Here is a 140,689-nt window from a genome sequence, read left to right as displayed (position 1 = left end):
TTCTGTCACCCAGGCTGGAGGGCAATGGCAAGCTCTCAGTTCACTGCAGCCTCTGCCTTCTGTGCGCAAGTGATTCTGCTGTCTCACCCTCCCAAATAGCTGGGATGCCAGGCACATGCCACCATGTCTGGCTAATTTTTGTATTTTTAGTAGAGATGGGGTCTCACCATGTTGGCTAGGCTGGTCTTGAACCCCTGGCCTCAGGTGTTCTGCCCGCCTTGACCTCCCCAAAGTGCTGGGATTACATGCGTGAGCCACCATGCCTGGCTTGTCTGAGATTTTGGAGATGGGGGTCCATTTTTCTCTCCTTTATTTTTCCTTCTGCTTTAAAAAAATGAATTGTTAGCCTGGGTGTGGTGGCTCACGCCTGTAATTCCAGCACTTTAGGAGGCCATGGCGGGTGGATTGCTTGAGCTCAGGAGTTCAAGACCAGCCTGGGCAACATGGCGAGACCCTGTCTCTACAAAACAATACAAAAGTTAGCAGGGCATGGTGGCGTGTACCTGCAGTCTGAGCCACTCAGGAGGCTGAGGTGGGAGGATCGCTCGAGCCCAGAAGGTGGAGGTTGCAGTGAGACGTGATCACGCCACTGCACTCCAGCCTGGGTGACAGAGCAAGATCCTATCTCAAAAAAAAAAAAAAAAAAAAATGCCGGGCACGGTGGCTCATGCCTGTAATCCCAGTACTTTGAGAGGCTGAGGTGGGCGGATCACTTGAGGTCAGAAGTTTGAGATCAGCCTGGCCAACATGGTGAAACCGTGTCTCTACTAAAAATACAAAAATTAAGCGGTATGGTGGTGGGGCACCTGTAATCCCAGCTACTCAGGAGGCTGAGGAGGCAGGAGGAGAATTGCTTGAATCCGGGAGGCAGAGGGTGCCGTGAGCCAAGATTGCACCACTGCACTCCAGCCTGGGTGACAAAGCGAGACTCCATCTCAACAAACAAACAAAACCGAGTTGTTAACGTTCATGGAATGAAGTGAGTCCACATATTATACATGTGCATGAGTACTTACCCAGATCCTGATACAGAACTTGCCCATCACCCCAGAAGGCTTCCTTGCCTCACTTTCTGGCCAATGACTGCCCTCCTAAGGCACCATTCTTCTGATGCATTTAACCACAGGCCAGTTTTGCCTGTTTTGACTTTATAAACAGGACTTATACAGTGTACTCTTTTGTGTCTGGCCTTTTTTCCACTCTACATGATGTTGGTTTATACTTGGAGTTCTTTCCTTCTTATTGCTATAGAGCAGCAGTTGGCCACCTTTTTCTGTGAAGGACCAGATGGTAAATATTTTCAGTTTTTACAGGTAGTAGGGTCTCTGTGACAGCTACTCAGCTCTCTTATTGTGGTATGAAAGCAGCCACAGACATTGCATAAATGAATAGGCATGGCTGTGTTCTAATAAGACTTTATTTGTGGCCTCTACATTTGGATTTCAGGCCAGGCTCATGCCTGTAATCCCAGCACTTTGGGAAGCTGAGGTGGGTAGATCACCTGAGGTCAGGAGTTCAAGACCAGCCTGACCAACATGGTGAAACCCCATCTGTACTAAAAATACAAAATAAGCTGGGCGTGGTGGGGTGTACCTGTATTCCCAGCTACTCAGGAGGCTGAGGCAGGGGAATCGCTTGAACCTGCCCTGGGAGGTGGAGGTTGCAGTGAGCCCAGATGGTGCCATTGCACTCCAGCATGAGTGACAAGAGTGAAACTCCATCTCAAAAAAATATATAAAAAAAAAAATAAATAAAAAATAAAATTAAAAAATAAAATTTGGATTTCATATAGGTTTTTTTTTTTTTAAATTTTTTTGAGACAGGCTCTTGTTCTATTGCCCAAGCTGGTATGCACTGGCATGAGCATAGCTCATTGCAGCCTCCAACTCCTGGGCTCAAGTGATCCTCCTACCGCAGCCTCCTGAGTAGCTGGGACTATGGGCATGTGCCGCCATGCCCAGCTAATTTTTAAAAAATTTTTTGTAGAGACTGAGTCTTGCTGTGTTGCTCAGATTGGTCTCGAACTCCAGGCCTCAAGCAACCCTCCTGCCTCGGCCTCCCAAAGTGTTGGGATTACGGGTGTGAGCTCCATCTAGTTTTTACATGTTACTTTGATAGTTTTCAATGTGAAAAAAAGTTAAAATGAGTCTTAGCTTACAGGCCTTACAAAAACAGATGGCAGGCCAAATTTGGTCCACTGGCCATAATTTTTGCCCTACAAAATGGGCAGGTTGTGGTGGCTCCTAGGCTCAAGCGATCCTCCTGCCTCAGCCTCCCAAAGTACAAAGTGAATTACAGGCATGAGCCACTACACCCCATTTTCCTTCTGATTATTCAGTTTTTGGCTACCACGAATAATGCTGCTATGAAGATTCTTCTGCTAATATCTTGGGGAACATTGTCCTGAATTCTAAGGATTGGATTTGCTGGGTCACTGAGTCGACAAATGTTTAACTTTCATAGAAACTCCCAGTTTCTTGAACTGGTTGTTCGTCTTACACAAAAGGTAGGACAAATTTAAGTGGTTTCACTGTAGAATGAGTTTTCTTTCTTTTTTTTTTTTTTAAGAGACAGAGTCTCACTCCGTCACCCAGGCTGGAGTGCAGTGGCACAATCTCGGCTCACTGCAACCTCTGTGTCCCTCTGGGAGCCTTAGTTCCCTGCGCTAAAACACAGGGTTTATCACAGCACCTTCCTCTTGAGGCAGTTTCAAGGATTAGCTGGCTGCCCTCAGGGTCTCCAACCCAGAGGTTCCCCTTCTAGGTGTGAAGCCCAGAGACACCCTTGCTCATGTGCACAAAAGACAGCAGGGGTGTAGGGCAGGGGACAAAGTACACAGCAGGGGACTGCTTAATACATGATGACACTACAAGGCAGTGGATTGCCAAAACAGGAGCAATTCTTTTTTTTTTTTTCTGAGACAGAGCCTCACTCTGTCGCCCAGGCTAGAGTGCAGTGGCGCAATCTCGGCTCACTGGAACCTCCGCCTTTCGGGTTCAGGTGATCCTTCTGCCTCAGCCTCTCCAGTAGCTGGGATTACAGGTGCGCACCACCACATCTGGCTAAATTTTGTGTTTTTATTAGAGACGGGGTTTCGCCATACTGCCAGGCTGGTCGTGAGCTCCTGGCTTCAAGTGATCTGCGTGCCTCAGCCTCCCAAAGTGCTGGGATTACAGGTGTGAGCCACCGCACCTGGCCCGAGTTTTCTTTTTTTAATAAACAATGATTGAGAAGTGAACATCTTAGCTGCCACAGGGCAGCCAATTCAGAAAGTTAGGTTTGCCTGTTAAATATGCTGGCTTAGAGAAGTACTGCTGAAAACACTGATCCCCCAGGTCCCTTAGAATCAGAGGGTCTGATTTAATTGTTCTGGGTGGACACAAGGAATTGGCATATTTTAAAAGCTCCACCATTGATTCTTACGTGGCTCAAGTGTGGGTTTCAATACTTCCTCCTTTTAAAATTGTGAAACAAGTAATTTGTCTTCCAACATTTTATTATGAAAAATTTCAAGCATAGAGAAAAGCTGAAATTTCTTTTTCTTTTTTTTTTTTTTTGAGACAGGGTCTCACTTTGTTATCCAGGCTGGAGTGCAGTGGTGCAATCATAGCTCACTGCAGCCTCTACCTCCTGGCTCAAGCGATCCTCCTGCCTCAGCCTTCCAAATAGCTGGAACTACAGGTGTGCACCACCACTCCTGGCTAGTTTTTGTGTTTTTTGTAAAGACAGAGTTTTGCCACATTACCCAGGCTGGCCTCGACCTCCTGGGCTCAGGCAATCCTCCCTCCTTGGCCTCCCAAAGTGCTGGGATTAGAGTGAGCCACCGCACCAGGCTTAAATTTTTTTTTTTTTTTTTTTTACAGTGTACATCTCTATCCATCCATCACTCCATCTTTTTTTCTTTTGAGATGGAGTCTCACTCTGTTGCCCAGGCTGGTGTACAGTGGCACAATCTCAGTTTACTGCAACCTCTGCCTCCTGGGTTCAAGCGATTCTCTTGCCTCAGCCTCCCGAGTAGCAGTAGCTGGGTTTACAGGCAAGTGCCACCACACCCAGCTAATTGATTTTTAAAATATTTTTAGTAGCGATGGGGTTTCACCATGTTGGCCAGGCTGGTCTCGAACTCCTGACCTCAAGTGGTCCACCTGCCTTGACCTTCCAAAGTGCTAGGATTACAGGTTTGAGCTGCTGCGTCCGACCTATTCTTTTTTTTTTTAAGATGGGGTCTCGCTATGTTGTCCAGGCTGGTATTGAACCCTGGCTAAGGCGATCCTCCCACCTCAACCTCCCAAGTAGCTGGGCCTACAGACATGCACCATCATGCCTTGCTGTAATTGTTTTATTTTATTATTAGTTATTATTGATTTATTAGTGTGCCTAATTTATAAATTAAACTCTATCATAGGTGCGTATGTATAGGAAAAAGCATAGAGTGTAGGGTTCTGTACTATCTGCGGTTTTAGACATCCACTCCGTGTCTTGAAATGTATCCCAGGCAGATAAGAGGGGTTTACTATAGTTTTGAGTAATGAAGGGAAAGAACTTGGGAACCAAATGGAAAAGAAGCTGAGAGCTTACTTGCCACCAGGGGGCAGTGTAGGCCTTGGGAACTCCAAGGCCAGCAAGCTGAATGCTTTACAGGATCCCTTCTGGGTTATGTTTCTTTGATGGGGGTAGTTTCAGGTGTAGCTGCTGCAGGGAACAGATGAAAGAAAAGCTCTGGGGATGTGTCACGGACATGATGCATCATGGAAGGGAAGAATGAATTTGTTGAAAGCATTTGGGGTTAGGCAGGCTGGGCTGTTGCGGAAATCACTCGACAAGTTTCAGGGACAATGAAGGCTGCTTTAGGTCAAGATGTTATGTGTTCCCCACCCACAATTTCTTATTTTGAATTTTTTTAAATCTACATTGAAATAATAGTACAAAATATAACAATACACAAGCACAGGCCGGGCGCGGTGGCTCACGCCTGTAATCCTGGCACTTTGGGAAGCTGAGGTGTGCGGATCACCCGAGGTCAGGAATTTGAGATCAGCCTGGCCAACATGGTGAAACCCCGTCCCTACTGAAAATACAAAAATTAACCGGGCATGGTGGCATGCTCCTGTAATCCCAGCTACTCAGGAGGCTGAGGCATGAGAATCACTTGAACACCCAGGAGGTAGAGGCTGCAGTGAGACGAGATCATGCCACTGCACTCCAGCCTGGGCCACAGAGCAAGACTGTCTCAAAAAAAAAAAAAAAAAAGAATACACAAGCACAAATTTCATCAGCCATCAGAGCAATTATGTCACTATAGGTCATGAAACTTTTAGAACTGCGCTCGTCTCCCCCAAATGTTTTTGGGGAATGAGAGTGAAAATGGGCAAAAAGTCCAAAAATGGTTTTGATCTTGCAGACTGTCAGGGTTCTCTAGGCTATACTTTGAGACTTACTCTTTTACAAAACCTTTGTCACGTCTAACAAAATATGCAGTAACTTTTTTTTTTTTTTTGAGACGGAGTCTCCCTCTGTCGCTCAGGCTGGAGTGCAGTGGTGCGATCTCGGCTCACTGCAAGCTCTGCCTCCTGGGTTCATGCCATTCTCCTGCCTCAGCCTCCTGAGTAGCTGGGACTACAGGCGCCTACCACCACGCCCAGCTAATTTTTTTTTGTATTTTTAGTAGAGACGGGGTTTCACCATGTTAGCCAGGATGGTCTCGATCTTCTGACCTCGTGATCTGCCCATCTCGGCCTCCCAAAGTGCTGGGATTACAGGCGTGAGCCACCACACCCGGCCAATATGCAGTAACTTTATATCATCATTAAATATTCAGCCTGTGTTCAGATGTCTCCAATTACCCTAGGAATAATTTTTACAGCTTTTTTTTTCTTTTTTCTTTCTTTTTTTGGTAGAGATAGGATCTCACCGTGTTGCCCAGGCTAGTCTCAATCTCCTGGGTTCAAATGATCCTCCCCTCTCGGTGACTCAAAGTGCTGTAATTATAGGTGTCAGCCACGGTGCTCAGCCTACAGCTGTTTTTAGGAACCAGGATGCAATTGAGCTTAGTGTTTGGCCATTATGTCTATTTAGTCTCTTTTGTGTGTGTGTATGTGTTTTCTTTTTCCTTCTTTTATTTTTGTTTTGTTTTGTTTTTCTTTTTTTTTTTATTTATTAAAAAATCTTTTTGGATCTAGAACAGTTTCATATCCTTTTGCCCCAGGATATTGACTTTTTTATTTTTTATTTTTTTTTTTGAGACAGAGTCTCGCTCTGTCACCCAGGCTGAGGATATTGACTTTTTTTTTTTTTTTTTGAGACGGAGTGTCGCTCTGTCATTCAGGCTGGAATGCAGTGGCATGATCTCTGCTCACTGTAACCTCTGCCTCCCAAGTTCAAGCAATTCTACTGCCTCAGCCTCCCCAGTAGCTGGGACTGTAGGTATGTGCCACCATGCTCAGCAGGCTCAGCTAATTTTTTTTTTTTTTTTTGAGGCGGCGTCTCACTCTGTCACCCAGGCTGGAGTGCAGTGGTGCGATCTCGGCTCACTGCAGCCTCCGCTTCCCGGGTTCAAGCAATTCTCCTGCCTCAGCCTCCCGAGTAGCTGGGATTACAGACATCACCACCGCGCCTGACTAATATTTGTATTTTTAGTGGAGACGGGGTTTCACCATGTTGGCCAGGCTGATCTTGAATGCCTGACCTCAGGTCATCCGCCTGCCTTGGCCTCCCAAAGTGTTGCGATTAGGCGAGCCACTGTGCCCAGCCTCGGCTAATTTTTGTATTTTTAGTATGGATGGGGTTTCACCATATTCACCAGGCTGGTCTCAAATTCCCGACCTCAAGTAATCCACCTGCCTCGGCCTCCCAAAGTGCTAGGATTACAGGTATCAGCCACTGTGCTTGGCCTCCAGGGTATTGACTTTTGAAGCTTCCTGACATGCTGTCTTCTAAAATATTCCACATTCTGGACGTGTTCGATTGTTTCCTTATGGTGTGTCATTTAATTGTCTTATTAAAACTTTTCTTTCCTATGAACTGAAGTAGGTTGTAGATATTTTTGTATTAGTTAATAATAATAAGGCCAGGCGCGGTGGCTCACGCCTATAATCCCAGGACTTTGGGAGGCCGAGGTGGGCGGATCATGAGGTCAGGAGATCGAGACCATCCTGGCTAACACGGTGAAACCCCGTCTCTACTAAAAAATACAAAAAAAATTAGCCGGATATGATGGCGGGCGCCTGTAGTCCCAGCTACTCGGGAGGCGGAGCCAGGAGAATGGCGTGAACCCGGGAGGCGGAGCTTGCAGTGAGCCGAGTTCACGCCACTGCACTCCAACCTGGGCGACAGAGCGAGACTCCGTCTCAAAATAATAATAATAATAATAATAATAATAATAATAATCATAGGCTGGGCACAGTGGTTCATGCCTATAATCCCAGGACTTTGGGAGGCTGAGGTGGGAGGATAGTTTGAATCCAGGAATTTGAGACCAGCCTGGGCAACATTGCAAAACCCTGTCTCTACAAAAAATTAAAAACAAATTAGCCAGGCATGGTGGTGCGCCTATAGTCCCGGCTACTGGAAAGGCTGGTGTGGGAGGATCGCTTGAGCCTGGGAGTTCCAGGCTGCCGTGAGATGTGATTGCGCCACTGTACTCCAGCCTGGGTACAGTGTAAGGCCCTGTCTTTAAAAAAATGCATTTTATACATATATATGTTTTTTTCCGAGATGGAGCCTCACTGTGTCGCCCAGGCTGTAGTACAGTGGTGCCATCTTGGCTCACTGCAACTTCTGCCTCCCAGGTTCACGCGATTCTCTTGCCTCAGCATCCCGAGTAGCTGGGATTACAGGTGCACACCACAACACCCAGCTAATTTTTGTATTTTTAGTAGAGATGGTGTTTCACTATGTTGGCCAGACTGGTCTCGAACTCCTGACCTTGTGATCTGCCTGCCTCAGCCTCCCAAAGTGCTGGGATTCAGGCATGAGCCACCGCGCCTGGCCGCATTTAATACATTTAACCTACTGAACATTATAGGTTAGCCTACTTTACCTTAAAGTGCTCAGAACATTTACATTAGCCTACAGTTGGGCAAACTCATCTAACACAAAGCCTTGTATTTTATGCAAGAGTGTTGAATATCTCATGTAAGTTATTGAATACTGTATTGAAAGTGAAAAACAGAATGGTTGTATGGGTGCATGGAATATGATTTCTATTGAAAGTGTATCACTTTTGGCTGGGTGCAGTGGCTCATGCCTGTAATCCCAGGCTGAGATGGGAGGATTGCTTGAGGCCAGGAGTTCAAGACCAGGCTGGTCAACATAGTGAGAGCCCATCTTTACTGAAGGAAAAAAAAGACAAATGAAAAAAAGAAATAAAATGTATCACTTTCACATTATTGTAAAGTCAAAAAATTGTTAGTCATCGGGCACATCACACCTGTAATCCCAACACTTTGGGAGGCCAGTGTGGGCAGATTGCTTGATGGCAGGAGTTCAAGAACAGCTTGGTCAACATGATGAAACCTCGTCTCTACTAAATAACAGTACAAAAATTAGCTAGACACAGTGGTGCGTGCCTGTAATCCCAGCTACTCAGAAGGCTGAGACACAAGAATCACTTCAACCCAGGAGGCTGAGGTTGCAGTGAGCTGAGATCATGCCACTGCACTCCACAGCCTGGGCGACAGAAAGAGACTCTATCTCAAAGAAAAAAAAAAAAAAAAGCCAGGCATGGTGGCTGCCTCACACCTGTAATCCCAGCACTTTGGGAGGATGAGGCAAATGGATCATTTGAAGTCAGGAGTTTGAGACCAGCCTGGCCAATGTGGTGAAACCCCATCTCTACTAAAAAGACAAAAATTAGCCAGGTGTGATGGTGGGTGCCTGTAATCCCAGCTACTCAGGAGGCTGAGGCAGGAGAATCGCTTGAACCCGGGAGGCGGATGTTGCAGTGAGCCGAGATCACACCACTGCACTCCAGCCTGGGTGACAGAGTGAGACTCTGGTTGAAAAAAAAAAAAAAAGTCAGACCATCTTAAGTCAAGGACCACATGTATACCAAGGGTTGAGCCACAGGGTATGTGTAGATTTAGCTTTAGTAGAAACTGCCCAGTAATTTTGATTTGTAGATGATCTTTATATGTTCTGGATCCAAGAACTTTGTTGGGTCCAGTACAACTCCTTTACCTGTGGTTTCACTTTCTGTGGTTTCATTTATCTGTGGTCAACCATAGCCTGAAGATATTCAATGGAAAATTCCAGAGATAAACAATTAGTCAGTTTTAAATTGTACATCGTTCTGAGTAGCATGATAAAATCTCACACCATCCCACTCAGGACATGAATTATCCCTATGTCCAGTGTATCCGTGCTGTATATAGGAGTATGTTACCTGTTCGTTAATCACTTAGTAGCCTTCTTGGTTATCAGATTAAAAAAATCATAGTATTGGCCGGTCACGGTGGCTCACGCCTGTAATCCCAGCACTTTGGGAGCCTGAGGCGGGTGAATCACCTGAGGTCAGGAGCTTGAGACCAGCCTGACCAACATGGTGAAACCCTGTCTCTACTAAAAAAATACAAAAATTATCTGGGCATGGTGGTGGGCACCTGTAATCCTAGCTACTTGAGAGGCTGAGGCAGGAGAATCACTTGAACCCAGGAGGGGGAGGTTGCAGTGAGCCAGGATCATGCCATTGCACTTCAGCCTGGGTGACAGAGCCAGACTCCGTCCAAAACAAAACAAAACAAAACAGTATTTATAGGGTTTGTACTATCTGAGGTTATCCACTGGGGTCTTGAAGGTATCCCCTGTGGATAAGGAAGGACTACTGTTTATGTTTGTAAATATCATTTCCCACTCTGAGGGCTACCTTTTCACTCTTTTTTTTTTTTTTTTAAGGTGGAGTTTTGCTCTTGTCATCCAGGCTGGAGTGCAATGGTGCAATCTTGGCTCACTGCAACCTCTGCCTCCCGGGTTAAAGCAATTGTCCTGCCTTAGCCTCCCAAGTAGCTGGGATTACAAGCACGTGCCACCATGCCTGGCTAATTTTTGTATTTTTAGTAGAGATGGGGTTTCACCATGTTGGCCAGGGTGGTCTCGAACTCCTGACCTCAGGTGATTTGCCCGCCTCGGCCTCCCAAAGTGCCGAGATTACAGGTATGAGCCACAGCACCCAGCCTCCACTGCCTATTTTTTATTTTTAAAAGTGTAAAACATTGAATTTTATTTCAACAGTATTGCTTTTAATGACTGTTGGGTATTCCATTTTTATATTAGTGTGCTTACCTTTTTAAAATTTATTTGCAAGATCCGTTTGTATATTAAGTGTATTGACCACTGTGTGGTATGTATATGTTACAGATATATTTTCCCAGCATATTGGTTCTTTTTAGATTTTGTTTATGGTGTTGCTGCCATTCAGAACCTTCTGACTGATCTTTTCCTTAATGATTTATCACTTTAGGTATCACATTTGAATATCCCTTCTGTATTAGTCTGTTCTCATGCTGCTAATAAAGACATACCTGAAGGCTGGGTGTGGTGGCTCACGCCTGTAATCCCAGCACTTTGGGAGGCCAAGGCAGGCAGATCATGTGGTCAGGAGTTTGAGACCAGCCTGACTAACATGGTGAAACCCCATCTCTACTAAAAACATAAAAATTAGCAAGGTGTGGTGGTGCATGCCTGTAATCCCAGCTACTCAGGAGGCTGAGGCAGAAGAATTGCTTGAACCGGGGAGGCAGAGGTTGCAATGAGCTGAGATTGTGCCACTGCACTGCAGCCTGGGCAACAGAGCAAGACTCTGTCTCAAAAAAAAAAAAAAAAAAAAAAAAAGACATACCCAAGACTAGGTCATTTATAAAGAAAAAGGGGTTTAGTGGGCTCACAGTTCCACATGGCTTGGGAGGCCTCCCAATCATGGTGGAAGGCAAAGCAGGAGCGAAGACATGGCTTACATGGTGACAGGCAAGAGAGCATGTGCAGGGGAACTGCCATTTGTAAGATCATCAGATCTTGTGAGACTTATTCACTATCATGAGAATAGCATGGGAAAAACCCACCCCCATGATTCAATTACCTCCCACCGGGTCCCTCCCACAACCCGTGGGGATTATGGGAGCTATAATTCAAGATGAGATTTGGGTGGGGACACAGCCAAACCGTATCATTCCACTTTGGTCACTCCCAAATCTCATGTCCTCACATTTCAAAACCAATCATACCTTCCCAACAGTCCCCCAAAGTCTCAGCTCATTTCCCCATTAACTCAAAAGTCCACAGTCCAAAGTCTCATCTGAGGCTGGGCGTGGTGGCTCACACCTGTTATCCCAGCACTTTAGGAGGCCAAGGCAGGCAGATCAGCTGAGGTCAGGAGTTCAAGACCAGCCTGGCCAAAATAGTAAAACTCTGTCTATACTAAAAATACAAAAATTAGCCAGGCATGGTGGCACATGCCTGTAGTCTCAACTACTTGGGAGGCTGAGGCACAAGAATTGGTTGAACCTGGGAAGCAGAGGTTGCAGTGAGCCAAGATTGTGCCACTCCACCCCAGCCTGGGTGACAGAGTGAGATTCTGTCTCCAAAAAAAAAAAAAAAAAAAACAACAACAACAAAATAAAGTCTCATCTGAGACAAGGCAAGTCCCTCCCACCTATGGGCCTGTAAAATCAAAAGCAAGTTTAGTTATTTCCTAGATACAGTGGGATACAGGGATTGGGTAAATACATCCATTCCAAATGGAAGAAATTGGCCAAAATGAAGGGGCTGCAGGCTCCGTGCAAGTCCTAAATCCAGTGAGGCAGTCAAATCTTAAAGCTCCAAAAAGATCTTTGACTCCATGTCTCACATCCAGGTCATGCTGATGCAAGAGGTGGGTTCCCATGGTCTTGGGCAGCTCTACCCCTCTGGCTTTGCAGGGTACAGCCCCCATCCTGGCTGCTTTCACAGGCTGGTGTGGAGTATCTGTGGCTTTTCCAAGCACATGGTGCAAGCTGTCGGTGGATCTAACATTCTGGGTTCTGGAGGGCGATGGCCGTCTTCTTACAGCTCCACTAGGGGCAGTGCCCCATTAGGGACTTTGATCCACTCCACATTTCCCTTTTGCACTGTCCTAGCAGAGGTTCCTTATGAAGGCTTCACCCCTGCAGCACACCTCTGCCTGGACATCCAGGCATTTCCATACAGCCTCTCAAATCTAGCTGGAGGTTCCCAAACCTCTGTTCTTGACTTCTGTTCACCAGCAGGCCCGGCACCACGTGTAAGCCACCAAGGCTTGGGGCTTGCACCCTCTGAAGCAATGGCCTGAGCTGTACTTGGCCCCTTTTAGCCCCAACTGGGATGCAGGGCACCAAGTCCTGAGACTGCACAAAACAGCAAGGCCATGGGCCCTGCCCATGAAACCATTTTTTTCTCCTAGTCCTTTGGACCTGTGATGGGAGAGGCTGCTGTGAAAACCTCTGACATGCCTTGGAGACATTTTTCCCATTGTCTTGGTGATTAACATTTGGCTCCTCGTTACTTATGCAAATTTCTGCAGCAGGCTTGAATTTTTCCTCAGAAAATGGGTTTTTCTTTTCCATCATATTGTCAGGCTGCAAATTTTCCAAACATTTATGCTCTGTTTCCCTTTTAAACATAGGTTCCAATTCCAAACCATATCTTTGTGAATACACAAAACTGAAATGAATGCTTTTAACAGCACTCAAGTCACCTCTTGAATGCTTTCCTGCTGAGAAATTTCTTCTACTAGGTACCCTCAACCATCTTTCTCAAGTTCAAAGTTCCACAGATCTCTAGGGCAGGGGCAAAATGCTGCCAGTCTCTTTGCTAACACATAACAAAAGTGACCTTTACCCCAGTTCCCAAAAAGTTCCTCATCTCCATCTAAGACCATGTCAGCCTGGACTTCATTGTCTATATCACTCTCAGCATATTGGTCAAAGCCATTCAACAAGTCTCTAGGAAGTTCCAAACTTTCCCACATTTTTCTGTCTTCTTCTGAGCCTTCCAAACTGTTCAAACCTCTGCTTGTTACCCAGTTCCAAAGTCACATTTTCATATCTCCTTATAGCAGCACCCCACGTTACTGGTACCAATTTACTGTATTAGTCTTTTCTCATGCTGCTAATAAAGACATCCCTAAGACTGGGTCATTTATAAAGAAAAAGAGGTTTAATGGACTCATAGTTCCACATGGCTGGGGAGGCCTCACAATCATGGTGGAAGGCGAAGGAGGAGCAAAGGCCTGTCTTACATAGTGGCAGGCAAGAGAGTGTGTGCAGGGGAACTGCCCTTTGTAAAACCATCAGATCTCGTGAGACTTATTCATCATCATGAGACAGCATGGGAAAAACTTGCCCCCATTATTCAATTACCTCCTGCCTGGTCTCTCCCATGACATATGGGGATTATGGGAGCCATAATTAAAGATGAGATTTGGGTGGGGACACAGCCAAACCATATCACCTTCCTAACCAGAGGTCAGATATTATTTGTATTTTTGTTGTTGTGTGTCACAGCTTTGTGGTTTTATTTTTTGTGCATTTAAATCTTTAATCCACTTGGAGTTTACTCTGATAATATAAGATTACGGCCTGGGAATCTAAATTTTTTACCAAAATGTTTATCTAGATAAGACCCTGGGGTAGGGTGGGGCTTTGGAGGCCAGTTTCATCTAGAAGGCTTCTTGGTGACTATCTCTGTACTCTTCCACCCATGCCAGGCCTTGGAGACCAGGGCCAGCCCTGGCCACACCCCAGGCTGTGTCACCTTCATCCTGAATGACCACAGCATGGCCTTCACTGGAGATGCCCTGTTGATCCGTGGGTGTGGGCGGACAGACTTCCAGCAAGGTGACCAGCTCCTTTATCCAGCCCAAGATCTTCATATAGTTACATGTGTGTCAAGTGTTGAAGTATCTGTTACAAGAATGAATGGATGGACATTAGACTTTTAGGGGGCTTCAGTATTAAATTCAAGGAGTTTACCTGCTAGAACAGTGGTCCCCAACCTTTTTGGCATCAGGGACCAGTTTCGTGGAAGACAATTTTTCCATGGACCATGGCAGGGCATAGTTTTGGGGATTCAAATGCATTACATTTATTGTGCACTTTATTATTACATTGCAATAGATAATGAAATAATTATGTAACTCACCATCATGTAGAATCAGTGGGAGCCCTGAGCTTGTTTTCCTGCAACTAGATGGTCCCATCTGGGAGAGATGGAAGATAGTGACAGATCATCAGGCATTAGATTCTCATAAGGAGAACGCAACCTAGATCCCTCGCATGTGTAGTTCACGACAGAGTTTGTGCTCCTATGAGAATCTAATGCTGAGGATCTGACAGGAGGCAGAGCTCAGGTGGTAACGGGAGTGATGGGGAGCGGCTGTAAATACAGATGAAGCTTTGCTCACTCGCCCACCACTCACCACCTGCTGCACAGCCCAGTTCCTAACAAACCACAGACCGGTGCCCAGGGTTAAGGACCCCCATGCTAGAGTATGGGAAGAGTTAGATTCAGGGGCTTAGCTGTTGGGGGACAGTTAGATTCAGGGGTGTGTTAGTTACCTATTTGAGCCCAGCTTGGGCAACATAGTGAGACTCCCTCTCTAAGAAACAAATATAGCTGAAAAAAAAAAAAAATACAAAGGACTGGGCACGGTGCCTCACGCCTATAATCCCACCACTTTGGCAGCCCAAGGCAGGTGGATCATGAGGTCAGGAGTTCAAGACCAGCCTGGCCAAGATGGTGAAACCCCATCTCTACTAAAAATACAAAAATTAGCTGGCCATGGTGGTGAGTGCCTGTAGTCCCACCTACTCGGGAGGCTGAGGCAGAGATTTACTTGAACTCAGGAGGTGGAGGTTGCAGTGAGCCAAGATTGCGCCACTGCACTCCAGCCTGGGTGACAGAGTGAGACTCCATCTCAAAAAAAAAAAAAAAAAGATAAAAAAAAGAAGTTGGGAGATATACCTAATGCTAGATGACGAGTTGGTGGGTGCAGTGCACCAGCATGGCACATGTATACATATGTAACTTACTGCACATTGGGCACATGTACCATAAAACCTAAAGTATAATAATAATAATTACAATAAAAGAAAAAAAAAAAAAAAGTTGTTAAAGCCAGCAGTTTTAATTGCCAGGGAGCAATGAATGATCCATTTGGAGTCTAGCTGCTAGGGGCAGTTAGATTTAGGAGCTTCCCTGTAGAAAGGGAGTATAGTTTCAGAATCTCAGGGTTGGGTCATCCTTTGAGCATGTGTGTGAATGTGGGGTTAACACTAGGCCTGGAATTTAGCTGCCTTGTGGGGAGACGTGAGGCTGGATGAGAGGGAAAGACAGAAGCCATGATGAGATGGCCATGGAAGCCACATCCCCAGGCCTCTTCCTCCCTCTTCCCTCTCTCCTTATCTCTGCATCTCAGTCTCTGTCTTTTTCTCTCCAAGGCTCCCAGTCTCCCATTTATCCATTCACAGTACAGTCAGGAAGCTGAAGGATTTAGGCTGAAATGCAAAGTGGAAGAGAGGTTTGCCCGCTACTTAGGACTCAGAGCTGCTTGTGGGGACCATGGCTTCACACTCTCCTCCTGGGCCTCGTGTCTGCAGTTTCTTTCTTCTTCTTCTTCTTTTTTTTTCTTGAGACAGAGCCTCGCTCTCTCCCAGGCTGGAGGGCAGTGGTGTGATCTCGGCTCACTGCAACCTCCGCCTCCTGGGTTCAAGCAATTCTCCTGCCTCAGCCTCCCGAATAGCTGGGATTACAGGCATGCGTCACCATGCCTGGCTAATTTTTGTATTTTTAGTAGAGACAAGGTTTTGCCATGTTGGCCAGGCTGGTCTCAAACTCCTGTCCTCAGGTAGTCCACCCGCCTCAGCCTCCCAAAGTGCTAGGATTACAGGCATGAGCCACTGCACCCAGCTTTGTCTTCAGTTTCTTACCTTCTAGTCCACTTTCCTTGTTCAGAACCCTTACTTGACATCCCCTGGGTGACAGCCAATGTCACAAATGACACTCTTTGGTGCTGCATGGTGTCATTCCAACCCTATTTACAGCCATGCTGAATTTCTCACCATTCCTTAATTATTTGTATATGCTGTTCCATCTGCCTAGAGTGCCTTTCCCTGTTCTCTACTTAGATAGAGGGATATTGTCAGGACACGAAGGAGAGGGTTTAGCTATAGTGATTTTATCCTCCTACCCTTTTCTTGAAGGAAGGGGTTAGAGTCTTCTGTCCTGTTGATCCACTGACCTCTGATCTTTCTTTCCCCAGGCTGTGCCAAGACCTTGTACCACTCGGTCCATGAAAAGATCTTCACACTTCCAGGCGACTGTCTGATCTACCCTGCTCACGATTACCATGGTGAGGGCTTCCTGGAAGAGATGTGGGGCGTACGTAACTTTGAAAGCGGAGTGTAAATCTCTGTAATCCTTGTAGGGCGTGAAGACGACCAGTCTCAGAAATTTCTCTGGCCCAAAAAAATTAAGTGTTTGAGGCTGGGCAAGGGGGCTCACACTTGTAATCCTAGCACTTTGGGAGGCCAAGGCAGGAGGCTCGTTTGAGCCCAGGAGTGAGTTCGAGACCAGCCGGAGTAACATGGCAAAACCCTGCCTCTACAAAATACAAAAAATTAGCCAGGCATGGTGGCATGCTGCCAGCTATTTGGGAGGCTGTGGTAGGAGGATTGCTTGAGCCCGGGAGGTTGACGCTGCAGTGAGCTATGATCATACCACTATATTCCAGCCTGGGTGACATAGCAAGACCCTGTCTCAAAAAAAAAAAAAAAAAAAAGATAAAGTGCTTGAGCCTGCTGTGTGTGGATATAGAAACCATGTGACTGCCAGATGCCTAGAATTCTGCAGGGCATGGATTTTCCTGGGCCTTACTTGTGGAGCTTAGGGAACTGGGGGAAAACTAAATTTCCCGCAGTGCCCATGGAGGAGGGAAAGCTATTTTAGGAATACTCTGGGAAGAGCCCCTGCCAGAGAGGCCCCTGCCAGAGAGGTACCCAAGGCCTCCTGGGGAATGTAGTTCTGAGAGGCCTGAGGCACTGGACTCCTTGACTTTCCTTCCCCTCCCTTGGCCACTAGGGTTCACAGTGTCCACTGTGGAGGAGGAGAGGACTCTGAACCCTCGGCTCACCCTCAGCTGTGAGGAGTTTGTCAAAATCATGGGCAACCTGAACTTGCCTAAACCTCAGCAGATAGGTGAGCAGCTGGGGACCTGGACTCCTGGGTCTGAGAGAGGAGGGGCTGGGGGCTTGGACTCCTGGGTCTGAGAGAGGAGGGGCTGGGGGCTTGGACTTCTGGGTCTGAGGGAGGAGGAGCTGGGGCCCTGGACTCCTGGGTCTGAGAGAGGAGGGGCTGGGGGCTTGGACTTCTGGGTCTGAGGGAGGAGGAGCTGGGGCCCTGGACTCCTGGGTCTGAGAGAGGAGGGGCTGGGGGCTTGGACTTCTGGGTCTGAGGGAGGAGGAGCTGGGGCCCTGGACTCCTGGGTCTGAGAGAGGAGGGGCTGGGGGCCTGGACTCCTGAGTCTGAGGGAGGAGAGACTGGGGGCCTGGACTCCTGGGTCTTAAGGAGGAGGGGCTGGGGGCCTGGACTCCTGGGTCTGAGGGAGGAGGGGCTGGGGGTCTGGACTCTGGGTCTGAGGGAGGAGGGGCTGGGGGACTGGACTCCTGGGTCTGAGAGAGGAGGGGCTGGGGGCCTGGACTCCTGAGTCTGAGGGAGGAGAGACTGGGAGCCTGGACTCCTGGGTCTTAAGGAGGAGGGGCTGGGGGCCTGGACTCCTGGGTCTGAGGGAGGAGGGGCTGGGGGTCTGGACTCTGGGTCTGAGGGAGGAGGGGCTGGGGGACTGGACTCCTGGGTCTGAGGGAGGAGGGGCTGGGGTACTGGACTCCTGGGTCTGAGGGAAGGAGTGGGCTCAGGACCAAAACTCTAGTTTCCTGAAGAGGAAAGGTTCCTAGGATTTCTGGGTCTCCAGTGGGGCCTGGAACTCTGCCTAGGCCCCTTAGTTTTAACCTTGATTTCTTCCTTTCAGACTTTGCTGTTCCAGCCAACATGCGCTGTGGGGTGCAGACACCCACTACCTGATCTCACTTCTGTCAGATGCTCCCATCCAGTATTAATGCACTAGGCGGGAGGAGAGGGCAGCGATGACACTGCACCTCTCCTTTCCCACCCCATTCCCTGGAGCTTCCTAAATAAAACTTTTTTTAATGTGAGTCTGACTTCTACCTATTTTCTCGGGGAACCAATTGGGTTTCTGGGCCGAAAGGGGTGGAGTTCTGGTCCTGTGGAGAGGCCAGGGAGCCTGCAAGATTTCTTTTCTTTTTCTTTTCTTTTTTTTTTTTTGAGATGGAGTCTCCCTCTGTTGCCCAGGCTGGAGTGCAGTGGCACGATCTCGGCTCACTGCAACCTCTGCCTCCCGGGTTCAAGCAATTCTCCCGCATCAGCTTCCCAAGTAGCTGGGACTACAGGCGCATGCCACCATGCCTGGCTAATTTTTTCGTATTTTTAGTAGAGACAGGGTTTGACTGTGTTAGCCAATGTGATCTTGATCTCCTGACCTCGTGATCCACCAGCCTTGGCCTCCCAAAGTGCTGGGATTACAGGTGTGAGCCACCGCATCCAGCCCGGAAGCCCACAAGATTTCTAACTCACAAGATCAAAAACAAACACAGCTATCTGGGGCAGGTCTTCTCATCACCTTGGATTAGAACACCGGCTTGCTTTTGAGCCACTTCCCACTTAGCCCTGGGGTAAGGTACTTCACTTCTCTAGGCCTCAGTTTTCTTATCTGTAAAATGGAAGGAATAATAATGGGGTGTTGTGATGCTCTGATGAGTCAATGTGTGTGAGTGCCTGGCACGTGGCCTATCAGTGTTCACCATTAAAGTTACTATCATTTAGAATGATCTTTTGGGTACTTCCTGGCTTATAGTGACAGTATACGCAATGGTTAAGAACATGGACTTTTGAGAGAATGAAGCCTGCATTTTACCACTTACAACATGTGTAGATGTTGGTTACATTTTTTTTTTTTTTGAGATGAGGTCTTACTCTCGCCCAGGCTGGAGTGCAGTGGCACATTCAAGACTCACTGCAGCCTCAACCTCCTGGGCTCAAGAGATCCTCCTGCCTCAGCCTCTGGAGTAGCTGAGATGACAGGTGTGTGCCACCACGCCTGGCATAATTTTTGTATTTTATTAGAGATGGGGTTTCTCCATGTTGCCCAGGCTGGCCTTGAACTCCTGATCTCAAGCAATCCACCTGCCTCGGCTTCCCAAAGTGCTGGGATTACAAGCCTGAGCCTCTGTGCCCAGCCAACCTTGGGTGCATTTGTCCTCCTCAGCTTGTATCCCCAAGTATAAAATGGAGATAGTAGGCCAGGCGCAGTGGCTCACGCCTGTAATCTCAACACTTTGGGAGGCTGAGGCAGGCAGGTTGTTTGAGCCCAGGAGTTCAAGACCAGCCTGGGCAACCTGGAGAAACCCAGTCTCTAGTAAAAAAAAAAAAGAAATGGAGGTAGTAATCACTTTCTTGCTGGGCAGCTTTAAGGGTGAAATTAAATGACTGGGTATAAAGTGTTTAGCACAGCTCTTGACTTCTAATCATTCCTTTTCATATACCAGTTATTTTCCTGTTTTCCCCCAGAGAGGAAAGGGTCTGGCTGAGACCTTTAACCTCTGCCCTCCACCCCATAGCAAAGTGGGGGAGGGGGGGTGGCGGTACACTTCCCTCAGTCTCTGGGCAGGTGTCTGACTCAGTTCAGGGCACCCCTTCCTCTTGTCCAGCTCCCCAAACCGGTCAGGGCCCTTCTGAAGGGCTCATTAGAGGGGAGACGTCCCCATCTCCATTCCTGCGTTCCTTTCTGAACTCCCAAGGTCTGGACATTAGAGAGGCGCCCATACAGAGGTGGCCAAGACTCCTCCAGGGGGGCAGGAATGAGGGGCTCGAGGGAGACTGGGAGGTCGCGATGCTGAGTTCCACGACGGTGGGGCCGGGATGGCCGGATGCCGAGGCCACGGGTGGGGCAAGCCCGTCGCTCCCTCCTCCCTCGGGAGCTGTTGGACCTGTTGTCCCCCCTCCACTTCCGGGCTGCTGGGGAGGGGGACCGGGCGGCCTCTCTCCTCCCTCTTCCCCTGCCACCTGTCTCATAGGCAGAAGCGGCCGTGCCCAGCGCGCAGAGCGGAGCGCGCCGAAGCCTGAGCTGGTGAGGGGGCCGAGGCTGTGGGGAGGTGGCAGTTGGACTTCGGAATCTCAAGGACTCCGACTCCTGGCTTGTTCAGAGAAGGAGAGCCTGGGAGCCCCGACTCCTGGATTCCTGGGTGAGGCGGCGTGGGCGCTGTTGCCCTGCACAGTGGGGTCGGGACTAAGACTACGGGGCTCCGGGAAGGATGGGGCGGGAGCCGAACTGCTGAGTCTCGGAGGGAGAAGATGGGTCGGTCTAAGCGAATCCAAGAGATTGTGGGGGGCTCCTGGGAGGGTACAAGGCCTGACACCTGGAGATGAGGGAGGGGAGGCGGGGTCGAAGAGGTCAGTAGGGGGCGTGCTACGACCCGGACTCAAATTCCGGTCCAGTCTCCGGGGGCGTGTCGCCTTGGAGCCATCAAGCCCCGCCTCTGGAAACTTCAGGACACGCCTCCGTAACGCTCAGTTCCATCCTTTAAACTCTTAGGCCCCGCCTCCTTGGGGGGGGGTCTCCGCGCCCCGGAGCAGACGCGAGCGGCGCTCAGCTGTCCAAGGCCTAGCTCCCGCCCAGGCCCCGCCCCCGGAGCTTCTGGTTCCGCCCACCCCGCAGGAGTCCGAGCGGCCATGGGGACGCGGAGCAGCCCTGAGGAGGTGACCCCGCCGCAGCCGGTCCCGGAATGCGACGTGGAGGTCCAGCCTCAGGGCCATCCCGAGGAGTCCCGGGAACAGGAGGCACCCGAAGTCCGGGCGGAACCTTCGAGCCGCGGGGGAGCTGAGCAGCAGGCGGAGGAAGAAGAAGTGGGAGAAGGCAGCAGCACTGAGAGCAGCCGCGACGCGGTGAGGGGCCGGAGGGCGACAGCGCGGGGGGCTTGAACCGACGGGGACCCAAACAGGTGGCCAGACAGGTAGACAGGTAGAGGGAAACCAGAAAGACAGAGACCCGGAGACAAGGAGAGAGACCCAGTGATAGCAGAGACTACTGAGAGACAGACACCAGGACACGGAGCCAGAGAGGCAGAGGCACAGACAGACAGAAACCAGATAGAGACAGAAACCAGACAGAACCACGGGGAGGCCCCAAGAACGGAGATAGACCCAAACGGGCGACAGAGACAGAGAGACGGGTATAGAGGAACCAGATAGGTGGCTCACGCCTGTAATCCCAGCACTTGGGGAGGCCGAGGGGAGGATTGCTTAAGCCCAGGAGTTCGAGACAAGTCTGGGCAACATAGCAAATCCCTGTCTCTAGAAAAAAAAAATACAAAAATTGTCCAAGCGCAGTGCCGCGTGCCTGTAATCCCAGCTACTCGGGAGGCTGAGGCAGGAGGATCGCTTGAGCCCAGGAGTTGTAGGCTGCAGTGAACTATGACTGCGCCACTGCACCCCAGCCTGGGACAAAGCAGAACCTATCTCTAAAAATGAGAGAGAGAGAGAGAGAGAGAGACCAGATAGACAGGAGAGACTACAGAACAGAGAAAACCAAACGAGTAAGAGATGCAGAGAGATCAAGAAACCAGACAGAGACCCAGAGACATGTAGACTGAGAGACAAAGACCCCAAAAAGACAGAGACACAGTGAGACTAGAGTCAGAGAGAGGGGAATCGAGACAGAGGGAAACCCAGAAATAAATGGCAGAGATGCTCAGAGAAACAAATAGAGAAAAACCTCGAGAGAGGGACATACTCAGAGGAATAAAGATCTAGTGATTCAGAGGCAGTGGACAGATACCGAATCTGAGAGACTGGGGTCAGGTGGAGAGAGAGACAGAGACAGATCCAGGCACTACAAGAAAGTGACACCAAGAGAATAGGACCTGATAGAGAAAAAGAAACACCTTTCGTAAGTCGGCTTTACATCCGCCCACTCTCCATACGGTACTGCAAGCCTCTGTGGTCCGTGTGGTTGGGTGGTCACGGGACTTGCACCCTCCCCTACTCGGACCTTAAATACAGGGGGCTGAGGCGGGGTGCGGTGGCTCACGCCTGTAATCGTAGCACTTTGGGAGGCCGAGGTGGGAGAATCGCTTGAGCCTAGGAGTTTGAGACCAGCCTGAGCAACATAGCATCAACCCCTCTCTACCAAAAAAAAAAAAAAAAAAAAAAAAAAGAGCTTGGCGTGGTGGTGCGCGCCTGTAGTCACAGCTACCTAGGAGGCTGAGGCAGAAGGATCGCTTGAGCGAGGGAGGTCGATGCTGCAGGGAGCTGTAATCGCGCCACTACACTCCGGCCAGTGAGGCCCTATCTCAGGACAAAAAAAAAAAAAAAAAGATAAGAAAGAAAGAAAAAGAAAAGAGCCTGTGACAGATTATGGGAGTGGTGGTTGTGTTAGGTAAGTGGACTGATGGACTGAGACCCGCAGAGGGTGATGTTGGGTGGGGACCAGACCTACTTAGTGATTGCAGGGGGCGAGGCATCTCCACTTAACCACACCCTGTAACTTCAGCCCGAAGCTACGCCTCCTCCGATAGCGATGGCGGCCACACCTCCCGCATCCACCTCTTCGCGGGAAGGGGTGCGAGGGGCGGCGCGGCGCTTGCAAGGACAGCAGCTGGAGGCATTGACTCGCGTGGCCCTGATGGAGCAGCGAGTGAAGGAGCTACAGCGCCAGAGGAAGGAGCTGAGGATCGAGGTGAGGCTGCGAACCCCTTGGGAAGCCTGGCCCCAACTCAAGCGGAACCCGCAAAGCCGGACTCCCAGCTTTTTCCTCGGGTGGGATCAGATTTTAGGCCCTCCGCTCTTCCTCCCTCCAAATTCAGGTCCCTGGAGTCCATCCTCCCGTCGAATCCGGTAGTTCAGGCCCTGGGCCTCTTCCTTGGACCTAGGCTTCCGAGCCCCCAGCCCTGGCATTCTCTCCGCAGATGGAGGTGGAGGTGGCCTTGCTGCGGGGTGAGCTGGCTGGGGAGCGAGTGGCCGCTCGCCGGGACGAGGAGCAGCTTCGGGAGCTGCTGGGGCAGCAGGCGGCCTCGGAGCAGCGCGGCCGCCAGCAGCGGGAACAGGTCTGTTTGGCTCACCGGGTCTTCATCAGCAGTGTCCTTCCTGGTCCATGGATGTTGGTGTGCTCCTAGCCACCTGCGCCCCGGGGTTGTCCCCATTCCCCAAAGGAAGACATTTGGGCTCCTGAGAGAGTGAGGGGCAGATGCCCCTCCTGGTTTTCCTCCTCCCTCCCTGGGCGAGAATTTGGGGCTCTTCCTTTGTCCCCTGTCCGTTTGCTATTTAAATGTGGGTGTGTGAAAACTTCCAAACTGGCCTGAAGCAGTGGCTAACGCCTGTAATCATAGCACTTTGGGAGGCCGAGGCGGGCGGATTGCCTGAGCTCAGGAGTTTGAGACCAGCCTGGGCAACATGGCGAAACCCCGTCTCTGCTTAAAAATACAAAAATTAGCAGGGCGTGGTGGCGCGCGCCTGTAGTCCCAGCTACTTGGGAGGCTGAGGCAGGAGAATCGTTTGAATCCGGGAGATGGAGGTTGCAGTGAGCCAAGATCGCACCATTGCACTCCAGCAGCCTGGGCGACAAGGAGACTCCGTCTCAAAAAAAAGAAAAAAAAAAAAAAAAAAAAAGAAAGAAAAAAAGAAAACTTCCAAACCCACAATAGTCAGGCAGCCCCCATGTCCTGTGCCCACCAGCTTCAGGAATGATTAATATTCTTACCTTCTTGTTTCATTATCTCCAATTTGTTCCCGTCCCCAGTTATAAAAGCCAATCCCAGACATCATATGGTCTGTACATATGTTTAGAGTGTATCATTGACAGATAAGAAATCCTTTTAGGCTGGGCCAGGTGGCTCACACCTGTAATCCCAGTACTTGCGGGGGGGGGGGGGGGGGGGGGGTGGAGGGGGAAGGGGGCGGGGCCAAGTGGGAGGATCGCTTGAGCCCAAGACTATGAGACCAGCCTGGCAACATAATGAGACACCATTTCTGTGAAAAATAAAAATACAAAAATTAACCAGGCATGGTGGCATGTGCCTGTGGCCTCAGACTCAGAAGAGTGAGGTGGGAGGATCAATTGAGCCCAGAAGGTAGAGGCTGCAGTGAGCTGTGATCATGACATTGCACTCCAACCTGGGCGACAGAGCAAGACCCTGTCTCAAAAATAAAAAATTAATAAGTTCATAGTATTGTCTTATTTCTGGTTAGTTTTTGTGTTTCCCAGACAGTCTCAAAATGGCAGTTAACAGGTGGCTTGTTTGAATGAAGTCCCCAAAGGTCAGTGTGATTGGCTGATATGTCTTACCCATTGTTTTATCTCTGGTGGTTCCTACCCGCTGTGTCTTCCCCATACTGTTTATTGGAAAAATCCAGTCTTCTGTCCCATAGGCAGAGCATGGCCGATCGAATGCCTGTGGTGCCCTTGAACATGCCTCTGTTTCTGCAAGTGGGTGTTGGTTAGAGGGAGAGGTTTGATTGTATTCAGAAGTGCTTTAGTGCTTCCTGAGCCGGTGTCAGGAACCTCATCTCTGGTTATCCCGACCTAATGAGATCACCCTAGTCTCTTTTTTTTTGTGAGACGCAGTTTCGCTCTTGTTGCCCAGGCTGGAGTGCAATGGCGTGATCTTGGCTCGCCGTAACCTCCACCTCCCAGGTTCAAGCGATTCTCCTGTCTTAGCCTCCCCAGTAGCTGGGATTACAGGCATGCACCACTATGCCCGGGTAATTTTGTATTTTCAGTAGAGATGGGGTTTCTCCATGCTGGTCAGGCTGGTCTCGAACTCCTGACCTCAGGTGATCTGTCCGCCTTGGCCTCCCAAAGTGCTGGGATTACAGGTACGAGCCACCGCAGTTCGAGGCCAGCCTGGCCAACATGATGAAATCCCATCTCTACTAAAAATACAAAAAATTAGCTGGGTGTGGTGGCAGGCACCTGTAATCCTAGCCATTCGGGAGGCTGAGGCAGGAGAATTGCTTGAATCCGGGAGGTGGAGGTTGCAGCTCCCAGGAGCCAAGATCACACCACTGCACTGCAGCCTGGGCAACAGGAGCAAAACTCCATCTCAAAGAAAAGAACCTTTTATCTGAAGATTGTAACATCCGTCAGTGGTCATTGCTTGGGTCAGTTACCATTATAGGTTGGAAAATGGTGACTTGATTTTGTCAGTTTTTTTCTTTGCAAGTGTTGTGTATGTTGGAATTTTATAAGGCTGCGTCCTAGGCCCTCATTTATCCTCAAAGATCACATATTTCTCCCAGGCCTTGTCTCCTGAGACAGAAATGTGCCCTTCTTCCTAGGGTACTGGCTACTAGGTACTCCTTTCTCACCCAGATCCAGAAATCTCGGTCGCAGCCCCTTCTCCCTCTGTCCCAGGAGTCCAGACCCCCAGCTCCTCCTCCCTCAAACCCAGAAGTCCAGACCCCCAGATCCTCCTTCCTCAGATCCAGGAATCCAGGCCCCAGCCCCTCCTCCCTCTGACCCAAGAGTCTGGCTGACCTCAGCAACTCCCTTCTCCACACTGTTTGTCTTGCTGTCCCTTTGGTCACCAGGCCAGAGTCCTGGACTTTGCCCTGTACACTTCCCTGTCTCTCACCTCCAAGCTTGTCAGCCACCATGTCCTATCCTTTCTGCTTCCTGATCTTCTCTGTCTAGTCCATCTATTTTTCAGCCCCACCGCCCAGGCCCCAGCTTAGGTCTCACCCTCACTGCTTGGAGGACTTCCGAGGGAGCTGCTCTCCACCCCTCTAACCCATCTCCCAGAGGGATGATTCCTAGCTCCTACTCCATCCTTTCAGTCCTTCTGAGGCTCCCTATATCCCCAGGTTGACCAAACCCCCCGTGAGCTGGACGAGCTGGCCTTCCCACTGTCCTCTCCCACCATGTTCTTCCCACCACCACATCCTTTTCCACCCTGGCTGGAGTTTGTCCCCCAGACTTCTTGTACTTTTCAACTTTCATGCATTTGTGCCAAGCCGTTTCCTCTGCCCAAAATGCTCTTCTAGAGCCTTTTATTTTCCCAGATCCAAATTCTCCCTGATTGTTTTGTTTTGTTTTGTTTTTGAGACAGGGTCTCACTGTCGCCCAGGCTGGAGTGCAGTAGTGCAATCACTGCAGCCTCAACCTCTGGCTGACATTGTTCTTCATTCTGGGTTCCCATAGTCTCTGGATTTTACTGCCCTGATCTTTCCAACTGGCTGTGTTCCCACCTGGAGGACAGGGCCCAGACACAATCCACTTCTGCATCCACCGTATCACATAACATGAATATGTTTTGCATTCATTTCTTTTCTTTCTTCTTTCCTTCCTTCCTTCCTTTTTGTTTCTTTCTCCTCCTTTCCTTTTCTTTCTTTTTTCTTTCTCTTCCCTCCCTCTTTTCTTCCTCTCTCTCCTTCCTTCCTTCCCTCTTTCTCTCTTTCTTTCTTTCTTTTCTCCTTTCCTTCCCTTTCCTTTCGAGACAGTGTCTCCCTCTGTCACCCAGACTGGAACAGTGATGCAAACACAGCTCAGTGCAGCCTCAATCTCCCTGCCTCAAGCAATCCTCCCACCTCAGCCTCCCGAGTAGCTGGAACTACAGGCGTGCACTAACACACTCCACTAATTTTTTTGTTTTTTTGTAGAGATGGGCTCCCCCTATGTTGCCCAGGCTAATCTCAAACACCTGAGCTCAAGAGAGCTTCCCACCTTGGCCTCCCAAAGTGCTAGGATTACAGGTGTGAGCCACCACACCTGGCCTCATTCATTTCTTTAAAATCTTGGCGCTGACTGTGAGGCAGGCCTGCACAGGAGTGAATCACATAGATGAAGTCCCTGCCTTTGTATAGCCAACACCCCAGGCAGGCTCTGAGATATGGCTGGCTGCTGCTTCCCCCGCTGCGCTTAAGCTGAGGCTGAGAACCTGGTTGTTCTTTCAGGAACAGAGGCGGCTGAGCCAGGAACGGGATCGCCTAGAGGGTCTTCGCCAGAGACTCCGCGAGGCCCAGGGACAGCTCGACTCACAGCCAGAGGACCAACGGGAGCGGCTTCTGCAGGGTGTGCAGGAGGTAATGGCCCTCTGGTTTTTTGTTTGTTTGTTTGTTTGTTTTCTTTTTTTGAGACAGAGTCTCACCCCGTTGCCCAGGCTGGAGTGCAGTGGTGCGATCTTGGCTCACTGCAACCTCTGCCTCCCAGGTTCAAGCGATTGTGCCACCTCAGCCTCCTGTGTAGCTGGGACTACAGGTGCACACAACCACACCCAGCTTATTTTTGGAATTTTAGTAGAGACGGGGTTTCACTATTTTGGCTAGGCTGGTTTCGAACTCCTGACAGGTGATCCACCTGCCTCGGCCCCCGAAGTGCTGGGATTACAGGCATGAGCCACTGTGCCCAGCTGGCCCTCTGATTCTTAGCCCCCTCCTCCCCCAGGACCCAGGAATCCAGGTCCTCAGTCACCTTCTTCCTCTGACCAGGAGTCCCAGCCCCAGCCCACTACTCCCTGGGGTCCTAGGGATTCAGGCCTCCACCCTTTTTGTGTTCCGACCTATAGATGAGGGAACAACTGGATGTGGCCCAACGCGCCTATGAGGACCTGGAGTTCCAGCAACTGGAGCGGGAGAGCCGGCAGGAGGAGGAGGATCGGGACAGCCCTGGGCCCCAGGTGCCAGACCCCAAGGTCCAGGAACTTCAGGCCAGCATAGCACAGCACAGAGTGAGTCATGCCCGACCAGCGCTGCCCCCTTTGCTGCTCCTCTCTGTCTCCCCTGCTCTGTGTCTGCCTTTTTCTCTGTCCTTGTTTCCTGCCTGTCACGTTCTTCTGAATAGTAACAACAAGAGCTGATACTAATGAAACATTTACTATGTGCCAGATACGGTCCTGTATATTTCATGAGCATTTCCTCACTGAATCCTTACAACAAACCCATGAGGCAAGTCCTACTACATTTTTTTTTTCCATGTTATAAATAAAGAAGCTGAAGGTCAAGGTGCTTAAGTAATCTTTTCCAAGTTTCCTTAGTAAGGGATAGAGCCAGGATTTTTTTATTTTTATTTTTTGAGATAGGGTCTCACTTTGTCACCCAGGCTGGAGTGCAATGACACGTTCACAGCTCACTGCAGCCTCGACCTCCTGTGCTTCAGTGATCCTCCCACCTCAGCCTCTCGAGTAGCTGGGACCACAGGTGCGAGCCCCCACACCTGGATAATTTTTGTATTTTTAGTAGAGACAGGGTTTCACCTGGTCTCAGACTCTTGGGTTCAAGTGATCCTCCCACCTTGGCCTCTCAAGGTGCTGGGATTACAGACATGAGCCACCGTGCCTCGCCACAGCCAGGATTTGAACAAACTTGGTATTCACCACCACATTCTTTGCCTCTATTCCAAAAAGATGCTCCATCAGATCCTTCCTGGGAGCTTCACATTCAGGGTCTGACTTGTCAGACCCTTGGGAAAAAATGGGCATGTTTGACCATATTTGACACAGAGTTTCCCAAAGTTTTGGATTAGAAAGCTCAGCCGGGCTCGGTGGCTCACTCCTGTAATCCCAGCACTTTGGGAGGCCAAGGCAGGCGGATGACCTGAGGTTGGGAGTTCGAGACCAGCCTGACCAACATGGAGAAAGCCCGTCTCTATTAAAAATACAAAATTAGCTGAGGGTGGTGGCACATGCCTGTAATCCCGGCTACTTGGGAGGCTGAGGCAGGAGAATTGCTTGAATCCGGGAGGTGGAGGTGGCGGTGAGCCGAGATTGAGCCATTGCACTCCAGCCTGGGCAACAAGAGCGAAACTCCGTCTCAAAAAAAAAAGCTTTTCTGTGGGTCTCCTTTCCCCACCTGTTTCTGGATCTTTTTCCTGTCCCACTGGCTTTTCCTTTGTCTCAGGTTGTCTCTATTTGTCTCTGTTCTATTTCTATCTTTTCTTTTGCCTGAATCTTTGTCTACATCTCTGTCTTTTGGGGCCTGTCTTGGTTGCTGTTCTCTCTGTCCATCCCTTTCTCTTCATCTTCCCCAGATCTCTTCTGGACCCTCAAAAGGGAAGAGGGTCCAGGGAGCTGAATGCTGGGTCCCCAGCCCTGGACACTCCGATCCCATGGTCTTTGGGAGAGGCTGGAGCAAACCCCAGCCCTCCAGGCAGATGTGATTCTGTGGGAGGGTGGCCTGGAGAGCTGGCTGGGGCCTTGGCAGATGAGTAACTGGGACAGAGGGGTGCTCTGCAGCACCGGATCCGGGTCCTGGAAGAGCAGCTCAAGTCACTGGGGGAGCAGATGGTGGCCGAGAGCCGGGGGCTGAGCCAGAAGAAGGAGGAGGCCCTTCAGGCCCTGTCACAGGTGAGCTCCCTGGCACCTGCCCTACCGTCCTCACTTCCCCCTGGGGCATCCCACCACCTCCCCGCACCCCAGATGTCTCCTGACATTAGGGAAAGCAGCTGGGACAGCCCATTCTGACTTTGACATGTAGCTGTCCATATCTTCCGGTAGGAACGGAGCCGGCTGCTCGAGCTCAACTGCCTTCAGGGAACACCTGGCGGGGACTTCTCTGAGCCGAACCCGGCCCTCACTAAGGTATGGGGATTTTGTATGCCTCTCAGTCCTTCCTCCCTCAGACTCGAAAGTCCAGGCCCCAGCCCTTCCTCCCTCAGACCCAGGAGTCCAGGCCCCAGCCCCTTCTCCCTCAGACTCAGGGGTCCTGCCCCAAGTCCCCTCCTCCCTCAGACCCAGGAGTCCAGGTCCCCAGCCCCCTCCTGTCTCAGACTCAGGAGTCCAGGCCCCAGCCCCTCCTCCCTCAGACCCAGGGGTCCAAGTTCCAGCCCTCCTCCCTCAGACCCAGGAGTCCAGGCCCCAGCCCGTCCTCCCTCAGACTCTGGGGTCCTACCCCGAGTCCCCTCCTCTCTTAGACCCAGGAGTGCAGGCCCCCAGCCCCCTCCTCCCTCAGATCCAGGAGTCCAGGCCCCCAGCCCCTCCTCAGGGAGCCAGGAGTCTCTGCCCGCAGCCCTACGCTGGGAGACTGGACACTAAGGACCACATTTCATCTCTCCTTAGTTTTTCTTTCTGAGAAATGGGTGGCACTAGAGGCATGGGCCAGAGTGTGTGGAAACTGGCAGTTGCTCTGGGGTCCCTCCTGCTTCCACGAACTTTCACCCTCTCTCCTGCAGCTGCTGTTCACCCAGAAGACAGACCGCCAGCTGCTGGTGCTCCAGGACGCCGCGGCCCACTCCACTGCCACCCCTACTTCTTCCTGCCTCTTCTCTGTCCATAGCTCCCTGCAGGTGCCTCCCCCACTGCCTTTGTTTCCCCATATGTCTTATTGGTCAGTGGTGAGGGAGGGGCTAGGATCAGAGTCCCCGAACTGGGGTCTCCAGAACTTCCACTCTGATTTTCTGTACGGGGGTGGGGGGATAGGGAAGCTTGGCCAAGGGGCATTCCTATGACTCCAGCTTTATTATTATTATTTTTTTCTGCGTAACACCCACCCCTGCCCTGGCGAAATGGGAACATGTGCACCCAGGAGTAGATTTTAAAAGCAACCAAACAGCATATTTTAATAAGGTCTCCCCTTCTCAGAAGTAACGCAGCTACTTGTGTTTTGAGAATCCTTCTAGACTTCCTTAAAACTGCGGGGGTGGTTGGGGGGCAGCTCATTTATAGTTAACAACAGATGGCCAGAGTGGTGGCTCATGCCTGTAATCCCAGCACTTTGGGAGGCCAAGGTGGGTGGATGACCTGAGGTCAGGAGTTCGAGACCAGCCTGGCCAATATGGTGAAACCCCATCTCTACTAAAAATACAAAAATTAGCCGGGCATGGTGATGCAAGGCTGAGGCACGAGAATTAATTGAACCTGAGAAGGCAGAGGTTGCAGTGAGCCGAGATTATGCCACTGTACTCCAGCCTGGGCGACAGAGTGAGACTTTGTCTCAAAAAACAAACAAAAATCCCTAATCCAAAATGCTCAAAAATCTGAAACTCTTTGAGTGCTTACATGATACTCCAAGGAAAGGCACATTGGAGCATTTTGGGTTTCAGAGTTTTAGGTTAGGGATGCTCAAGCCAAATATTCCAAAATCTGAAATCCTTCTGGTCCCAAGTATTTTGGAGAAGGGATATTCAACCTGTCCTTCTGAAAAATATGTATATTAGCTACTAGTTGGCTTTTCTTTTTAAAAATGATATATTTTGAGCATATTTATGGGGTACATATGATATTACATGCATAGTATGCGTAATAAGTCAGGGTACTGGGGCATCTGTCACCTCAAGTATTTATCATTTCTGTGTGTTGAGAACATTTCAAGTCCTCTTCTAGCTTTTTTTTTTGACAGAGTCTCATTCTGTTGCCCAGGCTGGAGTGCAATGGTGGAATCACAGCTCACTGCAGCCTCAACCTCCCAGGCTCAGGTGATCCTCCTTGAGTAGCTGGGACCACAGGCACACACCATGCACCACCATACACAGCTGATTTTTGAAGTTATTTTTGTAGAGATGAGGTCTCCCTATGTTGCCCAAGCTGGTCTTGAACCCTTGGGCCCAAGTGGTCCTGCTTTAGCCTCCCAAATTGCCGGGATTACAGGCATAAGCCACCGCGCATGGGCCCAATTTGTAGAGATAGGGTCTCACTGGCTTCTATTTTATTTATTTATTTATTTTGAGACAGAGTTTTGCTCTTGTTGCTCAGGCTGGAGTGCAATGGTGCGATCTCAACTCACTGCAACCTCTGCCTCCTGGGTTCAAGCGATTCTCCAGCCTCAGCCTCCCGAGTAGCTGGGATTACAGGCATGCGCCACCATGCCTGGCTAATTTTTGTATTTTTAGTACAGATGGGGTTTTGCCATGTTGGCCAGGCTGGTCTCGAACTCCTGACCTCAGGTGATCTGCCCACCTTGGCCTCCCAAAGTGTTGGGATTACCGGTGTGAGCCACTGCGCCTGGCCCACTGGTTTTTATTTTTTAACTTAACTCTATCTTGGAGATTGTTTTATATTGATACATTTACAGTTGCCTCATTTTTAATGACTTTACAACAATAGCAATAATAATAACAATGGTTTTGTTGAATCATTATAGTGTGCAAGGCATGGTTACAAATGCTTCATGCTGATTGGCTAACTGATTTGTCTTTGCAACAAATCTGTGAGCTAGGTTCTTGTTTCCATGTTATAGGCAAAAACACCAAGACAGAGAGGTTAAGTTGTTTAACCAGCTAGTATGTGGCAGAGCTGGGATTTGAATCCAGGTACTCTGTTTTCAGAACTTAGGTTCTTTTTTCCTTTTTTTTTTTCTTTTTTTGAGATAGGGTCTGGCTCTGTCACCCAGGCCAGAGTGCAGTGACATGATCTGCCTCCCAGGCTCAAGCCATCCTCCCACCTCAGCCTCCAGAGTAGCTGGGACTACAGCCACCACACCCATCTAATTTGTGTGTGTGTGTGTGTGTGTGTATGTGTGTATGTGTGTGTGTGTAGAGACGGGGTTTTGCCATGTTGCCCAAGCTGGTCTCGAACTCCTGAGCTCAAACAATCTTCCTGCCTCGGCCTCTTAAAGTGCTGGGATTATAGGTGTGAGCCACCACACCCAGCCTCCTAGAGCCTAGGTTCTTAATCACTCTGGGCTTCACAATTCTACTGTAGGGGCATGGTACAGCTCTCTCTCTGCAGATGATGATTTGAGTTTTTTTTTGCAGTTTAAGCAATGCTGTTAAGAATACCAGTGTGTGGGCCGGGCTTGGTGGCCCATGCCTGTAACCCCAGCATTTTGGGAGGCTGAGGCGGATGGATCACCCGAGGTCAGGAGTTCCAGACCTGGGCGACAGAGTGAGACTTTGTCTTAAAAATAAATAAATAAATACGTAAATAATAACAGTGTGCATCAGCTCATGCCTGTAATCCAGCACTTTGAGAGGCCAAGGTGGGTGGATCCCTTGAGGTCAGGAGTTCAAGACCAGCCTGGCCAACTTGGTGAAACCCCATCTCTGCTAAAAATACAAAAAATTGGCTGGGCGCGGTGGCTCACGCCTGTAATCCCAGCACTTTGGGAGGCTGAGACAGGCAGATCACAAGGTCAGGAGTTCGAGACCAGCCTGGCCAACATGGTGAAACCCTGTCTCTACTAAAAATACAAAAATTAGCTGGGTGTGACGCATGCCTGTAGTCACAGCTATTTGGGAGGCTGAGGCAAGAGAATCGCTTGAACCCGGGAGGCGGAGGTTGCAGTGAGCTGAGATCATGCCACTGCACTCCAGCCTGGGTGACAGAGCGAGACTCCGTCTCAAAAAAAAAAAAAACAACAAAAAAAAACAAAACGGCCGGGTGCAGTGGCTCATGCCGGTAATCCTAGCAGTTTGGGAGGCTGAGGCGGGCGGATCATAAGGTCAGGAGATTGAGACCAGCCTGGCTAATATGGTGAAACCCTGTCTCTACTAAAAATACAACAAATTAGCCTAGTCCCAGCTACTCGGAAGGCTGCAGCAGGAGAATTACTTGAACCTGGGAGGCGGAGGTTGCAGTGAGCCGAGATCGCGCCACTGCACTCCAGCCGGGGTGACAGAGCCAGACCTTGTCTCAAAAAAAAAAAAAAAATTAGCTGGGTGTGCTGGTGCATGCCTATAATCCCAGTTACTCGGGAGGCTGAGGCAGGAGAATAGTTTGAACCCAGCCTGGGCGACAGAGCAAGACTCCATCTTAAAAAAAAAAAATCTTGTTATTTATTAATCAATATTAATAACACTAATTTTAAAGCACTTAATATAGGTCAGGGTCTGTTCTAAACCATTTTATCACTTTGAACCTTATGGAATTGCTATTATTTGGAGGCAAGAAACAGTCGTATACTGGCAATTCCCCTGGCTCAACCAAATATATAACATTTCATTTTTTCTTGGGAAGAACCCCCACAAGCAGGTTCTGTTATTATTTGGGTGAAGGGTTAGCAGATGTTCTTCTGTATGGGAAATTAACTTTCTGGCTGCTTCCCCTGGAAACCTGATGAAGGTAGGTGTCAGCTGTGTTGCCAGGCAATGTGACTTAGGATAGCAATTACCCTTATTAGTAAATTGCATATATGAAAATACTTGGTGGGACGCCATGTCCAGTCCTATGGAGTTGTCACCTGAGTTGTTGGTCCCTGTGCACAGGAAGCCTCTAAGCCCAGGTGCACCCTGTACCCATCAATGTGGATCATTGCTTAGCTCCTGGATCTCACCTGGGGGCCACGCATGCTTTTACATGCATTGTGGGAGGTCACTCATTTAATCCTTGCAACAACCTAGGAAGGGCAGTGAGATGTTACCCACTTTACAGAGAGGACACCTCGTTTGAGAAGAGAAATGACTTGCCTATGTCACGCACTCAGGAAGTGTCAGAGCTGGGATTTGAACCCGAACTGGCCTGTTTCTATGGCCTGCTGATGGCTTCTGCAGTTCCTACAACATAAGTGCCATGCAGACAAAGCTGGGGTCTGTCCTGCCCACTTGGTTCTTCAGTGCCAAGTATCTAAGATCTCCCAGCTAGGAAGTGCTGGGAATGTGGCTGGAAGGAAGGAAAAAGTCAAGTAAAGCACAGGGATTTGAGCCTCAGTTTTTTCTCTGTGAAGTGGAGCTAACATTTCTCAACTCCCGGAGTTTTTATTTTTTTAGTTTTCAATTTTTGAGACAGTCTCACTCTGTCGCCCAGGCTGGAGTGGAGTGTAATGGCATGATCTTGGCTCACTGCAGCCTCTACCTCCCAGGCTCAAGTGATTCTCCTGCCTCAGCCCCCCAAGTAGCTGGGATTACAGGCACACGCCAGGCTAATTTTTGTATTCTTTGTAGACATGGCGTCTCACTATATTGCCCCAGGCTGGTCTCAAATTCGTGAGCTCAAGTGATCTGCCTTCCCCAGGCCTCCCAAAGTGTTAGGATTACAGGTGTGAGCCTTCATGCCTGGCCCATTATTTTCTTACCCATGATTCCCCTTAACCCCTAAATATTCCTAAATTTACTACCTAATGTCAAGCCCATTCTCTTATACAACCACAGTTCAATGATCGATTTCAGGAAACTAACACTGAGACAACACTATTAGAATCCACAGACCTTATTTATATTTTGTCAGTTGTTCCACCAATGTTTTTCCCTCCCTCCCTCCCTCTCTCCCTCCCTCCCTCCCTCCCTCCCTTCCTTCCTTCCTTTTTCTCTCTCTTTCTCTCTCTCGCTCTCTCTTTCTTTTTTTTTTTTTCCTTTTTGGCAGACTCTTGCTCTGTTGCCCAGGCTGGAGTGCAGTGGTGTGATCTCAGCTCACTGCAACCTCTGCCTCCCTGGTTCAAGTGATTCTCCTGCCTCAGCCTCCCGAGTAGCTGGAATTACAGGTGCCCACCACCACACCCAGCTTATTTTTGTATTTTTAGTAGAGATGGGGTTTCACCATGTTGGCCAGGCTGGCCTTGAACTCCTGACCTCAGGTGATCTGCCTGCCTTGGCCTTCCAGAGTGCTGGGATTACAGGCATGAGCCAACTGTTCCTGGCCCCACCAGTGTTTTTCCTAGCAAAAAATTCACAAAACCAAACTTTTTTTTTCTTGGCTCAGGAACACAGGTTGCATTTAGTTGTCATGTTTATTTGCTTTTAAAAAGTTAACATTCTCCTCGTTCAAAATTCACACGGTGTGGGAGGATATTCAGAGAAGACTCTGCGGCTTTTGTTCCCCCTCCTACGCTGTTCACTTCCTGAGGGCCACCAGGGTTACCAATTTCCCATGTGTTCCCCGGAGATATTCTGTGTTGACACAGCTAGTCATGTATGTACTTTCGCCCTCTTTTTATGCATACCTAGTTTATTCTATGCTGTTCTGTACTTTAAAAAAAAAACAAAAAAACTTTAAGAGACAGATCTCACTGTTGCCCAGGCTGGAGTGCAGTGGCATGATCATGGCTCACTGCAGCCTCAACCTCCTGGGCTCAAGTGATCCTCCCACCTCAGCATCCCGAGTAGCTGGACTACAGGTGCACGCTACCACACCTGGCCTTGCTTTTCTCTTGGATATTATGTTCTGTTTTTTTCTTTTCTTTTTTGGATATTATGTTCTATTTGGATGTAGGATGCATCTTCCTCTTGTTCTACACTGCGGAATTGTCCTTAGAGTCAGCTGGGTGTGGTGACTCACGCCTGTAATCCCAGCACTTTGGGAGGCCGAGGCAGGTGGATCACTTGAAGTCAGGAGTTCGAGACCAGCCTGGCCAATATGGTGAAACCCCATCTCTACTAAAAATACAAAAATTAGCCTGGCGTGGTGGCACACGCCTGTAATCCCAGCTACCCGTGAGGCTGAGGCAGGAGAATCGCTTGAACCCAGGAGGCGGAGGTTGCAATGAGCCGAGATTGTGCTACTGCATTCCAGCCTGGGCAACAGAGTGAGACTCCAACTCAAAAAAAAATAAAGTCTATGGAGTGCATAAGCCATGGTTCATTTACCTTGTCCCCTTCTGATGGGCACTTAGGTGGTCTCCAGGCTTTTGCTAGCACAGATGGCACTGCAGGGAATCACCTTGAACTCAGATCACTTTGCATGTGTATGAGTGTATCCATCGGTTGAATTTCTAGAAGTGGAATTGGGGCTCCATGGTTTATGCATTTGTCATTCAGATTTTTTTTTTTAAAGTCAAGTTGCCCTCCATAAGGCTTGTTCCAGTAGAACACCCCCAGTATCATGTGAGGGCATCTGGGTTTCCTACATAGGCACCAGCACGGTGGGTTTTTTGTTTTTTGTTTTACTTATTTATTTTTTTTGAGACAAGCTGTCACTCTGTCGCCCAGACTGGAGTGCAGTGGCACAATCTCAGCTTACTGCAACCTTGACCTCCGGGGTTCAAGCGATTCTTCCACGTCAGCCTCCACAGTAGCTGGGACTGCAGGCACGTGCCACTATGCCCAGCTAATTTTTCTATTTTTTGTAGAGACAGAGTTTCACCATGTTGCCCAGGCTCGTCTCCAACTCCTGGGCTCAAGCAATTTGCCTGCCTCGGCCTCTCAAAGTGCTGGCATTATAGGTGTGAGCCACTGCGCCTGGCCGCAGTGGGATTTTTTTTTTTTTTTTTTTTTTTGAGACAGAGTCTCGCTCTGTCGTCCAGCCTGGATTTCAGTGGTGAGATCTTGGCTCACTGGAACCTCTAACTCCCAGGTTCAAGCAATTCTCCTGCCTCAGCCTCCTGAGTAGCCTTTATTACAGGCACGTGACACCACATGTGGCTAATTTTTGTATTTTTAGTAGAGATGAGGTTTCACCATGTTGGCCTGGCTGGTCTCGAACGCCTGACCTCAAGTTATCCACCCGCCTCGGCCTCCCAAAGTGTTGGGATTATAGGTGTGAGCCACCACACCCGGCCCACAGTGGGATTTTTGGAAAGAGTTTTATTGAGGCATAATTCACGTCCCCATACAATTCATTCATTTAAATTGTACAGTTCTGTGTCTTTTAGTATATTCAAAGTTGTGCAAACATTACCACAATCAATTTTAGAATATTTTCATTACCCCCCAAAAGAAACCCTGCATCCCTTAGCCTCTCGGTTCCCCCATCTACCCCAGTCTGGGCAACCACAATTCTACTTCCCATTTCTATGTTAATTTGCCTGTTCTGGACATTTCTCTTTTTCTTTTCTTTTTTTTTTGAGACAGAGTCTCACTCTGTCACCCAGGCTGGAGTACAGTGGCACGATCTCAGCTCACTGCAATCTCCACCTCCTGAGTTCAAGTGATTCTTCTGCCTCAGCCTCCCGAGTAGCCGGGACTACAGGCGTGTGCCACCATGCCCGGCTAATTTCTGTATTTTTAGTAGAGACGGGGTTTCACCATATTGGCCAGGCTGGTGTCGAGCTCCCAGCCTCAGGTGATCCACCTGCCTTGGACTCCCAAAGTGCTGGGATTACAGGCATGAGCCACTGTGCTCAGCTTGATATTTCTTATAAATGGGATCATACCCCTGTGAGGTCCTTTCACTCAGCACATGGACGGTAGCATTTTGATTTGTGCTGACTGGGTGGTGGTTTCACTGGGCAGCACTCTGGCTTAGGGTGGAGATCAAGCCTTTTTCCTATGCTCATGAGCCTTTTGTGTTTTCAGGGCTCCATTGGCCTCCAGAGGACTGGGAGCCTGCCCCGGAAAAGGGGAGAGAGGGCGAGCCAGAGAGGATCCCCCCGACCTCTGTCCTTCCATTGTACTGGTGAGGATCCCCCTGTTCCCCACTTCCTTCCTGCATCAGCACCCATCCTGCAGCAGAGGATGGAGGAAACCCGCACCTATGCCTGCAGGGGAGAAGTGGACGGGCTCAGGCCAGGGTGTATCCAGCCCTATAACCTGGTCCTCTCTACCCTAGAATCCATGGAGGCCTCAGCTCTCCCGCCAGCAGTGGGGGACTCCGGCAGATACCCCCTCTACCAGCTGCTGAACTGTGGCTGTGGGAATAGGTGAGACATCAGAGAGAAGGTGGGGAGATGGGAGAAGAGGCCCAGCCACTGTAACCCACCCCGTCTGTGTTCCCTCCTCCTAGCTGTGGGGCCATCCACCCAGACATTGCCCACATGGAGCAGCTCCTGCAGCAGGCCATGGCGGAGAGGGAGCGGCTGCTCAAGGCCCGGGTGAGAGCCCAGGCCATCCTCTTAGGAACAGAAGAGTGCCCCAGCCCCTCCCTCAGACCCGGGAGACCCCCAAGCCCTCCTCCCTCAGATCCAGGAGTCCAGGACCCCAGCTCCTCCTCCATCAGACCCAGGAGTCCAGGACCCCAGCTCCTTCCTCCCTCAGACCCAGGAGTCCAGGACCCCAGCTCTTCCTCCCTCAGACCCAGGAGTCCAGGACCCCAGCCACCTACTCTCTCAGACCCAGGAGTCCAGGCCCCCAGCCCCTCCTCCCTCATACCTGGGAGTCCAGGCCCCCAGTCCCTGTACCCTCAGAACAGGGAACCTAGGACATTCTCCAGCCACCCTACCATCTTACGGGCTGGCATCCTCATTGAGTGCTTCATCCTGAATCCACAGGAAGGAACAAGAAGGGGCATGGAAGGTTCCTCAGGCCCTGCTGTTCCTGCCATCACGGTCAGTCCCACCCCCACCCTCACGCCCACCTCTCCCTGCTCTGTTTCTCCCCCTGACCTGTGCCCTTTCTTACATCTGACCCTTTCCTCTCCTCCAATTGAACAGAAAAGTGTCCTGGGCTTGGCAAGGGAAAGGGAACTGCAGAGGACCAGTTCCTGTTCCCATGACCTGACGATGGTCATCTCCATGTGTGGCAGGTCCTCGGGTAACTTGCTGTACGCTGCCTCATTTTCCTCTTCTGTACATTGGTGACAATGTCAGCAGTCAGTACAGAAGGAGTACAAGTCCATGCTGGGACTTACTCCTGGCCTCAAGCAATCCTCCTGCCTCAGCCTCCCAGAGTACTGGGACTATAGCGTGAACCACCATGCCCAGTCCATGCTGGAACTTTTAAAAATCATTTAAAATTTTATTTTTGGCTGGGTGCAGTGGCTCATGCCTGTAATCCCAGCACTTTGGGAGGCCAAGGCGGGTGGATCACCTGAGTTTGCGACCAGCCTAGCCAACATGGTGAAACCCCATCTCTACTAAAAATACAAAAATTAGCCGGGCATGGTGGCACATGCCTGTAATCCCAGCTACTCGGGAGGCTGAGGCATGAGAATCACTTGAACCCGCACGTGGAGGTTGCCGTGAGCTGAGATTGTACCACTACACTCCAGCCTTGGCAACAAGAGTGAAAATCCGTCTCAAAAAAAAAAAAAATCAAAACCAAAAAACTGTTTTTATTTTTATTTATTTAAAAAACTCTTTAGGCCAGGCGCAGTGGCTCACGCCTGTAATCCCAGCACTTTGGGAGGCTGAGGTGGGTGGATCACGAGGTGAGGAGTTCAAGACCAGCCTGGCCAAGATGGTGAAACCCCATCTTTACTGAAAATACAAAAAATTAGCCGGGCATGGTGGCAGGCACCTGAAATCCCAGCTACTCGGGAGGCTGAGGCAGAGAATTGCTTGAACCTGGGAGGTGCAGGTTGCAGTGAGCCAGGATCACACCACTGCACTCCAGTCTTGGCGACAGACCAAGATTCTGTCTCAAAAGAAAAAAAAAAAAACCTCTTTATGATAGAAATATTCAAGCATATGCACGAGAGAAGGAGTAGATTAATAGACCCCCAGGTGCCCACTGTGCAGCTTTAATCATTTTCAATATTGAATCTTGTACTTGCCAACTTTTTATTTATTTATTTTATTTAACATTTTAATTTGTATGAGTATATACTAGATATATATTTTATTTTTATTTTTAATATTTTTATTTTTTTCTCATAAGTCTGCTGCACTCCTATATTTTTAATGTATTTTATTTTTGTAGCGATAGAGTCTTGCTATGTTGTCCAGGCTGATCTCAAACTCCTGGCCTCAAACAATCCTTCCATCTCAGCCTCCCAAGGTGCTAGAATTATAAGCATAATTCTAGGGCATTGGTGCCCAGCCACCAATTTTATTTTACTAATCCCATACCTACATCCCATTCTGCACTGAAATATTTTAAAGCAAAATATTGTATCCTTTCACTCAAATATCACTATGTATCTCCAATAGATAGGCTTGTTTTTTGGGGGACAGAGTTTTACTCTTGTCGCCCAGGCTAGAGTGCAGTGATGTGATCTCAGCTCACTGGAACCTCTGCCTCCCTGGTTCAAGCGATTCTTCTACCTCAGCCTCCCGAGTAGCTGGGAGTACAGGTGCCCACCACCACACTCATTTTTTTTTTTTTTTTTTTTTTTTTTTTTTTAGTAGAGATGGGGTTTTGCTATGTTGTCCGGGCTGGTCTTGAACTCCTGACCTCAGGTGATCTGCCTGCCTTGGCCTCAAAAAGTGCTGGGATTACAAGTGTGAGCCACTGTGCCTGGCCAATAGGTTTTTTTTTTTTAACATAACAAAAATTCCATTGTCACATCTTATGAGATTATTAATTTCATTATATTGTAATATATAGTCCATATTCACATTTCTCTCATTGTCTCCAAAATATGTTTTTTTAAATTTATTTATTATTTTTCTTTTCCTTTTTTTTTTTTTTTTTTTTCAAGATGGAGTCTCACTTTGTTGCCCAAGCTGGAGTGCACTGGCACAATCTCGGCTCACTGCAATCTCTGCCTCCAGGGTTCAAGCGATTCTCCCGCTTCAGCCTCTGGAGTAGCTAGGATTACAGGTGCCCACCACCATGCCTGGCTAATTTTGTATTTATAGTAGAGGCGGGGTTTCACCATGTTGGCCAGGCTGGTTTCAAACTCCTGACCTCAGGTGATCCACCTGCCTTGGCCTCCCAAAGTGCTGGCATTATAGGCATGAGCTACCGTGCCTGGCTTTGTTTTCCATTTTTAACAGTAGAGACACTGTGTTGGCCAGGCTGGTATTGAATTCCTGGCCTCGAGCCTCCCTTCTTTCTGGCCAGCCAAAGTGCTGAGATTATAGGCCTGAGCCATCATGCCTGACCCAAAATATCTTTTCACTGTTGATTTATTTGAATCTATATGCAAAGCACACACTATGCATTTGGTTTAATGTCTCTTAAATCTTTTAATCTCTAACAGTTCTGCCTCCCCATTAAAAAAAAATGCTATTTATTTGTGGAAATAATCAAATAATTTATCCTGTTGACTTTTTCACGTTCTTGATTTAGCTGACAACCCCCTTACATAAATTATATTTTTGCCGATACTAATAACATTCATAGAATCAATGCATTTTGTTATAAAGAATGATAAAGCTAGGCACTGTAGCTCACGCCTATAATCTCAGCACTTTGAGAGGCTGAGGTGAGAGGATCACTTGAGTCCCAGAGCTGGAGACCAGCCTGGGCAACATAGTCAGACCCTCATCTCTGCAGAAATTTAAAAAATTAGAAGGTGTGGTGGTGCATGCCTTTGGTCCCAGCTACTCAGGAGGCTGAGGTGGGAGGATTGCTTGAGCCCGGTAGGTGGAGGCTGCAGTGAGCTATGATCGCCCCACTGCACTCCAGCTTCAGTGACAGAGTGAGACCCCGCATCAAAAAAAAAAAAAAAAAAAGAATGATAAAGTATTAAGAAAGTGGTCACTTCTTCCTGATCTCACTTCTACTGCCGAGAAGCCTTCAAATCTATGTTTATACTTTTCCACATGCACCAATCAAGCCATATTTTGTGAATTTGTCTCATCAATAAGCACATCCTTCCCAACCTTTTTGTTTTTACCACCATCTATCCTTCCCTTATTCATTTCAGCCAATATTTATTGAGTGCCTACTGTGTGCTAGACCCTGGGTTACAGCAGTGACCAAGATGACAGTCCCCACCTTTGGGGGAAGCTGATGTTTTAAGGGGGAAGATGGACACAAAGCAACATCAATATGTAAAATAAATAGCATGTCAGAGTCTGATAAGAGCCAGGGAGCAAAATAAGGCAGGAACGGCAGTGGGATCTTCTGCGTTGTTAGGCATAAGCTTGTGCTCATTAAAAACGAAGCACAGGCCGGGCGCAGTGGCTCACGGCTGTAATCCCAGCACTTTGGGAGGCTAAGGCAGGCAGATCACCTGAGGTCGGGAGTTCGAGACCAGCCTGACCAACATGGAGAAACCCTGTCTCTACTAAAAATACAAAAATTAGCCGGGCATGGTGGCATGTGCCTATAGTCATGGCTACCCGAGAGGCTGAGGCAGGAGAATTGCTTGAACCGGGAAGCAGAGGTTGCAATGAGCCAAGATCACAGGACTGCTCTCCAGCCTGGGTGACAGAGCAAGACTCTGTCTCAAAACAAACAAACAAACAGAATTGCTCCTGCTCTGGTATTCTGCCTGCCTTGTAGTGTCTCATTTATTAAACAGTCCCCTGCTGTGTGCTTTGTCCCCTGCTGCACACCCCTGCTATTTTTTGCGCACATGAGCAAGTGTGTCCCTGGGCTTCACACCTAGAAGAGGAACCTCTAAGTGAGAGACCCTGAGGGCAGCCACCTCATCCTTGAAACAGCCCCAGAGGAGGGTGCTGTGATAACCCTGGTGTTTTAGCACAGGGAACTGAGGCTCCCAGAAGGGCAGGAGTTCTGTGGAGGTGACACAGCCAGGCAGTGGTGGAATCCCAAGCCCATCCCTGGTCTCTTCCTAGATTGGGGCCCAGCTCCCCTACATCCTAGTTTGGTGACCTTGGAGAGTCACCTCTTCTTAAAGCCTCAGTTTCTTGATCTGTCTAGCGGGGACATTAATGGGTTGTTTTGGAGAAGAAACGAGGTAATCACAGTGACCACTTGGCATAGTGCCTGACACAGAGCGGGAGCTTCCACACACGGTGGTGATCCTTGCTCTTCCTGTGTGGATTTGGGGAGATTGCAGGCCCAGCGGGTGCTCTTTAAACCTGGCCTTTCCCTCCCTGCAGTCCTCCTCCCTAATCCTTCTCATTTCCCCACCTCACTCTCCTGTCTCCAACCAGTAAATCTCTTCTCTGTTTCTCATCCCTTCTTGCTCTGGCCTTGCTTCAGTTTTCTTTCTTTTCTTTCTTTTTTTTTTTTTTTTTTTTTTCCAGAAACGGTCTCCCTTTGTCACCCAGGCTGGAGTGCAGTGGTGTGATCTCGGCTCACTGCAACCTCCACCTCCTGGGCTCAAGCGATTCTCCCAATTAGCTGGGATCCTAGGCACACACCACCACACCTGGCTAATTTTTGTATTTTTTTTTTTTTTTTTTTGAGATGGAGTTTCGCTCTTGTTGCCGAGGCTGGAGTGCAATGGTGCCATCTTGATTCACCGCAACCTCCACCCCCCGAGTCAAGCGATTCTCCTGCCTCAGCCTCCTGAGTAGCTGGGATTACAGGCATGCGCCACCATGCCTGGCTAATTTTGTATTTTTAGCAGAGACAGGATTTCTCCATGTTGGTCAGGCTGGTCTCGAACTCCCAACCTCAGGTGATTCCCCCACCTTGGCTTCCCAAAGTGCTGGGATTGTAGGCGTGAACCACCATGCCCGGCCTAATTTTTGTATTTTTTGTAGAGACAGGGTTTTGCCATGTTGCCCCAGGCTGGTCTCAAACTCCTGGGTTTAAGTGATCCTCCCCTCTTGGCCTCCCAAAGTGCTGGGATTGCACGTGTGAGCCACCACACCCATCCTGCTTCAGTTTTCTAACTCCTTGACACTCAAAGTGTGGCTGGTGGAACAGCAGCATCAGGGCCCACCTGGGAGCTTGTCAGACATGCAGAACCTCTCCCCCTACTCCAGACCCCACCCTGAAATGACTGAATCAGAGTCTGCATTTTAACATTTTAACAAAATCCCCAGCTGATCTGCTTGCATGAAGAAATCTGAGATGTACTGCCCTGAACCTCAGTTTGACCTCCGGAATCATACCACTGTTTGCAGGGATTATTTGGGAGGAATAGGTTGGATCAGACCAGCTCATGGTCAGGCTCTCATAAATAGTGGACACTTGTATTGCCTTAAATTCTCCTCCCCAACCTGTATGACCATCTGAGGTGACCACTCTACCTGGTGAGTCCTGGCTCTGTCAGCTCTGGCTGTGTGACTTGTGCCGAGTGACTTAACCTCTCTGAGTCTTGGTTTCCACATCTGTGAAATGGAGATAAATGTGCTTACCCCTCCAGGAGAGTTTGAGGGGGCAGAGATTATACCTAGAAAGTACTTAGCAGAGGATTATATTCATTAATTTCATCACAACAATAATAACAACAATAATAATGTAAACAAGCTCTCTTTCTTTTTTATTTTTGAGACAGGGTCTCACTCAATCACCCAGGCTGGAGTGCAGTGGTGCAATCATAGCTCAATGCAATTTCGATCTCCTGGGCTCAAGCGATCCTCCTGGGCTCAGCCTCCTTAGTAGCTGGAACTACAGGTGTGCGCCACTAGGCCCAGCTAATTTTTTGGATTTTTAGTAGAGATGGGGTCTCACTATATTTGCCCAGGCTTGTCTCCAACTCGTAGCCTCAAGTGATCCTCCCACTTCAGCTTTCCAAAGTGCTGGGATTACAGGCATGAGCCACTGCACATAGCTACTCTTGTCTCTCTCTCTCTCTTTTTTTTTTTTTTTTTAAATAGAGAAGGGGTCTTCTATGTTGCCCAGGCTGGTTTCAAACTTCTGGGATCAACGGATCCTCCCACCTCAGCCTCCTGAGTAGCTGGAATTACAGGCTCAAGCCACCACACAGGCTCCAATCTTCATTTCTTTCTTCCAAAAAAAAATTTTTTTTTTCAGAGACAGGATCTCACTGTGTTACCCAGGCTGCCCTTGAATTCTTAGGCCTAAGGGATCCTCCTGCCTCAGCCTCCGAAAGTTCTGAGATTACAGGCATGAGCCACCATGCCTAGCCCAATGTTCATTTCTTTTGATAGGCCTCTGATGTTTCAGGGTGAGCTCTAGGGTCAGAAATACCTGGGTTCGTGTCCCAGTTCTGCTGCCTAGAAGCTCTGTGTGACCTCGGGTGCATTATGTCATCTCTCTGTACCTCATTTTGCTCATTTGTAAAATGGGGCTCACAGTTGCCATGAACTGCCAAGGAGCTGATGTCCATAAAGTCTTGGGCAGAGCATCATAGTCAATCCATGTAGCCGTTGCATTTGTCAGATGGTCCAAGTTAATATTACCCTCTAAAGGCTATAGTGGGCCTTACATGCAAGCTGCTATGACTTGCTCCCCTCGAGGGGCTCCAGGCTGTAGAATCCCCCGCCCCTTACACCAGCTGCCCCTTCTCTTTGCTCCCCAGGCCCCGCCCACCCCACCCCACCCTCCAGGCCGGCGAATCTTGGATCTCCGGCAGCATCTGGAGGGATGGGGCCACAACCCAGAAAACTGCCCACATGTGCAGGTGTCTGGGGGCTGCTGCCGCGGACCCCTGGTGAAGATGGGCGGCCGCATCAAGACCTGGAGGAAGCGATGGTTCTGCTTTGACCGCCAAGCCCGCCGCTTGGCCTACTATGCAGGTAAGCCCAGCCTGGCCACCACGGGCCCCAGGACGCTGGAATTCCACTCTGGAGGCCTTTCCTCTACAGGCACCAGAAATCCTGGCCCCCACTTTCCATGTTCCCCAGGATCCAGAAGTTTGGTTCCCTAGCTCCTACCTTCCCCACAACCCAGGAGTCCAGGCTCCCAGCTCTCTCTTTCCTCCAGACCCTGGAGTCCAAATCCCCAACCCCTCTTTAAGCCACCCAGAATTCAAACCCCCAGTCCTCCTCAGGGACATAGATAACAGTTTAGTACAATTCAAGCTTCCCAGGGCCCATGTTCCTAAGACACCCATGAGTCTGAACCTGCACTGTCAGCTGCCCCCAACCCCCCAACAGCCAGGAGTCTGGGGCCCTTGTCCTTCTCTAGGAGAATCAATTATTCCAAACCTCTCCTTGGACACTTTGTTCTTTTTTGTTTTTTGTTTTGGAGACAGAGTCTTGCTCTGTTGCCCAGGCTGGAGTGCAGTGGCGCGATCTCAGCCCACTGCAACCTCCACCTCCCCAGCTCAAGCGATTCTCCTGCCTCAGCCTCCTGAATAGGCGGGACTACAGGCTCATGCCACCACACCCGGCTAATTTTTTGTATTTTTAGTAGAGATGAGGTTTCACTGTGTTAGCCAGGATGGTCTCAATCTCCTGACCTTGTGATCTGCCTGCCTCAGCCTCCCAAAGTGCTGGGATTACAGTCTTGAGCCACTGCACCCAGCCTTCCTGGACACTTGTATTGCCTTAAATCCTTCTTCCCTAACCTGTTATGACCATTTGACTCTACTTGGTGAGTCCTGGCTCTGTCAGCTCTGGCTGTGTGACTTGTGCCGGGTGACTTAACTTCTCTGAGTCTTGGTTTCCACATCTGTGAAAAGGAGATAAATGTACTTACTCCTCCAGGAGAGTTTGAGGGGGTTAGAGATTATACCTAGAAAGTACTTGAGCACTCCCTGAGTTCCTTCCCTTCTCAGAGGCCGAGACATTCAGGGCCTAGGATTCCAGCTCCACAGACCCCACTCCCCAGTCGTGTCCAATTTCTGCACCCAGTCTCCCATCCAGCATTAACATTCACTCACCTCCCAACCTTTAGAGACCTTCAGACCCTTGTCACCATGTTTCTTACCCCAAATCCAGTCTCAGGACTTAGGGCCAATGACCCTCACCTCGACACACACAGACACACCTTTCTCACTGGCTCCCTTTTTCTCTTACCTCCCCTACCAGACAAAGAAGAGACCAAGCTCAAAGGTGTCATCTACTTCCAGGCCATTGAGGAAGTCTATTACGATCACTTACGCTGTGCCTTCAAGGTGAAGCCCCTCAATGTCACCCTGCCCTCCCAGCTGGAGACCCAGTTGGAGTCAGGCCTTATCTCATCCCTGGCTCATCCTGGGGAAAGCCACCCGCAGCTTCTCCTGTCAGGGTACTCATAGGAGTACAAACAGGTCAGCTGACTGCATGGACTGAAAACTAAGAGCCCAGACTCTGGCTTTCAGCCACTGTTAATTTTCTTTTTTCTTTTTTCTTTTTTTTTTTTTTTTAAGATGGAGTCTCATTCTGTCGCTCAGGCCGGAGTGAAGTGGCGCCATCTCAGCTCACTGCAACCTCTGCCTCCCTGGTTCAAGCAATTCTCCTGCCTCAGCCTCCTGAGTAGCTGGGATTACAGGCACCCACCACCATGCCCGGCTAATTTTTGTATTTTTAGTAGAGAGGGGGTTTCACTGTGTTGGCCAGGTTGGTCTCAAACTCCTGACCTCATGATCTGCTCACCTCAGCCTCTCAAAGTTCTAGGATTACAGGCGTGAACCACCATACCACACGTGGCTCTTTTTTTTTTTTTTAAGATGGAGTCTGGCTCTGTCGCCCAGGCTAGAGTGCAGTGGCACCATCTTGGCTCACTGCAACCTCTGCCTCCCGGGTTCAAGCGGTTCTCCTGCCTCAGCCTCCCAAGTAGTTGGGATTACAGGCGCGCCACCACACCTGGCTAACTTTTGTATTTTTAGTTGAGATGGTGTTTCACTATGTTGGCCAGGCTGGTCTCGAACTCCTGACCTCATGATCTGCCCACCTTGGCCCCCCAAAGTGCTGGGATTACAGGCGTGAGCCACTGCACCTGGCCTGTCACTGTTAATTTTCTTGGAGCAAAAGTTTTAGAGCCAAAATATGGCAAACTCTGATGTGAAACTGGGAATAAATGAATGAAGAGGTCAGAGCAAGGGTGGGGCAGCCTGGGAGCATCTAAAGGAGATGATCTGCCAGGCGTGGTGGCTCATGCCTGTAACCCCAACATTTTGGGAGACCGAGATGGGAGGACTGCAGGAGGCCAGGAGTTTGAGACCAGCATGGTCAACATAGCAAGATCCCATCTCTGTGTTTTTTTAAATTTTTTAAATGAAAAATAAATAAAGGAGATGGTTGTTAGTTGGCTCCTGCTAACAGTTGCCAAGTGGGAGTGGGCCCCATGGTGTTGTCTTGTATTTATTTTTTCTCAGAGAACTCAGGAATTGGAACTTGTATAAAGCACAGTGCCAAAAATTTAAATGTTGGCAACTGATACAATATTTAGAAAGCTCTGTGGAGAATAACCAAACTGTGGCTTTTTAGCAATTAGGTTGGAATCTCAGCTATGTGACATCAGGAAAGTGACTTCCTTTCTTTAGCCTTTAGCCTTAGTTTTCTTTGTTTCTTTTCTTTTCTTTTTTTTTTCTTGCTCCGTCGCCCAGGCTGGAGTGCAGTGGTACAATCATAGCTCACTGCAGCCTCTATCTCTCGGGCTCAAGCAATCCTCCTGCCTCAGCCTCCTGAGTAGCTAGGACTATATGTGTGTGCCACCACACCCAGCTAATTTGTTTTATTTTATTTTTCTGGTATTTTTTTTTGTAGAGATGGGGGTCTCCCTATGTTGCCCAGGCTGGTCTTGAACTCCTGAGTTCAAGCAATCAATCTGCTTCAACCTCCCAAAGTGCTGGGATTACAGGTGTGAGCCACCCATCCCGGCCAGCCTTAGTTTTCTCATGTGTAGAATGGGCACGCATCAACCCATTCCATCAGGGTTATTGAGAGGGCTAAAAACAGATTATGGACATAAGGGATTTACTCAATTTGGGATTGGTAAGTGGGTACTCAAATAACGGATTCTAGACACTAACTTTCCCCAGGTACAAGGGGACCTAGATATTGGGGAGGTGGAATTTGAATGCCTGTATTTCTAATATAGGAGAAGTTAGGCTGACAGAAGGCACTGTAAGTCCTACTTTTAAATTTCTCGGCCTGGCACGGTGGCTCACGCCTGTAAGCCCAGCACTTTGGGAGGCCGAAGCGGGCGGATCACGAGGTCAAGAGATCGAGACCATCCTGACCAACACTGTGAAACCCCCGTCTGTACTAAAAATACAAAAATTAGCCGGGCGCAGTGGCGCACGCCTGTAGTCCCAGCTACTCGGGAAGCTGAGGCAGGAGAATCGCTTGAACTCGAGAGGTGGAGGTTGCAGTGAGCCAAGATTGTGCCACTGCACTCCAGCCTGGCAACAGAGCCAGACTCCGTCTCAAAAAAAAAAAAAAGAAAAAAAATTTATCTTGCCCCTAATTTATCAATAGCGCTCTACATATGTTAATTTTAAGCACTTTCCTGTGTTAATTCATTTAATCCTTATAACCCAGTGAGGTAGGTGGCATCATTTGGGAAGACAGGGAAACTAACATTCAGATACTTAAGTACCTTGTTCAGTGCCACACAGACTATAAGTAGCAAGGCTGGGTTCGCACCCAGACTGTGGCCGGTGTCTTTTGTCTTAATTACCTTCACTTTCTGCTTATTCCAGAGCCCCAACCCCCGCCTGACCTTCTGCGTCAAAACCTACGAACGCCTTTTCTACATGGTGGCTCCGAACCCCGAAGCCATGCGCATTTGGATGGACGTCATCGTGACAGCAGCTGACGAAAACCACGCCCCCTGAGTGGCCCCGCCCTCTTGGGGGAAGTCCCTTCCAGGCTCCGCCGGCGCGGGGCGCGGGGGAGTTCCTAGGCCCCGCCCACTGCCGGAAAACTTGGTCGCATTGCTTTGGAACTCTCCCGGGAATTCCGCAGGCGCCGCAGCTTAGCTGGCCTGAGCTGCTGCGTTCTGAGTTGCGGGTGCCTTGCCACCGACGGGATCGCCGGCCCCTGAGGCCCTGTCCGGGGCAGGAGGAAGATTGCAGGGGCGGGAAGAAACTATTTATTGGTGCTCCTGTGATACCGAATTAAATACGGAGGAAAAACAGGAATTGCTGCTGTGGTTTCCAGCCCAGGCATCCGGGGCCCTTTGGCCCCTAGGCAGGATATCTGAGTTATCTCGGTACCTCTGGGAGCCACGCGTCCCACAGCCGGCTCTCTTTAGGAATGGAGGCCTTCAACTCTAAGGTCATGGCTGGGAGAAAAGGATGAGAGGCATGTGTCCTTAGTGTTTGGTAGTTTTGCTTTTTTAGTTTGTAGGCCCTTCTGTTTCCACCCTTTCTGGCCTGACCGGCTGCTGGAAATTTCTAGGAACTCCTAGGCTTCCCCGCTTTAGGCCTTTGCCTACGTTGTTCTCTCTGCCCTTTTCTTCCCTTTTTTTCTTTTATTTATTTACTTTTATAGAGATGGGTCTCACTGTGTTGCCCAGGCTGGTCTCCAACTCCTGGACTTAAGCGATCCACCCACCTTAGCCTCCCAAGGTGCTGAGATTACAGGTGTGAGCCACCACTCCCGGCCCCCCTCCTTCCCTTAATCAGCTGCATCTCATTCTTCCAGCCTTAGTTCAGCTGGCACCTCCTTCAGGAAGCCCTCACTGACTTTCCTGGCTGGGTCAGGCACCCCCTTTTGAGCTCTGTCATCCCATCCCTGAGGACCCTGGGTTGTCATGGGCGATGGATCTGTGTCCTTTATGCACTGGGAGCTCCATGAGGCAGAGCCAGCAGTGTCCTGGTCACTGCTGTTCCCAGCACCATAGAGCATGTCTTATTCCATGAAAGTGGAAAAAAAACAAAAAACAAAACTCGCTTCCCTTTCACCTCTGGGCCTTTGTACATTCTGTTCCCTTTGCTTAGGCACCTCTCCCCTTTCCACAAAAGCCCTACTCATCATTTAGGTTTTAGTTCCTGTGTTAAGTCTCTTTCTCCAGGAAGCCCTCCCTGATTGTCCTGGCAGGTCAGATGCTTCCTCTGGGCTTTTCTTTTTTGTTGAGACAGAGTCTTGGTCTGTTGCCCAGGCTGGAGTGCAGTGGTGCAATCTTGGCTCACTGCAACCTCCACCTCTCAGGTTCAATCGATTCTCCTGCTCAGCCTCCCGAGTGGCTGGGATTACAGGCACCCACCACCACACCACGCCTGGCCATTTTTTTTATTTTTAGTAGAGATGGGGTTTCACCATGTAGGCCAGGATAGCCTCCAACTCCTAGGCTCAAGCGATCTGCCTGTCTCGGCCTCCCAAAGTGTTGGAATTACAGGCGTAAGCCACTGCTCCTGGCCCTGGGCTTTTCATTATAGCCCTGACCGCTCCACCTGTGCCTCCCCATTCCCAACCCTGATCATTCTATCCTGTGCTTCTCTCATCATGGCCTTCACTCCCCGGGATCATCACTGCTGTTGAGTCTGTCTCCCACTCTGGCCTGGGAGTGAGTGCTGTCTTGGTCACCACTGAACCCTTGGTACAGCAGAGGGCCTGGTGCATACTAGGTACGGAGGGAATATTTGGTGGTTGAATAAACTGATGGGAAAGTGATGCTAAGGGCTGGAGACTGCCATGAACAAGGCAGGTAGAGCTCTTTGGCTGACTTCATCCTTCAGGTCTCATCTACGGCGCCCCTTCCTTCAAGAAGCTCTCCCTGACCCCTAGGCCAGGTCAGGTGCTTGCGCTGGGCCTTTACAGTCCTCCAGGGTCCCCCACTTGAGCACTCTAGGCTGTCAACTCTGGAGACAGCTCTTTCCTGCCTCAAAAAGTTCCCTTGAGGACCCAGATATAGTGCTCTGAGTCCCGGGAGTGCAGACACCCAAATTCCTAGGTCCTCTGGGACTGTAGGTGTCCCTTGGCCTCTACCTTCAGGTGTGTGACATCTGGATTCTTGGATCAGTTCATCCCCCAGCCCCTCTGCAAACCGGGTCCCTTACCGAATCCCGCTTCATGGACATCTGACCAATGTAGACGACAGCTCCCCGTGTTCAGAAGAGCCCTGCTCTTGGGTTTAATGCTCTGTGGTCACTGTGTAGAAATTCATAAATGTATCTTTGAATTTCTGTTTTGTAAGCTAAGACTAATGAGACAATGAAAGCATGATGAGGCAGCCTCACCTCTCTGGAACAAGTTTCCACTCCTGTCCCCACCTCTTTTTTTTCTTGAGACGGAGTCTTACTCTGTCACCTAGGCTGGAGCGCAGTGGCGCGATCTCGGCTCACTGCAACCTCTGTCTTCCATGTTGAAGCGATTCTCTTGCCTCAGCCTCCTGAGTAGCTGGGATTTTAGGCACTGGCCACCACAGCTGGCTAATTTTTGTACTTTTAGTAGAGTCAGGGTTTCACTATGTTGGCCACGCTGGTCTTGAACTCCTGACCTCAAGTGATCCGCCTGCCTGGGCCTCCCAAAATGCTGGGAATACAGGTGTGAACCACCGTGCCTGGCCTGTACCCTTCTTAACTCTGCCCTGTGATCACTGGCACTCTCCACCCCTGTTGCAGGCACGCCACAAGAAGATCAGGGTTGGGTACTTGTGCCTCATGGTATCCTGGGGTGGAACATGGCAGTGGGCATCTGGTGGGATGGGGAACCCAGCCAGGTTGCCCACGTTGTGGGGCAGGGTCCCTAGCCACCTTTGAAGATCTGTGCTGGTCCCACAAGTATCTCTGTGCCCAAGGGAACATAACATTAAACACCATGAGGGGTCAAGAGAAAGGCTGAGGACCGTAATCCTAGCCCGTAATGCCCATAATGCCCATAATCCTAGCATTTCAGGAGGCTGAGACAGGAAGATCACTTGAGCCCAGGAGTTTGAGACCAGCCTGGACAACATAGCAAGCCCCTGTTTCTACAAAAAAATTTAAAAATTAGCTGGACATGGTGGCACACACCTGTAGTGGCAGCTACTTGGGAGGCTGAGGTGGGAGGATTGCTTGAGTCCGGGAGATAGAGGCTGCAGTGAGCTGTGAGCTGCATGCCAGCCTGGGTGGCAGAGTGAGACTGCCTCAAAAAAAAAAAAAAAAAGAGATTGAGCCAGAAGAAAGGAAAGAAGTGTTTCTATTTTAGTACCTTTAACAGCACTCCTTCCTGTTTTTTTTTTTTTCGTGAGACGGAGTTTCACTCTTGTTGCCCAGGCTGGAGTGCAATGGTGTGATCTCAACTCACTGCAACCTCTGCCTCCTGGGTTCAAGCGATTCTCCTGTCTCAGCCTCTGGAGTAGCTGGGATTACAGGCGCACGCCACCACACCTGGCTAATTTTTTGTATTTTTAGTAGAAATGGGGTTTCACCATGTTGGTCAGGCTGGTCTCGAACTCCTGATCTCAGGTGATCTTCCCACCTTGGCCTCCCAAAGTGCTGGGATTACAGGCGTGAGCCACTGTGCCCGCCCTCTTTTCCTGCCTTTTGAACCAGAGCTCTACATTTCATTTTGCACTGGGGCCTGAAAATTATACAGTCAGCCCCGTCCCTGACTCCACTGCTTCCCTAACTTGTCCCAAACGGTGTGTCCCAGAGGGAGTGGGCCTGAGTCAGGCTGGGAACCTCACTGGCCTCAGAGCCTGGTCTGCCACAGGGAGATGAGAAATCCAGAGTGAATATGGTCCTGGGCTTGTCTGAGGCCTGGGAGTGATCTGTATTGCCAGCAGCTGCCTCTGCACTGACCCCTGAGCCAGATTCTAGATTCTCTGCCATAAAATCTGCAAAGGACCTAGAAGAGCCAGCCACCTACCACGCAGCGGGCTTAAGTGGTGCCCCTCATTCAAACCTCCTTCTGTTCTCTGGTCATGGGCCAGGCGGGGGTCAGCGCCCAGAATCTGGGCAGGCCTGAGCAAGAGGTACCTCTCCACCCTGGGTCCCACTCCCTCCCGAGATGCTAGTTCTTCTGGTCTGGCCAGTTGGGGTTCCTCCCTGAAACTCTCCCACACAGCTGGGACCTGCAGGGCCTCCTGCTTCAGAGCAGCACACAATAATAATGCTAGTCTCATCCTGCCTGTCACTCACTGAGTCCCCGCTGTATCCCTCAGGAGGTAGGGGTTTTCAGCTGAAGTACAGAGAGGGAGATCGAGTTGCTTGACGTTACACAGCAAGAGGGTGGCAGAGATAGGATTAAAATGTGTCTGTCCACTTCCAGACTTGATATTTTGCCCACTGCCTTACCCTACCATGAAAGATAGTCCTTCTTTTATTATAAAAAAGACACCTTGGGCCGGGCACGGTGGCTCACGCCTGTAATCCCAGCACTTTGAGAGGCCGAGGCAGGCAGATCACCTGAGGTCGGGAGTTTGAGACCAGCCTGACCAACATGGTGAAACCCCATCTCTACTAAAAATATGAAAAATTTGCTGAGTGTGGTGGTGGATGCCTGTAATCCCAGCTACTTGGGAGGCTGAGGTAGGAGAATCGCTTGAACCCGGGAGGCAGAGGTTGCAGTGAGCTGAGATTGCACCATTTGCACTCCAGCCTGGGAAACAAGAGTGAAACTCCGTCTCAAAAAAAAAAAAAAAAAAAAATAGACACCTTGGAGGCTCAGAGAGATGAAAGCATTTATGCAGCATCACACAGCAAAGCAAGAATCGGGGCTGAGATTCCAAGGCTGGGAGGCGGTGGGGGCAGGGGCCAGTGCTGAATGAATGACTGCACAAGAAGTCATTCACTTTCTCTCTCTCAGCTTCAGCATGATGCCAAGTGACCTCACCCAGGTGACTGAAGTGCTCGTCATTGTTGGGAACGGGGGTGCCTCACAGGGTCTGGAGAACAGATAATATCTTTACAAACACGACCGCTGCTTGTCTCGTCATCAGTGAGCCAGCCCCCTGCAGCCGGGTCTGACATCTGACTCTGCCGCTTCCCTTGCTATGTGAACTTGAACAGATACCTTCCTCTCTCTGGGTCTCAGAGTCTTCCTCTGTGAAGGAAATCCTCCTCTCTACCCCCTCGTTAGGAATTCAAGGCGAGATTGCTTGTATAAGAGCTGACCACCCTGTGTGGCACACGGTTGGAGCTCAAGAAGTGAGGGCTGTTAATAGTAATACTAACAATCTATTTAAGTTATTATTATTATTATTGTTGAGACAGGGTCTCTCTCTGTGACTCAGGCTGGAGTGCAGTGATGTGATCACAACTTACTGCAGCCTTGACCTCCCAGGCTCAATGTGATCCTTCCACCTCGGCCTCCTGAGTAGTTGGATCTATAGGTGAGCACCACCACACCTGGCTAATTTTTGTATTTTTTGTAGAGATAGGGTTTCACCATGTTGCCCAGGTTGGTCTCAAACTCCTGGGCTCAAGTGATCTGCCCGCCTCAGCCCCTACAAAATGCTGGGATTACAGGCACCAGCCACTGTGCTCAGCCCTTAACCTATTATTAGTAATAAAAACTAATGCTTTCATAGCTCCTAGAATTTGACCCTATTTTAATCATTTCACATGTATTTAACATTGATGCCCTAGCAGCCCTATGAAGTGGGTACTACTGAGACCCTCATTTTATGGATGAGGATGAGGACACTGAGGCACACAGGGGCCAAGTAATTGTCGGTTTCACAGCTGATATCCAATGGACCCATGTACCTAATTATAGGTACTGTTAGTTAAGCCAGACTGCCTGAGTTCAAATACCATCTCCACCACTTCCTAGCTTTGTGACCCTGAGCAAGTTGTTAAGCCCCCTATGCCTGCCTTGATTTCCCTATTTGTAAATTGACCATCATAGAAATCTCTCATAGGATCATGTGTAAAGGGTGTGGAAAGTTGCCTGGCACAGAGGAAGCACTGAATACATATGCTTTTGTCATAGTCTTTGTTTAGACAGGAAGCCTCTGAACATCAAAGAATTGGAGCCACTTGATCAAGTCACACAGCAGATTAGGGATAGAGTTGGTATTCAAATGCATGCCTCTCTGGCTGTAAAACTAAGGGTTATTGCAAAATATAATCTCAGGCCTAAAGCCAGGCTCTGACTTTGGCAAATGGCATGGGGGCCTTTGGAGACAGTCCTGGATTCAAATCCCAGTTCTGCCGCTTCCAAGCCTCTCCCAGTCTCAGTTTCCCTGTCTGTGAAATGAGACTTAGTTCTCTCTTTGCAGAGCTGTTGTGACATTCAGAGAGGATTCACAGAAAGTGCTAAGCACAGAGTAGGTGGTTAATAAATGCTAATAACCATACTTAGAGGTGAGGATTAAATGAGATAATGCATGCCCCCTGTTCAAAACAGTTTCTGGGAAACAAACACTTGATACTCAGTCACTATTGTTGTTATGACTTTTGTTACCATTGTTGTTATTGTCATGATGTGGTTTATGGCAAGAACTGTCTAGAATCAGCTTGGAAACCTCCCACTTCCTCTTCCCTCACATTGGATCCATCAGTAATCCCTACCTGTTCTTCTTCCTAAAATATTTTAGATGTTTCCACTCTTCACCTTTCCTTTGGGACACCCTCGGCCAAGTACATCTGCTCTGGCCTGTGTCAATGTTCTCCACCAGGGACACACCTGTGGTTGAACAAGTTGAGTTTATTGCTTTTTGCAATCAGGAAGAAAACACACCATGAGGTAACTGTGAGGTGTCTAAGTAAAAGGGTGTTAGAAAGGATTGATTTTTTTTTTTTTTTTTTTTTGAGTCAAAGTCTTGCTCTGTCGCCCAGGTTGGAGGGCAGTGGAGCGATCTCAGCTTACTGCAACCGCTGCCGCCTAGGTTCAGCGATTCTCCTGCCTCAGCCCCTAATCCCCAGTAGCTGGGATTACAGGTGTGTGCCACCACACCCAGCTTATTTTTTGTATTTTTAATAGAGACGGAGTTTCACCACGTTGGCCAGTCTGGTCTCGAACTCTTGATCTCAGGTGATCCACCCCCTTTGCCTCCCAAAGTGCTGGGATTACAGGTGTGAGCACCTGGCCAGAAAGGATTGATTTTAAGATTTGGGCTTGTGTGTGGTGGTCTTGGGAATGGTGCAAGGAAGTGGGGCCTCGTTCTAGTTTGGATACTGTTAAACAGAGGAGGAGTAATGCTGTGGTTGGGCATTTGCATAAATCTCATTTATGAGGCAAGAGAAATAAAGTGAGGTTAAAGTTGTAACTTTATAATATAATATAAGCAGTCATTTATATTAGCCAGGATATGAGGATGCTTAGTCATTCTGCGGTTTGCACAATGATCTTGTTTGTTTCTGTGTTCAGACATGGTTATGGTTTGGTCTTGATTTTTTTTCTTTCTTTGTTTTTTTGAGACAGGGTCTCACCCTGGTTGCCCAGGCTGGAGTGCAGTGGCGCAATCTCAGCTCACTGCAGCCTCAACCTCCCAGGCTCAGGTGATTCTCCCAGCTCAGCCTGTCAAGCAGCTGCGATTATAGGTGCACGGCCCCACGCCCAGCTAATTTTTTGTATTTTTAGTAGAGATGAGGTTTCGCTGTGTTGCCCAGGCTATTGACTTTTTTCTTGATCCTTTACTGTCGCAGTGTGGCCTTGCCCAGGTTGGTGCTCTGTGAAATTATCTATGTGCAGTTGAACTCCATGGCCTCACTGTGTGCCAGGCCAACTCCCAGCTGTTAGGGGCTGTTTTTCTTTTTCTTCCACGGAAAACTACCCGGCCCCTTGTTGGTTTCCTGGCCTTCTCTCTCACCCCTTCTAGAGTCATTTTCCTTCCACAGTGACATTCTTTACCTTGTTTTTATTGAAGAATAACATACGTCCAGTGACAGGCCTGAGTCAGTGATTCTCTATGTATCTGTACACACATGCGGCTGTCACCTAGATGAAGATCGTGGGGGCTCCTCCCTGTTGCTTCTTCTGGGGCGATGCCCTCCCAAAGGTAACATGCGTTCTGATTTCTATCACCACTGGTTAGTTTTGTCTGTTCTGGAACTTCATATAAATTGAGTTACACAGTATGTTTTTTGTTGTTGTTGTTGTTTAAGGCTTTCTAAACTCAACACCAAGTTTTTTCTTTTTTTAAATAAAATGAGATGGGATTTCACTATGTTGCACAGGCTGGTCTCAAAACCCCTGGGTTCAAGTGATCCTCCCACCTTGGTCTCTCAAAGTGCTGGGATTACAGGTGTGAGCCACTGTGCCTGGTCCCAACACAAAGTTTTTGAGATATGTTGCTGCATATATCAGGTGTTGGATCTTTTCCATTGCTGTGTAGTATTCCATTGGCCGAATCAACCACTGTCTTTTGCCATTCACTTCTTTTTCTTTTTCCTTTTTTAAAATCATATATCCTACTTTCAGATCCATTACTTTTTAAAAATTTTTAAATTTTTAAATTTTTTTTTGAGACAGGGTCTCACTCTGTTGCCCAGGCTGGAGTGCGGTGGCGTGATCTCAGCTCACTGCAACCTCCACCTCCTGGGCTCAAGTGATTCTCCTGCCCTACCCTTCCGAGTAGCTGGGACAGCAGGTGCACAGCACTGCACCTGGCTAATTTTTAAAAAAATTTATTATATTTTTTAATAGAGATGAGGTTTCGCCATGTTGCCCAGGCTGGTCTCGAACTCCTGATCTCAAGTGATCCACCCGCCTCGGTCTCCCAAAGTGCTGGGATTACAGGCATGAGCCACCGCGCCCGGCCTCCATTTACTTCTTGATGGCTAGCTGCACTATTTCTCAGGTTGATCATATTAGGAAGCAAATCTATTATGTCTTCCAGCTCATTTAGACCCTCTTAAAGATTCTCTACTGTTCTCAAAATTAATCCAAATCTCTTATCGGGGCCTCTAATGCCCTGAGTGTCTCGGCCTCTGCCTGACTCTTTCATCTCAGTTCCTGCCCTTCTCTCATGGACTTCTGAGCTCAGGAGCACTGCTCTCCTTTCCATGTTTGAATGGTCCATCCTACCTCCCACCTCCAGGTGCTCCCACGTGCTGTTCCCTCTGCTTGTAAAGGGCTGTGTCCCTCTCTTGACCTGCTCTAGCTGGCTACATCCTGCATGCCCTTGAGGTTGCATCTCAGATAACCTCAAGGAAGCCCTCACCGACCAGCCCCCACTTCTAGACTGCACATCTCCTTGTATCACTACACTTTTTCCTTTAGTGTCTTAGTCTCTGTGGTAAACACCAATTTGTATGATTATTTGATTAGCATCTGTCTCCCCCATCAGACTGTGAGCTCTGCCAGGACAGGCGCTGGTTCTGTCTTCATCTCCAGCATTACCTAGACCAAAGCCGGGCACACGGTAGATGCTCATTTAACAGTTACCGAACACTGAATGTCGAGTAGCCCCAGCCTGTCTTTAAGCCCCACTACTCTCTCACCCCAAACACACACAGACTTTCTCCCGCGAGCTGTCAGGGAACCTCAGCTCCCACCCTTTCCCTCCTTGGCAACTTCACAGGGCAGGGACTGCTCTCCCTGTGGATGACGCGCCTAGGGGCGGGGACCCGCCCCACAGCCGACGCTGAGTTGGCCCGGTTGGGCAAGGCTGGGGTTGCCTGGGGCGAGGTTACTCATCCTGGGCTCAGGTAAGAGGGCCTGAGCTGGGAGGCGGCACACCCAGGGGGGACGCCAAGGGAGCAGGACGGAGCCATGGACCCCACCAGGAAAGCAGGTGCCCAGGCCGTGATCTGGACCGCAGACTGGCTGCTGCTGCTGCTGCTGCTGCTACTTCGCGGAGGTGGGTCTGCTGCCTGGAGAGGTGGAGGGGGTAGAGTGGGGGCTCCTAGGGAGGAGGCTCCTCTGGCCCCGTACAGAGAAGGCTGTGGGAAGCATCCCCACATAAGCAGAGGGCACTGTGGGCAAAGTTCCCCCATCCTGAGCAAGGGAGGCAGAGGGAAGGGTCCTCCACCATGGGCAGTAGGAGGGGTTCCCCACCACGGACAAGGGGAACTGTGGGCAAAATTTTCCTATCCTGAAGCTGTAGAAAGAAGTCCCCTGTTCCTAGGCCGGGCGCGGTGGCTCACGCCTGTAATCTCAGCACTTTGGGAGGCCGAGGCAGGCGGATCATGAGGTCAAACGATCCAGAGTAGCCTGGCCAACATGGTGAAACCCCGTCTCTACTAAAAATACAAAAATTAGCAGGGCGCGGTAGCGCGAGCCTGTAGTCCCAGCTACTCGGGAGGCTGAGGCAGGAGAATCGTTTGAATCGGAGAGGCGGAGGTTGCAGTGAGCCGAGATTGCGCCACTGCACTCCAGCCTGGCGACAGAGCGAGACTCCGTCTCAAAAAAAAAAAAAAAAAAAAAGAAAAAAAGAGTTCCCTGTCCTGGGCAGAGAAGCTGTGGGCAGAGTTCTCTCATTTGAGCAGAAGGGGGCTGTGGGAAGGGATCCCTCACTGAGCACAGTCTAGCACAGTCTACTGTGGGAAAAGTTCTCCTACACACTGTGGGAAAAGTTCTCTCATTCTGAGCAGAAAACTGTGAGGAGGTATCCCTCCTACCCCGGGATGAGGGGATTCATGGCGGGGATCGCCTACAGTGGGCATACAGGGCTGTCGGAAGGATGTGCCCACGGTTGGCATAGTGAGTGTGAAGGAAAAGGGTCCAGTGATTCCCGTGCTTCCAGATTTGTGGAAAGCTTTTCCCTACTCCTGCCCTGGAAAAGTGTGTGCAATAAGACTGTCTTATCCCGGGACAGAGGGCATGGGCAGGACTATTTCTTCCTTGGGGGCGGACGCTTTAGCAAGGAGGGCTCAGGTCTACTCGGCTCCGCTCCCCTAGGAGCGCAGGCCCTGGAGTGCTACAGCTGCGTGCAGAAAGCAGATGACGGATGCTCCCCGAACAAGATGAAGACAGTGAAGTGCGCGCCGGGCGTGGACGTCTGCACCGAGGCCGTGGGGGCGGTGGAGACCAGTGAGTGGGGACCCCCGGGCCACGCACACCACTGCAGGCTCCTCCGGCCCAGCCCCGCCTCCTTATAGTCCTTTCTGGATCTGGCCACGCCCCTTTAACGCGGCCCCACTCCTCCCTTTCAGCCTGGCCAGGACCCTACGACACAGCCTTGCCCCTCCTCGCAGGCCAGGCCTTCTCTATTAACAATTACAAGGGCGAGGAGTAGAGAGTTGAGAACTGGGTGGGGCGGACTGGGAGAGCTCGGGTTTGGAACGAGGTCACGTCCTGTGCACTTTTTCTGCTCCACCACTGAGACCTCCCCATCCCTGCCTGTCAACCGGGCTGTCTCCTCCGACTCAGCTCTTTGAGGTTCCGCCCGCATTCCATGACCCCGATCCTCCCTCCTTCGGTCGTTCTTTCCGCTCTGAGCGGCTCTTTGGGGGCGTCCATCCGCCAATTCCTGCCTGTCGGTCCTGTGGTGTTGGTCTATTTGAGGCCCCGCCCCTCCCGGACCCTACCCAACTCTGGGCCACGCCCCACCTGAGACCACGCCCACAGCTAATCCCGCCCTTGTCCCTCTCCCCAGTCCACGGACAATTCTCGCTGGCAGTGCGGGGTTGCGGTTCGGGACTCCCCGGCAAGAATGACCGCGGCCTGGATCTTCACGGGCTTTTGGCATTCATCCAGCTGCAGCAATGCGCTCAGGATCGCTGCAACGCCAAGCTCAACCTCACCTCGCGGGCGCTCGACCCGGCAGGTCCGTGGGGGCGGGGCCGTAGCTGCGGGGGCGGAGCCACATTCGGGCCTGCCAAGATGGAGGCGGAGCCGTGGCGGAGGCGGGAGTACCCGGCCTGGGCTGGGGGTGGGGTCACACTCTGGGGCGGGGCCAAGAGGCAGCAGGAGGGACTTTCTGGCTGTAGGCGCCGGGAGGTTGCGCGCTGGGGCGGGGCTACTAGTAGGCGGGGTCATCGATTGTGCGGGGCCAGGCCTTAGAGGCGGGGCTGGAGGACGAGCTGCGGTTCCCGAACCCTTTCGACGCCTTTTCTTCCTCTCGGCTCCCCTCGCAGGTAACGAGAGTGCATACCCGCCCAACGGCGTGGAGTGCTACAGCTGTGTGGGCCTGAGCCGGGAGGCGTGCCAGGGTACATCGCCGCCGGTCGTGAGCTGCTACAACGCCAGCGATCATGTCTACAAGGGCTGCTTCGACGGCAACGTCACCTTGACGGCAGGTGAGGGAGCCCCGGAGCACGGGACCTACGGGAGTTGTGGTAGCCCTTCTGAAGCACCCTGGGCGGTAGGGAGCCCTTTACCCAAAGCGTTTCCTTCACCTGCGACGCATTCTGGGAACCGTGGGGCCTAAGTGCTTGTATCGTAGGGCATCATGGAAAATGCAGTCCCTTCCCCCAACATATTAATAGTGTGGGGATAGTGATGCTTTGTCCCAGAGTGTTTTGGAGGGAAATACATTTCCATAGAGGGCTGACAGGTACTTAAGAGGTATTTAAGCCTCGAAGCTTCTGCCGAGGCACTGCGGGGAATCTCTAGTTCTTAGCCCTTAAAACTCAAGGGGTCCCCCGCCTGTCCCAGACTATTGAGAAATGTAACCATGAAAAATGAAGTTCTTCAAACCCCATCCCCTGCCAGTTATGCTATGGAAGATGTAGTTCTTTTTTATTTTATTATTACTATTTTTTTTTAAAGACAGCATCTTGCTCTGTCGCCTAGCTTGGAGTGTAGTGGCGCAATCATAGCTCACTGCAGCCTCTACCTCTTGGGCTCAAGCAGTCCTCCCACCTCAGCCTCCCAAGTAGCTGGAACTACAGAGGTGCACCGCCACGACTGGTTCCTTTTATTTTTGGTAACAGTGGGGTCTTGCCATGTTACCCAGGCTGGTATTGAACTCCTGGGCTAAGCGATCCTCCTGCCTAGGTCTCCCAGAGTGTCGGGATTACAGCCGTGAACCACTGAGCCTGGTGCAGAGATGTAACTCTGACTCTTAAGACTAAATTCTGATGGGGAAGTAAAAGCCAGGGTGAAGGCTAAGGGGATAATGGTGAGAGGGTTGTAGAGGAAGTTTGTTCTGCCCTGTGGTCTTGTGAGAGGTCTTGTATCTCAGTCTAAGCCTTTGTTTTAAACCCTACTTTTGGTTCAGCCTACACACATTTCCATTCAAAGCACAATGGAAAATGTTAATCCACCATGTGCCAAAGACAGTGAGTCTGTCTGTTTCTTATGGTAGGACCTGAGTTGAGATTTTGGGATTAATGGATGCAGAGACTTTCTGTCTCATTTTGGGGGTTCTCTGTTCTTTTTTTTTTTTTTTTTTTTGCAAGACAGAGTCTCACTCTGTTGCCCAGTGATCCACCTGCCTCGGCTTCCCAAAGTGCTGGGATTACAGGCGTGAGCCACCACACCCGGTCAGGTTCTCTGTTCTTGTCTGATGCCTCTAAGTTTTGTTCTGGCCATGTCAACCTCTCTCCCTCCAGCCACTGACCTATCTGTGTCTCCTTCCTGCAGCTAATGTGACCGTGTCCTTGCCTGTCCGGGGCTGTGTCCAGGATGAATTCTGCACTCGGGATGGAGTAACAGGTCCAGGGTTCACGCTCAGTGGCTCCTGTTGCCAGGGGTCCCGCTGTAACTCTGACCTCCGCAACAAGACCTACTTCTCCCCTCAAATCCCACCCCTTGTCCGGCTGCCCGCTCCAGAGCCCACGACTGTGGCCTCAACCATATCTGTGGCCTCAACCACGTCTGTCACCACTTCTACCTCGGCCCCAGTGAGACCCACATCCACCAGCAAACCCATGCCAGCCCCAACCAGTCAGACTCCGAGACAGGAAGTAGAACTCGAGGCCTCCCGGGATGAGGAGCCCAGGTTGACTGGAGGCGCCGCTGGCCACCAGGACCGCAGCAATTCGGGGCAGTATCCTGCAAAAGGGGGGCCCCAGCAGCCCCATAACAAAGGCTGTGTGGCTCCCATGGCTGGATTGGCAGCCCTTCTGTTGGCCGTGGCTGCTGGTGTCCTGCTGTGAGCTTCTCCACCTGGAAATTTCCCTCTCACTTACTTCTCTGGCCCTGGGTACCCCTCTTCTCATCACTTCCTGTTCCCACGACTGGACTGGGCTGGCCCAGCCCCTGTTTTTCCAACATTCCCCAGTATCCCCAGCTTCTGCTGCGCTGGTTTGCGGCTTTGGGAAATAAAATACTGTTGTATATATCCTGCCAGGGGTGTTCCAGCTTTTTGAGGACAGCACCTGTATCCTTCTCATCCTTGTCTCTCCGCTTGTCCTCTTGTGATGTTAGGACAGAGTGAGAGAAGTCAGCTGTCACAGGGAAGGTGAGAGAGAGGATGCTGAGCTTCCTACTCACTTTCTCCTAGCCAGCCTGGACTTTGGAGTGTGGGGTGGGTGGGACAATGGCTCCCCACTCTAAGCACTGCCTCCCCTACTCCCCCCATCTTTGGGGAATCGGGGGGAAGACATATTCCCCATATGTCTTCCTTACTAGACTGTGAGCTCCTCGAGGGCAGGGACCGTGCCTTACGCCTGTGTGTGATCAGTTTCTGGCACATAAATGCCTCAATAAAGATTTAATTACTTTGTATAGTGCTTTAAAGGAGTCACTTCCACCTTGTTTCTCGCAATAACCTCTCTAGCTGAGCTAGGGTGGGCATCATAAAGCCTTTTAACAGGAAAGATCTGGGACCTAGAGCCGCAGCCCTGGGGGAAGTCATGGTTGAACTTTAATCTCCTGGGGTCCAGCCCGCATGTGGGTGGTCCCACTGGTGAGGGGGAGACCAGGCGAAACCATTAAGCGGCATGGAGGGGTGAATGGGGCTTTTAGCATTGCCAGGGAACAGAGAGCTTTGTCTAATGAGTTTGTGTACCCTCCCTAGTCTCCACCCGCCTTGTCATCCAGCCAGCTGTCTGCATTTTTTTAGAGACGGGGTCTCTGTCACCCAAACTGGACTGCAGTGGCCCAATCATAGCTCTGCAACCTCTAACTCCTGCCTCAGGCTCCCAAGTAGCTGGGACTACAGGCTCATCCCATCATACTTGGCTAATTTTATTTTTTGTAGAGATGAGGTCTTGCTATGATGCATAGTCCTCCTGCCTTGGCCTCCCAAAGTGTTGGGATTACAGGCAGAAGCCACTGCACCTGGCTTCATCTGGTTTACTAAGAGTCATTAAGGCTGGGCGTAGTGGTTCATGCCTGTAATGCCAGCACTTTGGGAGGCCGAGGCAGCCGGATCACCTGAGGTCCGGAGTCCAAGACCAGCCTGACCAACATGGAGAAACCCTGTCTCTACTAAAAATAAAAAATTAGCCGGGCATGGTGGTGCATGCCTGTAATCCTAGCTACTCGGGAGGCTGAGGCAGGAGAATCGCTTGAACCCGGGAGGCGGAGGTTGCGGTGAGCCAAGATCATGTCACTGCACTCCAGCCTGGGCAAAAAGAGTGAAACTGTCTCAAAAAAAAAAAAAAAAATTCATTAACTGGGCTCACCTACTGTATCCCACTTGTCCATAGGGCCCGAGGGTGCTGCTGTTGGTCTTTGCTTGATGTTGGGGACCTGAGGCTTGAGCCCCACCTCCATCTCCCTCCAATCAGATGAAGGCCTGGCCCTAGAGGCACTGGAGGGGAAAAGCTTGGCTTGGGAATGAGAGAGTTCCTGGTGGGCTTTGCGACTGCTTGATGGGAGGAGGATCAGATGTGGGGAATAGTGAGATCATAACAGTATGTTGCCAATATTACTATTGATAGCCAATATTACTATTGATAATGGGGAGTAGTGTGAGGTAACAACAAAACAATAGCAAATAATGAGTATAGCAACAAAATAGAACATCAATAAGAGTATGAGCTCTTATTCTGAAACACATGTATTGTAATACATGTATAGAGGGAAACATCAGTGATGGTAAATGTAGTGTTGGGAGTATTAGTGATTTTTTTATTTTTATTTTTTATTATTTTTATTATTTTTTATTTATTTATTTATTTTTTATTTTTTGGCTGGTAACTGCTCTTTTATTTCCTATAACTCAAGCTACAGAAAATAAACTCACTTTGTAGCATTTCTTTTTTTTTTTTTTTTATGAAGTATTTATTGATCATTCTTGGGTGTTTCTCGGAGAGGGGGATGTGGCAGGGTCATGGGATAATAGTGGAGAGAAGGTCAGCAGATAAACACATGAACAAAGGTCTCTGGTTTTCCTAGGCAGAGGTCCCTGCGGCCTTCTGCAGTGTTTGTGTCCCTGGGTACTTGAGATTAGGGAGTGGTGATGACTCTTAAAGAGCATGCTGCCTTCAAGCATCTGTTTAACAAAGCACATCTTGCACTGCCCTTAATCCATTTAACCCTGAGTTGACACAGCACATGTTTCAGAGAGCACGGGGCTGGGGAAAAGGCCATAGATCAACAGCATCCCAAGGCAGAAGAATTTCTCCTAGTCAGAACAAAATGGAATCTCCTATGCCCACCTCTTTCTACACAGACACAGCAACAATCTGATCTCTCCTTCCTTTCCCTACACTTCCCCACTTCTCTTCAACAAAACCGCCATCGTCCTCATGGCCCACTCCCTACGGTCGCTGTCTCTTTGGAGCTGTTGGGTACACCTCCCAGACAGGGCGGCCGGGCAGAGGCGCTCCTCACTTCCTCCCAGACGGGGTGGCGGCCGGGCAGAGGCACTCCTCACTTCCCAGACGTTGGGCGGCCAGGCAGAGGCGCTCCTCTTCTCCCCGACGGGGCAGCCGGGCAGAGGCGCTCCTCACTTCCCAGACGGGGCGGCCGGGCAGAAGCGCTCCTCACTTTCCAGACGGGGCGGCCAGGTAGAGGCGCTCCTCACTTCCCAGACGGGGTGGCCGGGCAGAGGCGCTCCTCACTTCCTCCCAGACGGGGTGGCGGCCGGGTAGAGGCGCTCCTCACCTCCCAGACGGGGCGGCCAGGCAGAGGTGCTCCTCACTTCCGAGACGGGGCGACTGGGCAGAGGCGCTCCTCACATCTCAGACGATGGGCAGCCAGGCAGAGACGCTCCTCACTTCCTATACGGGATGGCGGCCGGGCAGAGGCGCTCCTCACTTCCCAGACGATGGGCGGCCAGGCAGAGACGCTCCTCACTTCCTAGACGGGGTGGCCGCGGGGCAGAGGCTGTAATCTTAGCACTTTAGGAGGCCAAGGCAGGCGGCTGGGAGGTGGAGGTTGTAGCGAGCCGAGATCACGCCACTGCACTCCAGCCTGAGCACCATTGAGCATTGAGTGAGCGAGACTCCGTCTGCAATCCCAGCACCTCAGGAGGCTGAGGCGGGCGGATCACTCGAGGCCAGGAGCTGGAGACCAGCCCGGTCAACACGGCGAAACCCCATCTCCACCAAAAACACAAAAACCAGTCAGGCGTGGCGGCGCGCGCCTGCAATCCCAGGCACTGGGCAGGCCGAGGCAGGAGAATCACAGGAGCCCGAGGCAGGGAGGTTGCAGAGTCAAGCTTCAGCAACAGAGGGAGACCGAAAAAAGAAGGAGAGGGAGACCGAAGAAAGGGAGAGGGAGACCGGAGAGGGAGACGGGAGAGGGAGGGGGAGGGGGAGGGAGCAGGTATTAGTGATTTTTCTTTTTTTTTTTTTGAGATGGAGTTTTGCTCTTGTTGCCCAGGCTGGAGTGCAATGGCACAATCTTGGCTCACCACAACCTCCACCTCCCAGGTTCAAGCGATTCTCCTGCCTCAGCCTCCCGAGTAGCTGGGATTACAGGCATGTGCCACCATGCCTGGCTAATTTTGTATTTTTAGTAGAGACCGGGTTTCTCCATGTTGGTCAGGCTGGTCTCAAACTCCTGACTTCAGGTGATCCACCCACCTTGGCCTCCCAAAGTGCTGGGATTACAGGCTTGAGTCACCATGCCCGGCAGTGATTTTTTCATTTTAATTTAACTTTTATTTGTATTGTAGAGATTGGCGTCTCACTATGTTACCCAGGCTGGTCTCGAACTCCTGGGCTCAGATGATTCTCCTGCCTCTCTCAAGTGCTGGGATTACAGATGTGAGGCACCGTGCCCAGCTGTGTTAGTGATTAAAGACAGTCTTACTAGATGCCAAGTCTATGCTATCAGTTTGCAGCCATCATCTCATTGACTTTTCCACATATTTTCAGATGGGATGATTGGGGAAACTGAGGCTCAGAATGATGAAGTAATTAACCCACAGCAAATAATACATTTATTATGTGCCAGGTACTGTTTTGAGCGCTGTACTTGGATTAACATATTTAATCTACAAAACCATCCTATGAAGTAAGTGTTAATCATCTGCATTTTACAAGATGAGGAAATCAGGGCTAGAGAGGTTGAGAAACTTGCCCCAGGTCACTCAGCTATTAAGCAGTGGAGCTCAGATTTGAACACGGGCAGGTCAGCTTTACAGAGTGTACCAACACTGCCATAATGTTTCCCTCAGCTTGACTAAACTTTAGACAGGCTTCCTCCTGCCTCTAGGCCCTCAGAATCCAGAGGGTCTAACCACAGAGGCCCCTTACCTCCCTTTCCTTAGAGCATTTACTTGAGAAAACTTGTCATTGTAAATTATTTCTTTGTCCATTTGAGATGGATATAAACCTCTTTAAAAGTCTTGGCCGGGCGCGGTGGCTCACACCTGTAATCTCGGTACTTTGGGAGGCCAAGGCGGGTGGATCATGAGGTCAGGAGTTCAAGACCAGCCTGACCAACATGTTGAAACCCCATCTCTACTAAAAATACAAAAATTAGCCAGGTGTGGTGGCACGTGCCTGTAATCCCAGCTACTCAGGAGGCTGAGGCAGGAGAATGGCTTCAACCTGGGAGGCGGAGGTTGCAGCGAGCTGAGATCACGCCATTGCACTCCAGCCTGGGGGCGACAAAATGACACTGTCTCAAAAAAAAAAAAAAAAAGTTATCTTGCCAGTTTACAGCCCGGGAAATGGAGTCTCACTATGTTGCCCAGGCTGATCTTGAACTGGGGTCAAGCTATCTTCCTGCCTTGGCTTCTCAAAATGCTGGGATTACAGGGGTGAGTGACCAGGACCCAGGAAACTATCTCTTTGAAATGTAAATATAAAAGGAAATAGCACTCCTATCTCCCCCAGGAAGGTGAGAGCCTAATTTTGGTAGATGACTCAGCTTTCAGTTGTAAAATACCTCCTGTCATGAAGACACAAGAAAGTTGCCTTCTCCTCTGGGTAAAGCCGATTAAAAACGCAAATGACCTACAATCTCCCATTCACCCCAGCTCAAAATCCCTACCACTCAGCTGGGCGCGGTGGCTTATGCCTGTAATCCCAGCATTTTGGGAGGCTGAGGCAGGCGGATCCCTTGAGTCCAGGAATTCCAGACCATCCTGGGCAACCTCATCTCTAAGAAAAATACATTAAAAATTAGCCAGGTGTGGTGGCACGCGCCTGTAGTCCCAGCTACTTGGGGATGCTGAGGTGGGAGGATCGCTTGAACCCTGGAGGCCGAGGTTGCAGTGAACCATGATGGAGCCACTGCACTCCAGCCTGGGTGACAAAGTGAGACGCTGTCTCAAAAAAAAAAAAAAAAAGAAATCTGGCTTCCAATTTTTTGTTTTGTTTTGTTTTTGTTTTTGAGATGGAGTCTCACCCTGTTGCCCAGGCTGGAGTGCACTGGTGTGATCTTGGCTCATTGCAACTTCTGCCTCCCAGGTTCAAGCAATTCTCCTGCCTCAGCCTCTCGAGTAGCTGGGACTACAGGTGCACACCACCACGCCCGGCTAATTTGTGTATTTTTAGTAGAGATGGGAATTCGCTATGTTGGCCGGGCTGGCAATATATTTACTTAGTGGATCCATCCCCTTGAAAGTAACCAATCTTTTGCAGCTGTCACTGTCCACCCTTCCCATCTTCTTGGGAGGATGACCTCCTTACCCATCTTGGCCTCTGAAACCCATTATGGGCCCTGAGACTCCCGCTCCCCCACCGCAACCCCTCCAACCTCCTTCCAGATAGCTACTTGCTTGTGTTCAGGAGGAGAAGAGAAAAGAAAAGCTTAATGTGTTTAAAACATAATCAATTGTTTTGCTCATCTAGTTTCTACTTCTAAGCTCCTAGCTCTGCTTTCTGTTAAAAATACCAGATTCTGGCCAGGTGTGGTGGCTCATACCCATAATCCCAGCACTTTGTGAGGCCGAGGCGGGTGGATCTCTTGAAGTCAGGAGTTTGAGACCAGTCTGGCCAATATGGCGAAACCCCATCTCTACTAAAAATGCACACAAAATCGGCTGGGCATGGTGGCTCACGCCTGTAATCCCAGCACTTTGGGAGGTCGAGGCGGGCAGATCACCTTAGGTCAGGAGTTTGAGACCAGTCTGGCCAATATGGTGAAACGCTGTCTCTACTAAAAATACAAAAATTAGCTGGATGTGGTGGTGCACTCCTGTAGTCCCAGCTATTCAGGAGCCTGAGGCAGAATTGCTTGAACCTGGGAGGCGGAGCTGGCAGTGAGCCAAGATTGTGCCATTGCACTCCAACCTGGGTGACAGAGTGAGACTCTGTCTCAAAAAAAAAAAAAAAAAAATCAGCCAGGCTTGGTGGTGTGCGCCTATAATCCCAGCTACTTGGGAGGCTGAGGCAGGAGAATCGCTTGAACCTGGGAAGCGGAGGCTGCAGTGAGCTGTGATTGTGCCACTGAACTCCAGCCTGGGCAACAGAGCGAGACTCTGTCTCTCTCTCTCTCTCTCACACACACACACAGCCAGATTCTGTGTAACTTATTAGACTGGACATGGCTTTAAAGTGTTTTTAATGACAGCTCACCAAAACAGAAGTGAGAGAAAGAAGAAAAAGGAGGAGGAGAAAGAAAGGGAAGAGAGAGTGAGAGGATTTAGCCGTATGAAAAGCCACAGAGGGGGAAAGTTACAAAATCTCTTTCCTGTATTTTTTCCAAGGTTTGATGTCTGAGGTCCATGCGTGAGAAATTGATTTCAGCCTCTTTTTCAGGGCTTGCTGGGGACAAGGCAGGTGTGACAAGGGGCAGGGTGGATCTGCCTGAACTGGCCTTGCTGGTTTCTCTTCTTCCTGGGTTTGTGTGTTTTTAACGAAGGGCTTGTTTAATTTTAATTACATAAGCAAGACATGACTATTTTCTTGCTGTCAAACATTAAAAAAATACAGAGACAGCGAGAGAGAGAGAGAGAGCTCAAAAAGCCCTTTTGAGAAATGGTTGGTCAATCAGTTGCAGGTGAGGGTAATTGGGGTGCAATTTGGAAACGTCTCTCTAAATGACAAATGCAGATCGCTTCTGACTTGGCAGGTTTTTTTCTCAGGAATTTATCTCATATGTAGACATGGACGCCTGTGGCCGATGTCAGGTCTGCCCAAGGATGTTAATTGCAGTAGTGTTTGGAATAACAAAACATTAGGAATAACCTAAATGTTTATCAGGAGGGAACCGGTTATGCTTATGATGGTGTGCTCACACAGTTTGATGCTTTATGGGCATTATAAAAATAAAATGAGCCGGGCGCAGTGGTTCACGCTTGTAATCCCAGCACTTTGGGAGGCCGAGGTGGGTGGATCACCTGAGGTCAGGAGTTCGAGACCAGCCTGGCCAACATGGCGAAACCCCCTCTCTACTAAAAATACAAAAATTAGCTGGGCATGGTGGCGGGTGCCTGTAATCCCAGCGACTTGGGAGGCTGAGGCAGGAGAATCGCTTGAACTTGGGAGGTGGAGGTTGCGGTGAGCCAAGATCATGCCACTGCACTCTAGCCTAGGTGACAGAGGGAGACTCTGTCTCAAAAATAAATTAATTAATAAAATAAATAAAATGAGGCACGTCTATTTGTATTAATCTGGAAAGATCTTGAAAATAATGTTAAGTAAAATAAAAGATAAGATACAGAACAGTGTACCACTATTGTGTAAAAAAAAAAATCTGTGTGGAAATGCTTGCGTATGCCTAGAACATGTCAAGAAATACCCACAAGGTAATAAATACCATTGCCTCTGGAAAGGGAACTGGGTGCCCACGGGATGGAGGTGGGAGGAAACTTTTCCATCCTTCCCCTCTGTGTGATGTTGGAGGAGTCACATGTCTCCTCTGAGCCTCAGTTTCCCCATTTGGAAAGGGAGGGTCATAAAATGAGAGACTTGAGTTCTCCTTCCAGAGCCTGGCACACTGGAGATGCTTGTTGAAGAGAGGCTTTCCTGGCCGGGCGCGGTGGCTCACACTTGTAATTCTAGCACTTTGGGAGGCCGAAGTGGGAGGATCGCTTGAGCCCAGGAGTTCTAGATCAGTCTGGACAACATGGTGAAACCTCGTCTCTACAAAAAAAATACAAAAGTTAGCCAGGTATGTGGTGGCACGCGCCTGTAGTCCCAGCTACTCAGGAGGCTGGGGTGGGAGGATAGCTTGATCCCTGGGAGGTTGAGGCTGCAGTGAGCTGTGATCATGACATTGTACTCCAGCCTGGGTGACAGAGCAAGACCTTGTCTCAGAAACAAAACAAAACAAAAAACCCCACAAAAACCAAACCAAACCAACCAACCAACCAACCAACCAAACAAACAAAAAACAAGAACAAAGAGAGGCCCTCCTCCTACATCCATCCTCCTGGTCTGGGACTTCACAGGGAACTCACCCCAACTTTCTGCTTTTCCAGTGATAAAGAATCCAGTAGCAGTGACAGCCACTAGTCTATAGCCCATAGTGCAAGGGGATTTTTCCAACTCCCTGGCAATCTGTGGCAAGAAAGAGGAAAATCTTTTCCCACATCTCTTCACTCCCACCCACACCGTCGTTCTTGGGACCAACTGTGGGTTTTCCCTTCAGTATTCTCAGGAATCACTAGCATTCTCTCTTTACTGAGACCTCTGGGGGGAGTAGGATTGGACCACCAAGGGCTCACACTCACCCAGCCCAATGAATGACCATGTAGGAACCCATCTCTGCTCTCCTTGCAAGGAGCCCGATGGCCGGGGTTCAAATCCCTGCTCCTGCTCTAGCTTGTGACTTTGGACAAGCCCCATCATCTTTCTGTGCCTCAGTTTTCACATCTATAAAATGGCAATGGCTGGGTGTGGTGGCTCACACCTGTAATCCCAGCACTTTGGGAGGCCGAGGCAGTCAGATCACTTGAGGTCAGGAGTTTGAGACCAGCCTGCCCAACATGGTGGAACCCTGTCTCTACTAAAATACAAAAATTAGCCAGGCGTGGTGGTGCGCATCTGTAATCCCAGCTACTGGGGAGGCTGAGGCAGGAGAATCGCTTGAACCTGAGAGGCAGAGATTGCAATGAGTCAAGATTGCACCATTGCACTCCAGCCTGGGTGACAAGAGCGAGACTCCATCTCAAAAATAATTAAATAAAACAAATGTGGTTGCTAGAAAAAGAAATGTTTTTTGAGACAGGTTCTCGTTCTGTCACCCAGGCTGGAGTACACTGGTGCAATCACAGCTCACTGCAGCCTCCACCTCCTGGGCTCAAGCAATCCTCCCACCCCAGCCTCCTGAGTAGCTGGGACTACAGGCATGTTCCACCATACCTGGCTAATTTTTGTATTTTTTTTGTAGATATGGGGTTTTGCTATGTTACCCAGACTGGTCTCGAGCTTCTGAGCTCAAATGATTCTCCCACCTCGGCCTTTCAAAGTGCTGGGATTACAATCATGCACCACTGTGCCTGGCCAGAAGATTTATTTTTAACATTTATTTATTTTTCTTTTGAGATGGGGTCTTGCTTTGTCACCCAGGCTGGAGTGCAGTGGTGCGATCATGGCTCATGGTAACCTTGAACTCCTGGGCTCAAGAGATCCTCCTGTCTCAGGCTTCTGAGTAGATGGGACTACAGGTGTGCACACTGTGCCCAGGTAATTTTTAAAAGTTTTTTTGTAGAGAGGGACTCTCACTATGTTGCTCAGACTGGTCTTGAACTCCTGGCCTCAAGCAGTTCTTCCTCCTTGGCCTCTGAAAGTTCTGGGATTCCAGACATGAGCATGTTGTTTTGAGGCACTGAATTCTGGAGCTGTTTGTCACGGCAGCATAACTTAGCCAATCCTGACTGATACATTCCCTCATCTCCTTCCCTTGTTTTGCAATTGGAATCATTTGCAAACTGGTGAAGTCCTCCCACTCACTATAACCCTGTTGTGACTCCCCAGCACTCGCAGGGTAAGATTCCAATGCCCTACCATGGCTTAAAGCCCACACAGGAACTGGTGACTGCTGCATGCTTGCCTTTAACCCCTCCCTACCCTTTGCTTCCTTTCACATTCCAATGACACTGAACTTTTCAGTTCAGAAAAGTTTGAGCATCAAACTCTTCTGCTCACTTCCAGGCCTTTGCAGCTGCTGTTCCTTCTGCCTGGAATGCTTTTCCATTGTCCTTCCCTCTCTACCTGGCTGACACCTACTCTTTCTTTAAGACTCAGCTTAGATGTCCTCTCCATCAGGTAGCTTTCCTGACCACCAGTCTGGGTCACACGCCTCATTTGGGGCTTCCCCCATTATTGTTTTGATCACTTGGGATTGTTGCTATCTGGATGTATTGGTCCGTTCTCACACTGTTATAAAGATTCTACCTGAGGCTGGGTAATTGATAAAGAAAAGAGGTTTTTATTTTTTTTTAATTTATTATTTTTTTTTGAGACACAGTCTTGCTCTGTTGCCCAGGCTGGAGTGCAGTGGCACAATCTCGGCTCACTGCAATCTCCGCCTCTCGGGTTCAAGTGATTTTCCTGCCTCAGCCTCCTGAGTAGCTGGGATTACAGGCGTGTGCCACCATGCCCAGCTAATTTTTGTATTTTTTAGTAGAGATACAGTTTCACTATGTTGGTCAGGCTGATCTTGAACTCCTGACCTTGTGATCTGCCTGGCTCGGCCTCCCAAAATGCTGGGATTACAGGCATGAGCCATCATGCCTGGCCTTTAATTTTTTTTTTTTTTTTTGAGATAAGGTCTTACTCTGTTGCCCAGGCTGGAGCGCAGTGGAGAGAAGTTGGCTCAGTGTAACCTCCACCTCCTCAGTTCAAGCGATTCTCCTGCCTCAGCCTCCCAAGTAGCTGAGGTTACAGGTGTCCACCACCATGCCTGGCTAATTTTTGCATTTTCAGGAGAGATGGGTTTCACCATGTTGGCCAGGATGGTCTTGAACTCCTGACCTCAGATGATCTGCCTGCTTTGGCCTCCCAAAGTGCTGGAAGTACAGGTGTGAACCACTGCGCCTGGACTGAAAAGAGGTTTAATTGACTCACAATTCTGCATGGCTGAGGAGGACTCAGGAAACTTACAATTATGGCAGAAGGTCAAGGGAGAAGTAAGGCATGTCTTACATGACGGCAGCAGAGAAAGAGAGAGAGAGACAGAGAGAGAGAGAGCGCAAGGGAAACTGCCACTTTTAAACCTTCAGATCTCGTGAAACCTCCCTCATTATCACAAGAACAGCAAGTGAGAAACCGTCCCCATGACCCAATCACCTCCCACCCGGTCATTCCCTCACACATGGGGATTACAATTCGAGATGAGATTTGGGTGGGGACACGGAGCCAAACCATAACACTGGAAGATGTGTCTGTCTCTGCCCCTGGACTTTGAGTCTCCTGAGGAAAGGGCTGGGGCCATGTTGTCAGTACTACACACACAGCTCAGGGCTGGACACAGAGCAGGATTTCAATTACAGTTTGTCGAATGAATAGTGCATGACTTCAGACGTTAGGCAGATCTGTTAATCACAGGATTTCTGAGAAGCGAGGGTGCTGTCTCTTTCTCTTCTCTGCACTTTTTTCCTGACAGGCTTTCTTGAGAACTGAGACTTGACAGCTGGCACAGTTCGTTCCTGGAGGCCGGCTCTATGCTGCAGGGAAGCGGTTGTGGTTTCTGTGGAAAGTCCCAGAGCAATTAATTTCTTCTTGGTTCCTCCAACCAATCAATCCAATCCAAATTCCTTTGCTGACTCAACACTTTCCCAAATTTTTATTTTTACTTTTGCACAGACATTTAAAATGAATAATTTAAAACACAGAGAAGTTAAAATAATCTTACAGTGAACACTCATATATACCCATCACCTAGATTCTATTTGTATGATGATTATTATTATTTTTGAGACAGAGTCTCACTCTGTCACCCAGGCTGGAGTGCAGTGGTGCGATCTGGGCTCACTGCAACCTTCACCTCCCAGGTTCAAGTGATTCTCCTGCCTCAGCCTCCTGAGTAGCTGGGATTACAGGTGCCCACCACCACGCCTGGCTAATTTTTGTATTTTTAGTAAAGATGGGGTTTCACCATGTTGGCCAGGCTGGTCTGGAACTCCTGTTCTCAAGTGATTCACCCGCCTTGGCCTCCCAAAATGCTGGGATTACAGGGGTGAGCCACCGTGCCCAGCTCTATTTTTATTTTATCTTTGGACACAGGGTCTCACTCCCATAGCCCAGGCTGGAGTGCAGTGGTGCAATCTTGGCTCACTTCGGCCTCAACTTCTGTGGCTCAGGTGATCCTCCCACCTCAGCCTTCTGAGTAGTTGGGACTAGGGGCATGCGCCATCACACCTGGATAATTTTTTTTTTTTTTTTGTAGGGATAGGACTTCGCCCTGTTGCCCAGGCTGGTCTCGAACTCCTGTACTCAAGCCATCTGCCTGCCTTGGCCTCCCAAAGTGCTGGGATTACAGGCAGGAGCCACCGCGCCTGGCCCCATCACCTAGATTCTAAATTAATTAACATCTTACTCAACTTGCTTTATCAAGTATTTACCCACCTTTCCATCCATCTATCCATCACTCCTTCTTGCCTTTTTGATGCATTTCAAAGTAAGTTGAAATACATATTTATTTAGTTTTTCCTCTTCAGGTAAAATTTACATATGCTGAAGTGCACAAAACTTAAGCACATTGTTAGAGGAATTCTGACAAATGTACAAGCCCATGCCGCCGAAATCCTTATCTTGAATCAGAACATCACCATCACTCCAGAAGGTTCTCTCCCATCCCTTCCCAGTCAATCCCTGGGTTTCAGAGAGGAGTGTAGTGGGTGGGGTGGGAAGGGGAGGCAGAGGTTAGGCCTAGACCTTGAAGGGCCTCATAGTCCACAATAAGAAATACAATAACAATACAAGTAGAACACTATGCTGGATTTTTTTCTTTTTTCTTTTCTTCCCTTTTTTTTTGTTTTTGTTTTTGAGACAGGGTCTCAATCTGTTGCCCAGGCTGTAGTACAGTGGTACAATCATAGCTCACTGCAGCCTCAAACTCCTAGGCTCAAGCCATCCTCCCTCCTCAGCCTTGGAAATAACTGGAATTACAGGTGCATGCCACCATGCCAGGCTAATTAAAAAAATTTTTTTTTTTGGTAGAGATGAGTCTCATTATGTTGTCCAGGCTGGTCTCGAACTCTCGGCCTCAAGTGTTCTTCACGCCTCAGCCTCCCAAAGTGCTGGAATTACAGGTGTGAGCTGCTGTGCCCGGCCTATGCTGGATATTTTTTGTTTGCCTCTTCAGGTCCACTCTCTACCTCTCCCCACCATACTCCTGGGAGTCTGACCATACATACTTGAGATCAGCATGAACCACAATGAGCTTTCTAAACCTCTAGCTTTCTGCATCGGTTTGCCCAATGGGGAGACACTGGCAAGAAACTGGAGGGTGGGTATTTATTTCCCCGGCTCCCTTCTTGATGTGCGGTTGCCTTGGGCTGCCTGTATCTTTCTACCCACTGTCTCCACCCTTGTAAATAGACTCCTTTTTTTTTTTTTTTTTTTTAAGACAACAGTCTCTATCACCCAGGCTGGAGTGCTGTCAGTGGCGCCATCTTGTCTCACTGCAACCTCCGCCTCCTGGTTCAAGTAATTCTCCTACTTCAGCCTCCTGAGTAGCTGGGATTACAGGAGGGCACCACCATGCCTGGCTAATTTTTGTATTGTTAGTAGAGATGGAGTTTCACTATGTCGGCCAGGCTAGTCTCAAACTCCCGACTCAGATGATCTGCCAGCCTTGGCCTCCCAAAATGCTGGGATTACAGGCGTGAGCCAGCGTGCTCGGCTCGATACTTACTTTTAATTACATGTAGATTAAGGGGCGGTTTACACAGAAATTTCTAGGGAGGGGGTAATGACTTTTGGCTTGTGGGGTTATTGACATGGAAAGGGGCAGTAACGCCCAGGTGTTGCAATGGCAACGGTAAACTGACATGGCACACTGGTGGGCGTGTACTACGGGAAACTGCTTAGCTAGTCCTCAATTTGGTCCCATACCCAAGTCCCACCTCTGGAGGTGAGTCCAGCCTCCTACCTCAACAACAGTGGCATTGGCCAGGCGCGGTGGCTCACGCCTGTAATCCTAGCACTTTGGGAGGCCAAGGCAGGCAGATCTCTTGAAATCAGGAGTTCGAGACCAGCCTGGCCAACATGGTGAAAACCCATCTCTACTAAAAATACAAAAAAAATTAGCCAGGCCTGGTGGCGGGTGCCTGTAATCCCAGCTACTCGAGAGGCTGAGGCAGGAGAATCGCTTGAGGTGGAGGTTGCAGTGAGCCAAGACCATGCCGCTGCACTCCTGCCTGGGCAACAGAGTGATACTCTGTCTCAACTCCCCCCCACAAAAAAACAAAACAAAAAAGCCCCCCAAGCCCCAGAAAAACAAACAAACAAAAAACAGTGGCATCTTGGCGGGGCGCAGTGGCTCATGCCTGTAATCCCAGCACTATGCAAGGCTGAGGTGAGAGGATCACTTGAGCCCATGAGTTTGCCCAGCTTGGGCAATATAGTGAGACCGCATCTCTGCTAAAAATACAAAAATTAGCTGACTGGTATGCACCTGTGGTCTCAGCTACTAGGGAGGTTGAGAGCTCACCTAGCAAGCTAAAGTGCAGTAAGATAATCCAGAATGCAAGTACCACTCTAGTGACAACCATCATCACTAGTGTCATCAAGGGCACTTCATATAAAAGTGCCAGTGTGCATCAGGGATAAGAGTGAGACAACATCCACTGGTTCACAGTGAACTGATGAAACAAGAACAGCAATTAGGAATTTATTAGGATCAACAGGACTATCCTAAATATTAGCAGTAAATTAGCACATCACAAGAAACTCATGAACATGGGTTAACAAAATGAACCACTGACAAGCCAGCTTCTCTGTGTCAAAAGGTGGGAGGTTCACTTGAGCCCAGGATGACGAGGCTGCAGAGAGCCGAGATTGCGCCACTGCACTCCAGCCTGGGTGACAGAGCGAGACCCTGCCTCAAAACAAAAACAGTGGCACCTTAACTGTTAATTATGTGAGCAACTGGGAACTCCTGCAGGGTTTTCACCCTAGAAGTCAGATTGGTGTTTTCCACGCGCCCTCTGGCGGTTTGGAGCAGCAATGTCAGCTAAGCATCAGCATCCAGCCCTGGCTGGACTCTCGGGAAGTACTACTGCTATTTGGCAAATGCACTTGCACCAACATTCAGCTAAATCTGCAGCAGAGACAGTGACAAAGCTCTGTCTGGGTTTCCAGGACATCTTCTCAGAGGTCGTGATGGATAAGACCAGGAGCGGGATCTTAAATAATAAGGAGCACGTGCAGAGGCCTGAGCGAACATTCCTTGTGTCGGGAACTGGGTGCAGCTTCCTGGGAGGGAGCAGGGAGATGAGGTTGGAGAATTAGGTCAGGCCCATTTGGGAAAGAACCTTGGCATTGGGACTTTGTCCTGTAAACCAGTTTGGAGACTGTGAACCAGCAAGCTTCAAAGACAAAATTGGAGGGTCAAGCATTAAGGATGTCAACTTTTTATTTTGTTAGTAGGGACTTAAAAAACAACTATTCTTATTCATTCTAAAAGCTTTTAATGAACACCTACTGTGTGTTAGGGAACGTTCTGGGCAGGATCGGAGTCTGCGTTGCTCACTGTTGTACCCTCAGAGTCTAGAGTCATGGAAAGGCCCCAAAAGAAGGGACGAATGAAATGAAAGATCATTGCTGAAGCAAGGTCAGGGCAGAGATGAACTGCCAGGGGTGAGTCCAAGCTGGGTGAGATTGTGGATGAGTTTGGAGACACAAAAGAATAAAGGTGAAAGTGCTTAGTCCGGCCAGGCGTGGTGGCTCACGCCTGTAATCCCAGCACTTTGGGAGGCCGAGGCAGGCGGATCGTGAGGTCAGGATTTCGAGACCAGCCTGGCCAACATGGTGAAACCCGATCTCTAATAAAAATACAAAAATTAGCCAAGTGTGGTGGCAGGTGCCTGTAATCCCAGCCCCTCGGGAGGCTGAGGCAAGATAATTGCTTGAACCCGGGAGGTGGAGGTTGCAGCAAGCCAAGATTGCCCCACTGCACTCCAGCCTGGTGACAGAGCAAGACTCTGTTCTGTCTCAAAAAAAAAAAAAAAAAAAAAAAAAAAAGAGAAAGTGTTCAGTCCTTGAACTGTCAAAAGACAAAAGCACAACAAATTTGCTTATAGATTCCTTCCCACCTCAGCCTCCCAAATAGCTGGGATTACAAGCATGCACCATCATGCCTGTCTAATTTTTGTATCTTTACAAAAGATACATGTTGGCCAGGCTGGTCTCGAATTCCTGACCTCAAGTGATCCACCTGCCTTGGCCTCCCAAAGTGCTGGGATTACAGGCGTGAGCCACTGTGCCCAGCCTGCTTAAAGATCTTAACTGGTTATTATTTGTGATTTTACAATTGGGCAACATCGAATTATAAGAGACAGAATGAGTGTTCTGATGAGTCGAGCAAAAGAGGTTGGTTTTATAGACAGGGCAGAGACTGCAGAAACAGAGAAGAAAAAGTGGATTGGCCATTTCAAAATTACTTTCCTTGTAAAGGTTAAAGGACAGGGAGTTTCCTTATCATGCAGGCTAAAACTGGCCTGCTTGGGGACTTGGCTATTATCTTTCACTCTCCTGATTTCTTGGAAGGTCAGATAAACAATTGAGTTTTGGCTTGGTGATGTGGAAGTTAGCACGAGTGACTCCATTGTGGTTTGGTCTGTTGGGCTTTGCGCAGAAGCTTGGTCCAAACTAGTGGCCTCTGGTAAATTTCATTTAACAATATTATTATTAGTTTTTTTCTTTCTTTAAACAGGGCCTCACTCTGTCACCCAGGTTGGAGTGCAGTGGCGTGATCGTAGCTAACTGCAGTCTTGACCTCCCAGGCTCAAGCCATCTTCCCAGTTCAGCCTGGAGAGTAGCTGGGATTACAGGTGTGTGCCACCACATCTGTCTAATTTCTTGTAGAGATGGGGTCTCACTTTGTTGCCCAGGTTGGTCTTGAACTCCTGGGCTCAAGCAATTCTCCCGCCTTGGCCTTCCAAAGCATTGGGATTACAGGCATGAGTCACCATGCCTGGCCAAGAATGATTAACTTTTGAAACACTCCAGTGGCTTCTCTTCTCATTTAGCGGAAGCACTATGCCCTTGGCATGCCCACAGGCTCCACAGGGTCTGGCCCTGACCGCTGTGCCGGCCGCACCTCCTTGCACTACCCACTGCCTGCTCCACTGCAGCCACGCAGGTCTCCTGGATGAGCCTTAGCCACAGAGACCCATTCCCTTCTCAGAACCTTTGCAGTTGTTGTTCCTTCTGCCTGCAGTGCCCATCCTGCATTTACCAACAGCTATGCGACAAACACTCATGGCACCAAGCACAGTTCTGAGCTGTGAGAGGAAAATAAATATTGGGGCCCCCAAATCACCAAAGCTAAAGGGAAAAGTCAAGCTGGGAACAGCTTAGGGCGAACCTGCCTCCCATTCTATTCAAAGTCACCCTTCTGCTCACTGAGATAAATGCATATCTCATTGCCCCATTTGGAGAGGCTAATCAGAAACTCTAAAGAATGCAACTACCAGCATGGTGGCTTATGCCTGTAATCCTAGCACTTTGGGAGTTCGAGGCGGATGGTTCACCTGAGGTCAGGGGTTCGAGACCAGCCTGGCCAACATAGCGAAACCCCCGTCTATACTAAAAATGCAAAAATTAGCCAGGCGTGGTGGTGGGTGCCTGTAATCCCAGTTACTCGGGAGGCTGAGACATGAGAATAGCTTGAACCCGGGAGGCGGAGATTGCAGTGAGCCAAGATCCCACCATTGTACTCCAGCCTGGATGACAGACTGAGACTCCGCCTCAACAACAACAACAACAACAAATTAGCTGGGCAGGGTGGCACGTGCCTGTAATCCCAGTTACTCTGGAGGCTGAGGTAGAAGAATCACTTGAACCTAGCAGGCAGAGGTTGCAGTGAGACGAGATTGCGCCACTACACTCCAGCCTGGGGCAACAGAGCAAGACTCTGTCTCAAAAAAAAAAAAAAAAAAAAAAGAATGCAACCGGCTGGGCGCAATGGCTCGTGCATGTAATCCCAGCACTTTGAGAGGCCGAGGCTGGCAGATCACCTGAGGTCGGGAGTTCAAGACCAGCCTGGCTGACATGGTAAAACCCTTGCTCTACTAAAACACACAAAAATTAGCTGGGTGTGGTGGCGGGCACCTGGAATCCCAGCTACTTGGGAGGCTGAGGCAGGAGAATCGCTTGAACCCAGGAAGTGGAGGTTGCAGTGAGCCGAGATAGCGCCTCTGTACTCCAGCCTGGGTGACAGAGTGAGACTCCATTTCAAAAAAATGAATGCAACCACTTCTCTCTTATCTACCTATGATCTGGAAGCCCCCTCTTTGCTTCCAGTTTCCTGCCTTCACCTCGAGTTGTCCCACCTTTCTGGACTGAACCAATGTACATCTTACACCTACTGATTGATGTCTCATGTCTTCCTAAAATGTATAAAACCAAGCTGTGCCCCTACCACCTTGGGCATGTGTCGTCAGGACCTCCTGAGGCTGTGTCATGTGCGTGCATTCTCAACCTTGGTCTCCTAATTAACTTTCTGAATTAACTGAGACCTGTCTCAGATTTTCGGGGTTCACAGAGCAATTTATAAACCTTAACCCCGGTGATATGGTTTGGCTCTGTGTCACCCCCAAACCTCATCTCAAATTGTAATCCCCACATGTGGAGGAACCTGGTGGGAGGTGATTCGATCTTGGGGGTGGTTTCCCCCATGAGGTTCTCATGATTGTGAGGGAGTTCTCATGAGATCTGATGGTTTATAAGTGGCTGTTTCCCCTGCACTGTCTCTCCTGCCACCTTGTGAAGAAGGTGCTTGCTTCCCCTTCCCCTTCTACCGTGAGTGTAAGTTTCCTGAGGCTTCCCCAGCAATGTGGAACTGCGGGTCAATTAAACCTCTTTTGTTTATAAATTACCCAGTCTCAGGTAGTATCTTTTTTTTTGAGACGGAGTTTCCCTCTTGTTGCCCAGGCTGGAGTGCAGTGGTGTGATCTCGGCTCACAACCTTTGCCTCCTGGGTTCAAGTGATTCTCTTGCCTCAGCCTCCTGGGTAGCTAGGATTACAGGTTCCTGCCACCACGCCTGGGTTTTTTTCTTTTTTTGTATTTTTAGTAGAGACGGGTTTTCATCATGTTGGCCAGGCTGGTCTTGAAGTCCTGACATCAGGTGATCTACCCACCTCGGCCTCCCAAAGTGTAGGGATTACAGGCATGAGCCACCTTGTCCGGCCAGTATTTTTATAGCAGGCAGTATCTTTATAGCAGTGTGAGAATGGAGTAATACACCCTTTAATCTTTTCTTCACTTCCTTCAACACTAATGATTTTTGTGAACATTTATCTACTAACATATATTTAACATGATCTTTTTTTAAATTTTTTTTGTGAGAGGGGGTCTTGCTCTGTCACCCAGGCTGGGATGCAGTGGTGTGATCGCAGCTCACGGCAGCCTTGACCTCCTAGGCTTAGGCAATCCTTCTGCCTTAGCTTTCCAAGTAGCTGGGACCACAAGTGTGCACCACCATGGCTAGCTAATTTTTAGATTTTTTTTTTTTTTTTTGAGACAGAGTCTCGCTCTGTCACCAGGCTGGAGTGCAGTGGTGCCATCTTGGCTCACTGCAACCTCTGCCTCCCAGGTTCAAGCAATTCCCTTGCCTCAGCCTCCCGAGTAGCTGGGATTACGGGTGTGTGCCACCATGCCTGGCTAATTTTTATATTCGTAGTAGAGATGGGGTTTCATTATATGTTGACCAGGCTGGTCTCAAACTCCTGACCTCAGGTGATCCACCTGCCTCAGCCTCCCAAAGTCCTGGAATTACAGGCGTGAGCCACCACACTCGGCCTTTTTAAATCACATAAATAATACACAGGCTCAATCCTGCTATAGAAATTCAAATGTAGAGTCAACCATGAAAGTTTCCCTTGTCAAGATTTCCTGGCAGCTCCTCTTCCATTCTACTTAGGACCCTGGAATGGGGAGACGCTGCATTTTGGAGGTAAAAATTCCAAGAGTAAAGTGAAAGCTAGCACTTACTGAGCAGTCCCCGTGACGCAGGCACATATGAACTTTTGAAGGTTATCAGAATCAAAATGGAGTCACTCATGTTAAAAAAAAGAAAAAGAAAAAGAAAAAAAAGCTCTGACCAACAGAGAGAGGGAAAGCCATGGAGAGAGGGTTCTCATACTTGTATGCCTGATCACAAAAACTATCACAAAAAAACTGCAAAAAACACAATTTCACACAGAGACCATTGCAAACTTACACAGAAAAATACTTCTGCAAGGACATTTGCCCAGCAACTGCCTGTCCAACCCCAGACTGGCATCATCTTTGTGATTCATTTTTCTAGCCAAAGTTGATTATTTCAAAACCATTATGTAATTCTCCTCATTTTTTTTTTTAAACCTTTGTCTTCTTTTACCTCCTTGAATATGTATAACACTCCTATTCCCACTGCAATTCTCTGTTCTTGAATAAACTTTTTTTTTTTTTTTTTTTTTTGAGATGTAGTTTCACTCTTTCACCCACGCTGGAGTGCAGTGGTGTGATCTTGGTTCACTGCAACCTCCACCCCCCGGGTTCAACTGATTCTCCTGCCTCGGCCTCCCTAGCAGCTGGGATTACACGCACCCGCCACGATGCCTGGCTAATTTTTGTATTTTTAGTAGAGATGAGGCTTTGCCATGTTGGTCAGGTTTGTCTCGAACTCCTGACCTAAAGTGATCCACCCGCCTCGGCCTCCCAAAGTGCTAGGATTACAGACGTGAGCCACGTCGCCCAACCAATGTTTGTTTCTTTTAGAGAGCCTCTCACTGTTTGTTATCTAGGTTGACAACTAATTTAATCACAATAAAATCCACACTCCAAGCTAGGAGTGGCCTGTGCCTGTAGTCTCAGCTACTTGGGTGGCTAAGACAGGAGAATAGCTTGAGCCCAGGAGGTTGAGGCTGCAGTGAGCCATGATTGTGCCACTATACTCCAGCCTGGGCAATAGAGCAAGACCCTGGCTTAAAAAAGAAAAAAAAGGCCGGACACGGTGGCTCACACCTGTAATCTCAGCACTTTGGGAGGCCAAGGTGGGTGGATCACTTGCGTTCAGGAGTTCGAGACCAGCCTAGGCAATATGGCAAAACCCTGTCTCTACTAAAAATACAAAAAATTAGCCGGGCATGGTGGTGCATGCCTGTAATCCCAGCTACTCTGGAGGCTGAGGCAGGAGAATCACTTGAACCCAGGAGATGGAGGTTGCAGTGAGCCAAGATCGTGCCACTGCACTCCAGCCTGGGTGACAGAGCAAGACTCTGTCTCTAAACAAAAACATAAACAAATAAAAAACTTCCTAAATCCATTATCCCCATACTCTGATCTGTGCCTGCCTCTTAGATGCCACCTCCTGCCATTCTTCCACTTGCCTCTTCTGGCCAGCCTTCTTTCCATTGCTCACACACACCAATCTCATGCCCACTTCTGCACCTTGGCACCACCGTTCCCTCTGCTGGGAAAACCTCCCTCATGGTCTCTTCATTCACGTGTGGCTGGGATGTCATCTTCTTTTGGTGGGCGTCCCTGACTACCTTATCGAAAGCAGTATCCCCTCTCCCCATCACAGCCTCCATCCTTCAGTCAGCTGTGTGTCTCTTCAGAGCACTTACTTCTCTCTACCTGACTTCATATCGTAGATCTGTTTGCTTTTTATGCATATGGAACTTTCTCTTGGTCACTGTTTTGGTTTTTTATAGACAGGGTTTTGCTCTGTTGCCCAGGCTGGAATGCAGTGGTGTGATCATAGCTCACTTTAGCCTCAATCTCCTGGGCTTAGGTGATCCTCTCACCTTGACCTCCCAAAGTGCTGGAACTATAGGCATGAGCTACCACCCCTGGCTAATTTTTAATCTTTTTTCTTCTTTTTGAGATGGAGTTTCGCTCTTGTCGCCCAGGCTGGAGTGCAATGGCGAGATCTCGGCTCACCGCAACCTAGGCCTCCCGGGTTCTTAATTTTTTTTTTTTTTTTTTTTTTTTAGAGATGAGGTCTTGCTGTGTTGCACAGGCTGGATTTCAATTCCTAGGCTCAATCAATCCTCCCACTTTGGCCTCCCAAAGTGCTGGGGTTACAGGTGTGAGCCATCATGCTCAGTCTGTCTTGGTCATTGTTGTCTCTTTCTCACGCAGAGCAAGAGGAACCCCATAAACTGTTAGCTCCTGAATGATGGAACCATCTTGTTGGGTTAGACCTGCTCTTATCCCATTTTATAGACGAGAGATCTAAGGCTCAGGGAGGTTAAGTCACTCAGCTGACAGATAATGGAGATGGGTTTCAAATCCAAGCAGGCTAGCTTCAGGATTTGGCTGAGCAGCTGCAGGTTTCTTGTATTGGTTAGTTACAATAATGCTGTGTAACAAACCACCCCAAAGCTCAGTAGCACGTTTTTTTAGCTTCTGAGTTTGTGGGTAGGCCATTTAGCTAGGCTTCGCTGGATGGTTCTTCTGGGCTCATCTGTACCTTCTCATATGTCTGGAACTCAGCTGTCAGCTATTCTAGGTTGGTCTTGTCTGCAATGACTGGGTTGGTTGGTCTCTGTGAGGCTTTTGTTTTCCAATAGGCTAGCTTGGGTTTCTTCTCACAGAGGAACAAAATTACAAGTGGCCAGGTGTGGTGGCTCACTCCTGTAATACCAGCATTTTAGGCAGCCAAGACCAGAGGATTGGTTGAGTCTAGCAGTTCCAGACAAGCCTGGGCAACATAGCAAGACCCGATCTCTACAAAAAATTTAAAAATTAGCCAGGTGTGATGCTGTGTGCCTGTACTCCCTGCTACTTGAGAGACTGAGATGGGAGGATCGCTTGAGCCAGGGAGCTCGAGCTTGAAGTGGGCTATGATTGTGCCACCACACCCCAGCCTGGGCAACAGAGTAAGACCCTGACCCCCCACCCCAAAACAAAATCCCCACAAAAGTACAAGTGGAAATGTGCAAAGACTATTTGCACTCCTCTCAGTGGAGGCCCAGGCTTGAAACTGGCACGGTGTCACTCCAACCTAATTCTGTTGGTAAAAGTAAGTTGCATGATGTTCTGTGGTGAGCAGGTCTATGCAAACCTATCCCAAAGGCCCAGGGCGCTGAGAGGCCCATACATGCAGTTTCTTAGGAAGAAACATTTCACAGGGATTTACAAACATAAGCAATGTCTCAGGCGGCCATGAGATGGTGGATCCCTGCACCTGCTCTACAGAAATTATCCTTTTATATAGCAAGCTTTTAGGCTAAAACATGTGTAGCCGGTCATGTCTCAGATGTTCTTGCTGAAACACGTGACCCCTGGGAGGTTGGATGAGCACCTTTTTGAGGGGTTGTCTCTGCTACAGGCATTGTTTAAAGAGCTTGTTGCAGGGCACCTTGGTAGATGGAGGTCAGGCACTTGGTTTCTTAAGTCACCCACTTGGCTGTCTTCCAAGTGCACTTTCCTTTCCTTACTGTTATATAGCTTTTTTTAAAATTTTTTATTTATTATTATGATTTTTTGACTTAGTTTTGCTCCTGTTGCCCAGGCTGGGGTGCAATGGCACAGTCTTGGCTGCAACCTCCGCCTCCTAGGTTCAAGCAATTCTCCTGCCTCAGCCTCTGGAGTAGCTGGGATTACAGGCACCTGCCACCATGCCCAGCTAATTTTTTTGTATTTTTAGTAGAAACAGGGTTTCACCATGTTGGCCAGGCTGGTCTCGAACTCTGGACCTCATGATCCGCCCGCCTCGGCCTCCCAAAGTGCTGGGATTACAGGCCTGAGCCACTGCACCTGGCCTGTTCTAAAGCTTTTTAATAAGCTTCCAACCTTGCTCTGAAATTTGCCTTGGCCTCTTTTTCTGCCTTATGCCCTTCAGTTGAATTCTTTCTTCTGAGGAGGCAAGAATTGAGGTTGCTGCAGACCTGTCTGGATTTGTGGCAGGTAACTCAGACACCTTCCACTGGTAACATATTCGATGCCACGTGACTCGGATGGTAAGGGATGTCTATGCCTCGCCTTCTTCCCCTGGAGGCATCCAACCCCCCTTCATGGTTTTTCTTCTGCTCTCTCTCTCTTTTTCTTTCCTGCTTACTAACCAATCCTCAGAACAATTCCTCTTGGGCATAAGTGACTCTGCTCCCCCATGGCTCACAGGGGTGGGAAGGACCTTAGGGTCCGCACTGAGAAGGCTGGAGGCACTAAATGGCCCTCCTTGACAAGAGGCTTGCAAGAGAGGTGAGACTAAGGTCTAAAAAGCGTGCAATGTCTGGGGTTTCCTCTGCTTTTCAACTAAAATCCGCTCTTTTCCAAAAACCTGCACTGCTCATACTCCTGTTTTCTCTATGTGTGTTCTAAAATGGCTTTGCACACCCGCTGGACTGTCCACCTTGGGGGAAGTCTGCCTCTTTGCTAACACTTTGCATGCAAAACGAAAACAAAAACAAAAACAAGAAAAAGAAAGAAAGAAAGAAAAAAGAGCACCTTGGTATGTGGGGGTCAAACATCGATCATCATGGCGGTTTTGCTTCAAGATGGCGTCACTCTTGGACATGCAACAGGCTGCTTTCCCATACATGGCCAAGCCCGGAGTCCTCTCATCAGCTCAAAGTTCTTGGGCTCTGCTTCCAGGTAGGAGAGTCAGAGGCCGTTTAGGGGAGGACCTCAGGGAGCTCCCTTGTATGGCTTCTTTAAAGGACACTCCCAGGTTCAGGATGCACAGGGTTTTGGCGGCGGGGGCCGGGATGGAGGCGGCGGGGGGTACGGGGTGGGGAGAACGGAAATGAAGTAGGAGAGAGTAGTCAAGCAAAGAAGCTGTCGTGTCTGCATTTGTCATTTGGGTGTGGTTGTCTAGAGGAAGTTGGCAGGAAGCTTTGAAGGCATTCACATTTGCTGGTTGATGAGAAGTGAATGATTTGACGTTACTTGCTCTTAGTCATTGCATTATTTGCTCTTAGTCACTGCATTATCAGCTTTGTTTTTTTAAAAATATATGTATGTATGTATTTATGTATCTTTTCATCTACTACGAACTTTTCATTATATGTCTATGTTTTCTTAATTAATCTTAATCTTTCTTAATCTTAAAATGAAGATTTGCCTTTAGCTCCATTAAGCATTGATTTGTAAATAAAGGTGCAGATAGTGAGGGTTTCATGCATCCCAAGACCTTTGGAGCTCATTTCAAAATCTTTTCTCATGTGCGCCTCACAGACCTGGATTCCATCCTGGTTCCATGTACCTGATTTGCAGAAGCCACTTAATTGTCACGACAGCTCTATGAAGCCAGACTGTGATTATCGCCATTTTATAAGCCAGGGAAATTCAGTGGTTTGTACAAACCAGTTTCCCAGGATTCTGGCTGCTTGTAAAAAATAACCAGACCCAGATGATTCCAGATGATTTCCCTCAGCACTGATGATTTCCCTGAGTAGAATGGGCTGGCTGGGCTGTCACCGGCAGATTAGAGACAGCTGTCTTGGCATGAGGGCCTGAGCCAGGGATCCCAGCTGAGTCTCATCTCTCCAGCATCACAGTAGAGGGCTGGTCTGGTCTGCAGCTGTCATTCTTACAGTTACTGTGGGTGTGGGTGTGGGTGTTTCCTGGTTCCTGGTCTCCTGGAGTAACCTCCCTACCCTCAGGGCTCTGGGGCTGGGAGTGCCTTATATCTATAATAGCAACGATGCTTTTACAGTTGGTGAACCCCAATACGTAGATAGACAGATGGATATATAACTCAAACTCTCGGACAAGCATCTTTCAACCTTCCTTCTGAGTCATCATTAAGGACCTTTGGGTTTTTTCCCTTGTAGAGGCAATATTTGAGAGATTTATTGTTCCTGAGGATGCATTTGGAATGTTGATTAATCGCCCAGGCTGGAGTGCACTGGTACCATCATGGCTCACCGCAGCCTCGACCTGCTGGGCTCAAGTGATCCTCCTGCCTCAGCCTCCTAAGTAGCTGAGACTACAGGCATGCACCACCATGCCCAGCTAATTTTTAAAATTATTTTTATTTTATTTATTTAAAAAAATAGAAATGGGGTCTCGCTGTGTTACCCAGACTGGTCTTGAACTCCTAGGCTCAAGCAATACTCCTGCCTTGGCCTCCCAAAGTGCTGGGATTACAGGCATGAGCCATTATGCCTGGCTAATTTTGAAATTTTTTTCTAGAGATGGGGGTCTCACTATGTTGCCCCGGTTGGTCTTGAAATCCTGGACTCAAGCAATCCTGCTGCTTCTGCTTCCCAAAATGCTGGGATTACAGGCATGAGCTATCATGCCCAGCCCTAATAAGCATTTATTGCTTTATTTATTGATGTGGACCGGGGCTGCTGTAGTCATCTGGAAGTTAAATTGGGGCTGGAGGATCTGCTTCTAAGATGGCTCCTTTACATGACTGGCAGGCTGTGCCTGCTGTTGGTAGAAGGCTTCAGTTCCTCAGCCCCATTGGCCTTTCTGAAGGCTGCCTCGTAGGGTCCAGCCCTACAGGGCTTAGCAGGTGTTCTCCTCGTGTGCAGACAGGAGAGATTGTAATAAATGAAGACACAAGACAAAGAGAAAAAGAGAAAACAGCTGGGCCCGGGGGACCACTACCATCAAGACGCGGAGACCGGTAGTGGCCCCGAACGGCTGGGCTTGCTGATATTTATTGCATACAAGACAAGGGGGCAGGGTAAGGAGGGTGAATCTTCTAAGTGATTGACAAGGTGAAGCAAGTCACATGATCATAGGACAGGGGCCCCTTCCCTTTTGGGTAGCTGAAGCAGAGAGAGAAGGCAGCATACATCAGCATTTTCTTCTCTGCGCTTATAAGAAAGATCAAAGACTTTAAGACTTTCACTATTTCTTCTACCGTTATCTACTACGAACTTCAAAGAGGAACCAGGAGTGCTGGAGGAGCATGAAAGTGGACAAGGAGCGTGACCATTGACGCACAGTGCCACAGGGAGGTGATTAGGCTTCCAGATGACTGCGGGCAGGCCTGGATAATATCCAGCCTTCCACAAGAAGCTGGTGGAGCAGAGTGTTCCCTGACTCCTCCAAGGAAAGGAGACTCCCTTTTGTGGTCTGCTAAGTAATGGGTGCCTTCCCAGACACTGGCGTTACCGCTTGACCAAGGAGACCTCAAGCGGCCCTTATGCGGGCATGACAGAAGGCTCACCTCTTGCCTTCTAGGTCACTTCTGACAATGTCCCTTTAGCACCTGACCCTATACCAGCTGGTTATTCCTAGGTTATATTAGCAATGCAACAAAGTAATATTAAAAGCTAATGATTCATAATGTTTATAATAATGATTGATAATGTCCATGATCATTTCTATATTTAATTTGCATCATGACTATTCTTATTCTAACTATTTTCTTTATTATACTGAAACAGTTTGTGCCTTCAGTCTCCTGCCTTGGCACCTAGGTAATCCTCTGCCCACACCTGTTTAGTTGACTTGAGACAGTACAGATCCAGCAAAGTGGCTGACATCTACATATGCCAAAAGCATGGCCTCAATGAGGACAAATTTTTCCAAATTTCCTGGAGGGACTTTCCAGAGAATCTCAAGAAGTTTCCAGAAAGCTAAGATGTGTTTCCAGGGCTCTGTGAAGGAGGAAGTTGGTTCCTTTTCAGGGTGTTGTGTGTCCCCACTGGGGTCAAAACCCCGGGAATCCCCGACCTGTGCCATGTCTTTTAAAATTTTCAGGCCAACATTCCTTCTGGGGGAACCCAAACCCTGCCTGGGGAGTAACTTGAAGCATCTCAGTTCTCAAATTGCCCCCTGCTCACCCCTAAAAGGAGACCACACAGAGCTCCACCAACCTTGAGGCAGGTATGTATGTGGAGGGAGAAGAGCGGGAAGAGATTCAGAGCAGTGTTTCTTAATTCTCTCTTCTTCTTTAGATTTATTTATTTGTTTGTTTGTTTGTTTATTTGACAGAGTCTCACTCTGTCACCCAGGCGGGAGAGCAGTGGCGGGATCTCGGCTCACTGCAACCTCCCTGTCCTGGGTTCAAGCGATTCTCATGCCTCAGCCTTCGAGTAGCTGGGATTATAGGTACGCGCCACCATACCTGGCGAATTTTTGCATTTTTAGGACAGACCGGGTTTCACCGTGTTGGCTTAGCTGATCTTGAACTCCTGACCTCAAGTGATCCACCCAACTCGGTCTCCCGAAGTGGTGGGATTACAGGTGTGAGCCACGGCACCCAGCCATTTCTTTCTCTTTTTCTCTCTTTCTCTCTTTCCCTTCCTTCCTTCCTTCCTTCCTTCCTTCTTTTTCTTTATCTCTCTCTATTTCTCCCTTCCCTTCCCTTTTTCTTTTTCTTTTCTTTCTTTCATCTTGCTCTGTTGCCCAGGCTGGAGTAGTGCAATCATAGCTCATGGCAGCCTTGAACTCCTGAGCTCAAGTGATCCTCCCTAACCACCCAGCTGTTCTTATTTCATCTATCTTTCCAATTAATTTGAGATCAATCTCAAACATATCATTTCACTGGTACATATTGAAGAGACAAAAACTTTAGTATCTTATAAGAACTCTTAAAAGAAAATAACCATAATATATTATCATATCTAAAAGTTATTAATAACTTGTTAATATAATTAACTATCTAGTCAGTGCCTTAAATTTGACTGGGGTCTCATAAATACTTCTTTTTTTTTTTTTTTTGAGACAGTGCCTCACTCTGTTATCCAGGCTGGAGTGCAGTGGTGTGATCCTGGTTCACTGCAGCCTATTGACCTCCTGGGCTCAAGCAATCCTCTTGCCTCAGCCTTCCAAGTAGCTGGGACTGCAGGTACACCACCATGTCTGGGTTATTTATTTTTTTCTTTTTTTAGAGATGAAGGTCTTCATGTGCTGCCCAGGCTTGTCTCCAACTCTCAGGCTCAAGTGATGCTCCCTCCTTAGCCTCCCAAAGTGCTGGGATTACAGGTGTGAGCCACCGCACGCCGCCATAAAACATTTCTTGCTCAGTTGATTTATTCAACTCATGAGAAAAACAAAGATCTACACGTTGCATTTCATGGATCAATTTCTTAATTCTGTCTTAATTTTTGGATTCTCCCTCTTCCTCACTCACTTCTCTTACAGTACGTTTGGTGAATAAATAGCGTCCTTTTTCTCACAGGGTTTGCAACATCCGGGATTTTGCTGGCTGCGTCCCAGTTGAATCATTTATCATCCTCCTCCATTACGTGTTTCTCAAAGGGAGACCATGATAATTTTTAAAAAATTAGCTTTATTGGCTGGGTGTGGTGGCTCATGCCTGTAATCCCAGCACTTTGGGAGGCTGAGGCGGGTGAATCACCTGAGCTCAGGAGTTCGAGACCAGCCTGGCCAACATGGTGAAACCCCATCTCTACTAAAAATACAAAAATTAGCCGGGTGTGGTGGCAGGCACCTATAATCCCAGCTACTCGGGAGGCTGGGACAGGAGAATCACTTGAACCCAGGAGGCGGAGGTTGCAGTGAGCCGAGATCATGCCATTGCACTCCAGCCTGGGTGACGAGAGTGAAACTCTGTCTCAAAAAAAAAAAAAAAAAAATAGCTTTATTGAGGTGTAATTGATATGCAAAAGCTGCACATATTTGAGGTATACAGCGATGAGTTTTGACATATGTATTCACCTGTGAAACTATCACCACAACCAGGGTAATGGTGAGAGATCAGCTCTCTCCTTCATTGTGGTGGGAGTGTAAATTGGTGCAACTTTAATGGAGACAAATTTGACATCTCTTCATGTAACCAGCACAAACAATCTTTGGTTCACCAATCCCACTATCCCACTATTCCACTTCTCACACTTGTGGCAAATGATACGTTTATAAGGGTGTATGTTGCAGCATTGTCTGAAATATAAAATGATTAGAAAAATCTCAGTGTCCAATACCAGGATATGGTAAAACAATCACGTAACACTCATGGAATACATGGCCACTGTTCTCAGTGCTCTACAAATAATCATTCATTTAATTTTCACAATAACTGGATGAGGTAGGTACTATAATTAGGCTTTTTTTTTTTTTTTTTTGAGATATAGTCTTGCTGTGTCACCCAGGCTGGAGTGCAATGATGTGATCTCGGCTCACTGCAACCTCCACCTCCCATGTTCAAGCGATTCTCCTGCCTCAGCCTCCAGAGTAGGTGGGATTACAGGTGCATCACCATGCCTGGCTAATTTTTGTATTTTTAGTAGAGACGGGGTTTCACCATGTTGGTCATGCTGGTCTCGAACTCCCGACCTCATGATCTGCCCACCTTGGCCTCCCAAAGTGCTGGGATTACAGGCATCAGCCTCTGTGCCCAGCTGGCTCATTTTAAAGATGGGGAAGCTGGGGCACAGAGAGGTTAAGTAGCTTGTCTAAGACCACACAGCCAGCCAAGGCTGCACTCACACCCAGGCAGTCTGTCTAGGGAGCCTGCGGTCTTTTCTGCTGTGTTGCAATAGTCCAATTATGATTGTGCCATTGATGCAGCAATAATTAGCGGCTGGCTAATTTTTTTATTTTTTATAGAGATGAGGTCTCACTTTGTTGCCCAGGCTGGTTTTGAACTCCTGGGCTCAAGCAGTTCTCCCACCTTGGCCTCCCAAACTGCTGGGATTATAGGCGTTGAGTCACTGTGCCTGGCTTTATGAGAATTATCCATGTTGTTGCATGGCATTCATTCTCATTGATGTATATAGCATTCCACTGTGATTTATTTATTCATTCTAACTGTTGTGGGCATTTGGGTTGCTGCCGATCTCTGGCAATTACAAATAGTGCTGCTAAGAACATTCCTGTACAGGTCATTTAGAGAACATATGTATGCATTTCTGTTGGGTATGTAGACCAGGACCTGAAGGGCAAGGTCACAAGATATGCATATGTTTATGCTAAATACTGACAGTTTTCCGCAATGGTTGTATATTTGAATCATGAGATTGTATTTCTCTTTCTATTTTTTTGTAGAGATGGGGTCTCACTATGTTGCCCAGGCTGGTCTTGAACTCCTGGACTCAAGTGAGTCTCCCACCTCGACCTCCCAAAGTGCTGGGATTACAGGGGTGAGTCACCTCGCCCAGCCAGCAGTGACATTTCTGAATAGGCGAGGTCATGTGCGGCTGGGTTTTCGAGAGGGCTTGGCTGTAGAGAGCTGAGGTGGGGAGAGCCCCCTTGTGGCTGGAGAGGGAATGTGAGCACCTGGGGCCCTGTTCTCCCCACCCCAGTGTATTCTCCACCAGGCTAGTCCTGCATTCTGATCCTTTGCGTATCTTGAAAGTACTGATACACTAGTTGTTTATTCTATTCTGTTTTATTTCAAACTTTAAAAATTTAACGTTTAAAATGGAGATAACTTACAGCATAAAACTGAAGTATAAAGCTCAATGAATTTATGTACATATCTTTGTATTCACCACCTAGGTCAGGATATAGAGCATTCCCATCATATTAGAAGGTTCCTTTGTGCATTCTCCCACTCAATAGCGTGCAGAGGTGGCCACTTTCTCATTTCTGTCACCACAAGTTAGGTTTGCCTGTTCCTAATGCTTATATAAAATGCATATACAATTATGTCTAGCTTCTTTCTTTTCTTTTGGTGTCCAGCTTGCTTGCTCTTTCTTTCTTTCTTTCTTTCTTTCTTTCTCTTTCTTTCTTTCTTTCTTTCCTTCCTTCCTTCCTTCTTTCTTTCTTTTCCTTTCTTTCTTTCTTTCTTTCCTTCCTTCCTTCCTTCCTTCTTTCTTTCTTTTCCTTTCTTTCTTTTTTTTTTTTTGATGGAGCCTTACTCTGTCGCCCAGGCTGGAGTGCAGTGGTGTGATCTTGGCTCACTGCAACCTCCGCCTCCTGGGTTCAAGCAATTCCCCTGTCTCAGCCTTCCAAGTACCTGGGACTATAGGTGCACACCACCATGCCCAGCTAATTTTTTTGTATTTTTAGTAGAAAGGGGGTTTCACCATATTGGTCAGGCTGGTCTAGAACTTCTGACCTCAGGTGATCCACCTGCCTTGGCCTCCCAAAATGCTGGGATTACAGATGTGAGCCACCATGCCTGGCTTAGCTTCTTTTCTTTTCATTTTTTATTTTTTTGAGACGGAGTTTCACTCTGTCACCCAGGTTGGAGTGCAGTGGTGCGATCTCAGCTAAATGCAACCTCCGCCTCCTGGGTTCAAGTTATTCTCCTACCGCAGCCTCCCGAGTAACTGGGACTACAGGCATGCATCACCACACCCAGCAATTTTTTTTTTTTTTTTTTTTTGATGGAGTCTCACTCTGCCACCAGGCTGGAGTGCAGTAGCGCGATCTCAGCTCACTGCAACCTCTTCCTCCTGGGTTCATGAGATTCTCCTGCCTCACCCTCCTGAGTACCTGGGACTACAGGCACGAGCTGCCACGCCCAGCTAATTTTTGTATTTTTAATAGAGACGGAGTTTCACCATGTTGGCCAGGGTGGTCTTGATCTCCTGACCTCGTTATCTGCCTGCGTTGGCCTCCCAAAGTGCTGGGACTACAGGTGTGAGCCACTGAGCCACTGCACCCAGCCCTGTCTGGCTAATTTTTACATTTTTAGTAGAGACAGGTTTCACCATGTTGGCCAGGGTGGTTTCGAATTCCTGACCTCAAGTAATCCGCCCACCTTGGCCTCCCAAAGTGCTGAGATTACAGGCATGAGCCATTGCATCTGAAGGTGTCTAGCTTCTTCTCTTTTTTTTTTTTCTTTGAGATGGAGTTTTGCTCTTGTTGCCCAGGCTGGAGTGCAATGGCGCAACCTCAGCTTACTGCAAACTCTGCCTCTGGGGTTCAAGTGATTCTCCTGCCTCAGCCTCCCAAGTAACTGGGATTACAGGCATGCGCCACCACACCTGGCTAATTTTGTATTTTTAGTAGAGACGGGTTTCTCCAAGTTGGTCAGGCTGGTCTCGAACTCCCGACCTCACGTGATCCATCCTCCTTGGCCTCCCAAAGTGCTGGGATTATAGGCGTGAGCCACTGCATCTGGCAGTGTCTAGCTTCTTTCACTCAACATTATGTCATGATATTTGACCATGTTGTTGCATGTTGGTGCATGTGCTGTTATTTTTTAAAACTGCTGTGTAGCATTCCATTTTATGACTATGCCACGTTTATTTATTCAAATGTATTGTTGATGGACATTTGGGCTCTTTCTGATTTTCGGCTACTATGAATAGAGTTGCTAGAAGCAGTCTTGTATGTAGACATGCAATCATTTTTCTTGGGTGTATTCCCAGATGTGGAATTGCTGGGCCATAGGATATACATATCCTATACATATAAAGTTTAGCCTTAGTAGGTACCGTGAAACATTTTTTCCATTTTCATTCCATGATATAGTTTTTGTTTGTTTGTTTGTTTTGTTTTTTGAGACAGGGTCTCATTCTGTCACCCAGGCTGGAGTGCAGTGGTGTGATCTCGACTCACTGCAACTTCTGCCTCCCGAGCTCAAGCAATTCTCATGCCTCAGCCTCCTGAGTAGCTGGGATTATGGGTGCCTGCCACCACGCCTAGCTAATTTTTGTATTTTTAGTAGAGACGGGATTTTGCCATGTTGCCTAGGCTGGTCTCGAACTCCTGAGCTCAGGTGATCCACCCACCTTGGCCTCCCAAAGTCCTGGGATTACAGGCGTGAGTCACCATGCCTGGCCAATTTTGGTCTTCTAAAGAAAGTCATTTGCCTATAATCCCAGCTACACAGGAGGCTGAGGCAGGAGAATCACTTGGAGGCAGAGGTTGCAGTGAGCTGAGATAGTGCCTCTGCACTCCAGGCTGGGTGACAGAGTGAGACTGTCTGAAAGACAAAAAAAAAAAAAAAAAAAGAAAGAAAGTCATTTGTCTTGAGACATGCCCAGAAAGTGAAACACTGCATTCAAAGTTTGTTTTGAACAAAGTTTCTATTTCCTTCTCTTGTTTATAAAGTTGTCAGGCAACTTACTGTTGTCTTAGTTCGCATTTCCTGGATTTCTACGGATGGAAATTGAATGTCTTCTCCTTCTAGATCATTTACAGGTAATGCCTTTGTCTAAAGGTCATTGTCCACCGGGGGGCACTGCCCCACGGGAACCCGTCACAGAATTCTGCTGTAGGGTGCTTCTTTCACAGAGACCATGCTGGCTGATGAGGGTGTCTGGGGCTGTGCACTTCTGTATCAGGGCCCCATCTCTCTTCCCTTAGGATAATTTTTATTTTTATTAAATTAATTTTTATTTATTTTTTATTTCTTTTTTTTTTGAGACAGAGTCTCGCTCTGTCACCCAGGCTGGAGTGCAGTGGCGTGATCTCGGCTCACTGCAACCTCTGCCTCCGGGGTTCAAGCGATTCTCCTGCCTCAGCTGCCCAAGTAGCTGGGATTACAGGTGCCTGCCACAATGCCTGGCTAATTTTTTGTATTTTTAGTACAGACGGGGTTTCTCCATGTTGGCCAGGCTGGCCTCAAACTCTTGACCTCAAGTAATCGTCATGCCTCAGCCTCCCAAAGTGCTGGGATTACAGGAGTGAGCCGCCGCTCCTGGCCATGGGCTTTGGTTTTTACTCCAAGTGAGGTGGAGAGTCATTGTAGGGTTTTGATAGAGAGAGAGTTTATTTTATTTTTTATTTCTTCATTTCTTTATTATTTTGTTTTTGAGACAGGGTCTTGCTGTGTTGCCCAGGCTGGAGTGCAGTGGCGCAATCATAGCTCAGTGCAGTCTTGAACTCCTGGGCTCAGGCGATTCTTCTGCCTCAGCCACCTGAGTGGCTGGGACTACAAGTGTGCACCACCATGCCTGGCTAAGAGAGAGGGTTTAGGCTTACTTTAAAAAAGGATCACTGTGGCTGCTAAGTTGAGAACAGAATGGGATTGTGGGAAGGGAAAGGTCAAAGCATAGAGACTCTTGGCTGTTGCAATAATCAAGGTGAGAAATGGTGGCAGCTTGGACTGGAGAAGAAGCAGTGGAGGTTATGAGACATGGTCGGATTCTAGAGGTATTTTGAAGGCAGAATCAACAGGATATGCTAAAGGATTGGATATGGGATAGGAGCGGGAGATCAAGAATAACTCCAATGTTGTGGTCTGAGTAGCACACATAAAACTCTTTTATTGTGGACTGTTTCAGAAATATATCTAAGTAGATAAAAATCTTTTTTTTGAGACGGAGTTTCACTCTCGTTGCCCAGGCTGGAGTGCAGTGGCGTGATCTCGACTCACTGCAACCTCTGCCTCCCGAGCCCAAGCGATTCTCCTGCCTCAGCCTCTGGAGTAGCTGGGATTACAGGTGCCTGCCACCAGGCCCGGCTAATTTTTTTGTATTTTTTTAATTAGAGATAGGGTTTCACCATGTAGGTCAGACTTGTCTTGAACTCCTGACCTCAGGTGATCCACCCACCTCAGCCTCCTAAAGTGCTGGGATTACAGGCATGAGCCACTGCGTCCGGCCAGACAAAAGTCTTATAGTGAACCCCATGTAGCTGTCAACCAGCTTCAATAATGATTGCCTCGAAATGATGACCAGTTTCATTTCATCTATGCCTCTCCCTACTCTCTATTCCATATTGTATTGAAGCAAATCTCAGACATTATTTCATTTTATTTGTAAATCCTTCTCTGTGTGTTTGTGTGTATAGTGTGTGTGTGTGTGTGTGTGTGTGTGTGTATATATATATATATTCTTTTTTTTTTTTTTTTTTTTGAGATGCAATCTCACTCTGTTGCCCAAGCTGGAGTGCAATGGTGCCATCTCGGCTCACTGCAACCTCCGCCTCTCAGGTTCAAGCAATTCTCCTGCCTCAGCCTTCTGAGTAGCTGGGATTACAGGCACCCACCACCACACCTGGCTAAGTTTTGTATTTTTAGTAGAGACGGGGTTTCACCATGTTTGTCAGGCTGGTCTTGAACTCCTGACCTCAAGTGATTCGCCTGCCTTGGCCTCCCAAAATGCTGGGAATACAGATGTGAGCCACCATACCCAGCCATTCTGTATATATAGTTTTAAAAAGATGAGCCTCCCCCGACCTTTTTTTTTTTTTTTTTTGAGACAGAGTCTTACTCTGTTCCCCAGGTTGGAGAGCAATGGTGCAATCTCAGCTCACTGTAACCTCTGCCTCCCGGGTTCAAGCAATTCTACTGCTTCAGCTTCCTGAGTAGCTGGGATTTCAGGCACGTGTCACCACGCCTGGCTAATTTTTGTATTTGTAGTGGACATGGGGTTTCGCCATGTTGGCCAGGCTGGTCTTGAACTCCTGACCTTAAGTGATCCACCCGCCTCAGCCTCCCAAAGTGCTGGGATTACAGGCATGAGCCACTGCGTCCGGCTGAGCCTCTCCCTTTTAAAAAATAAATATGCCACATTCTGTGAAGATAAAGTTACAAGAAAATAAAAAAAATAAACATGTCACGAAATCAGCATATCGATTAATGGTTGACTTTCTTGCAAAGACTACCAGAAAAACCCATTGATCACGCAAAGTAGAGTTTATGAGGCCAATTGCAGCAAGGGAGAACAAAGTTTGGTGGTGTCTCAACAGTGTCCACAAAAGGGAAAATGATGTAAGAGTATTTGAGGTAATTCTTTAAAGCAAGGAACTGACTAAAATTGGGCAAAGGGCTGGGTGCGGTGGCTCATGCCTGTAATCCCAGCACTTTGGGAGGCTGAGGCAGGCAGGTCACCTGAGGTCACGAAAGAACCTAGGAGGTGGAGGTTGCAGTGAGCTGAGATCGCACCACTGCACTCCAGCCTGGGTGACAGAGCGAGACTCCATCTCAAAATAAAATAAAATAAAATTGGATAAAGACTATGAGACAATAGTTTAGAACTGGTGAACACAACAGAATAGAGGTGTTGAGAGAAGTCTTGAGAAGCAAACTATTGTCTGATAAGTGAGATTTTTGCCCAGTTGAGCCATGTGTTGAGAGGAGAGCTATTTGCTGAAGTGAGCAAATTATTTGCCTAGATAAATTATTTTTTTTTTTTGGATTTTCCTGAAGCAAACAATGAGTTCTTTATTGTTTTATAGTCTTATCCTTTCAGGCAAGACTTTTTTGAAAGACAAACAAACAGGTAAGTCATGTTGAAATACATGATCTCAGTTCTATATCTAATAGAATTTAAGATATCTACCTCATTAAATAATCAATGAATGCATTTTCTTAGCTGTCTCAGAAAAGTATCATTTTATATCTGATTATTCAAGCCAGGATCCAAGCGAGGTCCACAAATTGCATTTGATTTTGTGTGTTTAAGTCCCTCTTAAACTATAGCTTCCCTTACTTTTTTTTCCTTCTTCTCCTCTCAAATTTACGTTTTGACAAAATTAGGTCATTGTCTTGCAGTTTCCACAATCTGGATTTTGCTAGCTCCATCCCCATAGGCATTTAACATGCTCTTTTCTCCTCTAAGTTCCTTTCAATTTGGTAGTTAGAACTGATGCAGGCTGAGTGCAGTGGCTCACGCCTGTAATCCCAGAAATTTGGGAGGTCAAGGTGGGAGGATCGCTTAAGCCCAGGAGTTTGAGCACAGCCTGAGTAACATGGTAAGACCCTGTTTCTCCAAATTAAAAAAAAAAAAAATTAGCCAGGTCTAGTGGTACATGCCTGGAGGCCCAGCTACCCAGAAGCCTGGGATGGGAGGATTGCTTGAGCCCAGAAAGTAGAGGCTACAGTGAGCTGTGTTTGTGCCGCTGCACTCCAGCCTGGGTGTCAGAGCAAGACCCTGTCTCAAAACAAAACAAAACAAAAACAAACAACAACAGCAACAAAAACAAAACAAAAAAACTGATGCAGGATGGACAGGCCCCCAAACTGATGCTTAGGCTGGGAGGGTTCTTGGCTATGACCGGGAAAGAATTCAAGGGCGAGCCCTGGGTATTAGGCAGTAATCTTTTATTAAATGGTACTGCTCCTTGCTGAGCAGGGATAACTCATTGGCAGTGTGCCCAGAGTTGGCAACCTGTGAACCCTTGGCAACTACATTTATACTCTCTTATAGCCACTTCAATTATATGCAAATTAGGGTGTGGATTAATGCAAATTAAGGAGTGATTTATTTAAGAAGTTTCCAGGAAAAGGGCAGCAACTTCCAGATCATTGCCATGGAAATGGACGGTAACTTCTGGGTCGTTGCTATGGTGTTTATAAACTGTCATGGTGCTGGGGGGAGTGTCTTGAGCTAATGAGGAATGAGGGCAGCTAGAGTCGCTTTTGCTGTCATCTGCTGGTTTTGTCCAGTTTCTTCACTTTATCCTGTCTGGACTAGATCCTGTTTTAGTCAGCAGGGTTGTGACCAGAAAACAGGTCTTGTCGATCTCCTAAACTACTGATCTAAGCTATTCAGCTTTTAAAAACGTGGCAAACACCAATTTAGTGGGTCTCCCACTGCCAGTTTTGTCTTTCTCCAGCCTTTTCTCAACATAGCAGCTAGAGGGCTCCTTGGACAAGAGAAGTCAAAACATCGTATCACACCCTGACATAAACGAACTTTTTCTTCTTTCTTGTCTTTTCCTTTTCTCTTCTCTTTCTTTTCCCCTCCCTCCCTCCGCACTGCCCCCTCCCTCCCTCCCTTCCTTATTTCCTTCCTTCTTCCCTTCCTCCCTTCCTCTCTCTCTCTCCCCCGCCTCAATCTCTCTGTCTTTCTTTATTTTTTAAACAGGGTCTTACTCTGTCACCCAGGCAGAGTGCAGTGGCGGGATCAAAGCTTACTTCAGCCTCAACCTTCCAGGCTCAAGCAGTCCTCCTGCCTCAGCCTCCTCAGCAGCTGGGACCAAAGGTGCATGCCACCATGCCCAGCTAATTTTTAAAAATTTTTTGTAGAAATGAGGATCTTGCTATGTTGCCTAGGCTGGTCTCAAACTCCTGGACACAAGCTATCCTCCCACTTTGGCCTCCCAGAGTGCTAGGATTACAGGCATGAGCCACCACACCTAGCCTGACCTAAACTCTCTAACAACTTCCAAATTCACCTGGCATAAAAGCCAGAGTCAGTGCAGTTGCCCATGAGCTCTCTGAGATCTGTATTCCCCGTTACCTCTGACCACATCTCCTAAGATGCTCTTCCTCATTTCCTCTGCTCCAGTCACCCTGGCCTAGTTGCTGTTTCTTGGGATCTCATGCAGGTGCCCACCCATAATATATGCATTCCAGTTTTTCTATATCCCTGCCAACACCTGTATACTGGAAACGGCGCAACAATGCTGAAGGAAATTTCACACTGTGAAATAATACTGTGTCTTCTTCCCCATTCATAGCATATATCTTTTCATTTATTTCAGCACTGTTGTGAAATAAATGAAAAGATATATGGTATGAATGGGGAAGAAGACACAGTATTATTAATGTCGCTGGAAAAAGGGGTCTTGATCCAGACTCCAAGAGAGGATTTTTGGATCTTATGCAAGAAAGAATCCAAGGTGAGTCCAGAGTGCAGTGGAAACAGAGTTTATTGAAAGCTCATTAGTTACACAGTAGGTTTGCCTCAGAAAGCAAGAGAAAGAATGTGCTGTCTTTTTAAAAATTATTATTATTTTTTTTGAGACAGAGTTTCACTCTTGTTGCCTAGGCTGGAGTGCAATGGTGCAATCTTGGCTTACCACAACCTCTGCCTCCCAGATTCAAGCGATTCTCCTGCCTCAGCCTCTTGAGTAGCTGGGATTACAGGCATGCGCCACCATGCCCGGCTAATTTTATATTTTTAGTAGAGAACAGGTTTTTCCATGTTCGTCAGGTCTTGAACTCCTGACCTCAGGTGGTCTGTCTGCCGCAGCCTCCTAAAGTGCTGGGATTACAGGCATGAGCCACCGCACCTGGCTGCACTGTCCTTTTTTTAAAACTCTTCTTATACAGGGGTTTTATCTATATAAAAGCTAAGCTAAGTTATGTCTATGTGTGGGTGGGCTGACAGCGTGACAAAATTTATTATTTTGCTGATTTAAGGAAAGTTATCTGCCAGGTGCGGTGGCTCATGCTTGTAATCCCAGCACTTTGGGAGGGCAAGGTGGGAGGATCGCTTGAGCCCAGGAGTTTGAGACCAGCCTGGGCAACATGGTGCGGTCCTGTCTCTACAAAAAAAAATACAAAAATTAGTGAGGTGTGGTGGCTTTCGCCTGTAGTCCCAGCTACTGGAGGGTAGGGGTGGGAGGTGGGAGGATTGCTTGAGCTGGGGAGGCAGAAGTTGCAGTGAACTGAGATCATGCCACTGCACTCCAGCCTGGGTGACAGAGCGAGACCCCATCTCCAAAAATAAAAATAGATAAATAAATAAATAAATAAAAGTTATTCTTGGCATTTTGGTGCATAAGTACATCAAAGCATGACTCTATCTTGAAAGTGTATATTGTTATGTGATATTGGGATATCTGGACATTCTTCTGTCACAGGAGTTTGTCCTTGCAGACAACTTCTTCTTTACAAGTTTAAACTGCTTCTTTAGCTGTAAACATCTTATGACTGTGGGTTGTGATTGGCAAGGAGCGTACCTTGCTAGTTTTACGATGGGGTTGATTTTAAAATGGTGTCACCCTGGCTCTCCTATGCTCCTGTTTCCCTAACATTAAGATGTCAATTCTCCTCAAACAATCCCAATCAAAATCCTTGCAGGATTTTTGTAGTAATTGACAAGATGATTCTAAAATTCATTTGGAAATGCAAACGACTTAGAATAGCAGTGACAACAACAACAAACAAACAAAAAACAATAACAAACTTGGCTAATATATAATACTAAAAGCATATTTCATAAAGTTGATAAATTGGACTTCGTTAAATTAAAAACCCATGCTCTGCCAGGTGTGGTGGCTCACGCCTATAATCCCAGCACTTTGGGAGGCCAAGGCAGGTGGATTGCCTGAGCTCAGGAGTTCGAGACCAGCCTGGACAACACAGTGAAATCCCATCTCTACTAAAATACAAAAAATTAGCCTGGTATGGCAGCGTGAGCCTGTAGTCCCAGCTACTCAGGAGGCAGAGGGAGGAGAATTGCTTGAACCCGGGAGGTGGGGGTTGCAGTGAATCGAGATCGCGCCACTGCCCTCCAGCCTGGGCGACAGAGCTAGACTCCGTCTCAAAACAAATAAACAAACAAACAAAAAAAACCGTGCTCTGTGAAAGACACTAAGAGAAGAAAAGGACAAGGCAGAGTAGAAGAAAATATTTTAAAATGATATACCTGATAAGGAATTTGCATTTGTAATATGCAAATATGAAACATACTCAAAACTCAATAATACAATAAACATCACAATAAAAAAGTGCCATTCATTTGAAGAGGCATTTTATGTTATTTAGATCTGTGCTGTACAATACAGTAGCCACTATATCATATAGTAGCCACATGTGGATACTGAATGCTTGAAATGTAACAAGTCCAAATTAAGATGTATTATGATTGTGAAATACACACCACATTTTGAAGACTTAGTATAAAAAAGAATGTAAGATAGCTCATTAAAATTTGTATTGATTACATGTTTAATGGTAATATTTTGGATATACCATTCAGTTAAATAAAATACATCTCTATTGCTATGATTTTGCCATTTCAAGAATATTATATACATGGATTCATATAGTACATATATGACCTTTGAGATGGACTTTTTTCCACTCAGCATAATGCCATTGAGATCCAGCCAAGTTTCTGTGTGCATAAATAGTTTGTTTCTTTCTATTGTGGAGTTTAACATTCACCTACTGTAAGGCATTTTGGTTGTTTTCATTTTGGGCTATTACAAATAAAGTTGCTAAGAACAAGCACGTACATGATTTTGTGTTGACTTAAGTTTCCATTTCTTGTGGATGAACGCTCAGCAGTATGACTGCTGGGTAGATGGTAAGTGTGTGTTTAGTTTTTAAATAAATGGCCAAACTATTTTCCAGAGTGGGTGCACCATTTCACATTCTTACAGCAATATATGAGAGATCTAGTTTTTCTATTCCTCTCCAGAACTTGGCATTGTCACTCTTTCCTTTTCTTTCTCTTTCTTTCCTCTTTTCTTTTCTTTCTTTCTCTTTCTTTCTTTCATTTTCTTTCCCTTCCTTCCTTCTCTCTCTTTCTTTTCTTTCTCTCCCTCTCTTTCTTTTTCTTCCTTTCTTCCTTTTTCTTTCTCTCTCTCTCTCTCTCTGTCTCTGAGACAGGGTCATGCTCTATCATCTAGGGAGGAGGAGTGCAGTGGCATGACCTCAGCAAACTGTCCACCTCCCTGGGTCAAGCCATCCTCTTGTCTGAGCCTCCCAAATAACTGTGACTACGTACAGGCGCGCACTACCATGCCTAGTTAATTTTTGTATTTTTTGTAGAGACGGGGTTTCACTATGTTGCCCAGGCTGGTCTCAAACTCCTGAGCTCAAGTAATCCACTTGCCTTGGCCTCCCAAAGTGCTGGCACTATAGGTGTGGGCCACTGCACCTGGCCCTCAGTTAAAATTTGATTTTCGTGTGCTTCTTCTTCCTCTTTAGGGAGATTTAGCAAACTGACACAATGGGGACTGGCTACCTAAGGACAAAGATAAGGAATTAGCTAGAGTAGCGCTTAAACTGCAAGAGAGTGGTATAAATCAAAGAAAATGATTGAGGTGAGTCTTAGTTGTTTTAGTTTCTTTTGCTAAGGTTTAGGACATGTCCAGGAAAAAGAAACACAGAAACACAGGAACATCTGTGATCTGTGCTATTTACAAAGAGGATTTGGGGACTTCAAATTTTTTTTTTTTTTTTTTTTTTGAGACAAAGTTTCACTTTTGTTGCCCAGGCTAGAGTGCAGTGGCATGATCTCGGCTCACTGCAACCTCTGCCTCCCAGGTTCAAGCAATTCTCCTGCCTCAGCCTCCCGAGTAGCTGGGATTACAGGCGTCTGCCACCACGCCCAGCTAATTTTTTATATTTTTAGTAGAGACGGGGTTTCACCATGTTGGCCAGGCTGGTCTTGAACTCCTGACCTCAGGTGATCCACCTGCCTCGGCCTCCCAAAGTGCTGGGATTACAGGCATGAGCCACCACACCTGGCCTGGGGACTTCAATATTTAAAGTGGGGAAAGGAGTGGGCAATAGGGGAAAGAGGAAAGAAAAAAAGGAGAAGAGTAAATAAAAAGGGAAAGTGATTGCATTCTTTTGAGGCTTTGATCAGCTTTCACTGAATCTACGTTTTACATGTGAAAGGAGAGGGTAGAGGAATAGTCAAGCATGCAATCATCTTGCCCTAAGTGAATTTGCATGTTTTTTTGTTTTTTTGAGACGGAATTTTGCTGTTGTCGCCCAGGCTGGAGTGCAATGGCCCGAGTTTGGCTCACTGCAATCTCTGCCTTCCGAATAGCTGGGATTACAGGCATCCGCCACACCACCTAATTTTTGTATTTTTAGTAGAGATGGAGTTTTACCATGTTGGCCAGGCTGGTCTCAAGCTCTTGAGCTCGTGATCTGCCCGCCTTGGCCTCCCAAAGTGTTGGGATTACAGGGGTGAGCCACTGTGCCTGGCCAGATTTGCATTTTTACATAAAATAAACTAAACATCTAGTAAAGGAAAGAGTGAAATAGGCATTTGTCTCAGGTGAGCACAGGGATGACTTCTGGTCCTGTCTTGTCCAGTACCTGTGAAGATGAACTGTTCATTACATTGTCAGGGTGAAACTCAACAGAAGTGTTTTAGGGTAAAGATCTTGGGGCCCACAAGGAATTTCCTTGTGGCCAAATTGTGAGCAAGGCCTGCTGGAGAGGTATGTAGCCTTCTATCTTTGCAGCTATATATTTAGGAACAAAATAGGAGGCAGTTTGGTGTGACTCCTTTCCCAAGCCTGACTTTTCCCTTTAGCATAGTGAGTTTGGTATCTCAAGATTATTTTTTTTTCGTTTCTCAGTGGGTAGAACCAGAGAACTTTCTAGAAAGAACTTGGTTGGAATATATATACTATGGCCAAACTCCCCAGTCTTTTGGGAGGGGAACAAGTGTTTGTAATAAAAGTCTCTCCTTCCACCTCCGGTGCTGTTTACTGTATGTCAGATAAGTCTTAGTAAAGCTTTTTTTTTTTTTTTTTTTTTTTAAAGAAAATATCTGTCTCCCCTTTACCCTCCCCACCTTTTACTTTGCTCTATACACCTCTGATATCATTTGAGTCTTTTACAATAAGATAGAGCTTATGTATTTTTGAGTAATAATAAGCATGAGAATTTTCCAAAAATCTTTGCCGCCCAAGTAGTCACAGGTCCCCATTCACCATACTGTAATGAATCCTTCCTCCCTCCCTCCCAAGTCCACTGAAGAGTCATTAAGTCAGCCCCAGGGAAGGGAAGGAATGATGTAGAGCAGGCAAGGGATAGACAGGACACAGAGAAAGGGGGCCCACTATAATGAGAGAATTTGCCTTTTGATAGAGGATCTCACTCTGTCATCCAGTCTGAAGTGCAGAGGCATGATCATGGCTCACTGCAGCCTCAACCTCCTGAGCTCAAGTGCAGACAAAAAATAAAATTATGAGCCACTCCCACCCCACAACCATCTGAATGGACCCCTCCTGTCAGCCAGGGCTTTCCAAAGTTAACCTGAAAAACTGGTTCAGGCCATGCTGTGGGAAGGGAGGGTTGGCCATGCCTCATTATATCCGCCTCCCTTTTGGATTTTGGGAAAAGCTGACCAGCATGAACATCAACACAGACCTTAAGTCTGATAAACATTTACAATGTATTCTCTCTGAAGCCTGCGACTTGGTGGCTTCATCTGTGTGATAAAACTTTGGTTTCCACAATCCCTTATCATCGTAATCCAGACATTCCTTTCTACTGATTCCAGGTCTTTAGATAATAACTTTTTTAACCAATGGCCAACCAGAAAATTTTTGAATCTACCTATAACCTGGGAGTTTCCTCCACTTGGAGTTGTCCTGCCTTTCTGGACTGAAACAATGTACATCTTACATGTATTTGATTGCCTCATGTCTTCCTAAAACGTATAAAACTAGGCTGTGCCCTGACCACCTTAGACACGTTTTCAGGGTCTCCTGAGGGCTGTGTCACACACCACGGTCACTCACATTTGGCACATTTGGTGCAGAATAAATCTTTTCAAATATTTTACAAAGTTTGACTCTTTTTGTGGACATAAGTGATCATCCCACTTCAGCTTCCCAAGTAGCTGGGACTACAGGTGAGCGCCACCATGCCAGGCCAATTTTTGGATTATATTTTTTTTGTAGAGATGTAGTCTCACTAGGTTGCCCAGGCTGGTCTCAAACTCCTTGGCTTATGCAATCCTCCCACATCTGCCTCTCAAAGTGCTGGGATTACAGGTATGAGCCACTACAGCAGGCCCATAATTGGAGAATTTGGAGTCCAATTTTTCTCATTTGGCCATACTTCCTAGGGAAATTTTAGAACCCCAAAACAGCAGCCTTAAGATTGGGCTGGGAGTGCTCTGGAGGAGGCTAATGCTAGTTACTTCTCCTGCTAGCAAGAAGAGTTAGCATATTAGAGTGAAAGGAAAATCAGACTTTACGTCAAAATATCGTTCTTGCCTTGGCTCTGGCCATAGCTAAATGTAAGAAACTCACTGAAGTTTTCCAGATCTCAGATTCTCTTTCTGGAGAATGTGTGGTTTGGAGAAGATGAATTTTAAAGGCTCTTTCAGCACTAAAATTCCACTTCTAGTGTTGAAACATACACAAATCACAGCAGAAATGTTTATTAGTAACGCCTACTGCATACAAAAATTACAGCAGAAATTGTATTAAAAATGTCAGATACGTTCATAGTATCTCTCTATTCTCCCTCAAATTCCCACCTACTCCTCAACTTGTTGAACCTCAACAGTAAGAAGGCTCCCAGTCAAAAAAGACATCCTCAGACCCAGGCCCAGAAGTGCCCTCTTAGGAAAAGTGAATAAATGATGGCAGCAGCAATGGCAGCAGTAGCTGTAACCCCCAAACAGGAATGGGAAGACAGATGGCCCCATTTTCAGTCTTTCGAGGTTGAGTGAGCAGCTGATGTGGGCACACTTCCCTCACAAACATGGGTCCTACTGCTAAGATTCCAGACATCAGCCTGCAGCCAATTGTGGTTGTACAGCCTTTGACCTCCACAGACGACTCAATGCCACCTATGGAACAAGGAAGGATGGGGAGAGACAGAGATGTTTTAGGACATCAGAGGAGAATCCAGTCCCCCCTCATCCCTGGAGAGCTCAGTGTCAGAATCTCCTGGGAGCCACTCAAATGGTTTTCTAGCCTCTGAAACTATCAGATGTTCATTTCAGTTTACCTCCAGTGATCTCAAGTTTTCCTTGATAGCATCGAGTTGTACCATTTGGACAGGGAAGAGAAGGAGCACTGAAACAGGTCCCCAAAGCCACACAGGTTGGACAATGGAGGGTTGTTGACATGGTGGAAGCTGGAGGGAAACGAGAGAAACAGTTAATGGCAGGTCCTGCCTCCAGAGATGTTGCTCCTTGCTGCCTTCTCTTCCCCAAGATTTTCCTGCAGATGCCACTCTAATCAAGGCCCATTACTTCAGCCTCCCCATCCTTCCCCAGCTGGTGTTCTCTGCTGTGAAATCTCCGTCGATCTGACTTCCAAACTCTGCTGAGGTGTGAAGATACAGAGATGAAAAGGACATAGTTCCTGTCACCTAGCATCTCTGCCTAGGAGAAAGACATGTAAGTAATCAACTCAGTAGCTGCTGTGTTCAAGGTATAATGACAAAGGAATGGAGGAATACCCAACTACCCAAAATAATTTGGTAAATATTTTCAAAGAGCTGATATCTGAGTTGACATGGAGGATGAATAGGGGTTAGCTATGTAAAAATGGGGAGGGGAGGGGTAGTAAAGGAAACAGCAAGGACAAAGGTCAGGTGGTGTGAGCCAGCTTGGTGGATTCAGGGAATTGTGAGAAGTTGCATGGCTGATATTCAGCTTATAGGCCCAGCTGAAATTCAGCTTGTAGGCCCAGCTGAATATCACTTTCTTTGAGCTGTTTTTTTTTGTTTTTGTTTTTGTTTTTTATGGCCAGAATCCATTTTGATTGGCCAGTGCCATCTACATTGTTAAGCATTTTGAGTATTAGCCCCAGTTAGCACACAGTAAATGAGAGAGGGAAGAGAGGGAAATGAAGCTGAAAAGACAGGCAGGGCCAAGTTACTACAGGCCTTGTAAATTGGGGAACTGGGCTGTTCTCATGCAGCAGTGGGAAACCAATACTTGTTAGACTGATACCACCCTGCTCAGAAACCTACACTGATGTCTTATTGCTTTTTTTTTTTTTTTTTTTTTGATGGAGTCTTCCTCTCTCTCCCAGGCTGAAGTGCAGTGGTGTGATATTGGCTCACTGCAACCTCTTCCTCCTGGGTTCAAGCAATTCTGCCTCAGCTTCCCGAGTAGCTGGGATTACAGGTGTGCGCCACCAGGCCAAGCTAATTTTTGTATTTTTAATAGAGACTGGGTTTCACCATGTTGGCCAAGCTGGTCTCAAACCCCTGACCTCAGGCAATCCACCTCACCCGGCCTGTCTTATTTCTTAATAAACACAAAATCCAGTTTACACTCCAGCCTTCACTGGTGTCTGCTCTGAGCAGTGTTTAGATCCCAATGAACAATTCAGAAAAATAAAATTACTTGAACTGTGAGGTACTTTGGAGTATGGGCCACTTAGGCTAAGCCAAGTCAGAACGCAAAGGGAGGCCATACACAAGCTCTTTATGGAGTTTCTCTTAGTATCTATCTCCCCAACTTCCAGGGTACCTGTGGTCTCACTGAACTCCCAAAGCTGAGACAGGCTGTCTTTGTCATTACAGAAGGAATCCTCACAGTAGTTACTGTAGGAGGTCACGATCAGGCCGGGAGGTGAAGAGTGCTGGATAATTGTTATGGCCTCCTTCCCTTCCGGGATGCAGCCCTTCGTGGCCAAAATGGCTGTCTCAGTCCCTGTTATGAGACAGGAAGGAGGGGAAATGGATGGTGGCCGTCACGATTGGCCTGGACGAAGGGAACAAGCATTGGCATGGACATAATCAACCTTCCTCCTACCCAGCCCAACTGCCCCATCTCATTTCACCTGCTTTAATTATTAGTATGGTTTCCTGGCAAAGTGCCCCTTTGTCACAAATCTCCACTTCCTCTGTGGTCCAGTTAAACATATTGGCTGGATCTGCTTCCACAGTCATGGACAGACCCTTTTGACAATACAGCTCTAGGCCCGCTGAGGAGAAAAGGAGAAAAGGATAAGCACTTCTCCATGGGCCAAGGCGGCTCCCTTTTCATCATCAGTCCACCTTCTGTGACACACGGCTCTCCCCTTTGTCCCCCAAACGCACAGGTCAGGAGGGAGATTCCTAGGACCAGGAGGATCAGCAAATGCTGGATACGTGGGGTTCCCATGGCTTCTTCTGGAGAGGTTTGGGAGGAGCTGGTCTGGATCTGTGAATTTGATGGAGAGAAGGCAATTAACTTTTCAACCAGAGCGCATGAGATCAAATCTAGGTCCTGGCAAGTACTGACTTCAGGGTGGGGTGTTTTAATCTGCATTTTTTTTTTTTTGAGACGGAGTCTTGCACTGTCACCCAGGCTGGAGTGCAGTGGCGCAATCTCGGCTCATTGCCTCTGCCTACCAGGTTCAAGCAATTCTCCTGCCTCAGCCTCCCGAGTAGCCGGGATTACAGGTGCCCGCCACCACACCCGGTGAATTTTTTGTATTTTTAGTACATGACGTTTCACCATGTTGGTCAGGCTGGTCTCGAACTCCTGACCTCAGGTGATCTGCCCGCCTCATCCCCGCAAAGTGCTGGGATTCCAGGCGTGAGCCCCGACACCCGGCCTCACAGTGGGGTTTATGGTGTATATGACCACGACTTCCGAAGTCGTTCTGTCCCTAACCGGCTTGTGAGCTGGAGTGAGTTCACAGGTTTATCGTGTCCCAGTTTTTCATGGTTTTAATTCTCAGGCCCGGCCACCCAGTGCCATCCAACTTCAGGATCAGGAGTGTGGCCCTGAAGGCTGCTTCTCCCTCAGTCTCAGGGGTCCCTTACATTCTCTCAGGGCCTCAGAATTTCAGCCCCCAGTCCCAGCCCCATCAGAACCTGGGATTCTGAGACCCCAGCCCCGTCCTATGTAGGGATCGAGGAGTTTGGGCTCCAACCACCTTTTCCTGCGGGACACACCATTCTGGGCCCCTCCCCTCTCGGGCCCAGGAGCCCAGGCCCCCAACCCTCGTTCCCCTCAGAGCCAGGATCTGGGTCCCCAGCCTTCTCTTTCCTCAGAATCCAGGAATCTGAGTCCCTAGCCTTCTTTTTCTCTTTAAAGAAGCAAAATTTCCGCCGGCTTCCAGGCAGACGGCAGGACGCCTCACAAGAATCTCACGACGCCGAAGTTGAGGCCCGGAACGCCTTCTCCCGGGGCTTGGAATTCTCTTACGACGCAAGGCCGGGCCAGCCTGGCCACACAGCACTCGGAATCCCATTGGTGGATGCAAAAGCATCGGATAAGTTCATTGGATGAGCCTGGAGGAACGCGGCACCTCATTGGCCACAGAGACGTCAATTCCTGGCAATCTAGGAGGGTGCGCATGCTCGGAAGGCAAGTGGCGGGCAAACCGGCCGGAAGAGCCCGCCTGTTTTTGCAGCCCCAGGCACGCAATGCAGGGTGGGCAGTACATTGCCAGATGGCCTCGCGTGGCCCTTTTATCCGCACTCTGTTGTCTCTGCTTATCCAGCCACACTAAGAGGTCAGACCCTTGGCCCTCACTCACGGAACTTATCTCCCTACCCAAATGGCCTTTCATGTTCCCAGCCTGGCCCCTGCCTCGGCACCCACCTTAGTGGCCCTGGCCTCTGGGAGTCAGCTTGGCCTCTTCAGTCTTCACTTGCAGTGGCCCATGCGCAGCCCAGGCCTCTTCCTCTGATTGCACTATCGCACCAGCCTCCTCATGGTCTCCTGGAGGGCTGAATCCAGGAATGCCCCCTTCAGCGTCACTTTGGGCACCCCGAATGCATGCATGAGCAGTAGCTGTGATGGCACAGGCTGCTGTCAGATCGAACCCATGCGTCCGTGTCAGGAACATGAAGACATGTCACTCGGATTTGTTGCTCATGGCTGGCCGTTCACTTTCACATCTATGTAACCTCCTTTCTCTTTTCTTTTCTTTTTTTTCTTTCCCTCCTCTCCCCTCCCCTCCCCTCCCCTCTTTCTTTCCTTTCCTTTCCTTTCCCTTTCCCCCTCCCCTCCCCTCCCCTCTTTCTTTCCTTTCCTTCTTTTCCTTTCCTTTCCTTTCCCTTTCCCTTTCCCCCTCCCCTCCCCTCCCCTCTTTCTTTCCTTTCCTTTCCTTCTTTTCCTTTCCTTTCCCCTTCCCCTTCCCCTTCCCCTTCCCCTTCCCCTTCCCCTCCCCCTCCCCCTCCCCCTCCCCCTCCCCTTCCCCTTCCCCTTCCCCTTCTCCTTCCCTTTTGACAGAGTTTTGCTCTTTTTGCCCAGGCTGGAGTGCAATGGCTCAATCTCGGCTCCCTGCAACCTCCTCCTCCTGGGTTCAAGCGATTCTCCTACCACAGCCTCCCAAGTAGCTGGGATTACAGGCATGCGCCACCATACCTGGCTAATTTTTTGTATTTTTTTTTTGGAGACAGAGCCTCTCTCTATCCCCCAGGCTGGAGTGCAGTGACGTGATCTCGGCTCACTGCAACCTCCCTCTCCCAGGTTCAAGCAATTCTCATGCCTCAGCCTTCCCCGAGTAGCTGGGATTACAGGTGCCTGTCACCACACCTGGCTAATTTTTGTATTTTTAGTAGAGACGGGGTTTCGCCGTGTTGACCAGGCTGGTCTTGAACTCCTGACCTCCGATGATCCGCCCGCCTCGGCCTCCCAAACTACTGGGATTACAGACGTGAGCCACCATGCCTGGCCTATGTAAGCTTTCCACATGTGACATGAAGTTGTAGCAGGACGAGCCACAGACAAAACTCTTCAGATACCGGATTAAAGAAGGAAGAGGTTTATTCAGCTGGGAGCATCGGCAGACTTGCGTCTTAAGAGCCGAGCTCCCTGAAAAATAAATTCTTGACCTTTTTTTTTTTTTTCAGAGTCTCACTCTGTCGCCCAGGCTGGAGTGCAGTGGCGCAATCTTGGCTCACTGCAAGCTCCGCCTCCTGAGTTCATGCCATTCTCCTGCCTCAGCCTCCCGAGTAGCTGGGACTAGAGGTGCCTGCCACCATGCCCGGCTAATTTTTTTGTATTTTTAGTAGAGATGGGGTTTCACTGTGTTAGCCAGGATGGTCTTGATCTCCTGACCTCATGATCCACCCACCTTGGCCTCCCAAAGTGCTGGGATTACAGGTGTGAGCCACCACACCTGGGCAATTCTTGGCCTTTTAAAAGGCTTACAACTTCAAGGGGTCCACGTGAAAGGGTTGTGATAAATCGAGCAAGCGTGGGAAACGTGACTGGGGGCTACATGCATCAGCTAACAGAACAGAAAGTTTTGCAATGCTTTTTCATATAATGTCTGGAATTTACAGATAACACAAGTAGTTTAGGTCAGGGGTTGATGTTATTATTATTGCTTTTGTTAACTCCTAGGGCCGGGTGGTAGTGCCAAGGTTGACTGGCTATTTATCTTACTTGTGTTTCTTTCCAACTTTTTGCTTTCTTTCTTTCCTCCTGTCTTGTGAACTAGGCAAGGTCGGGGGAGGAAGGCAGCAGGAGTAGTAGTGGTCTCCTTCCTTAAAGTAAGGCAACGCTTTGTATACTTTCAGAATTGGTACTGATTCTGTAAGTTATAGTATAAATGAGTATTTATTTTTAATAGAGAAAATGCCACCTTAAGAAAGGGATTGGTAAAGCTCCAATCCCTTTGTTATCTTTGAACCGTTATCTTTGAATCATGTCAAAGGATCCGGGAAGAAAGTGTGCCAGTTTTCAGCCCCCGTCTGTCCCTTGAGGGCTTGTGCTTGGGAAAGTAATCACTTTGTTTAGTCACTCTCCAGGTGACTTGGTCACAGAATCCCTCCATCTCACACTTAGAAGAGACCTTGGAAGCCTAAGCGCCTTCCACCTCTATTCTTCACCCCATTTCTGCTTCAACAGCTCCAGGGACCTCCTCTTGCTCCGTGACATAGTTTGGATATTTGTCCCCCGCCCAAATCTCATGTTGAAATCTAATTCCCAGTGTTGGAGGTGTGACCTGGTGGAAGGTGTTTGGGTCATGGGGGCGGATCCTTCATGACTTGGTGCTGTCCTTGCAATGGTGAGTGAGTCCTTGCCAGATCTGGTTGTTCAAGTGTGTGGCACCTTCCTACTCTCTCTTGCTCCCCTTCTCTGGCCTGCATCCTTTCGCCATAAGTAAAAGCTCTCTGAGGCCTCCCCAGAAGGAGATCCTGGCACCATGCTTCCTGTACAGCTGCAGAACCTTGAGCCAATTAAACCTCTTTTCTTATAAATTACCTAGTCTCAGGTATTTCTTTATAGCAGTGCAAGAACACCCCCAATACACAGCCCCTTGAGAAAGGTGGCTCTGCCTTTTTGGTGCAAGAGAGATTGACAGATCTTCCTTAGCCTGAGCCAATTTCTGTTCCTCCCCAAGCTTCGGTGTCCTCATCTAGAAAATAAGGAGGTTAGGCTGGGCGCAGTGGCTCAAGCCTATAATCCCAGCACTTTGGGAGGCCAAGGCGGGTGGCTCACCTGAGGTCAGGAGTTTGAGACCAGCCTGACCTTCACCAACATGGTGAAACCCCGTCTCTACTAAAAATACAAAAATTAGCCGGGCCTGGTGACACGCACCTGTAATCCCAGCTACTCGGGAGGCTGAGGCAGGAGAATCGCTTGAACCTGGGAGGCGGAGATTGCAGTGAGCTAAGACTGCACCATTGCACTCCAGCCTGGGCAACAAGAGCAAAACTTGGTCTTGGTCTCACACAAAAAAAAAAAAAAAAAAAGAAAAGAAAATGAGGAGGTTAGTCTAGAGCAATGGTTGGCAAATAGTTTATGAAAATCCATGGAACATTTGTAAAAAAGAAAAAAGCTCAATGGCTAACATACAGTGAAGGCATCTTTTTATATAAGCACTTGTGACACTACCATTGGTCACTGGATTATTGCAATACGCCCTGCCCTTGCCCATGTGGCTATTTCCCACCTGGCACCAGAGCGATCTCTTAACTGCAAGCTACACCACATTTTGCCACACCACATTACTCCTGTTTAAAACTTTCTAATGGGCCAGGCACGGTGGCTCAGGCCTGTAATCCCAGCACTTTGGGAGGCTGAGGTGGTGGATCACCTGAGATCAGGAGTTCGAGACCAGCCTGGCCAACATGGTGAAACCCTGTCTCTACTAAAAGTGAAAAAATTAGCTGGGCATGGTGGTGCGCCCCTGTAATCCCAGCTACTCTGGATGCTGCAGCGAGAGAATCATTTGAACCTGGGAGGTGGAGGCTGCAGTGAGTCAAGATTGTGCTACTGCACTCCAGCCTGGGTGACAGAGCAAGACACTGTTTCAAAAAAACCAAAACCTTCCAGTGGATTCTCATTTTACCTCAAGTAAGATTCTAGGCTGGGTGCCATGGCTCATGCCTGTAATCCCAACACTTTGGGAGGCTGAGGTGGGAGGATCGCTGGAGCCCAGGAGGTTGCAGTTGCAGTGAGCCGAGATAACACCACTGTACTCCAGCTCTTGCTCTGGTGACAGAGCAGGACCCTGTCTCAAAAAAAAAAAAATTTTTTTTTGTACTTTATAGTATAATTGGCTATGTGTGTTCATGTGTGACTGTGAGTGCATGCATGTTTGTGTGTGCACATGTCTGTATATATGTATGTCTGTGTGTGTGTATGTGTGCTGTGTGCGAATGTGTGTCTAGTGTGTGTCTCGGTGTACATGTCAGCGTGCATGTGTGCATGGGCATGTGTGTGTCTGGTTCCTTCCAGCTGTGTCTGATTCATCTCTGTGTACTCAGCATATGATTACAGTGTAGGTAAGTAAATGTTTGCTGGATTAAAGAATGTCTCTTAGATCCAGAAACGAGAAACACACAACAGTGAGCCACCACGTACCCCAGGCCCTCTGTATTCCATCCTCAGAATTTTTTCCATGCTTCCTGTATTCCTGGGGGAAAATTCCAACCTCCCACACTGGTCTTGGAGGCCAGCCCCCATGCCCCACCCTTATCATTCCATGTCTAATATCTATTCCCAGGACATCCCCAGTCTTTTCCAGCCTCTTTGGCTTTGCTCACACTGTTCCTTCTGCATGGGAGACCTCTCCCTAATCCGCTTCCCCCATGCATTTGTTTACCCCACAAACTCCTAATTGTCCTTCAAAGCCCATCCCTCCAATGCCCACAGCCCTCAGTGAAGCCGGCATAAGCATCGTGCAGCTCCCTTCTTGAGTGCTGCAGGAGTTCTCCTACCTCCAGGCCTAGGCACACACGCAGTTCCCTCTCAAACCAACAGGCTTTTCCTTCCTACTTGTAAAGGATTGAGATCTTCTGCAAACCTTACAAAACAATGAGTTGTAAGCCTTGAGGTTAAACGACCAGTTTTACTTATTTTTTTTTTTTTGAGACAGGATCTCTCTCAATCTTGTCCAGGCTGGAGTACAGTGGTGCAATCACAGCTCACTGTAGCCTCAAACTCCTGGGCTCAAGCAATCCTCCCACTTTAGCCTCTTGGGTGGGAGTACAGGCACATGTCACCATGCCAGCTAATTATTTTACTATTAAACCCCAAGCCACAGAATGTCTTTTTGAAGACTACTAATTACTAATCATAGAGGAAACACTTGCCTTGCTCACACCCACATTTGTTTCTCCTCTCCTTTTTTTTTTTCACGGAGATGGAGTCTTGCTCTGTCACCCAGAGCTGGAGTGCAATGGTCAATCTTGGCTCACTGCAACCTTCGCCTCCCAGGTTCAAGCAATTCTCCTGCTTCAGTCTCTTTTACCTTCTGTTTTGAATTCTATTTTCTTTCTTTCTTCTTTTTTTTTTTTTTTGCTAGTACTTCAACTTTCTTGTGCTTACTATTTGCATGGTATATCTTTTTCAATACTCACACTTTCAATAATGCTTTTCCCTATATGTAAAATATCTCCCTTGTAGACAGTACATATGGGTATTGCTTTTTTATGCAATTTGACCAATCTGTACCCCTTAATTGAAATGTTTGGCCTGTTAACATTGTTAGGTCTAAAGCTGCCTCCCTACTACTTTAAGTTTGGTCTAATGGTTTCTCCATACATAGTGAACTGTGACCTAACTTGATGTGTAAACAGTCTGTAACCTGCTATTATAAAAATAGCTGAGTTTCAGCCAATCACAGGTACCCAACTAACTGTTCAAACCTGGTTCAAATAAGGCAAGCACCCAACTGTTGGCAGTCCAGCTATTTCAGTGCCTTCCTTAGTTTCTTCTACATCACTTTCTTCTGTGGTAGATGTTATCCAACCATTTATGGATGGAACACCCTGAAGTTTCTCTGAACCTATTCTGGTTCTGGGGGCTACCTGATTAATGCATCACTCATTACTCAATTAAACTGTGTTAAATTTAATGTGTCTGAAGTTTTTCCTTTAATCAGCCCATTAATCTAATTATTGATTTGACTGCATGTAAATCTATGCTTTAACTTTTGTGAGATGGAAGCAGAATGAGGTCACAGTATCAGGTAGCACCAGGCCTCCACGGGTTCATGAGAATGTCCAGGTGTCCAGGGGTGGGATCAGGCCACAGTATCAGATGGCAGCATGGGTGCTTGAGAAGTTTCCCATGTGACCTCAGGGATCCCAGGATGATGCCCCGTAGTCCAGGGATCTTGGGGATGGGAAGAGTCTGGTCTGACTCACTGTGAGGCCTTGCTGAAGCTATCTTTCCCTGATAGTGCAGCCCTCCCTGAATCCAGGGCTGGAGTGACCTCGATCTACACAGATCTCTCCAAAAAGAACAAAGACGAAGGTCTCTGGTGCAGGCCCTTCTGGGAGAGGGCACTTCTCACGGTGGGTGTCGGGGGTGGGTGTGGCCCTGGTTCTAGAGGGTAGTGGGGCTCCAGAATGCATGCACAGCACTAAAACATCCCTGTCCACCCCCAACTCGCCATTTATTTGTTTATTTATTTATTTATTTTTAAGGGGAGGAAGGGTGCAAGGGCGGTGACCTGCCAGACCCTCTTCTCCGCCTGACCTACCGGCCCACGGCTCAGATGGCCACACGCGCAGCCGCCGCCACCGCTACCTCCTGGCCCACAGCCACCCCTTGAATAGGGGCCACGGGCCACCCTCCGACGTGCCTTGTTCGCTCCCCGAACCCCGATCCAGCCCCTGGTCGAGCCCGGGCAGAACGAGGAGAAGACCTGGCTCCCAAACAGGACGCTGCGGGGCGGGGGCCCTCACCGCCCCTCCACCCCCGGAAGCGCATGTTCCTGGCAGCCCTCGGAAAGCCCAGAGGGCGGGGCGGGCGCCTCCTGAGGGCATTGCGGGCTCGGGCAGGCTCGTGGGAGAGACGTCACTGATTCCCATACCAGAGGCCGGGGTGGGGGTATGGGGACGCGGCGGACCCCCGGGATTGAGGAAGGAAGGATTGATGGCTCTGCACACATGCTGCGAGGCACAAGCTGCGAGACACACGCCTGTGTGGAGGGCTAACTTTCAATAGATCCCATCCAGGGAGCTACTCTGCTGCAGAGAAAACTGGGACCCAGAAGCAGCTCCTCTAAGGATGGTTTAGCGCCAGGTTCCCCACGAATGGGCCTTGCGTGAAGGGCGAGGGGCCGGCCACCCTTCCCACTGCCGGTTTCCCAAGACAATGAGCTCTCCGCATGGGGCCTCAACCCTGCTGCACTGAGTCCTGTTGGCGAGGAAGGCTATCCGAGGCCCCCCGAGGCTTCATGGCGCTGCCCTATAGTTCTGCCTGGGCATATTCTGACTTAGAGGCCTTTAGTCAGCATCCCACGGATGGCAGCTTAGCCCAGTGGTCTCTCATCCAAGCACAGGCACCAAACGTCTGAACCTGGGGACCTGTGGTACTGGGCAGGATCACCAAGGCAACCACGCATGCTCACTAGAGTGAAATCAACCTGTCTCACATGGTCTAATGCCAGCTCCGGCTTTCTTTTCTTTCCTTTCCTTTTCTCTTTTCTTTCTTTCTTTTTTTTTTTTAGACGAAGTTTCGCTCTTGTTGCCCAGGCTGGAGTGCAGTGACACCATCTCAGCTCACTGCAACCTCTGCCTCCCGGGTTCAAGTGATTCTCCTGCCTCAGCCTCCCGAGTAGCTGGGATTACAGGCATGCGCCACCACGCCCGGCTAATTTTCGTATTTTCAGTAGAGACGGGGGTTTCACCATGTTGGCTAGGCTGGCCTCGAACTTCCGACCTCAGGTGATTCACCCGCCTTGGCCTACCAAAGTGCTGGGATTATAGGCGTGAGCCCCAGCCCTAGCCCCAGCCCCAGCTCAGGTTTTCTGAGTGGGTGAACAACCCAACCTTGGTGAATTCTGTCTTCCAATGATAGGAAGAGCCCACATCCAAGGATCAAAAGGATTAAAAAGCCACAGGACATGGTGGCTCAGGCCTGCGGTCCCATTTATTTTGGAGGCTGAGGCCAGAGTATCACTTGAGCGCCGATCACATAGCTCTCATAGCGCAGTGAGCTATGGTGGCACCACTGCACTCCAGCCTGTGCCACAGCATGAGACCCTGACAAAAAAAAACACACACACACACACACACACACAAAAACAAAGACAAAAAACAAAAAGAAGCCTCATTCCTATGAATGCTTTCCTGCTGCAAATCAGTTATCCCTGTGACGACTTTTCTGACACCCCTTGTTTAAAACTCAAAAGGTCAGAAGGATCCTGAAGCCCTGCTTTCACCGTCTGAACTCCTGCTGCAAATGCAAGACCCAGGAGCCTTTGCCCTCCTGCCCCAGGGGAGGCTTCTGTCTTCCTGCGCTCCCTTAGGACATCTGCGTTCAGACGTGTGTCCCAGTCTCCCCATCTAGCGCTGCACCTGTTGAGCTTGGCTAAGGCTTGGCGCCAGAAGCCAGAGCCTCTCTCGAAACTCGCGCCCGACTCCCCCACCAAGTTAGTGAAAAAACAATCAATAATGGAATTTCACCCACAGCCAGCAAGGCCCATGTACCTGCCTCGCCCCAATGCGGGAACTGAAGATGGAGGCGGGACCACCCACTGATCCCCCTCCCCTGTCTCTTCACCACCTTTCAATCAGGCTCAGAGGGTTCTTCTCTCCCGCAGGTTCCGCCAAGCCTGTCCCTTGGCTGTGGTGTCGCTGGATGCTATGTAGGGACGGTGGGAATACCGTCTATCCATTCGCGCGCGTCACTAATTACATGGGGCATTGGCTCTTTTAAGAGGGTCACGGTTGCTCCTGCCCTTGATCCGGGCTTCACTGAATTCCTTCACTTTGACATTCAGTGCCCTGCACAGAAATCACAAGACGTCAATACCCACAGCAGCCTAAGCCGTGTTTTGTTTTAATTCAACAGTCGGATTCCCAAGCAATCCCCTCACCTAGGCCTCCTAAAGTGCTGGGATTACAGGCGTGAGCCAGGCATCTGGCTTTTTTTTTTTTTTTTTTTTTTTAGAGACAGGGTCTCCTTATGTTGTCCGGGCTGGTCTCAAACTCCTGGCCTCAAGTGATCCTCCTGCCTCTATACGCTAGCTTTCTTACTACATGAAATATCTTTTCCCATCCTTTTATAGTCAAGAATTTGTGTATCCTTCCATTTTATTTTATCGTATTTTTTTGAGATGGAGTCTTGCTCGGTCCCCCAGTCTGGATTGCAGTGGCATGATCTCAGCTCACTGCAACCTCTGTCTCCTGGGTTCAAGCAGTTCTCCTGCCTCAGTCTCCCCAGTAGCTGGGATTAAAGCACATGCCACCACGCCCGGCTAATTTTTGTAGAGACGGGGTTTCACCATGTTGGTCAGGCTGGTCTCAAACTCCTGACCTCCAGTGATCCACCTACCTTGGCCTCCCAAAATACTGGGATTACAGGCATGAGCCACCGCACCCAACCTCCTTCCATTTTAGATGTGTTTTTAAAGAAATAATTTATTATTGGATCTTGTCTCTGTCTTTGCCTCTTTTTTTTTTTTTTTTTTTTGAGACAAGAGTTTTGCTCTTGTCACGGTCTTGGCTCACTGCAACCTGTCTCCCGGGTTCAAGCCTGCCTCAGGCTCCCAAGTACCTGGGATTACAGACATATGCCACCTCGCCAGGCTAATTTTTGTATTTTTAGTAGAGACGGGGTTTCACTATATTCACTATGTTGGCCAGGCTGGTAGAGAACTCCTGACCTCAGGTGATCCACCCACCTCAGCCCCCCAAAGTGCTGGGATTACAGATGTGAACCACCGCACCAGGCCAGATCTTGCCTTCCTAATCCACTCTGATAATCTTTGTTTGGGAAATAGGCTAGAAATTCTAGCATGCATAATTCACCTATCAAAGTCTAAAGTCAGTTTAAACCTTTGCCTTTTTCCTGAATAATAAAATGACCTTAGATTTACTTAGCTTCACCGATTTGCCTACTCACCCTGAATTACATACTAACTAACCTTGCAGGGAATTTTTAGTGTATCTTTGTGTAATCCCACTAGATATCATTAGCACTATTTATACCAAGTACATTTACATTTTAACGTGTATTTGCCACTTTCTTTTCTCTTCATTACTTTTTGTGTCCCGTACCTTCTATCTGTGATCAGTTCTCTCCTTTCTGAAATATATGTTTCAGTGGGAATCAGCTGTTGATGAAGTGTCTCTGATTTTATTTTGCTGAAAATACATTTGTTTCAGGCTTATTTATTTCTTACATATTTTAAAATTTTAAATTGTGACATAAAAAACAGAGTAAAGTGCACACAAGTATATATGTATTTATATATTCACCTAACATATATATAATTTATTATTATATACATTTTTCATTCTTTCTTTCCGTGTATACACAGGCAAATAATTAGGATACAGGCACACACATACATACACGTGTATCTAGATTGATAGAAAAAAATTAAAAAATCAATCAAGCAAATGTGGCAAAATGTCAACAATTGGTGAATCCTGGTGAAAGATATAAGGGGTTCATTGTACAATTCTTCCACCTTTTCTATGGGCTTGAAAAGTTTCAAAATAAAAGGTTGGAAGATAACAAACAAATTGTAGTGGATTATATATTAAAATGCTATCCCTTTCCAAAGAGGGGTGAAATGCTAATACATAAACATATTTAATATAATATAGATATCACATTTCAGTGGCTTATTGAGCATTCAAAATCTAGAAGAAGCTGAAGCATCTCCTGAAGACTTCCAGTCCTTCTTGGCTATAATCCTAGAATTATTGCCAGTTCCTCTGAAGTAATTCCCAAAATACAGTCCTTCCTAAACCCAAGAAATTGCCTTTTTCAGAGTTTATTTCTCACGTGCACTGCTGAAGATGAGTATCCCTAATCCTTCATAAAGAATCAGCCAGAGTTGTCGTGATAAAGCCAGCACACAAAAAAAGGCTTCTTATACATGCTTGTCTTAAACCATGTGTAGAGCTTTCAAACAAACAAACAAACAAACAAAAAACAACCCACACACTTTTGACCATCTTTTTTTTTTTTTTTTTGAGTCGGAGTCTCGCTCTGTTACCCAGGCTGGAGTGCAGCGGCGTGATCTTGGCTCACTGCACGCTCCACCTCCCGGGTTCACGCCATTCTCCTGCCTCAGCCTCCCGAGTAGCTGGGACTACAGGCGCCCACCACCACGCCCGGCTAATTTTTTTGTATTTTTAGTAGAGACAGGTTTTCGTCGTGTTAGCCAGGTTTTGACCATCTTAAATCAAGAAAATTGGATATTTCCATTCTGGTCTTTGTGGGCCAGATTTTTGTATTGGTTTTCAGTAAATGTCTATCTATAATATTTCATTATAGAGTCCAGTAGCTTAATACTGACATCGACTTGATATAGCATGAAGTTTCTTTTTCTTTTTCCTTTTTTAAAAAAAATCAGTTAGAACATTTAGTTTATTCTGAATTAGGGTTAAAGGCTAATAATATTGGTATTACCTTTTTAAAATTATTATTATACTTTAAGTTCTAGGGTACATGTGCACAACGTGCAGGTTTGATACATAGGTATACATGTGCCATGTTGGTTTGCTGCACCCATCAGCTCGTCATTTACATTAGGTATTTCTCCTAATGCTATCCCTCCCCCAGCCCCCAACTCCAAGACAGGCCCCGGTGTCCAAGTGTTCTTATTGTTCAATTCCTACCTATGAGTGAGAACATGTGGTGTTTGGTTTTCTGTCCTTGTGATAGTTTGCTGATACAGCGTGAAGTTTCTAGTGCCACACACAGTATTTAGAAAACCTTTAAGCCTGAATGACTCAGGTGGGATATATGTAAACATAATGTTTATCTTTATCTCACAAATGCATGTGAACTGTATAATTACATCTTAGGAATCCAATATGGTCGGCAGAGAGTAAGCAGAGGCACCAGATCAATGTTGATTCTTTACACTGGTGAGATTCTACCTGATGGATATTAAAGACATTCTGCTTTCTGAGAACTCTTTATCGCCAGATGGCAGTTGGGATATGGGAGGAACTAACGCATGCTGTTTTGCATCTGTCCAGATCATTATTTCTATCTTTTGTTTTTTCTTCCTGGTTCAGCATACTTTTTTAAGGGGTTAAGAACTGAAGATTTTCTCAAAAGCTTTCATGAATTTAGAGCATTCCACCCAATATAATAAAAACTGTTAAGAATGTCAGATTTAGGCTGGGCGCGGTGGCTCATGCCTGTGATCCCAGCACTTTGGGAGGCCGAGGCGGGCGGATCACGAGGTCAGGAGATCGAGACCATCCCGGCTAACACGGTGAAGCCCCGTCTCTACTAAAACATACAAAAAATTGGCCGGGTGTGGTGGTGGGCGCCTGTAGTCCCAGGTACTCGGGAGGTTGAGGCAGGAGAATGGTGTGAACCCAGGAGGCGGAGCTTGCAGTGAGCCGAGATTGTGCCACTGCAGTCCGGCCTGGGTGACAGAGCGAGACTCCGTTTCAAAAAAAAAAGTCAGATTTAGTTCAAACATCTGTTTGTTCTATCTCCAGTCATTAAACCAGTGCTGCTGCGTGACACTCTAATTCCCGACTTTTTACATCTAGCCATAAAGTTGACTTTCAGCACAAAATACTTATAAACAAATAAAAAATTTTATTTTTCTCTTTTATTGATGTAAGATTTGGCACTCTTTTGACTGGTGCCATTAGACATCTTGATTATTGTGACAACTCTAGACCTGCCTGCTTAATCTAATGTAATCATGTTCAACATCTACAGGTTAATAATCAGTCACACAGAGAACTGAGGAACTGATGCTGTTCGTTTGCTTCTATGATACAGAGATGTCTAAAAACTTCAAATGAACATGTTTTGTAGTTTAGTGACTTCTGTATACATAAAGGGACATATTCATACTGGTTCAGTTGTAAATTATTATTCATATAGACCACTGTAGTAGCTTAAATCCTATGGGACACCCGCTTATGTGTTGCCTCACACTGTGTGTGATTTTTTCTTTTGTTAAGCAGCACTTATGTAGACTGCATTTCCAAACGTGTTGAGCACTCAGAGTTTAGTCTACAGTAAGTTCTTGTAATGAATACCAGTTTTAATTTATAGACTGCTGTGGCCTTAAAAATATTCTGTACAATATACTGCACTGTGTTGCACAGACACTACTTGCTTTTCTCCATTCGTATTTTTATGAGTAGAATCTGGGCTTTTAAGTTCTGTTTTTTTTTTGAGACAGAGTTTTGCTGTTTTTGCCCAGGCTGGAGTGCAATGGCACGATCTCTGGCTTACCGCCTCCCGGGTTCAAGCGATTCTCCTGCCTCAGCCTCCTGAGTAGCTGGGATTACAGGCATTTGCCACCACACCTGGCTGATTTTGTATTTTTAGTAGAGACGGGATTTCTCCATGTTGGTCAGGGTGGTCTCGAACTCCCAACCTCAGGTGATCTGCCTGCCTCGGCCTCCCAAAGTGCTGGGATTATAGGCGCGAGCCACCACTCCCAGCCCTCAGCCACGCACCTGGCCCAAAGTTCTCTTCTTATTCTTTGAAACATGTTGCATATTTCCCTGATGGGATGGATGGTTCTGTAAATGAAAGGGTATTTAAACTTGCTACTGTTGTTCAACACCATTAATGGTCAAAGTGAACCATTACAAAGAATGTGACAACTTGCTTGTGCCTAAAAGGAGGAATTGGAACTAGAGTATGTGACTCTGTGAGGACTGTATAGGTTTGTTAATTGACCCATAGCTAAACCTTAATGTGTTTGTGTGTCTATACATTGCTTTCAGCATTTCAAGACACCCAGATGCTATTACCAACATTTTCCTGTGCACTAACCTCTGCATGTGAAAACTTTTAAGTTACTGAACTACGTAAATATGTGAATTTTTTTATTTAAGTGGATGCATTTTTTTGTCTGTTTACTGCTCTTCTCAGCTTTATTCAATAAACTTGCATTTTGAGGGTTGTATTGGCAATTTTAACTTAAAATGTGCATCATGATGGAAGGTGCAGACTTTTTTGGAAGGGGTTAGAAAGTAAGTTTCCAAGAGGAGGGCCCATAGAACATGTGTCAGAAATCAACTCAGTCCTCAAAGAATTGGGTCTGTGGGCTAGTTAAAAGACAAACTTTTAAAATATTAAAAAAAACACATTTGCCTATGCTTTTTGAAAGAAGCAGTGGAAGAATAAACCACAAAACCAAACTGATTCACCTACAGGAGGAGGGAGGGAACTCAGAGGGGCCTGAGATGGAACGTAAACCATTGAGCCTTTTGTTTAATAGTTTGATTGTGTAACCAGGTAAATATTTTACATTATTAAAAACAAAAGAAAATTTAAAACACAAGAGCTAAGCCATCCCTAAAAGTGAAAACTAAACTGGTGGAAATGAATCTGGGTAGAAAGCTGGTGGCATAGTAACACAGAGGAAAATTATTTCCAGCTACTTTACCTGTGTACAATGACTGGACAACTCTAGTGAGATAGATCCTGCTGACTGAAATAAATGAAAGAAATCTGAACTGCATTCATTACCGTTCTTCTTAGTGCAAACAGTTGCATGACTATTTTGAAACAAATAGCAAATAAGTAATTATGCATCAGGGCCGGAGAAAACAGATACAAATATGAAACCAATGGGATTTGGCTATAATCTCTCTCATGATTTCTGGAAGGACGTATCTTACTAGTAAATAACGCAGGTTTCAGTTTGATGATGTGCAACTTTAGCATGAGTTGACTCCACTTTGGGCCTTCTGTCTTTTCTTTAGCATTCATGAAAATAATTGGTAGTGGAGGGGGACTGTTGTACAATGAAAGATAATAACTAAATACAAATCATTAGTCTTGATTGGATCCCCGTTTAAAAATATACGTGGGGTTGGGCATGATGGCTTACGCCTATAATCCCAGCACTTTGGGTAGATCATGAGGTCAAGAGATCGAGACCATCCTGGCCAACATGGTGAAACCCCGTCTCTACTAAAAATACAAAAATTAGCTGGGCGTGGTGGCGCATGCCTGTAGTCTCAGCTACTCAGGATGCTGAGGCAGAAGAATCACTTGAACCCAGGAGGCGGAGGCTGCCGTGAGTGAAGATCGCGCCATTGCACTCCAGCCTGGCAACAGAGCGAGACTCTGTCTCAAAAAAAAGTATATATTATATATTATTTATATATATTATATGTATATATTATATATATTATATATATTATGTATATATTATATATATAATCTATTTTATATATAAATATATATTTATATATTATCTATTTTATATATAAATATATATTTATATATTATCTATTTTATATATAAATATTTATATATTATCTATTTTATATATAAATATATATTTATATATTACCTATTTTATATATAAATATATATTTATATATTACCTATTTTATATATAAATATATTTATATATTATTATATATATTATATATATAATATTATATATAATATATATATTATATTATATATATTATATAATATAATATATTTATATATTATATATTTATATATAAATATATATTTATATATTATATATTATATATAAATATATATTTATATATTATATATTTATATATAAATATATATTTATATATTATATATTTATATATAAATATATATTTACATATTATATATTTATATATAAATATATATTTATATATTATATATTTTATATATAAATATATATTTATATATTATATATTTTATATATAAATATATATTTATATATTATATATTTATATATAAATATATTTTATATATTATATATTTATATATAAATATATATTTATATATTATATATTTATATATAAATATATATTTATATATTATATATTTATATATAAATATATTTTATATATTATATATTTATATATATAAATATATAATATATTTTTATTTATTATATAATATATAATATATAAATATATATATATTTATATATATAAATATTTTTTTATATATATAATATAAATATATATTTATATAAATATATATTTATATAAATATATAAATATATTTATACATTATATATTAATTTATTATATAATATATAATTTTAAATAATATATAATTTATTTATTATATAAATATAATAAATTTAATATATATTATATATTATATATTAATATATAAATATATATTGATATGTTAATACATTATATATTTATATATTAATTATAATTATATAATTATTAATATATATTATTATTAATATATCAATTATTAATTAATTATATTATTAATTAATTATAATTAATTACAATGATTTATTAATTATATAATTATTAATTAAGAATTAATATTAATTATTAATATATTATATATTTATATATAATTATATAATTATTAATTAATAATTAATATTGATTATTAATATATTATATATTTATATATAATTATATAATTATTAATTAATAATTAATATTGATTATTAATATATTATATATTTATATATAATTATATAATTATTAATTAATAATTAATATTGATTATTAATATATTATATATTTATATATAATTATATAATTATTAATTATATATTTATATAATATATTTATATATAATACATAGTATATATTAATATATAAATATATATTTATATATTATATATTTTATAGATATTATATATTTTACATATATTATACATTATATATTTCTATTATATATAATATAAATTATATAAAAATATAGATTATATATAAAATATATGACATATTTTATATATAAATATATAAATTATATAATATATAAATATATATTTATATATTACATATTTTATATATAAACATATTTATATATTACATAGTTTATATAAAAATATATTTATATATTACATATTTTATAGAAAATATATTTATATATTACATATTTTATAGAAAATATATTTATATATTACATATTTTATAGAAAATATATTTATATATTACATATTTTATATAAATATATATAAATATATTAATATATAAATATATATAAATATATAAATATATATTTATATATTATATTGTATATATAAATATATATTTTTAAATATAAATATATAAAAATATATACACATGGAAAAGACATTTTGCAGAACAACCGTGAAGATTGAAAATGGACTATGTATTAGATACTGTTAGGGAGTTATCGTTGATTTTCTCAGGCGTGATCACGGTATCGTGGGCTGGTCATTCTGGGGAGAGGCTTGCTAAAGTACTCCAGGACACAGTGTCTTAATGTGTGCAGTTTACCCTGACACAGTTCAGAAAAAAACCAGAGGAAATATGGCAAAATGTTAAACTTGAATATAAGGAGAGGATATGGTGTTCTTGGTATTATGTTTTCAACTTTTCTGGATGTTTGAAATCTTTCATATTAAAAAGTTGAAAACAAAGGATGATGTTTAAGAAACTAACTTGGCGGCATCAGAGGTAATGGATGGTGGCCTTGGTGCAAAGACATCAAGGATGGGATTGGTCCAGTTATACAAAGAGTAGATGAAAGATACCCCAGGCACAGGACAGCAAGTGCAAAGGCCCTGAGGTAGGAACTAGCCAGCACCACATTGTCAGCCATGTGAGTGACCTTTCTAGAAAGCAGACCCTTCAGGCCCAGTAAAGCTACAGATGACTGCACCCGGCTAGCGTCTTTACTCCAGCCTCATGAGACTCACCAAGTCACAATCACCCAGCTTCATAATAAAAAGCTGAAAACAGGCTGGGTGTGGTAGCTCAGGCCTGTAATCCCAGCACTTTGGGAGGCCGAGGCGGGCGGAGCACGAGGTCAGGAGACTGAGACCATCCTGGTTAACACGGTGAAACCCTGTCTCTACTAAAAATACAAAAAATTAGCCGGGTGTGGTGGCGGGTGCCTGTAGTCCCAGCTACTCAGGAGGCTGAGGCAGGAGAATGCCTTGAACCCGGAAGGCGGAACGTGCAGTGAGTGGAGATCGCGCCACTGCACTCCAGCCTGGGCGACAGAGCGAGACTCCGTCTCAAAAAAAAACAAAAAACAAAAAACAAAAAAGCTGAAAACAAACACTTTTCAATTCCTGCTCCACAGGATTTGAGAGGTAACAAATATCTGTTGCTGTTTAAAGCCCCGAAGCCGTGGGGTAATTTGCTAGGCAGCAATGGATAACTAATGCAGCTTCCCTCACATCTTCCAGGAAACTTCTTAACCTGCTCTGTCAGCACAAAACCCCCTTTCTCCATTTGGTGCCGTGTAAACCTCTGTTCATCCTTCAAGATTCACCTAAAGGAGTGTTTCCCAAAATAGGGTTCAGGTGTCAGTGGCACAGGGCATGTGAGATGATTCTAAGGGGTTATACATGACAGTTGTTAAAAAGCGTTGCAGGCTATGCTTGTGATTAAGTGCCTATTAGAGAAAAATAATTGAAAATAGCATATTAATCCCATGACTGGATAAACATTATTGTTTTAGGATGAGGCTACAGAAAAACAGTGAATTGTTTTAAGGAAAATTTTTGAGTAAATAATAGTGCAACGGCTATTCAGATCGTAAAAGTGGAACACGACTAAAATTTGGAAGCGCAATGAGGAATAGCAGGAATTCCTCTAGGAAACCTTCCCTGCCGCCCCAGGTGGGCCAGTTTGCCCCTCATTTAGACCCCCAAATATCTCTCCACTTGGTGCTGGTAGAATCTGTGAGGATCCCATCTCTGGCTGATGGAAGCCTGTGAGGCTGTGGGCTCTGCATCTGACCTGAGCTCCAAGTCTGCAGGGCAGGCCCTGGGGAAGGGGAGATGGATGGAAAGTGGGGAGTAAGGACAAGTTGGGAGCCCACACAAGGTGGAAGGTTTCAGGACCCACAGAACCTGCCTCTATTCTTGCTGCCTCATCTTGGTGGTGCAGGGGACCTGCAGGAGTGACCTTTGTCACAGAGTTCAACGCACACCTGGCTCAGGAGGTGGAGAAGTTGAAGGAGGATTGGTGTAATGGTGGAGCAGTTTTAGGTCCTGCTGCTGCTCCAGGCTGACCAGCTGAGCTAGCAGATGAGCAACACCTGGACCTAAGCCATGGAAGTTCCTGCCTGGATTTCCCCAGCATAAAATGCACGACGGTGGCTGCTTTGGGCAAGTGTGTCCTGCTCCCACCCTAACAGGAACCCTATAGGGAAGGGAGTTCTGAGAGGCGTCATTCAGCCTAGCTGAGTTCAGAGTCACCACACCCTCTTACGGGCCTGAGCACCCTGTCCTGTCTGTGCTGTTCCTGGGAATGGGAGGTCCTTGAGAGCATGGGTTGGTCTCATTCATTTTGGGGTCTCAGTATCATTCAGCATAGGGCTTGGCACAGAGCAGGGGCTCAGGGAGTGCCCAATGAATTAATAAATGGTTCTTAGTGACACTCTACATTTAAATAAGAAATCCATGCAGCCACATCACAGGTTTTTCTTACCTCCACTTGGGTGGGGAAAGATGGACTCATCAGTGGCCTGAAAGGGATCAAGTTAAGTCACCCCAAAATGTGCCACATTTGTATAAGGATTATTTTGAGCTTAAGGCCATTGAGAATCAACAGATACAGGAAGAGGTCTGCCCTCCCCTTATATACCTAAAAGCAGAGAGCATAAATTTCCTTTTCTGAAGGTGTTTTCTACCCAGACAATAAAGAAAAGCAGCTCATCCTGGAGACTGAGATGAGTGTGCATAGACAGACCTCGCTAACAGACCCTGCATCTCCATCAGTTTCCCAGGCATTTCCAGGTCACTTGCCTATGATGGACCTTCCCTTGAAGAACAAACCCCTTTCGTTTGTTAAAATGGTATATAAGCCCCACAAGTCTAACCATTTCTTTGAGTTTCACTTCTTTTCTGTGAATTCCCATGCATGTAAATATTAATGAAAATTGTGTGCCTTTTTAAAATTGATCTTTTGTTAGTTAAATTCACATGACCCCAGATACTGAACCTAAGTGGGTAGAGGAAAAGCTTTTCCTCCCTGAAAAGCCATTTTCCAGATTAACAAACAAACGTCACAAGTATTTGCATAAATTCTAGACAACAGAGTTGTCCATTTACACATTATGTCCTGGGCAATGAATTAATAAATGTAAGTAAGGCCGGGTGCAGTGGCTCACGCCTGTAATCCCAGCACTTTGGGAGGCCGAGGCAGGCAGATCATGAGGTCAAGAGATCCAGACCATCCTGGCTAATACGGTGAAACCCCGTCTCTACTAAAAATACAAAAAATTGGCTGGGTGTGGTGGCACGTGCTTGTAGTCCCAGCTACTTGGGAGGCCGAGGCAGGAGAATCGCTTGAACCTGGGAGGCAGAGGTTGCAGTGAGCCGAGATCGCGCCATTGTACTCCAGCCTGGGCGACAGAGTGAGACTCTGTTGCCAAAAAAAAAAAAACAAACAACAACAACAAAAAACTAAGTAAGACAATTCATTCGAATTTCAGATTTTTGAAGGCTAAGAGCTATCTTCACAGGACTAAGTGATGGTCTCCGGAGTCTTGGTGTTTTACAGAGCTCCATTGATAGAAATAATCTTTGCAAGAACATTGTAGGATGCTGAATAGGATCTGTATACATCTCAAGTTGTCTGGGAAGCAGGGACATTTGCTCCTTCTTATCTTGCTGGGATTTCTGTCACCAGCAGTTGGAAGGTACTACAGTTTTAAGACAAAGGTTTACAATTTCTTTAGCACCAAGAAAAAAAGAAGCATAAAACTGGAGAGAAAAGGGTATAATATTATCATGTTCAGTAAGGAATATGGAAAATATAATATTTTGAATCTTCTGAGTTAATTAATCTGTACTCTGAGAAGGGCAGAAATGAGAACCACGTCCCCATCTCTGCAATAAATTCCCTAGGTTTGGATTTTAGCCAAGAAGTTTCTGCTTTCCTGGAGAATGTCTCTGAATTTAAACACCACGCCCCAAAGCCAGAAAAGGCAAAGTATACTTTGGGCGTTAATCCAAGTTTTCAGTGGCTGGAAACACTGTTACACCTTGTCTCCTGGAGACAAGGTGGCCTTGGACACCCAGGCAGAGCCCTGCTCACGGGCACACCTGGCCCTGGAGCCAGACCACCTGGGTTTGAACCCCAGCTCTGCACCCTTTACCAGCAGAGCTTCCTCTCTGGAAAGTGGAGATGATCGTGATATCACTGTCCTCAGACTGTGGTTGTCTCAATTAAATTAACAATCCACGTTATGAGTGTACAAGTATGGGCACAGAGCATCAACTCAATTAATGCAGATCTGTAATGAATGGGGATTCATGTCAAGTGCTGATGATGTGCATGACATTAGTGCTGACTGCTGTAAGTACTGGAAGCCATCATGATAATGAACAGTGACTTTCATCGCAGTTCATGGGGTCCTTTGTGAAACATGAGGGGACATTAAGCAGAAACAGCCAGCCCAGCCCTCCCCACCACCCTTTGAGGAAGTGTATCTATACCTGGTTTACAGTGTGGAAACTGAGGCTCAGAGATGGGGACTGGATTGTGCACGGTCACCCAGTCACGAAGGCCAGGAAATGATGGATGGGATGCAGGCTGTGTGCTCAGCCCCCTCCCCGTGGTGCAGTTCAGGGGCACGGGGCATCCGGTCGCCCTGAAGATGCTGCTCTTGTCTGTCTGCCTCTCTCTCTTTCCATCACACTGGGTCTCTGCTTCTGGCTCTGTCTCCTCCTCACTGTGTGTCTTTGGCTCACTTTGTGTCTTTTCATCTCTGTGTCTCCCTGTCTGTCTCTGTCTTTGTCTCGCTACCAATTGGTACCTTCTGTCTTTCCTTCCTTCCTTCCTTCTTTCCTTCTTTCTTTCCTTCCTTCCTTCCTTCCTTCCTTCCTTCCTTCCTTCCTTCCTTCCTTCCTTCCTTCCTTCCTTCCCTTCTTTCTTTTCTTTCCGAGTCTTGCTCTGTCACCCAGGCTGGAGTGCAGTGGCACAATCTTGGCTCACTGCAACCTCTGCCTCCTGGGTTCAAGTGACTCTCCTGCCTCAGCCTCCTGAGTAGCTGGGATTATAGGTGCGCCACCACACCCAGCTAATTTTTGTATTTTTAGTAGAGACAGGGTTTCACCATGTTGGCCAGGCTGGTCTCAAACTCCTAATCTCAAACGATCCGCCCGTCTCAGCCTCTCAGAGTGCTGGGATTACAGGTGTGAGCCACGGTTTCACCATGTTGGCCAGGCTGGTCTCAAACTCCTAATCTCAAATGATCCACCCGTCTCAGCCTCTCAAAGTGCTGGGATTACAGGTGTGAGCCACCACTCCAGCCTCTTCCTTCTGTTTCTGTGTATTTATGAGTGTCCTTCCTCCCGCACACTCTCTGTTTCTCCCCCTCTGTATCTCTCCAGCTCTGTCCGTCTCTTTTTCTGGGTCTCTGTCCCTCTGTGTCTCTCTGTGCCTCCCTCTTTGTCTCTGTTCTGATTTTGTGTGGCCCCATCAGCTTGACTATCGTGGTGTCTCCATGTCCCTCCTCCTCCTCTCGGATGCTCTTTTGGTTCTGTGTATTTTGCTTCTGTCTCTGTGTCCCTGTGGAGGTCTCAGGACCAGGACGAGGGTGAAGTAAGTGAGGTGTCTCTGGTGCAAAATCTAAGGAGACACCCAAATCCGGAGTTGCACAAGTGACCCCTTAAATTTTGGTCCTAGGCCCTTTCTCTCTCCCCCCACTCTCTCTCTTTTCTGGATTACAACACCATTGATTTTTAATCAAGAATACACAAGCCTGGGTCCTCTCTTGTCTCACCCTAGTCCTGCCCTGTGTCCCTCTACGGTTCACCTTCTACTTCTCCGGCTCTGGCTCTTGAGTTCTCCCTCTCTCCATGCCTCTCCTCTCCCTCCATCTCTCTGTGTTAGTGTCTCTGTCCCCTTTGCTCTCTGTCTCTCTCTGTATCTCCCCTCTCCACCCCCGTTATCTCTGACTCTCTCTCTCTCTGGGTCTTTATCATTTTCTCTTTCTCTCTCCATCCCCGCCCCAACTCTCTCTCTCTGTTTCTCAGTCTCTCTGTTTTCCCCTAAGCCAGGGGCTTCATGTTGTCCATCTGTATTGAGGTCTTGGGTGGCCAGCAGGGTTCTGTGCTTAGTGGGGGCTTCCCTTTGGTGTTTTCCATATGCTGTCCAGACTGGGGGTGCTGCAGCTAGAAAGGGAAGAAGGTTTCCATATTTCCTAAGACTGGAGTCACATCCTCTCACCAATACACTCACCTGCTGACTAACCAGTGTACTTCTGGGAATTGCAAATGCATGAAATGGCACCCATTCTAGACTAGTCACGGCAGTCTTGGCGGTGGCCACAGACCGGGAACAACCCTGATGGTTATCCGTAGGGAACTGCGTCAGGAGCCATGATCCACATCATGTATACTGTGCAGCTGTGGCAAAGAATGAGGTGTCCTTCTGTCTGTGCACCGGGAAAGGTTTCCAAGATACACCGTACAGTGAGAAAAACAAGAAGCAGAACAATGCACGGTGTGCTACCTCTTACATTACAAAGGAGGAAATGTAAAATTAATTTACAAATGGCCAATAAGCACATGAAAAGATGCTCAACATCACTAATCATTAGGAAAATAAAAATCACTACTACAGTGAGATACCACCTTCCATCCATTACGATGGTTGTTCTCAAAAAAAAAAAAAAAAAAGGGAAAAAGAAAAACAGAAAAGAACAAGTGTTGGCAAGAGGAATTGCAACGCTTGTGTAGTGTTTGTGGGTATGTAATATGGCACAACCACTGTTGTTGTTTCTCAAAAAATTAATCATAGACTTACCCCAGATGCAGCAATTCAGCTTCTGGTGTATTCCAAAAAGAACGGAAAGCAGGGGCCCCAGCAGATATTTGCATGTCTTTGTTCATAGCAGCATTATTCACAATAGCTAAAAGTTGGAAACAAGCCCAGTGTCCATCCATCCGTGAATGAATAAACAAAACGTGGTCTATACATACAAATGAATGGGATTCAGCCGTAACAAGAAGGGTGGTTCTGATGCGTGCTTCAACATGAATAAGCCTTGAGTTCTTTCTAAGTGAAATAATCAGACTCAAAAAGACAAATATTGCATGATTCCACTTAACAGAGGTGCCTAACGTCATGAAATGCATAGACAGAAAATGAAAAGGTGGTTGTCAGCGGCTGGAGGGAGGGGGAAAGAGGAGTTGGTGTTTAATTGGTAAAGAATTCCAGTTGGGGAATATGCAAAAGTTCTAGGTGGGAGTGGACAGTGGTGGTGGTTGAACAACAACCTAAATATACTTCCTGCCACTGGATGTACACTTAAAAGTGGTTAAAATGGGCCGGGCAAGGTGGCTTATGTCTAATCCCAGCACTTTGGGAGGTCAAGGCGGGTGGATCACAAGGTCAGGAGATCGAGACCATCCTGGCTAACATGATAAAATCCCCTCTCTGCTAAAAATACAAAAAATTAGCTGGGCGTGGTGGCATGCACCTGTAGTCCCAGCTGCTCAGGAGGCTGAGGCAGGAGAATCGGTTGAACCCGGGAGGTGAAGGTTGCAGTGAGCCGAGATGGCGCCATTGCATTCCAGCCTGGGTGAGAGGAGAGCGAGAGCCCTTCTTAAAAAAAAAAAAAAAAAAAAAAAAAAAGAAAAGAAAAGAGAAGAAAAGAAAAAAGTGGTAAAAATGGTGAATTCTATGTTATATATATTTTACCATAATTTACAATAATTCCTATTGTTTTGCATAAAAGAGCTGTAGAAAGCTTTGTAGGTCATGAACAGCACAGCAGGCCACTGGGGCTGGCACGGGGCTAGGACCTGGGTGCACAGGGAACAGGGATGAGACACAGGCTCTTCATGCCTGCACACACATACAGATACACACGGATGCAAATTTCTGAGCCATCTAAATACAACACCTATTCAAAAAATTAAACAGAAAAAGGAAATGTAATGGAGCTGAAGGATTAGGGTAGGTGGGGTGGCTGCTCAGGAGGACTGTGGAGGCCACATCACCCAAACTTCGAGGCCTCTCTTAGCAGCTGGAGCGCATCCCGGGGACTTGGGAGCTCTGGAAAGTGGAGCAGGAGAGGGCCATGGCTGGAGGAAGACTGAAAAAGATCATCTCTGCTGCAGAGAAGAAGCTGGCTCGGATGCTGGTGGCCCCCGTGGAGACAGGGAGACCCGGGGAGACAACTGTATTCATTCAAGGAGGAATGGGTGGTGGTGCAAACTTAGGTGGAGGCCACAGGGTGCAGAAGACAGGACACAGCAGAGAGAGATGTAGGACATGGAAGGGACAGAAAGGAGCGACCACTGGACATAAAGGGGCAAGGAAAGTGGAAGCATGAGAACATCTGCTGGGCATCCGGCTGAGGGGTGGGGTGCCCAGGGTGACCTTCCCTAAGGGAGAACCCAGGACAGGAGCAGATTCAGAGAAAACCACCCAGCTCACTCCAGCAAGAAGCAGAAAAGGGACTGGTTAAAGGACAGGGTAGTAAGGTCACCAAGCTCCAAGGGCCCTCATGAAGCCAGCTTGGAGGCCACAGGGCCCAGGGCAAGGACCAAACCACAGACACAAGACAGCTCCGGTCAAGATCTTCTGGCTACTGCAGGAGGCAGAAACCACACCCTGCACCCTGCACTGCTGAGGCTGGCCCTGGGGTCCAGAAGCTTCTGCACCAGAAGCTTCTGTCCCCCATCCCCACTCAAAAAATAAAAACAAAAACAAAAAGCAAATCAGTGCCATGTATCCTCTGCTTTCTGGTGCTGTTTGGGATCCTGAGTCTTTCACGGGAGCACCTGATGGGGAAAGCCTGGACCGGTGTTGGTGTCTCTCCTGCAAGGAGTGCTGGGAAAATGAACTTTCTGGCTTCCTCCTTAGGAAGGCAGAACATTCCCCATGTGTACTGGTGGCATTTAAAAACTGCAGGGCAGCCAGAGAACATGTACCGTGTTCTACCAGGAGAGTTCCCGGCAGGATGTCCCGGTGCAGACGCCCGTCCCAAGGTGGGTATTTGAGCTGAGGAACTGAGAAGCCGGTTTCTGCCTAGAGTTAGGGATCTGAGAGGCATCAGCACATGGAAGGGAGGGAAGGTACGATGCCTTGAGAGTGGGAGATCAGATGAACCAGGAGAGGCAGGGCCTGGGAGGAACCCCGGGGAGCAGCCTCCTTTAAAGCCTGGGGAAGTAGCTTCAGAGAAGGCGGGGTAGCTTGGGTGGGGGTGCTGGAAAAATATAATTAAGAAACAAATTTCTGCTCAGCCCAGAAACCCCCCTCACATCCGTAGAAGTAAAAGAAACCTGTCTTATGATTGAGTAAGCATTAAGCCAAAATGTGATGCAATCTGCTAACAGATGACAAAGACAGAAAGAAATCCCACCTTTGTATCCAGCCAAGCAGGTGCAACCGGTTACACACATGGTCTCCAGATAGACAGTGACTAGTTCCCAGTTGAGAGGACTCAAGTGGCACTATTTGTCACACATAGTTCATCCTAAATTCACCCAGTAACTGGCTTGATTCTCTGTGTGGTTAATTGGCTTTATCCACAGGAAAAACAAACCTCTCTTATCTATGACAGGAGGTAGTTTTGCAACTGGGAGTGAGATGCCCCCCAGAACTGAGGTTCCTTCCTTCTCACAGAAACTGGGAGACAGGGGCGCTTTCTCTCCGGATGCCTGCCTTTCAAAGAGAGGGCTCCTAGGGCCTTGAGGAGTACAGTTCTGGGTTGTGAGGCAGGCAAGATGCTTATGTATGCTTTAGAAAGCTTTACATACATCTTCAAGGGACAGAGAAAGAATTTTCAATTACACCTCTTCTAAAAAATAAATGCTCTCAAAGTCCAGCCTAGGCAACATAGCAAGATCCTATCTCCACACACACAATAATAATAATAAATTTGCTGGGCATGGTGGGGTGTGCATGTAGTCCCAGCTACTCACGAGGCTAAGGAGGCAGGATCACCTGAGCCCAGGAGGTTA

General features: G+C 47.5%; 4 protein-coding genes and 1 long non-coding RNA gene across 12 annotated transcripts in view; 3 read left to right on the top strand and 2 right to left on the bottom strand.

Annotated features, from left to right (window-relative positions):
- Nucleotides 1–18,215, top strand: part of ETHE1 (ETHE1 persulfide dioxygenase) — a 21,546-nt gene extending 3,331 nt beyond the window's left edge. For all 4 annotated transcript variants that reach the window (XM_002829319.5, XM_024237571.3, XM_063719538.1 and 1 more), the window contains 4 exons: nt 13,715–13,844; nt 16,268–16,357; nt 17,086–17,202; nt 18,032–18,215. In XM_002829319.5, coding sequence (XP_002829365.1) covers nt 13,715–13,844; nt 16,268–16,357; nt 17,086–17,202; nt 18,032–18,084 — 390 coding nt within the window. In that variant the 3' untranslated portion in view covers nt 18,085–18,215. The remainder of the gene's footprint in view (nt 1–13,714; nt 13,845–16,267; nt 16,358–17,085; nt 17,203–18,031) is intronic.
- A 1,484-nt stretch (nt 18,216–19,699) lies between these two features.
- PHLDB3 (pleckstrin homology like domain family B member 3) lies at nt 19,700–50,309 on the top strand. 3 transcript variants are annotated; one of them, XM_054540581.2, is made up of 16 exons: nt 19,700–20,321; nt 20,795–21,021; nt 22,628–22,813; nt 23,043–23,180; nt 27,025–27,153; nt 27,636–27,797; nt 29,301–29,411; nt 29,562–29,645; nt 30,236–30,349; nt 38,165–38,264; nt 38,418–38,508; nt 38,592–38,679; nt 39,076–39,132; nt 45,819–46,035; nt 47,272–47,357; nt 49,869–50,309. In XM_054540581.2, the coding sequence occupies exons 1-16, from the start codon at nt 19,970–19,972 to the stop codon at nt 50,001–50,003; spliced, it is 2,277 nt and encodes a 758-aa protein (XP_054396556.2). In that variant the 5' UTR covers nt 19,700–19,969; the 3' UTR covers nt 50,004–50,309. The 3 variants fall into 3 exon arrangements, with proteins under 3 accessions (XP_054396556.2, XP_054396558.2, XP_024093338.1); XM_024237570.3 differs by having other exon boundaries at nt 19,992–20,321; nt 20,672–21,021; XM_054540583.2 differs by lacking the exons at nt 29,301–29,411; nt 29,562–29,645; nt 30,236–30,349 and having other exon boundaries at nt 19,749–20,321.
- An 8,883-nt stretch (nt 50,310–59,192) lies between these two features.
- Nucleotides 59,193–64,601, top strand: LYPD3 (LY6/PLAUR domain containing 3). Its single transcript, XM_002829315.5, has 5 exons — nt 59,193–59,842; nt 60,883–61,014; nt 61,580–61,750; nt 62,061–62,222; nt 63,511–64,601. The coding sequence occupies exons 1-5, from the start codon at nt 59,755–59,757 to the stop codon at nt 64,023–64,025; spliced, it is 1,068 nt and encodes a 355-aa protein (XP_002829361.4). The 5' UTR covers nt 59,193–59,754; the 3' UTR covers nt 64,026–64,601.
- A 6,161-nt stretch (nt 64,602–70,762) lies between these two features.
- Nucleotides 70,763–89,127, bottom strand: LOC129051991 (uncharacterized). Of its 2 annotated transcripts, XR_008516617.2 has the most exons (4): nt 88,772–89,107; nt 74,941–75,852; nt 72,620–72,719; nt 70,763–72,302 (listed from the first exon to the last, which is right to left on the bottom strand). It is a non-coding gene; the product is annotated as an uncharacterized LOC129051991 (long non-coding RNA). The 2 variants fall into 2 exon arrangements; XR_008516616.2 differs by lacking the exons at nt 70,763–72,302; nt 72,620–72,719 and having other exon boundaries at nt 74,570–75,852; nt 88,772–89,127.
- Nucleotides 89,128–109,892: 20,765 nt separating this feature from the next.
- On the bottom strand, nt 109,893–140,208 carry TEX101 (testis expressed 101). 2 transcript variants are annotated; one of them, XM_009232692.4, is made up of 9 exons: nt 140,089–140,208; nt 127,296–127,361; nt 126,006–126,099; nt 122,328–122,624; nt 112,533–112,635; nt 112,274–112,417; nt 111,961–112,143; nt 110,484–110,612; nt 109,893–110,322 (listed from the first exon to the last, which is right to left on the bottom strand). In XM_009232692.4, exons 5-9 carry the CDS (start codon nt 112,594–112,596, stop codon nt 110,093–110,095), a joined length of 750 nt encoding a protein of 249 aa, XP_009230967.3. In that variant the 5' UTR covers nt 112,597–112,635; nt 122,328–122,624; nt 126,006–126,099; nt 127,296–127,361; nt 140,089–140,208; the 3' UTR covers nt 109,893–110,092. The 2 variants fall into 2 exon arrangements, with proteins under 2 accessions (XP_009230967.3, XP_054396555.2); XM_054540580.2 differs by lacking the exons at nt 122,328–122,624; nt 126,006–126,099; nt 127,296–127,361; nt 140,089–140,208 and adding an exon at nt 113,472–113,625 and having other exon boundaries at nt 112,533–112,637.
- Nucleotides 140,209–140,689: the final 481 nt, after the last annotated feature.

This window comes from Pongo abelii, chromosome 20, assembly GCF_028885655.2.
Source record: "Pongo abelii isolate AG06213 chromosome 20, NHGRI_mPonAbe1-v2.0_pri, whole genome shotgun sequence".
NCBI lineage: Eukaryota > Metazoa > Chordata > Mammalia > Primates > Hominidae > Pongo > Pongo abelii.
Note: the sequence above shows the minus strand (reverse complement) of the source record. Positions and strands in the feature narration are given on the sequence as shown.

Excerpts from the sequence above, each read along its gene's own strand:
- TEX101 (XM_009232692.4), bottom strand. The coding sequence starts at position 112,596 with ATGGGAACCCCACGTATCCAGCATTTGCTGATCCTCCTGGTCCTAGGA. Across the intron at positions 112,144-112,273 it reads CATACTAATAATTAAAGCAG|GGACTGAGACAGCCATTTTG; the intron begins GTGAAATGAGAT and ends GTCTCATAACAG. Across the intron at positions 110,613-111,960 it reads GGAGTTCAGTGAGACCACAG|CTTCCACCATGTCAACAACC; the intron begins GTACCCTGGAAG and ends GTTTCCCTCCAG.
- LYPD3 (XM_002829315.5), top strand. The coding sequence starts at position 59,755 with ATGGACCCCACCAGGAAAGCAGGTGCCCAGGCCGTGATCTGGACCGCA. Across the intron at positions 61,015-61,579 it reads CGTGGGGGCGGTGGAGACCA|TCCACGGACAATTCTCGCTG; the intron begins GTGAGTGGGGAC and ends CCCTCTCCCCAG. Across the intron at positions 61,751-62,060 it reads GCGGGCGCTCGACCCGGCAG|GTAACGAGAGTGCATACCCG; the intron begins GTCCGTGGGGGC and ends CTCCCCTCGCAG.
- PHLDB3 (XM_054540581.2), top strand. The coding sequence starts at position 19,970 with ATGCTGAGTTCCACGACGGTGGGGCCGGGATGGCCGGATGCCGAGGCC. Across the intron at positions 29,646-30,235 it reads CGAACCCGGCCCTCACTAAG|CTGCTGTTCACCCAGAAGAC; the intron begins GTATGGGGATTT and ends TCTCTCCTGCAG. Across the intron at positions 46,036-47,271 it reads CCGCTTGGCCTACTATGCAG|ACAAAGAAGAGACCAAGCTC; the intron begins GTAAGCCCAGCC and ends CTCCCCTACCAG.